This window comes from Cervus canadensis, chromosome 6 (genome assembly GCF_019320065.1).
Source record: "Cervus canadensis isolate Bull #8, Minnesota chromosome 6, ASM1932006v1, whole genome shotgun sequence".
In the NCBI taxonomy this organism is placed as follows: Eukaryota; Metazoa; Chordata; class Mammalia; order Artiodactyla; family Cervidae; genus Cervus; species Cervus canadensis.
The window spans coordinates 4,391,071-4,535,249 of record NC_057391.1 but is presented as its reverse complement, the minus strand read 5'-3'; the positions used below and the strand labels follow the sequence as shown (position 1 = coordinate 4,535,249).

The following is a 144,179-nucleotide window of genomic DNA, read 5'->3' as shown; positions in this document are numbered from 1 at the left end:
CACCTACTCATGGTTTCATTATTTTATTTCCTACCTTTTTCACTCAGAAAAAGGGGAGAAGCAGGGAGAACCATACAAGCCAGGAGATGGGTGGAGAGGGATAGGGAGCCAGCTGCACCTATAACCCCCACTTCAGCACCCTCAACCCACAGCTTTCACAAGTCTACGCTTGGCCATCTGGTGCTCCTGCCTCCCCTTCACCCACACACACCCTGCTACTGAGCAGTCAATAATGCTCTCTTTTTCTAGAGGGTTTAGACCCCCAATTCTACAGCTCTTTAAAAAAGCCCAATTCTCTTATCGGGCTAGAAGACATACTCCCTTCCTTGGAAGTGAGTCAAGGGTAAGTGCAGTTAGAAGATGACTCACTGAGACCCTTAACCCTCTCTAAGTACCAGGCTCATTAGCTCTGTGATCTGGAAAATATTATTCTCTGAGTCCACCTATTTATCTCTCCCATCAAACACTTTAAAAATATATAACAAAGACAAGCCTTATTTCGTGCGCCTCTATTGACCCTCCTGGGAACTACAAGGTCACCACAGTGTAGTGGGGACGTCAGTTCAGTTCAGTTCAGTCATTCAGTTATGTCCGACTCTTTGCGACCCCATGAATCACAGCACACCAGGCCTCCCTGTCCTTCACCAACTCCCGGAGTCCACCCAAACTCATGTCCATTGAGTCAGTGATGCCATCCAACTATCTCATCCTCTGTCGTCCCCTTCTCCTGCCCTCAATCTTTCCCAACATCAGGATCTTTTCAAATGAGTCAACTCTTCACATCAGGTGGCCAAAATATTGGAGTTTCAGCTTCAACACCAGTCCTTCCAATGAACACCCAGGACTGATCTCCTTTAGGATGGACTTGGATCACCTTGCAGTCCAAGGGACTCTCAAGAGTCTTCTCCAACACCACAGTTCAAAAGCATCAATTCTTCTGCACTCAGCTTTCTTTATAGTCCAACTCTCACATCCATACATGACAACTGGAAAAACCATAGCTTTGACTAGATGGACCTTTGTTGACAAAGTAATGTCTCTGCTTTTTAATATGCAGTCTAGGTTGGTCATAACTTTCCTTTCAAGAAGTAAGCGTCTTTTAGTTTCATGGCTGCAATCACAATCTGCAGTGATTTTGAAGCCCCAGAAAAATAAAGTCAGCCACTGTTTCCACTGTTTCTCCATCTATTTTCCATGAAGTGATGGGACCAGATGCTATGATCTTAGTTTTCTGAATGTTGAGCTTTAAGCCAACTTTTTCACTCTCCTCTTTCGCTTTCATCAAGAGGCTCTTTAGTTCTTCTTTACTTTCTGCCATAAGGGTAGTGTCATCTGCATATCTGAGGTTATTGATATTTCTCCTGGCAATCTTGATTCCAGCTTGTGCTTAATCCAGCCCAGCGTTTCTCATGATGTACTCTGCATATAAGTTAAATAAGCAGGGTGACAGTACACAGCCTTGACGTACTCCTTTTCCTCCTTGGAACCAGTCCATTGTTCCATGTCCAGTTCTAACTGTTGCTTCCTGGCCTGCATACAGATTTCTCATAGGCTTACTCATTTATAGACCATGTGACTTTGGACAAGTCCCTTAACCTCTCTGAGGCTTGGTTCCCATATCTGTAAAATGGGGATGATCTGACAACACCTCAGATCATCAGGTAGGATCAGGTACTCTTCTCAGCCTTCTGTGAACTCAGGTACTGTTCTCACTCTTCATTTCAGACAATTTCTCTTTCACCTCTGGTAGTTTCCTTATACATGTGCAACTGATCAGTTCTCTGAGAAGAACCTGCTTTGAGAAGCAAAGCAATCAAAGGATTATGGAACACACTTTGTCAAGCTGTTGGTTTTTATGGAGAAAGATTGCTACTATGGTGAGTTTTAAAAGAAGAATAACAGAATAAAAAGGTAATGGACACTTCTGCTTCCAGCCAGATGAAGTAATGGAACAGATTCAACCTCCCATCTGACACAACAGAAAAGAAAAACAGAAAAAGTATGGAACAACAGTTTTCAAGAGAGTGGACCTCAGACAATAAAGGTAGTGAACAACGTGAGACTGAAAACAGTCAAGGTGAGCTCTGTGACTGCCCTAGCTCACTGCCTTGAGCACTGTCCAGGCACGGGGAGAAGGAAGCAAGAAGGAATAGTTGGACTCTTGGAGTTAGGGAGACAGAGTTGAGCAGCTGGGGAGACAAAGGCTGCTAGTGTTCACAAGACATAATAACAGACAGGACAAAGTTGGAAAGAAATCTCCAGACATCTCTGGATGTCTTGGAAATAAGGCAGAGAACTGATCAGTTGCACTTTGTATTAGGAAACTACCGCAGATGAAAGAGAAATTGCCTGAAAGGAAGAGTGAGAACAGTACCTGAGTTCACAAAGGGCTGAGAAGAGTACCTGATCCTACCAGTCAGATTAGAAAATCTAACAATTCATGGGGCCCTGGGTAGTATAAGTAAAAAGGTCTTGCCTCAGTAATGGAGAATGATTAGCCCTATAAAAATCACTACTCCTATCACACCTAACAAATCTTGAGAGTAAGACCTGAAAGAATCAATATTTTTCTAAGTAACTTAGCTTCATCCCCAAACAAAGCTTTAGAGTATTTATGGAAGTACTTAAATATCTTACAAAAAGCAAGGTAAAATTCATATCTGGCATCTAATCTGATTAACACCATAGAAAGCAGCAGAAAAGATAACCAGTAATGAGGAGAAAAATTGGTCAATCTAAATGGACACTGAAATGACAGAAAAAGCTGATAAGAGCATCAAATAGCTATGATAACTGTAACTATACTCCATAGACCCAAAAAGTTAAGACAAGACAAGGATGATATGGTGATACTTTTAAAAGACCCAAACTGAAGTTCTAGAAATGAAAACTACAATGTCTAAGACATAAAATACAATAGAGAAGATTAATGGCAGATTAGACACTGCAGAAGAAAAAGTAAACTTGAAGACATAAGAAATATTTATTATCTAAAATAAAACAGAAAGAGGAAAAAAATTGTTTAGGAGCACCAGCAAGCTGTGCAACAACTTTAAGGAGCCTAATAGAATCACCCTTTAGTATCTTCAGGGGGTTAGTTCCAAGACCACCTGCAGGATGCTTGGATCCCTTCCAGTTAGCCCTCCACTTTCCACAGATTCATCATCTGAGGATTCAACCAACCTCAGTTGAATAGTATTTTCAATCCATGGTTGGTAGAATCCATAGCCACAGAACCTGAAGATATGGAGGCCAACTATATATGTGTACACAGAGCACCTGAAGGAGGACAGAAAAATTACTAAAAATTTTTCAAATTTATAGACTCATAGATCCAGGAAGATCAACAAAAGCCAAGCACAAATGATGAAGAAAACTAAACCAAGGTACATGATAATAAAAATACAAAATCAGTAATTAAGAGAAAAATGTCAAAGTAACCAGAGGGGGGAAAAGACATTATATAGAGAGAAACAAAGAAAAAGATGATAGCAGATTGACCATCGTAAACAATGCAGGTGAGGAGAGAATGACACTTATCCCTAAAGTACTGAAACAGACAAAACTGTCAGTGTAGAATTCTATATCCACTATAAATACCTTTTCAAATCCAATGAGAAATACTTTATCATACAAAGAAATTCTGAAATAATTTAGTACCAACTGGTCTGTACTATAAGAAATGCTAAAGAAAGTCCTTCAGGCAGAAGAAAAAGGACACTACATGGAAATGCAAATCTACACAAAGGAATGAAGAGCCCCAGAAGTGATAACTACATAGGTATATATGATTGCTTTCTTATTATTTAAATATTTTAGAAGCTAGTTTATGTAAACAAGAATAACAATATACTGTGGGGTTTATAATATGTGTATAAGTAAAATATGTGACAATAATAGCATATAGTCTGAGAAGGAAGAAATGAAACTATAATACAGTAAGATTCTTATATATGAAATGTTATAATGTCACTTGTAGGTAGACTGTGATAAGTTAAAAATATATACTATAAACCCTAAAACAACCATTTATATAACAACAGATGGAACAAATAAGAAAAAAAGTAGCAAGACGATAAACTCAATCCAAACCACATGAACAATCACCTTAAATGTAAACAGTCTTTTTGTTGTTGTTCAGCCATTAGGTCATGTCTGACTCTTTGTGACCCCATGGACTGCAGCATGACAAGCTTCCCTGTCCTTCACTGTCTCTCAGAGTTTATTCAAATTCATGTCCATTGAGTCAGTGATGCCATCCAACCATCTCATCCTCTTCTGTCCGCTTCTCCTCCTGCCCTCAATCTTTCTCAGCATCAGGGTCTTTTCCAATGAGTCAGCTCTCAAAAGTAAAAAGACAATACAGTGGAGAAAGCAATCTTTCAGCAAACAGTGGTAAAATAACTGGATATTCATATGTAAAAAAATAATGTTGGATCCTTGCACCATACACAATAATTACCTCAAAATCTATCATAGACCTAAATGTAAAACATGAAACAATAAGACATATAGGGGGAAAATAGAACATTTTTGTTACCCTGTGCTAGACAAAAATTTATTATATGGCACATAAGCGAAGATCCATATAAGAACAAAATAATAAAGTGGAGTTCAACAAAATTTGCTCTTTAAAAAATACTATTAAGAGAATGAAAAGACAAATCACAGATGGAGAAAAAAGTATCTGCAAAGTATATGTCTGATAAAGGACTTCAATGTAGAATATGTGTACATTTTAAAAATATCACTCAATAATAAGAATATAAGCAATTCAATTTTTTAATGGGCAAAATATTTGCACACACTTTGACAAAATGATAAATGGATAGTAAATAAGCACATGAAAAGGAGCTCACCAGCATTTGTCATTAAGGGAACAACAAAATTAAAATCGTATCTATTACAAAGGATAATTTTGGTTTTTTCTGTTTGTTTGTTTTTCATAATATATATATTTTTTCTTGAAGTATAGTTTACTTACAGTGCTTCAGGTGCACAGCAAGATGATTCAGTTATTCATATACACATATATTATTTGTCAAGTTATTTTCCATTATAGGTTATTACAAGATATTGACTATAGTTTCCTGTGCTATACAGTAAACTTTTGCTGCTTGCTATTTTTTTTAATTAGAAATCTAGCATTCTATTCATACTAAGTCAAACAAGTGGAATCAAAATATCTTATCATAAATTTTTTAGTTAGGCAAAAATTCATGTTTTCTAAAATATACATAATATACATACTCTCTCTATATATATATATGTATGCAAAAGTTTTTCTACTACATTTGATAAAGGCTTGAGAAAGAATATCAAAAAAAATAAAGAAGAGATGGAGAAACTGGAAAACATAAACTAAATGAAATGGGAGCCATGAATTTTAAATAGAAAAAGTGAAACAAACTACTGGACACTTTATTGCACTCCAGAGAGACGAGATCAAGCTCCACCCACCAGAACATAGACACATGCTCCCCCAAGCAGGAAACTTAGACAAGCCTCTACTTCAACCCCACCCACAGGGAGCAGACTCTACAGTAAAGAAGGATCACAGCAGATGGTGACTGCAGTCATGAAATTAAAAGACACTTGCTCCTTGGAAGAAAAGTTAAGACAAACCTAGAAAGAATATTAAAAAGCAGAGACATTAATTTGCCAACAAAGTTCTGTCTAGTCAAAGCAATGGTTTTGCAAATAGTCATGTATGGATGAGTTGGACTATAAAGAAAATTGAGTACTGAAGAATTGATGTTTTTGAACTGTGGTATTGGAGAAGGCTCTTGAGAGTCCCTTGGACTGCAAAGAAATTTAACCAGTTCATCCTAAATGAAATCAGTCCTGAATATTCACTGGAAGGACTGATGCTGAAAGCTGAAACTCCAATACTTTGGCCACCTAATACAAAGAACTGACTTATTGGAAAAGACCCTAATGCTGGGAAAGATTGAAGGCAGGAGGAGAAGGGGACAACAGAGGATGAGATGGTTGGATGGCATCACTGACTCAATGGACTTGAGTTTGAGTAAGCTCTGGGAGTTGGTGATGGACAGGGAAGTCTGGCATGCTGCAGTCTACGGAGTCACAAAGGGTTGGACACGACTGAGCAACTGAACTGAACTGATGAACATCCAGCCTACAGAAAGGGTTCCCCAAACACAATCTGAACAAAACAAAAAGGCAGAGAAATACTCAGCAGATAAAGAAACTTGATAAATATCCACCAAACCAAACAAAAAAGAGGAGATAGGGAGTCTACCTGAAAAAAAAAATTCAGAATAATGATAGTAAAAATGATCCAAAATCTTGAAAACAAAATGGAGTTACAGATAAATAGACTAGAGACAAGAATTGAGAAGATGCAAGAAATAGAGTCAATCAATAATGAATAATGCAATAACTGAGATCAAAAGCACTCTGGAGGGAACTAACAGTAGAATAACTGAGGCAGAAGACAGGATAAATGAGGTGAAAGATAGGATTTGGAAATAAATGAAGCAGAGAGGAAAAAAGAAAAAGGATTAAAAGAAATGAGGACAACCTCAGAGACCTCAGGGACAATGTTAAATGCATCAACATTCAAATCATAGGTGTTCCAGAAGAAGAAGACAAAAAGAAAGGGAATGAGAAAATACTTGAGAAGATAATGGTTGAAAACTTTCCTCAAATGGGAAGGAAATAGCCACCCAATTCCAAGAAACCTGGAGAGTACCAAACAGGATAAACCCAAGGCAAAACACCCTAAGACACATATTAATCAAACTAACGAAGATCAAACACAAAGAGCAAATATTAAAAGAAGCAAAGGAAAAGCAACATATAACACACAAGGGGATCCCCATAAGGATAACAGATGATTTTTAATAGAAACTCTTCAGGCCAGAAGGTAATGGCAGGACTTACCTAAAGTGATCAAGAGAAAAACCAACAACCAAGATTACTGTACCCAGCAAGGATCTCATCCAGATATGAAGGAGAAATCAAAAGCTTTACAGACAAGCAAAAGCGGAGGGAATTCAGCACCACCAAACCAGCTCTTCAACAAATGCTAAAGGATCTTCTCTAAACAGGAAACACAAAAAAGATTTATAAAATGGAACCTAAAACAACAAAGTAAATGGCAACGGGATCATACTTATCAGTAATTACCTTAAATGCAAATGGGTTGAATGCCCCAACCAAAAGACAAAGACCGGCTGAATAGATACAAAAACAAGACTCCTATATGTGCTGTCTACAAGAGACCCATCTCAAAACAAAGGACACATACAGACTGAAAGTGAAGGGCTGGAAAAAGATATTTCATGCAAATGGAGACCAAAAGAAAGCAGAAGTAACAATACTCATATCAGACAAAATAGACTTTTGAAACAAAGACCATGAAAAGAGACAAAGAAGGACACTACATAATGATCAAAGGATCACTCCAAGAAGAAGATATAACAATTATAAATATATATGCACCCAACATAGGAACACCTCAATATGTAAGGCAAATGCTAACAAGTATGAAAGGGGAAATTAATAATAACACAAAAATAGTGGGATACTTTAATACCCCACTCACACCTATGGATAGATCAACCAAACAGAAAATTAGCAAGGAAACACAAGCTTTAAATGATACAATGGACCAGTTAGACCTAATCGATATCTATAGGACATTTCACTCCAAAACAATTAATTTCACCTTCTTCTCAATTGCGCACGGAACATTCTCTAGGATAATCACATCCTGGGCCATAAATCTAGCTTTGGTAAGTTAAAAAAAAAAAAAAAATTGAAATCATTCCAAGCATCTTTTCTGACCACAACGCAGTAAGATTAGATGCCAACTACAGGAAAAAAACTATTACAATAAAAACACACGAAGGCTTCTGAATAACAAACATCACAGAAGAAATCAAAACAGAAACAAAAATACGCATTGAAACAAATGAAAATGAAAACAGGACAACCCAAAACAGATGGAATTCAGTAAAACCAGTGCTAAGAGGAAGGTTCATAGCAATACAAGCCTACCTCAAGAAACAAGAGAAACATCAAATAAACTACCTACCTTTACACCTAAAGCAACTAGAAAAAGAAGAAATGAAGAACCCCAAAGTTAGCAGAAGAAAAGAAATCATAAAAATCATAGCAGATTATCTCAATAGATGAAGAGAAAGCCTTTGACAAAATTCAACACCCACTTATGATAAAAACTGTCCAGAAAGCAGGCATAGAAAGCAGGCATGTTGAGGCATACCTCAACATAATAAAAGCCATCTACGATAAAATCACAGCAAACATTATCCTCAATAGTGAAAAATTGAAAGCATTTCCTCTAAAGTCAGGAACAAGACAAGGGTGCCGGCCTTCACCTATTCAAACTACTATTCAACATAGTTTTGGAAGTTTTAGCTATAGCAATCAGGGAAGAAAAAGAAATAAAAGGCATCCAGATTGGAAAAGAAGTAGTAAAACTCTCACTGTTTGCAGATGACATGATCCTCTACATAGAAAACCCTAAAGACACCACCAGAAAATTGCTAGAGCTAATCAATGAATTGAATATAGTAAAGTTGCAGGATATAAAATTAATACTCAGAAATCCTTGCATTCCTATACACTAACAATGAGAAAACAGAAAGAGAAATTAAGGAAACAATCCCATTCACCATTGCAACAAAAAGAATAAAATACTTAAGAAATAAATTTACCTAAAGAAAAAAAAAGACCTATATATAGAAAACTATAAAATGATGAAAGAAATCAAAGATGACACAAATAGATGGAGAAAGAAACCATGTTCATCGATTGGAAGAATCAATATAGTGAAAATGAGTATACTACCCCCAAAGCAATCTATAGATTCAATGAAATCCCAATCAAGCTACCAATGGTATTTTTCACAGAACCAGAACAAATAATTTCACAATTTGTATGGTAACACAAAAAAACCTCAAATAGACAAAGCAATCTTGAGAAAAAAGAATGGAGCTGGAGAAATCAAACTGCCTGACTCCAGACTATACTACAAAGTTACAGTCATCAAGACAGTATGGTACTGGCACAAAGACAGAAATATACATCAATGGAACAAAGTAGAAAGCCCAGAGATGAATCCACACACCTCTGGACACCTTATCTTTGACAAAGGAGACAAAAATATACAATGGAGAAAAGGCAGTCTCTTTAACAAGTGGTGCTGGAAAACTGGTCAACCACCTATAAAAGAATGAAACTAGAACACTTTCTAACACCATACACTAAAATAAACTCAAAATGGATTAAAGATTTATATGTAAGACCAGAAACTATAAAAGTCCTAGAAGAAAACGTAGGCATAACACTCACTGACATAAATCACAGCAAGATCCTCTATGATCCACCTCCCAGAGTAATGGAAATAAAAGCAAAAATAAACAAATGGGATCTAATTAAACTTAAAAGCTTTTGCACAACGAAGGAAACTATAAGCAAGGTGAAAAGACAGCCTTCAGAATGGGATAAAATAACAGCAAATGAAGCAACTGACACAGAATTAATCTCAAAAATATACAAGCAGGCCATGCAGCTCAATACCGGAAAAATAAATGACCTAATCAAAAAATGGGCCAAAGAACTAAATAGACATTTCTTCAAAGAAGACATACAGATGGCTAACAAACACATGAAAAGATGCTCAACATCACTCATTATCAGAGAAATGCAAATCAAAACCACAATGAGGTACCATCTCACACTGGTCAGAATGGCTGCCATCAAAAAGTCTACAACAATAAATGCTGGAGAGGGTGTGGAGAAAAGGGAACCTGCTTACACTGTTGGTGGGAATGCAAACTAGTACAGCCACTATGGAGAACAGTGTCGAGATTCCTGAAAAAACTGGAAGTAGAACTGCCATATGACCCAGCAATCCCACTGCTGGGCATACACACCAAGGAAACCAGAATTGAAAGAGTCACGAGTAACCCATTGTTCATTGCAGCACTGTTTACAATAGCTAGGACGTGGAAGTAACCTAGATGCCCATTGGCAGATGAATGGATAAGAAAGTTGTGGTACATATACACAATGAAATATTACTCAGCTATTAAACAGAATGCATTTGAGTCAGTTCTAATGAAGTGGATGAAACTGGAGCCTATTATACAGAGTGAAGTAAGTCAGAAAAAAAAACTCAATACAGTATATTAAATGCATATATATGGAATTTTGAGAGATGGTAATGACAGCCCTATATGCAAGACAGCAAAAGAGACATAGATATAAAGAACAGACCTTTCGACTCTGTGGGAGAAGGTGAGGGTGGGATGATTTGAAACAAGTATATTACCAATGTGAAATAGATGACCAGTCCAAGTTCAATGCATGAAACAGGGCCCTCAAAGCTGGTCCACTGGGACAACCCAGATGGATGGGATGGCGAGGGAGGTGGGAGGGGAGTTTGAGGTGGGGGAACACATGTACACCCGTGGCTGATTCATGTCAGTGTATCGCAAAAATCACCACAATGTTGTAAAGTAATTAGCCTCCAATTAAAATAAATTGATTAAAAAAGATAGAGAGAAAAAGTCTGAATGAGAGTCTTGCTGGGTAGAGTATTCTTGGTGGTGGGTTCTTTCCTTTCATCACTTAAATATATCATGTCATACCCTTCTGGCTTGTAGAGTTTCTGTTGAGAAATTATCCAATAGCCTGATGGGAGACCCCTTGTATATTATCATTTTTCCCTTGTTGCTTTTAATATTTTGTCTCTGTCTTTAATTTTTGTCAGTTTGATTACTATGTATCTTGGTGTGTTCCTCCTTGAGTTTATCCTGCCAGGAACTCTCTGTGTTTCCTGGACTTGGCTGACTATTTACTTTCCCATGTCAGGGAAGTTTTCAGCTATTATTTCTTCAAATATTTTGTCAGGTCCTTTCTCTCTCTCTTCTCTTTCTGGGATCCTTATAATGCAAATATTGGTGTGTTTAATGTTGTCCCAGAGGTCTCCTAGGCTGTCTTCACTTTTTTCTTTTTTTTTTTTTTAAATATATATTCTGCTCTACAGCAGTGATTTCCACTATTCTGTCCTCCAGGTCACTTATCTGTCTTTCTGCCTCAGTTATTCTGCTATTGATTCCTTCTAGTGCATTGTTCATCTCTGTTTGTTTGTTCTTTAGTTCTTCTAGGTTTTTGGTAAGCCTTTCTTGCATCTTCTCCATTCTGTTCTGAGATCCTGGATCATCCTTACTATCATTATTCTGAATTCTTTTCCTGAAAGGTTGCCTGTCTCCACTTCATTTAGTTGTTTTTCTGGGGTTTTATATTATCCCTTCAACTGGGATATAACTTTTTATTTTTTTATCATCCTGATTAGCTTTCTGTAATGTGGTTTTTGTTTTAGCTACTGTGGGGCTGTGATTCCTCTTGCTTCTTCTGTCTGCCTACTGGTGGATGAGGCTTAGAGGCTTGTGTGAGCTTACTGATGGGAGAGACAGGGTGGGAAAAACTGGGTCTTGTTCTGGTGGGCAGGGCCTTGTTCAGTAAAGCTTTAATCCAATTATCTGCTGATGTGTGGGGTTACTCTCCCTCCCTGTTAGTTGTTCAGCCTGAGGTGAAACAGTCCTGGGGTCTGTGGACTCTACAGTAGGATTAATGATCCCCTCCAAGAGGACTTACACCAAGGGGGACCTTCCCGGACTGCTGCCAGTGCGCCCATCCCTGTGGTGAGCCACTGCCAGCCCACGCCTCCACAGGACACCCTCTAAAGCTAGCACGTCAGTCAGTCAGTCAGTTCAGTCGCTCAATCATGTCCGACTCTTTGCGACCCCATGAACCGCAGCACGTCAGGCCTCCCTGTCTATCGCCAACTCCTGGAGTCCACCCAAACCCATGTCCATTGAGTTGGTGATGCCATCCAGCCATCTCATCCTCTGTCGTCCCCTCCTCCTCCTGCCCTCAATCCGTCCCAGCATCAGGGTCTTTTCAAATGAGCCAGCTCTTCATATCAGGTGGCCAAAGTATTGGAGTTTCAGCTTCAACATCAGTCCTTCCAGTGAACACCCAGGACTGATCTCCTTTAAGATGGACTCGTTGGATCTCCTCGCAGTCCAAGGGACTCTGAAGAGTCTTCTCCAACACCACAGTTCAAAAGCATCGATTCTTCTGCGCTCAGCTTTCTTTATAGCACGTAGGTCTGGTTTAGTCTCCTGCGGGGTCACTGCTCCTTTCCCCCTAGGTCTTGGCATGCACAAGATTTTGTTTGTGCCCTCTAAGAGTGGAGTCTCTTTCCCCCAGTCCCATGGAAGTCCTATAATCAAATCCTGCTAACCTTCAAGGTCAGATTGCCTGGGAATTCCCAGTTTGAAATCCAGGCTGGAGAGCCTCACGTAGGGTTCAGAACCTTCACAACAGTGGGAGAACTTCTTTGGTATTATTGTTCTCTGGTTTGTGGTTGCCCACCCCTCAGTTATGGGATTTGATTTTATCATGATTGTGAACCTCCTACCATCTCATTGAGGCTGCTTTTTTGTCTTTGGATGTGGAGTATCCTTTTCTGGTGAGTTCCAGCATTCTCCTGTTGATAGTTGTTCAACAGTTAGTTGCGATTTTGGTGCTTTCGCAGGAGATGACTGAATGTCCTTCTACTCTGTCATCTTGAACCAGAAGCCCAATGGATAAAATTTAAAAGCACGACCATGCAAAAGTTGGGAAAGGTATGTAGGAGCTGGTAGAAATGTAAAAGAGTAAAGATTAATTGAAACTTTTTTTTAGCAATTTCTTATAAATTAAACTAATGTCTATTGTATGATCTAGCCATTCTACTCCTAGGTATTTAACCAAGAAACAAGAAAGTATATGTTCACACAAAGATTGAAATACAAATGCTTCTCACTTATCTAAGTCCTGAGCTCAAGCCAAAACCTAGAGCCACGTAACACAAGAAATTGTGAATGATGACAAGACCAATGTGTGTACCGAAGGAGAAATAGACTGATAGAAACAGGAACAGATGATAGATGGGTAAGAGGATAAAGGAACAGATGAACAGATGTGCCAACAAATTGATGGTAAGATAAGTGGTAAAATGAATGGACAGAACAAATGTACAAAAGGATGAAGATTGAAGGGATGAATGAAAGATGTATAGGGGGAAAAAGGAGATGGATGGATGAACGAATAAATAGATGCATTGATGGATGGATGACCAAAAGACAAATAGATAAACAGTTCATAAGCACTTCGAGAGCAGATTGTTTCTTATTTTTCTTTCTCCAGTTTCCACAAAAGGACTAGGCATAAGGTGTTAGTTGCTCAATTCATATTTTTGAAGGAATAAGTGAAAGATTGAAGTACTGAGTTATTGTAGAGTTTTGAACTAAGATTCAGATGACCTAATTTCCATCTCCATTTGTATCCTCAAGTTATCTATGTGAACATGAGCAACTTAACATCTTCCATTTGCCCTGCTATAAAATGGGTAGAGTGGATTAAATGCTTTCTAAGATCTTTCAAATTGTGGTGTTGGAGAAGACTCATGAGAGTCCCTTGGACAGCAAGGGGATCCAAGCAGTCAATCCTAAAGGAAATCAACCCTGAATATTCATTGGAAGGACTGTTGCTGAAGCTGAAGGTTCAATACTTTGGTCACCTGATGGAAAGAGTCAACTCATTGGAAAAGACCCTGATGCTGGGAGAGATTGAAAGCAAAAGGAGAAGGATGAGATAGTTAGATAACATCACCTACTTAATGGACGTGAATTTGAGCAAACTCCAGGAGACAGCAGAAGACAGGGGAGCCTGGCATGGTGCAGTCCATGGAGTCACAATGAGTCAGACTCAACTTAGCACTTAGCAACTGAACAACTACAAAGGTCTTTTCCAAACACTCTTGTGTTCCCTGATTTGAAGCCATGCAAATCTAAGATAAGGCTATGGAATGGGAGGAGGGGCCACATTAGATCAAATGTGTGTTTACTTACAACTTGTCCTAATGCAGAGCTGATCCCAGATCTCTGCCAGCAACAAGGGGAGAAGAGTTAACACACTCCAGATGAGATTCTGTTCAAATTGTCTGGCTGAAAGCCTGTGGTGGAAATGAAAGACAGGCTGAGAGGAGATCCTGAGGGGTAATTAAGAGAGAAACATGAACCTCTGTGAGGCTGTACCCAGCCCTGGTTGAAGGGAAGGCTGGAAGGGCCAGGCTACACAAAGCCTCCAAGGGCTCTTGGCTGCTGGCCAAAGGCACCCTTTATCCAGAAGGATGGTTGTTTGTTCTCAGAGCATGTGGTCTGTCCTCCGAGAGTTGCACCTGGACTCCTAGTGTGCTCTGGAGTAATAATTGTACTGAGAAGGCATCTATCATTAGTTACAGAACAATATGTACCAGGCACTGTCTACATATCACCTCATCACTTCTCCCAATAATGCTGGGAGGCAGGAATGATGACCTTCACTACATGGAGGAGAAAAATCTAGCTAGTAAGGGGCTGATTGAGGACTTGAACCCAGGGGGCTTTGGCTACCTGTGGACAGGTGCCCTGGTCAGGTAAAAAATCAGAGACTTCGGATTTCATTTATTTAGGTATAATTGTCATATAACATTATATTGATTAAAGGTGCACAACATAATGATTCAATATTTGCATACATTGCAAAAAAATCTCTACAATAAGTCTTATTAACATCTGCCATCATACATAGTTACAATTTTTTCTTGTGATGGGTGTTCAAATATGCCATACACTCTTATTAACTATAGTCACCATTCTGTGGGCTTCCCTGGTAGTTCAGCTGGTAAAGAATCCTCCTGCAATGCTGGAGACCCTGGTTCGATTCCTGGGTTTGGAAGATCCACTGGAGAAGGGATTGGCTACCCACTCCAGTATTCTTAGGCTTCCCTGGTGGCTCAGCTGGTAAGAAATCTGCCTGCAAGGTGGGAGACCTGGGTTGGATCCCTGGGTTGGGAAGATCCCCTGGAGAAGGGAACAGCTACCCACTCCAGTATTCTGGCATGTAGAATTCCATGGACTGCATAGTCCATGGGGTCACAAAGAGTCAGACACAACTGAGCAACTTTCAATTTCACTTCACTTTCTTTCACCTTCACTTCACTTTCTTTCACCATTCTGTACATTACATCCCAGGACTTATTTCAGAACTGAAAGTTTACACATTTGACCACCTTCAACCATCTTACCCACTCCCCCACCCTCTGCCTCTGGCAACCACCAATCTGTTCTCTGTATCTATGAGCTTGGTTTGGGGTTTACTTTTTAGATTCCAAATATAAGTGAGATCATATAGTCTGTCTGAAGACAGAGATCATTTCTCTGTCTGACTTATTTCATTTAGCATAATGCCCTCAAGTGGTAAAGGACCCACCTGCCAATGCAGAAGACGTAAGCGACGTAGGTTCGATCCCTGTGTCGGGAAGATCCCCTGGAGAAGGATCTGGCCACTCCAGTATTCTGGCCTGGCAAATCCCATGGACAGAGAAGCCTGGCGGGCTGTAGTACATGGGGTTGAAAAAGAGTCATACACGACTAAGCATGCGCATGTGCACGCACACACCCCCCCTCCACACACACACACAATGTTATCAAGGTCCATCCATGCTGTGGCAAATGGCAAGATTTCATTATTTTCTAAATAAATTATATTATATACATAGTGTATATATACACTGCATTTCTTCATCCATTCATCCATCAATGAACACTTAGGTGTTTTCCATATCATGTTTAGTGTAAATAATGCTGCGATGCACATGGGGCTACAGGTACTTTTTTGAGTTAGCTTTTTCATTTCCTTTAATTAAATATATAGAAATTGATTTGCTGGATCAGAGACTTCAGATTTCAAGCCACACCAAGTTGCAGTGATACACGCTTGCGCCTCCTGGCACTTTTGCAGTGTGCTCTCACGCTGGTTCAAGCCCACCCAGGCTGGGCCATTACTCCCATCTAGTAAACGGAAACTCTGAGACTCAAACTGACAGGTGAAGTGACCCAGCCATGGTCACACAACTTGTAAATGCTGGAACTGGGATTTCATCCATGGGAACTGGAGCGCCAAGTCAGGACTCTTAACTGGTGGATTATTCTTTTCCCATGTGATAGTCATAGTGGACATCTGTGCATTTTGCATAAATATCCACTCTTCCTCTCTCTAGGGACCTCATCTGAATCTTTTGGGAGATCACACCCACCACAGTCCACAATCACCATCTCAGTCCAAGTGATTTGGGTGAAATTGATATTCCCTGAGGGGTGGAGGATGAATGCAAGAAGAAAGAGACCCCAAGTTCTGAACTGGCAGAAGAGCAACTGTGGTTCATCCTAGGCTCTGCTGAGCTGTGGGGTGCAGGCCCCCACGCTCTGCGGCCACCTGTACCCTTGAGAAATAAATACAGCCTTCAGAAAGTAAGAGGCTATAGCCATGACTAATCCCAGGGCACAGATGGAATAGGAACTCAGAGGTGCCCTGAGATGTGAAGTGTTTGGGAACAAAAATGTCACCACATACACAGAGCAGGGAGGGAGGAAGGGAGGAGACAGTCCAATGTATATACAATATAATTAGGCTTCAGAACAGGAATAAAAGCTGAATGCGCAGATCCGGGCCAATGCTACCTTCTATATGTGGCCTTTGTTCTATTGCCCTCTAGTGATCACACAGGGACCAGCTGGCCAGTTTTAATGGAATTAAAATGCTAGCAGAAAGGTAAAGCTGTTCTCCAAGGAAGGGAGAACACAGAGCTTGGAGCATGTGCGAGAAACCAGATCCCGTACCCTCCACTCTTCAGTCACTGGCCTCATTAAGGCCCTCCTTCATCTCTCCCTTGCACTTCTGCAACAGCCTCCTCATGGGTACTTATAAAACAATAAAATAACCTACCGAAGGCTGACTCTGCAGCCACTGTGCCAAATCCTTATACACGATGTCTCACTGAACTCTTACAACCACCTTTGGAATTATGAGGTATCCCATTTACAGATGAGTAAGCTGAGGTTTGTGAAGTAAGGAAATTTACCCTTAAGTCACATGACGAACTGTAAGTAGTAAAAAGGAGTGACTGATGGGGATAAGCTTTTTAAGAGAGGGAGTGATAAAATGTCCTAAAATTGATTGTGGCAATGGTTGTACAAGTCTGTGAACATGTGAACGTCCAACGAATTGTGTAGCACATATGTTAATTTCCTATCACCATTGTGACAAGCCACCACAATCAGGTGGCTTTAAATGACACCAGTGTATTATTAGATAGTCTGGAGGTCAAAAGCTAAGATCAAGGTGTTAGCAGGACTGTGTTCCTTCGAAGCCCAGGGAGGACTCTGTTTCCTTGCTCTTTCTAGCTTCTGGAGTCCGACAGCATTCCCTGGCTCTTGACCCCTTACTGCATCTTCCAAGTCACTTAAACTCCTAGTTCCACATCACATTTCCTTTTTCTCTCTCTCACCTTCTTGCTTTCCCCTTCTGAAGACCCTACTGGACCCACCTGAATAATATAGGATAATCTCTCTATCGCCAAATCATTAGTTTAATCATGTATTCAAAGTCAATATACCAGGCAGGGTAATGTATTCGCAAGTCCCAGGGAGTTGAATGCAGACATCTTTGGGGGTCGTTGTGTAGCCTCACATGTTATATGCTTAATAAAGCTGCGATTTTTCACAAGAAGGCATATACATGCTGAGAAGGACACGGTCTAGGAAGGTCAGATCTGGGGAAAGTTCTTCTGTGAAACCACTCACACTGCACTGTCACCAATCTCCACGCCAGGCTGTGGGTGCCTGGGGGCAGAGACTGGCTGATCTTCACATCTGTACCCTCAGCGCGCAGCCCAGGCCTGGCACAGGGTTGGGTACTCGGTGAATGGATCTTTTTGCCCTTCGTGTGTCACTTCAGTTCACTAAGCCAAACCTCTTCTCTAGTCTCAGCATCATGACAACTTTGCACAAAGCTCCAGACGGACCCCGATGTGGACGGATGAGTCTTCGAAGGCTCCCAAGCCTTCACGGTGTGGCTGTGAAGGTACACCTAGCCTGCGCTGACCCTCAACCACTGGGACTGTGGGCCCACACGCAGGGCATAGCGCAGTGGAAAACAGAAACTTCAAACTAGCGTGCCGACCCCGTGACCCTGGGCGAGTTCCCTCACCTCCCTGCACCTCGGTTTTCACCTGAAAAATAGAGGTCCAAGGTACAGCTGTCTGACAGTCCCTTCTCTCTTGTACCAGGCTCAGCACTCAGAGGAAGCGCCAACGTTTGGTCAACCCGACAAAGATTCCTCTCTACACAGAGAACAAGGGGGCCTCCCTCTGCTCCGTGTTGATCACAGCACCTCAGCCGCCACTGCGGAGATGCAATGCATCAGAAATGTCCAATAAATCTTCACAGGCCTGGTCATCGTCCACTGGAACTCCATGGTGAGATCTCATTTCAGAGAGAAACCTTCCTCCAAGTTGACTTTAATCCCCACTCTGGGTACAGTGATGACCAGGGACAAATCAGCCTGTGCCCCGCCCAGATCTCCTTTGGTCCTCCAGTATGTGCTGAGATGCTCTGACACATTCTGTGCTGTACCCACACCACTGCCTGTCCTGTATCCCAGTAACTCTCTCAAGAAGGGAACGGGAAACAAGCGAGTTTAGCAACTTGTTCCTGGCAAACCCAAGGTGGCTCCAGAGGCAACACCTCCCAAGGATAACTGAAGGCCGGAAGAGGGACTTGGTGACATTTCAGCCAGGTAGATTCTACCTGGTGACTTTGTTGCTATGACAGTGCCGGTCAGGTGGGCATTTTTCTCACTCTGCCTGCTTTTCCCACAGGGTGAAAGACTAAAGTGATGGATGCTGTTAAGTTCAATAGCTTATGGCTCCATATGAGCAAAAATTCAAACATATGAACTTACTAAATTTGTAATCATTGAATATTTTTCAAGTTAGTGTCCTTAAGTGCTAACAATGGGTCTTATACCCATAAATGATTACTAAAAAATAAGCTTTAAATATTCTTTTGTCCAATTCCCATATATTTTTGTAGGCTACTCTATCATATTAACAACTCTTTAATCCTCCCTTTTCTTTACAATGTGATTAGTCCAGGGGACAATGAAAACCTCATAAAATAAGAGGTTTCAGTGAAGTGATAGTCACTCAGTCGTGTCCTACTCTTTGCAACCTGATGGACTGTAGCCCCGCAGGCTCCGCTGTCCATGGAATTCTCCAGTCAAGAATACTGGAGTGGGTTGCCATTCCGTTCTCCAAGGGGTCTTCCCGATCCAGGAGTTGAACTTAGGTCTCCTTCATTGCAGGTGGATTCTTTCCTGTCTGAGCCACCAGAGAGCCTCAAGAGGTTTATATAGCGGCTACACAGAAATAACAGTTGCTATTTATTCAATATCCACAATGTGCCAGGTCCTTTACATGTTTGCCAACTCAGCCATCACAAGTTGCACTATTAATTATGTACTTTTTAAAGATAAGAAAAATAATGATGGTGAAGCAATTTGGCCAAATTCTTCCAGAACCAGGATTTCAACCCAGGGCTATAAGACTGCCCTACTCACCAGGACACTCTGCCAACCAGTCCAAACCGATGTTATCCACCCTCCCTCCCTTTTCTTCCCAAGCCCATCTCACATTCCACCAACCCACCCTACATCCCAGGACCCTCCACCACCTCCAACCCACAGCACCCCATCTCCCACATCCTCTGCCCACACCCTCCATAGTGAAGACTTGCACGGTGACCACCCCCTCCCCACCCAATCCCTTCCAGAAACCTCAGCTAACAGAGCTGTACCCTGCCCTGCTCTTCCCTCACTGTCACACACGCAGTCCTCACTTCTGCTCCACTTGTTCACAGGCACACACATCCATCATGAGCCCCAACGGATGCCGCAGGAAAGCAGATCTAACATTTCTCCTCTGGACCTCCCGCCAGGCCCAGGCTGTGATGGATAAGCCTCCTCCCTGCCCAGCACCTACTCCTGGAATGATGAGCTGGCTTGTGCAGCGCCGGCATTTAGAGCCGAGAAAGCTGACAGACTGATGGCCTCTCTCTGCCGGCCAGGTGGCCCGTGTTCTCGTTAGAAGCTGCTCCACCTCACAGGGCAGGGCTGTGTGAAGCACCCCCATGGGCCAGGTGCTGCGCTAGGCGCTTCACAAACCCTCTACCTCCTCTCCTTCTCCTGACAACCCCAGGAGAAGAGGACTGGTGGTCTCCGCTTCACGGATGAGGGGCGTGGCTCAGATCAATCCCTGCTGGAGCCGGGCTTCAAACCTCCTTCTGCTCAGGTGTGAAGTCGCCTGATTTGCAGAGCAGCAGTCGGGGAGGAAAGGAGGTGCTGTGTTACCTACACGCGGGACTTCTGAGGGTGCGCTGCAGCTCCACGGGTACACCCTCCACGCCTTCAGAGACAGGCTTACCTCTTACTTCCATCCGCATGCTTTTCTCCTTCCAATGAAGGCAGACATCTCATGGTCCCTTTTGAGCTTAGAACTCTTTGAGAGTAGAAAACAAACATTTTTTAATAGAAAAGATCTGATGGGCTACCCCATTTAGTCACTCTAAACTGAGCCCTCTCATGCACCACACCTCAAACAGCTCAGCTTATTGCTTGCACACATACGCGCATGCACATACACATACACACACACACACACACACACACACACTCCCATGGAGACTCCAGAATTGGCCAGTCCCTGATTCCTCCCCTGTACTCCTTAGTCCAGTCCTCTGATGCAGAGAATCCAACCTGCTTTTGGCCAGTCCTGCTCCTGGGAACTAACTGCTTCTGGCTTGTTGGATGTTCACTGCCTCAGGCCAGGATGCTCTTCTGCAGCCTCCTGTTCACCCACTCGAGGCTCCCTGCCAGGACCTCTGCTGCACAACCCTAATGCCACACACAACCCACAAGGCACACACATACATCTCACAATTTAATATTTGGTGTGATAAGCAAGTCCATCCTTCCATAATGTAAAGCTACAAAGATACTTTGGGAATCGGCAAAAGATTAGGAACAAAAACAACAGAAAAAGATCAGGTCACATGAGATCACTCTGTTCTTTGGATGATACTCTAATCGTAACTACTTCTCAGCCCCCGTCTGCAATGCCAGTCAACACAACTGCACGGCATCAGCAGAGCCAGCCTCAGGTTTTCAAAGCCAACTCCAGTCTGGCCCCTTGCTGATGTCATCATCCTCCCAACTCACTGGTATTTAAAGGAGAAACTAACTGAAGGCTATGCCTGGATTGATCAATGAATAAATGGCCAGACGTGACTGGAAAAACTAGAGAACTAGCCAAACCATAGAATTCTGTGTCTGAGTCACTGGCAGAGCCCCAAGTTCAAAACCCTCTTTCTTAGATGGTCTCTAGGGCTGGACAGCAAGCCCGGGTGTAGCCAAGGAAAGAAGGTGATGGAGAATGACCCTGATAGTCAGACGAAGAGGCCACAGGCTGGGCCTTCTTCTTGGATGTGTGTTTTAATTTTCCCATTGCTACGGTTGCTCTTTTGGTTAAAAGTAATGAATCTCTTGTTTAAGTAGTAAGTGTGAAGTTTGCTACATTTGCTTTTCACACATTTAGAGGAGAAAATAAAAGAATCCAAACTGATAAGAAAGGCATGTTAATAGGACAGATAATACCTGGAACAAACCCTTTGCATTTGGTCACAGTTCCAAGGGGACAGACCCAGAAATGGAGCCACAGGCAGCCATTCGCATGATGGATACTTGCAAATACTTCCAAGTCTATTCTCACCGGCATTTCACAGAAACCTTGAGAACAAAGGCCCTCCAGGCATCTGAGAGCAATATCCCGCCAACACAAAGCGGTAGCAAGCTGGTTTGCAACGTTCTTCAGGGAAGGTGGGAGGAGGCCGTTCCCTGAAAGGCCCAAGTCAGTACTCTGAGACTGAACACCTGATTCCATCTCTTGCTAAACTCTGCCAACAGTCAACTTCTCAGAGGCATCTAATGTGTAAGTCTGTAAAATGAGATGGCAAGGCTTGTGGAGACAGAGTAGCCTGTTGCCACAGAAGGCATATAGACCTTTAGAAAAATCTGGATCTGAACACTGTCATTGAGTAACCTTGAGTTACTCACTCTCCCAGAAGCCATAAAATGATGGTAATAATCCAGTTTGAGAGAAATCTGTTGTGACAACTGGGCAGCAGCTTGTATAAAGTACTTACTACAGTCAGGCACAGAAGGCAAGCCTAATAAATGAAAATGATCTATTAACAACCAGTAAGCATTACATTTTGCTTACAATATTGCTAGCAACTGTATTGAGTACTTTGCTTATAACATGTCATACTTGCTTTGTCTATCCTTCAAAAGATTTTTATGAAGATTAGCTAATATATATTTTATATGTCAATGTGAACACAGAAAAAGTCCTGATATACACCAAAATGTGTCACATGTTTTGGTTTTGTCTTCTTTTTTGATGCCAAAGCACTTTTTAAAATTATATTCATATGTAATAGCCTCCTACATGAGCCATTTCTTTTGGAGGTAAGAGGAAACAAAAGTTTTGCTTTCTCTAAGGAATTGGTATGTGTGTTTTTCTTTTTAGTAATAAAATTGCTTACCCTCCTCCTCACTTTGCCAAAGAAGTTCAGAACCAAATGTTTAGTTCAATCATTCAATTAAGCAAACTTGCTAAGTCTCTTCCATTGTGTCGGACACTTTGCAACTATAGCCCACCAGGCTCCTCCGTCCATGGGATTTTCCCGGCAAGAATACTAGAGTATTAGAAAAGACCTGGATGCTGGGAAAGACTGAAGGCAGGAGGAGAAGGTGACAGCAGAGGATGAGATGGTTGGATGGCATCACCAACTCAATGCACATGAGTTTGAGCAGGTTCCAGGAGATGGGACAGGGAAGCCTAGCATGCTGCAGTCCATGAGGTAGTAAAGATGGGGACAGCACTAAGCTAATGAGCGACAATCCGGAGTGGGTTGTCATGCCCTCCTCCAGGGGATCTTCCCAACTCAGCGATCAAGCCCGTGTCTCCTACATTACGGGTAGATTCTTTACCACCGTGCCATCTGGGAAGCACTTACTCTTTGCATATTTCTCTTTAATTTCTCTGCTTGCCCCAATTTTGACTTTCTATTCTAATTCATGTTTGTCTTTTCCTAATAGTGTATTTCTTATTTATATTTTACTACTTTCCTCAATGTTTGTCATAAGCCACCACAAATCCTTTATAGAATGAGGCCAGGTATATATACAAATACTAATAACTGTACAATAACATATGAATACTAATACTACATATACAAATACTAATAACAAATACTAATAACATACATACAAATAACACACATACATACACATACTAATAACATACAGATAACTAATGATTTTTCAGGCTAGCTGTAGCCCATGCACTGCGTTCTTGTTGTGCAGTTGCTAAGTCACGTCTGACTCTTTGTGACCCCATGGACTGCATCACATCAGGCTTCCCTGTCCTTCACCATCTCCCAGAGTTTGCTCAAACTCATGTCCATTGAGTCAGTGATGCCTTCCAGCCGTCTGTCATCCCCTCCTCCTCCTGCCCTCAACTTTTCCCAGCATCAGGGACTTTGCCAATGAGTTGGCTCTTCACATCAGGTGGCCAAAGTATTGGAGCTTCAGCTTCAGCATCCGTCCTTCCAATGAATATTCAGGGTTGATTTCCTTTAGGATTAACTGGTTTGATCTCCTTGCTGTCCAAGGGACTCTCAAGTCTTCTCCTGTACCACAATTTGAAAGCATCAGTTCTTCAGCACCCAGACTTCTTTATGGTCCAGCTCTCACATTCGTACATGACTAATAGACAAACCATAGCTTTGACCAAACGTACCTTTGTTGTGACAGTGACACCTTTGCTTTTTAAAATGCTGTCTAGGTTTATCATAGTTTTCCTTTCACGGAGTAAGCGTCTTTTAATATTGAGGCTGCAGTCACCGTCTGCAGTGATTTTGGAGCCCAAGAAAATAAAAGCTGTCACTCTTTTCACTTTTTCCCCATCTGTTTGCCATGAAGTGATGGGGCCGGATGCCATGATCTTCTTTTTTTGAATGTTGAGCTTTAAGCCAGCTTTTTCACTCTCCTCTTTCACCCTCACATTTCTTATATCTCACAGAGATCTTGGTTACAACATGAAAGACAAAATTATATCCTCTTTAAACTTTATTTCTGAGATTTTTTTTTAAAAATGCAAAACCACAAAACCTCTCTGAGAAACATAATTTTCAAACTCCTAGAATTTAGTCACTTTTATTAAATGCTCTATTCACAAAATGTATATAACATATAAATTTAGACTTTTATGTGCAAACCTTTGTTAATTTTAAAGTTAAAATTCAATTTTAAGAACTCCGCTTTGGTCCCCACCCTTCCCTACCCACGCCACTTAATTCTGATATATTCAAGCAGTAGCAAACCCAACGAAGTTGCTCCTAAGGAAAGGCCAGAGGCACTAATTAAACCATTCTGCCAAAGACCTAGGACAGAATTTCAAAGAGGTCCTCAATGGGCTAATGTTGCAGCCAGCCAATCAGCCCCCAGTAACTCTACACCACCATTCTCCAAAGAGAGGCCTCCCTCAGGCTGGGGAAACAGGAAGTCCTTAATTTTCTGCTGCTGAAAAAGATGCTCGGGAAGTTCAAACACTTACCATGCCTATGAGATTCAAGAGAACAAAACAAGCTAAGTATACAAAGTGTTAAGCAGGTGGAACAGGAAAAAGGAGTCCAGAATGGCAGTGGCTAAAAGACAAGGAAAGGAAAAGCCTGGGAAATTTAGAACAAAGGAAGGTCTGAGGACCGGAGTAAGGACCTCAGGTAGAACAAACGGAATTCCTGGCTAGTCCGATTTACATATGGCAGACCCAGGGGGAGGAAAAAAGCATATAAAAAGAGGAGCCAAAGGGCCTGGGTGTCTCTCTCCCTCACTCTCTCTCTCTCTCTCTTCTCTTTGCATCTTTTGGGTCAGCATGCCCTTAGCCTCGAGGATGTATTTTCCTTTATTTTCTAAATAAAACTAAGCTGTAACACTGACCGAGAGCTGTGACCCGCCGCGGAAGGATTTAACATCCGTTGCTTCAAATTTTTGTTGTGAGGAGACAGGACACTCCCCTGATAAAAGGAAGTTGTCTCTCTGCCAGGGCCTTTTCCCTACGCCAGGTTCTCCCACCAGGAATCATCAGGATATCCAAACGACTTCACAGTTCCTACTTTCTGATTGCTATCATATTTGCTATCTTTACCAGCAAAGAGCAATGACATCAGAAGACTGTGGAGTGCCAACCCGCAAGAAGTTCAGGGGGTCCCACTGTGCTTCCCCAGCTTATCTCCTTTAGAAACCAGTGAAGAGAAACCAACAATTCATTAAGTGTTTGTCTATATTAACTTATTTTCTGCTTACCAACCCTTTAGGATAGGTATTAATACAATCACAACCGCATTTTACGGAGAACACTGAGGTGCAGAGAGGTCACAGGCCAGTAGGTGGCAGAGCAGGGTCTCAATACAGGCCAGGTAGCTTATAAGCCTGTGCTGACTCTCCTGGCAAAACAGTAATAGCTGCTACTACTTGATGAGAATCCCTTATGAATCAGATGGATTATACTTTATTGAATGCCAATGACAACCCAGCAAGGCACGGGTTTGTTTGGTTTTTTAATCACAAAAAAGTAAAATTTGTTTTTTCCATGTCCTGTCCTATGAGGTTTTAGACATGCGTGCAGTATTGTAAGCACCACCAGACAGGAAAATAATTCCAACTTGAGAAAGAATTCCCTTTACCCTGTGTGTTCGAATTCCCAACCTAACTCCTGGCAGTCACTGCTCTGATCTCTGTCTCTACATTTTTTTTCCAGACTGTCCTATAAATGGAATATTCTATAACCTTTTGAGACAGGGCTGTTTCAGTTACAATAACACATCTGAACTGCATTCCTGTTGTTGTGTGCATTAATAGTTCATTCCTCAGTTGCTCATTAGCACTCCGCAATTTGTTTATCTATTCACCTACAGACAGACTTTTGAGTGGTTTCCATTCTTTTATGAGTTATACTGCTATAAGCACATATGCATATGTATACAAATCTTTGTATAAACGTAAATTTTTTACTTCTCTGGGATAAAGCCTTAGAAATGGAATTGTTAAGTCATATGGTCAATATATGTTTACTTTGTTTAAGAAACTGCCAATCTGTTTACCAAAGTGGCCTACCAGGATTCTGGTTACTCTGCATGCTCATTAGCACTTGGTATTGTGTTCTGTTAATTTAGCCACTCTAATGGATATGCAATAATATTTCATTATGGTTTTAATTATTACTAATGATGTTTTCAGTTGCTTCTTTGCCATCCTTAGATCCAACCATATTCCTTATGGTGAAGTCTATTCAAATCTTTTGCCCGTTTTTTAAATGTTTGGGTAAATGTTGCTTAATTTTGAGAGTTTCTCCTGTATCTTAAATACAAGTGCTTTTTTCTTGTAATGTGCTCCAAAATGGAACTGGCTTTCTACTCTCTTAACAGAGTCCTTCGTAGAGCAAAAGTTGTTACCTTTGACTGGATTCAACAAAACAACTTTTTCTTTATGCATCATGCTTGTGGTGTCAGATCTAAGAAGTACTTGCCTAAGCCAATAGGAAAATTTTTTCTCTTTTGTTTTATTCTAAAAGCTTTATAGTTTTATGTTTTATACTTAGGTCTACCAACCAGTTGGAGTTTTGGCTGGGGCTGGGGAGGCGGTGGTTATGCAACATGAAGTATAGATAAACATTTACTTTTTTGCATTTGGGTGTTCCAGCACTATTTGTTAAAAATTGCCATCTCACTTTTGCCAAAAATCAGTTGACACTCTTTATGAGGGTATATTTTCTATATTTTATATTGTGTATATATTTCATCTGTCTATATGTATATCCCTTCACCGATCTTATGCTGTCTTACTCACTATAGCTTTAGTGTGTCTTAAAACCAGGTAGTCCTTCAACTCCGTTCTTTTTCAAAATTGTTTTGGCTTACAAGTTCCTTTCCATACAGCATCAGAATACACTATATACAAAGACTCTGTGTTAGTCTGTTCAGGCTGCTGTAACAGAGTACCACAGACTGGTTGGTTTATAAATAAGAGAAATTTATTTCTTACGGTGGTGGAGGAAGGAAGTTCAAAATCAAGGTACCAGCAGATTTGGTGTCTGATGAGAGTCTGCTTCCTAGTTGATAGACAACTTCTTGCTGTGCCTTCATACGGTAAATGGGGCAAGGTTTCTCTCCAGAGTCTCTTTTATAAGAACGGTAATCCCATTCTTGACAGCCCTGCCTCATGACCCATTCACCTTCCAAAGGCTCCACCTCCAAATGCCATCACTTTAGGGATCAGGTTTCAGCTTAGGAATTTCGGGGCAGAGGGGAGGAGAACAAAAACATTCAGTCTATCACAGAAGCCTTCTGGGATTTGGATGGGAATTGCATTAAATCTCTAATCTTTAATTGCATTAAATCTCTCTAATTTAGGGAGAATTAACAATACTGAGTCTTCCAATCCATGAATACAATATGTCTCTACATTTATTTAGGTCTTTGATCTCTTCAATTTGTGCCTTGGTAAGGCATAAATATTAATGTCACTACATAAATAGGTTGGTTACTTAACTAAGGTCACACCTTGTAGTAGAGTTAGCATTCTGAAAGAAGTTCTATCTGCCTCCAGAGCCATGATTCTTTCCAATGAACCATACAATCTCACAAATAGACATTTTTTTAACCAAAATTGTACTTCTTTGGCTCATTTTAAAAATATACCATTTTCCCCCAAGATACTATTTCTTTAGCTTTTGATTTTCAATATTTTGATCATGGTTAAGATTAAAGTAGGAAAATACTAATAGTATGCTGTTAAGTAAAAAAAAAAATTCAAAATTGTATCTACTATATGATAAAATACATATATAGAAAGACTATATTAAAATATATTAGAATGTTTAATGATTCTGACTTATGAATCTATAGTTTATTATTAATCTTCTCTTTATATCTATCAGGCTTCCCTCATAGCTCAGTTGGTAAAGAATCCACCAGCAATGCAGGACACCCTGGATCGGAAAGATCTGCTGGAGAAGGGATAGGCTACCCACTCCGGTATTCTTGGCCTTCCCTTGTGACTCTGCTGGTAAAGAACCCTTCTGCAAAAAAAAGAACCCTTCTGCAATGTGGAAGACCTGGGTTGGGAAGATGCCCTGGAGAAGGGAAGGGCTACCCACTGCAGTATTCTGGCCTGGAGAATTCTATGGACTGTATAGTCCATGGGGTCACAAACAGTCGAACACAACTGAGCGACTTTCACTTCACTTTTATATCTATCAGCATATCGAAATATTCTACAAAGAGCAAATATTACTTATGTTACCTAAAGCAACACATGAAGACACGCTTATTGCATAAAATTCACACAAGAGTAAGATATTATACTTACCTTTCATCCTCCATTCTACTTCATTCTCCTTATGTATTGTTTGATATATATTCTTCGAGAACTTTTCCTATATACTTAGTTTTAGTATTATTTGGTCTATATTTGAACACATCATATACACTGATTTGCTATTTGCTCTTCTCATTTAGCTGTATGTCTTGCAGACCTTACACTTCAATACATATAACTCTTCCTCATTCTTTTGGTGTACTCACAGGATGTACTATAACTTATTTACATATTACTGTTCTAATGAGAACTTAGACTGTCTCCTATTTATGGTATTCATCAAGGTTGAAATTGATATTCATTTATTCTACTTCTATGAGAATCTTATTTTTGTGTCTTCACCTAGGGAAAAAATAATATACAAAATGGTATTATGCTGAACTATTTAGAAAAAGTAATGCATCCATATTTGATATATTTCTGAAGGGTTGTATGTAAATTAAATTACATTTTACATGTAGTAGGTGAAGTAGATAATTAAAAGAAACTTGCACAAATATGGCATGATCTGGTGCTAAAAGCATACACTGAAATAGACTTTCTACAAGGTGGTTTCTGTAAAGTCAAAGTGTCAGCTGCTCAGTCATGTTTGCTCTTTGTTTGGTACTCTACAAAATGTGACTACCTCTCAGTCTAGGAGTTCAGTGATTTATCCAAAGGATGATAGCATAATGAAAAAAAACTTCATAAAGGATAATCATCACTGTATTCTTGATTGTATGCAAAGATGAACAGGTCAGAGAGCAGCAGGAATGCATCCTTGTGTCACATGAACACAGGGTTATATAATGAATCTAGGTGGCTGGACAGTGCTCACCACAATGGTACTCTTAACAGTAGCTAACATGTCACAAAAAGATTAAAGATCCTGTGTGCTGCAACTAAGACCCAGTGCAAAAAAATAAATATTTTTTATGGAAAAATTTTAATTTACTAAAATGTAAAATATTTTTACAAAGAATTTTCCTTGAGACTTGCCACTTTCTTTTCAAACCTTTTGCTCCCTTGTTACCTGGCAGTGATTGTCATGACATAAATAAACTTGTCTTAAGGAGGTAAATTCATTTATGCTAATAGTGATGAAGTAGCAATGTGCAGAGATTAAAAACATACGATATTCAAGAATTCCTGATGGCTGAAGATGAAAGATATGATTCTCACTATGGAAGTGGGGGTTTTAGTTACCTGTCTCTACTTATGCAGTGTCAATAAAATGATCTTCTAATATTGAAGCTAGCATTTGCCCATGATTGCTAAAACTGAGGGTCCTCACAGACCAATGAGGGTAGAAAGAGAATTTCCCATGTATAAGGAATAAGGGGAGGGCACAATTTCACCCAGGATGAAATAAAATTATCCAAAAAAGAAAGTACTGGCAAAGTAGCTTACCTGGAAAAAGCAATTGCACCAAACTAACTCATCCATACCCCCAATGCTGACCAAAGCACCTGCACTTCAGGAAACAAAGTACTTCTCCATGGGTCAAACCTGATATGGACACAGTTAGAAGGATGAGCACATAGGCTTGAGCTCTGGCTTGACAAGATAGACAGTGATAAGTGGACTGGAATTCTAAGAAGATAATAAGTGAACCTGAAGAAAACCAAAGTAAAACAATACCCAAAACTAATTCAAGAAAGCTTTCCTGAAATAAAAAAGCATTTCAAGCTACATACTGAAAGAATACATCGTATACCGGAAAATCTGAACCCAGAACAACCAATATTAAGGTATGTACTATAGATTACTGGAAAAAGTCTCTGGGCATCTAGGCAAAAAAGCTGGTGTTTCTTGAAGGAAAATAAGTTAAAAATCATCAGTCTTTTTGAAAGCCACACTTTATGCTACATATCTGTAACATAATAAGTAAAACAGATAAAAAAGGGGGAAAACATTTAAGATAAACAAAATAGAAAATTCAAGTGAAGGATTTTTATATCCAGCAAACCTAAATTTCAAGTGTAAAGGATGCAAATAAACTTTATTAGTAATAAGCAAGAAGTCAGAGAATACTATTTGCATGAGCACTTCCTAAGGAATATTATCTGGAGTTTAATTTGTGCTTCAATAAGAACAGTAATTAGAATACAGTGAACCATATCAAATATGTTTAAGGATGTAAAATCACAATAATATTTTTTTTAAAACTAACCACATTTTGAGGTAAAGGATAGAAAATTTCTTATTTTGAGAACTGGTAAACAAAGGAAAAAAATCAAACATTTATCCAACCTTTTGAAAAGAAATGAATCACTAAGTAACCATATAAAGGTAAATATTTCTTTACAAAAACATTTCAATAAATAAATTAATAAGAAATAATAGAATTACAATAGCACTATTTTGCAACCACAAATTAATATCCTAGGCAATGAGCACCAACAGCTGCAAGCAACACACACAAAGAAAAAAGGGACAGTCAGACATTACAAGCCTCTGATGAAAGCATACAACATCTACAGTTTGCCAAGGGCATAAAACTAAATCTGATCAAGCCTCTAGATACAACAGCCAACGTGCAGGAAGTATATAAGAGAGAGGAGCATGCCCAGTTGTATCAAAAGTATGGAATCAGCAAATTTCAGACTTGGAAAATCTCTATGACTCATGGGAATATCATTTTCCATGGGTCATGGGTTTTCAAAGGATAACTTGTAAGGGAAATGAAGTGATAGAGAATCTGTTAATTAAAAGAAGCCAACTTAAAGGACTTCCCTGGCAGTTGAGTGGTTAAGACTCCACACTTACACTGCATGAAATGTGAGTTTGATCCCAGGTCAGGGAACTCAGATTCCACATGCCACACTGCACAAGCAAAAATTACAAAAAAAAAAAAAATTAAAAGGAGTTGATTTTACTATCCTGGGGAAGAGTGCTCTCCTTCAAAGGTTCATTCTAGAGGATCCTGTTCAGTGGAAGGGAACTATCAGTTATGGATCACAATTTTGAGTCCTTCTACCTACAAATTCCCCTTTAGTCCTTACAACAAAAGGACTAAAATACTTTTTTTTTTTTGAGGAAGCAGAGGCATTTATTCCTTCCTGCCTTCCCTGTGGGAAGCCGGGGTCCACCGGGCCAGCACCCCTGGGTGCTCAGTGTCTGCCAATATCTGCCTGCAGGTCTTGGCAGTAGCTCTGGGGTAGCCTGTAGTAGACTCGGGTCTTCTCCATGGCCCTGCTGCCAGCAGCACTGCCCACATAGACTCATAGTGGCCCTGGCCAGGGTTGTGTTCCACTGTGACCGTGGCCCGGCGGGAGGCTGCCAGCAGCTGGGCCACGATTCCAGCGGGACTCTGACCCAGAGGCCCAACCTGCAGCTGGAAGGACACGGGTTGCCAGAGGCCCTGGCACAGCTCCAGCATATCTGTGAGCAGCTGTTCCCTGTAGCCACTGCCCAGCACTTCCTCGGGCCAGCCTGGTGCCTCTGCCACATGGGGGAACACCTCGGCCACAGTTGCAAGCAGCTCCCTGCCAGTCACGCAGCCAGGGACCATGAAACTCCCATGGGAGACTGTGGCCCCAAGCCTCACAGGCCTAGACAGGTGGCCAAGGGCGCATAGGGTGGCCAGCGTGGCCAGGGATGGCTGCAGGGTGGTGGGCTCTGCTGTGTGCACATGGAGGCCCCAGTGTCCAGGGCGCATGGCCAGCTGCTGCAGGCAGGACTCAAGCATCAGGGCATGGCCATCTGGGGCGTGGACGATGGGCACGGGGTCCCCAGCTGCAGGCTCCTGAAGGCCCACATCCAGCAGGATCACGCCTTCACAGTCTATTGCTGTGCTTCACGCACTGTTGCTGTGCTTCCATTGCCCTGGATGTCAGGAACCAGCCACTGCACGCTCAGACCCTCGTCTCCAGGGTTTTGGAGAGCAGGGATCAGGCTGCCCCTGGTGTAGTACCTTTGCTTCTGTGAGGTATTCACGGCAAGCTGCTTGAATTGAGACAGGAGAGGCTCAAAGAAGTCATAGCAGACTTGGTGGGTGGCAGTGTTGTCCCGGATATAGAGGAGGTCATCCATTGTCGCGGGGTCTGAGGTGGACTGCCGCATCGTCAGGCTGTACCTGTCAGATTGGCCCAGCAGCCAGCTGAAGTGGGGCCAGTCGTCCCTGGCCATGACAAGTCACATGGAGAAGGTGACCTTCTGTGGCACTGCTCCCATCAGCTCCTGCATCTTCTCCACCTGCTCCCATCAGCTCCTGCATCTTCTCCACCATGGTCTGGGTGTATATCCCATTTGGGAACAAGGACAGGGAGATGGTAGTCCAGCCTGGAGACAGGGTTGTCTCAAGATACTTCTCCTGGACTAAGGCCAGGAACTGTGGGGCATTAACCACTATTGGTTAATGCCCTGGACTAAGGCCAGGAACTGTGGGGCATTAACCTCTATTGACCATGGTGGGACCCCTCAGGATGTCAGCATTGATCCACACAGGCCTTCGAACTTTCCCCTCCTCTGTCAGCCGCCGCAGGAGGCCCAGGGTGGAGTCCACAGCCTTGATGCTCTTGAAAACTAGTTTGTTGCCCTTCTTGGAAGAGGCCAGCACAGCCTCCAGCCACTGCTCTTGGGTGTTGTCACTGTAGATGGCTGGGGGTGCGCCATGACGGGGACCCCTGTCTCGCTGACTGTGCTGAGTCCTTCTATTGTGACGTCTGATTCCAGGACCATGACACTGCTGCTGAGGGCAGCCTGCATTTGCTCTTTACTATTGGCAGCGTGGTACGAGGTGACCAGCAGACCGTCCCTTTAGGTGATCTGACCCAAACTTAGAAGGCAGCCTAGCATGTCTGCATCAGAGCGGCAGATCCCATCCTGTTCATAGCCTGGTGGGACGGTGCACTTCTGCAGTGAGAAGCCCACAATCATTGCAGTGGCAAACACTAGAACCGTACTGACACCGCCAACAATGGCCCACTTCCAGCACCCCTTCTTGTTGGCCATGGCGACCCTCTGAGGGGAACACCCCTCATAGGGCAGAGTCTCCTGAGGCTCTGAGAGCTGGGATCCAGAGCAACTAAGATACATTTTAACCCCATTTCACAGATAGAGATATGGAAGATAAGAGAGACTAACCAAAGTGTAAAATCTCTTAAGTAAAAGAGCAAAAATGCATAACGAGGTTTGACCTGAAAACCATTTATCTTATCTTTTGCAACAACATAGGCTTCCCAGGTGGTTCAAGAGGTAAAGAATCTGCCTGCCAATGCAGGAGATGCAGGTTCCATCCCTGGGTCAAGAATATCCCCTGGAGTAGAAAATGGCAACCCACTCCAGTATACCTCCCTGGGAAATTCCGTGGACAGAGGAGACTGGTGGGCTGCAGGTTTGCCATGGGTTGGCAAACAAGTCAGACATGACTTAGCAACTAAACAGCAACAACAGTGCTAATAAAAAAAGAAGAGAAAACAATCACATTCGCAGTAATGTCAAGAAGATTAAATGCTTAGGACTAAATTTAACAAAAAAAGGCATAAGACCCATATACTGTATTTAAGTCAAATCATTATGTTGGACACCTTAAACTTATACAATGCTGTATATCACTTATATCTCAATGAACTGGAAGAAAAAACTATAAAATATTGCCAAGAGAAATTAAAGAAGATTAAAAGGAGAGACATTTCATACTCGTGGATTAGAAGACTTACTCTTCTTAAACGGCAATTCTTCCCCAAGTTGATCAACAGATTCAGTGCAAGCGAACCAAAATCCCAGCTGCCTTTTTTATAGAAATTGACAATCTGATCCTAAAACTCATATAAAAATTAAAAAGACCCAGAACAGAACTGCTTCAAACAATTTTGAAAAAAAACAAAGTTGGACTTACAGTTATCAATTTCAAAATAAATTCTAAACCTACAGAAATCAAGACAGTGTACTGGCATAAATATAGATATATTGGACTTCCCTGGTGGTTCAGTGGCTAACAATCTGCCTGTCAATGCAGGGGACATGGCTTTAATATCTGGTCCAGGAAGATTCCACATATTAAGCCCACAAGCCACAACTTCTGAAGTCCTCACCCTAGAGCCCCATGTTCCACAACAAGAAAAGCCACTGCAATGAGAAGCCCACACCCCACAACTAGAGAGTAGCCCCGCTCGCCACAGCTATAGAAAACTGGTGTGTAGCAAGAAAGACCTGGAACAGCCAAATAAAATTTTTTTACTGGATATATAAATCAATGGAATAGAATTGAGAGTCCAAAACTCTTAACATTTATAGTCAGTTGATTTTCAAAAAAGGTGCCAGAATAATTAATAATAACTAATAATTAATTAATAATAATTCTAATAAGAATATTAGTTTCAACAAATGCTGCTGGAACAATTGAATATTAACAAGCAAAAAAGATGAATTTAGATCCTCACTTCACACCATTTATTAAAAAATAGCTCAAAATGAATTAAAGATCTAAATGTAAGAGCTAAAACTTCTAAAATTTTTAGAAGAAACCAGGAGAAAACCCTCATGATCTTGGGTTAGTCAAAAAGTCCTTAGATATCACACAAAAGCAACAATCCATAAAAGAAAAATTTGATAAACTGCTTAAACTGGAATCCTTGTTCACTGTTGGTGGGGATGTAAAATGATATAGCCATTATGGAAAACACTGTAGCAGTTCCTCAAAAAATAAAAAATAGTGTACTGCATGACACAGCAATTCCACTCTGGGTATACATCCAGAAGAACTGAAAGTAGGGTCCCCAAAAGATATTTGTACACCACGTTCATAGCAGCACAAACTCAGGTGTCCATCAGTGAGTGAACGGATGAGAAAATGTAGTATATACATGCAATGAAATATTATTTCTGAAAGGAAGGACCCCAGGAGCTGCTGAGCTATGGTTCTGGCTCAATCTCCCACGAGACTACAGTAAAGATGTCAGGCAGGCTACGGTCCTCTGAAGAGTTTACAGGACGGGAGGATCCCCTTCCAACAGGGCCCATTCACAGCTGGATTCCACAGAGCAAACAACCCAAGACAGAGCGGTTGAAGCTATACTGTGACCCAGTCTTGGCAGTCATATACCATCATTTCTGGCATATTCTATTCATCAGCAGCAAGTCAGGAAATACAACCTACCCTTAAGGGTAGGGGAATAAGACTCTACATTTTGAAGGAGGAAGATTTGTACCCAGATTTTAAAACCACCGCAGAAGTCAGATTTACTGAGTGAGCACCATTTCTGTAGAGTATGGAGGGGTAATGCAGTAAATGGCAAAGCCTTCTGACCTAGAATAGTCAAAAGTTTAAGCAGTATAGAATAAATATACTGATTTTAAAAATCCAACTGATTTTAAAAGTGGAGAATTATTCAGAAGTGCTGAGGGCTGATATGATGTTGATAATGACATTAATCTACTGGAATGATAAGTAAATCTTTGGAAAATGGAAAGCAAATGGTATCAGATTGAAAGAGAACATTCAGTTCAATTCAGTCACTCAGTCGTGTCTGACTCTTTGTGACCCCATGGACTACACTCCAGGCTTCTCTGTCCATCACCAATTCCTGGAGTTTGCGCAAACTCATGTCCATCGAGTCATTGATGCCACCCAACCATCTCATCCTCTGTCATCCCCTTCTCCTTTTGCCTCCAATCTCTCTCAGCAACAGGTCTTTTCTAATGAGTTGACTCTGCATCAGGTGGTCAAAGTATTGGAGTCTCAGCTTCAGCATCAGTTCTTCCAATGAATATGCAGGACTGATTTCCTTTAGGATGGACTGGTTGGATCTCCTTGCAATCCAACGGACTCTCAAGAGTCTTCTCCAACACCACAGATCAAAAGCATCAATTCTTTGGTGCTCAGCTTCCTTTATAGACCAACTCTCGCATCCATACATGACTATTGGGAAGAGAACATTATAACCTGAAATATTCAGAGGAAAAAACTGAAGCAAATGTGGACTGCAACTTGAAGGTTCTCCCACCTCAAAGATGGAGAATACAGGGCAATAGGAATGAGACTTGGCTGAGGCAACTACTAAAATAATCTTCCCCAGATTTTGTGAAGCAACTAGCAGTAGAGACCTCTGCTTCCTGGTAAGGGCAGTGAGTGCAAGTAACTGAGCCACGAAGCAGGGCACTGCAGTGCCTATGGTAGTAATGTGGTTGTCCCTGGTCCCAGAAGACTGGACGCTAATATAGACCATCCAGGCCGGCTTCCATAGTGTAGAGGTGATCGTATTTGCCTCACTAATACATCCAGCAGCAAATTCAAACTCTCCTGAAATTCCTGGCAACAAGATGAGATACACAGATCTAGCGCTCACCTGTGGACTAACAGGGAACTTCAAAAATCAAGATGAACACCCAGCCCAAGAATTTCAAAATATTTGAGAAAAATTCTAACATCAAAACTGATAAACACTACATCTCACAAAAAACAGACATTAACACTTAAGGAAACAGAACTAATAGAGCAAACAGAACAGGCCATGTCTCTTCTCTCCCCTAAGTGAAGGTAAAGAGACTGGCTCCGGACGTCCTACAGCTATACCTGAGCCTCGGCCAGGAACTTCACTAGCCAAGAATTTGCCTCTTTTTCACTCTGATTCTATTGTGACAATCTCCCTCATGGCAAAGGATGACTAAGGGTTTAGTCATCTAAATGGAAAAACAGTTACATACTGGATAAAAACACACAGCTTTAAATACCAAAATATTTTCCCAGCATACCAAACAAAGACTGTGTTATGTATGTTACAATGTTAATGTAACAAATGGTAGAAGTCAAAATGAAAAGCACTAAAAGGGACAAACAGTACTATTTCATATCAATACAAGAACGATTAACAAAGAACAAAGTAGCATTGAATTTTTATTTATCTCACATTAGACCTTGCAAAAATATAAAACAAAATCTAATAGAAACATTAGACTTCTCAGTTACGATGATAAATTTTCTCTTTCAATACCTAATGAAACAAGCAATAAATGGTACACACATACACACACACACACACACACACCCTTACACACACACTCCATCAACACTGGCCAAATAAGATTGGTGGCCAAGAAAATAACCAGAATTGTCTGCAGCAAATAGAGAAGTCCAACTTAGCTGAACTCCTACTTTCAACCTCATCTCTCAGCAGCCTTCCTGATGAATTAATAAGATCCTGAAAATTCTTGCCATCAAACCTGGAATGATCCAACCTGAGTAAGAATCCTTATCTTTTGCCCCTTTTGACTAAGAAGTAATACATACAGGTCCTAGGGTTATCAATGGGACTGACTCTAAAACAAAAGGGAAAATTTCAGAACTACCCACTAAACTGGGAAAATGTCCCAGAGAAGAGGAAATTCAAATGGACAATACACTTTGCAAAGATTGTTTAAAGACCACTGACCAAAGACCTTCAGGAACATGTGCTGCACTGTGGTTAGTTGCTCAGTCAAGTCCGACACTTTGAGACCCCATGGACTGTAACTCGCCAGGCTCCTCTGTCCATGGGGATTCTCCAGGCAAGAAAACTGGAGTGGGCTGCCACCATGCCCTCCTCCAGGGAATCTTCCCAACCCAGGGATCGAACCCAGGTCTCCCACATTGCAGGTGGATTTTTACCGTCATATCTGTAGTTAAAAAAAAAGAAAAGAAAAGGTTTCTTTACCTTGCTGCCACAAGGGAGAAAATTCTCCAGAGGAATTATAGGGCTCAACAAGAGGATTGGAAGGGGCTTCTCACAGAACTTGCACTTGTGCTGGGTTATTCCAGAAAAGTTAAAGAATTGGAGACCAGTTATGGATTGAAGGTTGTCAAGAAACTGGGGCAATTTAGTAGCTGGATAGGTTCATCATTTTTATCTAGTAAGTAGCATTAAAGCAAGGCTAAAGTTGTCCTTGGTAAAAGAGCAGCTGTCACTCAGGCTAGGCAGAGTGGGGGATGTTTTATTGTTTCTATGGTTGCAAAGTGGTCTTGTCTCTCTGGTTCCAGATATGTCAGAGTGGCCTTGTGTACAGCTTATCTAGATTCTAGAAAGTATTATGTAAGTTCCTTTGGGAACACCACGGCCTAGACGCTAGCTGCCAGTGAGGAAGCTTTACACTCTCTCGAGATGATAAACCTCACAAACAATAAAGTAAATGCAAATGACGGCAACTAACACCTTTTTTTCACACATCAGATTTTCAAAAATAGAAAAAGTAACACTCAGTTTTAAGGGAAATGTATGGAAATAAGTTTTCTCACTAGATATAGTATGACTTGTTAAATTTTTGAAAATTATTATTGTGGAGAATTTCAAACATAAAAAAGAAGATCATGATATAATGAACTCCCATTATACCAGCTTCAACAACTATCAAGTCATGACCACTCTTATTTCATTCATCCTTTCATTCACTTCTCTCCCTCCCTCAATTTTCTGAAGTATTTCATCCATAAATATTTCATTTTGTAGCTATACCATTATCACATATAAAAAATAACAAAAATTCCTCAATTTAATGAAATATCTAGTCAGTGTTTGAATTTCCAATTACCTTACAAATGTCATACTTACTTTCATAGTTTGCGTGAATTGAGATCTAAATAAGGTCCACACACAGCTTTTTAAAGTAATATGGCCTTATATATTAAAAACAAAAAGTATACATTTCCTTTGATCTAATAGTTTCAGTTCTAACCATCTAAGGATGAAATTACAAGAATATCTATTGTGGCATTATTTATAATGACAAAAAACTTGAAAACAACTTTAATTTCCACCAATGGAAGAAGAGTAAATGAATGTATCCATGTGGAGTATAGATAACTATGTTGCTACTTTAAAAAATCAAGTTGAATCTACAGCTCCTACTCTGGCAGACTACCCTGATAAATTAGGTAAGAAAGGATATAACTAAGAAATGTATTGGTTTATGATTTTATGATCTCACTTTTGTAAAACCAAATGATAAACTCACAATCTTCCATATATTTTATATATTTATTTGTACATATCTGTATCTATATATATATAGATATATATTAGATGCTTACATGGTTATGGAGAAAACTGTGTGGGCTCATATACCTGGGTAAATGACATAGCTTACATGATGATTGTCAAGAGTGCATAGGCAAAAGAAAATAAGAATAAAATCAGATTAAAATATGGAAAACTATGGTACGTGTTAAATAAAATGTATGAATCAAAATTCTAGTAATAATAACATTACAAATAAGTATGTAAAACTGAATGTAGTGGTAACGAGGACAAAGGAAAACTTAATTGAAACCATAGATTTTCATCTTGGAGTTTTTGTCAAGTAAGTAACACTGGAAAAAAGAAAATCAGATTAATTGTTTTATATGTATGTATGTGTATATATCCTCATAATAATCAAATAAATCCATATTTGATCAATAATGAGAACAAACCAATTTTTGTCCACTTGATTTTGTCTGTCAATAATACAAATGCAGAAAACATCTGTTCAGATATTTATGTTGTATGAAAGGGTGTTAATAACTTCATTCTTTACTAACCCAAGGCAGCCCACCCAAGCAATCTCAGAATACTAGTTTAATGCAGTTAAAATTAAAAATCCCCATAACTCCTATAAAACTGAGGCTGGCACTGTGGTTATTAATACAATTTGGCCTAAATTGGTATTCTAATCCAGTTATTACTCAAATCAGAAATGTAAAGTTTCTTCACTCTATATTTTCTACCACACTTATCATTAATTAACATGTTAGGTACAAAGACAGGATTTAAGTAATTCATCCTCCACCAAATAGTCTCCTGCATTCTTCTAATCTAATGGGTTGCTTTGTGCAGAGTTTCTTTTGAACTCTGCTTCCCCAGAAGTCCACCAGTGCCATAGGTAACTGACTTAATTCTCCCACTACTTCTCTCTATTCAGTTTAAATTCATGAACTACCACAATGCTAAATGTGCCTTCAAACAGTATGTACCAACTCAGACAATTGTAAACAGAAATGTAAAGCCAACATAAAAACTGCATGGCCATAAAATGATTCAGAATGTACGTACAATTTTTAAACATTATTATTCAATTTAAAATTACAAAGCTATTATAATAGCTATAAAAGCTATAGCTTTTTTCTTTTTTTCTCCATAGAATTTATAGACTCCTGGGAGGTCTGTAAATAGAGAACACAAATAGAGAAGGAGATTTGGGATTTTTCAGAAGCTCACTAATGAAAGCAATGTGATGATAACATCATCAATTAGACTAATAGTTCAGCTCTGATTGAGAGCTGATGAGCCTCACACTTACGAGAGACTATTTCATTCCTCTTCTTTTCTCCACCTGTACCTTTCCCCCATCAAACAATGGTGTTTTGAAAATTTTGACAAATATTTTGGCTGTAAATAAGGAATTTCATTTCTAAAAATCTAACTTAAAGGGATATTTGGTACAGATAAGTATGTCAGTATAAGAATGTTCAAAACTGCAGCATGATGTTGTAAATGCCATAAGTGTTCATTATTAGGTAGTTGAATAAATTATAAAATTATGTAATGCTTTGCTTAATAAGCCTTAGGTATTCATACAAATTCTACTGGTAATTTTTTTTTAATTTATTTATTTTAATTGGAGGCTAATTACTTTACAATATTGTAGTGGTTTTTGCCATACATTGACATGAATCAGCCATGGGTGTACATGTGTTCCCCATCCTGAACCCCCTCCCACCTCCCTTCCCATCCCATCCCTCTGCGTCATCCCAGTGCACCAGCCCTGAGCACCCTGTCTCATGCATTGAACCTGGACTGGCAATCTGTTTCACATATAATAATATACATGTTTCAATGCTATTCTCTCAAATCATCCCATCCTTACCTTCTCCCACAGAGTCCAAAAGACTATTCTATACATCTGTGTCTCTTTTGCTATCTCGCTTATAAGGTTATCATTACCATCTTTCTAAATTCCACAAGTATGCATTAGTATACTGTATTGGTATTTTTCTTTCTGACTTACTTCACTCTGTATAATAGGCTCCAGTTTCATCCACCTCATTAGAACTGATTCAAATGTATTCTTTTTAATGGCTGAATAATATTCCATTGTGTATATGTACCACAGCTTTCTTATCCATTCGTCTGCTGATGGACATCTAGGTTGCTTTCATGTCCTGGCTATTATAAACAGTGTTATGATGAACACTGGGGTGCACGTGTCTCTTTCAGGTCTGGTTTCCTTAGTGTGTATGCCCAGGAGTGGGATTGCTGGGTCATATAGCAGTTCTATTTCCAGTTTTTTAAGAAATCTCCACACTGTTCTCCATAGTGGCTGTACTAGTTTGCATTCCCAACAGTGTAAGAGGGTTCCCTTTTCTCCACACCCTCTCCAGCATTTATTATTTGTAGACTTTCGGATAGCAGCCATTCTCACTGGTGTGAGATGGTACCTCATTGTGGCTTTGACTTGCATTTCTCTGATAATGAGTGATGTTGAGCATCTTTTCATGTGTTTGTTAGCCATCTGTATGTCTTCTTTGGAGAAATGTCTGTTTAGTTCTTTGGCCCATTTTTTGATTGGGTCATTTATTTTTCTGGAATTGAGCTTCAGGAGTTGCTTGTATATTTTTGAGATTAATTCTTTGTGTGTTGCTTCATTTGCTATTATTTTCTCCCAATCTGAGGGCTGTCTTTTCACCTTGCTTATAGTTTGCTTTGTTGTGCAAAAGCTTTTTAGTTTCATTAGGTCCCATTTGTTTATTTTTGCTTTTATTTCCATTACTCTGGGAGGTGGGTCATAGAGGATCCTGCTGTGATTTATGTCGGAGAGTGTCTTGCCTATGTTTTCCTCTAGGAGTTTTATAGTTTCTGGTCTTATGTTTAGATCTTTAATCCATTTTGAGTTTATTTTTGTGTACGGTGTTAGAAAGTGTTCCATTCATTCTTTCACAAGTAGTTGACCAGTTTTCCCAGCACGACTTGTTAAAGTGATTGTCTTTTCTCCATTGTATATTCTTCCCTCCTTTGTCAAAGATAAGATGTCCATGGGTGCATGGATTTATCTCTGGGCTTTCTATTTTGTTCCATTGATCTCTATTTCTGTCTTTGTGCCAGTACCATACTGTCTTGATGACTGTAGCTTTGTAGTATAGCCTGAAGTCAGGCAGTTTGATTCCTCCAGGTCCATTCTTCTTTCTCAAGATTGCTTTGGCTATTCAAAGTTTTTTGTATTTCCATACAAATTGTGAAATTATTTGTTCTAGTTCTGTGAAAAAATACCATTGGTAGCTTGATAGGGATTGCATTGAATCTATAGATTGCTTTGGGTAGTATACTCATTTTCACTATATTGATTCTTCCAATCCAAGAACATGGTCTATTTCTCCATCTATTTGTGTCCTCTTTGATTTCTTTCATCAGCGTTTTATAGTTTTCTATATATAGGTCTTTTGTTTCTTTAGGTAGATATATTCCTCAGTATTTTATTCTTTTCGTTGCAATGGTGAATGGAATTATTTCCTTAATTTCTCTTTCCGTTTTCTCATTGTTAGTGTATAGGAACGTAAGGGATTTCTGTGTGCTAATTTTATATCCTGCAACTTTAATATATTCATTGATTAGCTCTAGCAATTTTCTGGTGGATTCTTTAGGGTTTTCTATGTAGAGGATCATCTCATCTGCAAACAGTGAGAGTTTCACTTCTTCTTTTCCAATCTGGATTCCTTTTATTTCTTTTTCTGCTCTGATTGCCGTGGCTAAAACTTCCAAAACTATGTTGAATAGTAGTGGTGATAGTAGGCACCCTTGTCTTTTTCTGACTTTAGGGGAAATGCATTCAATTTTTCACCATTGAGGATAATGTTTGTTGTGGGTTTCTCATATATAGCTTTTATTATGTTGAGATATGTTCCTTCTATTCCTGCTTTCTGGAGGGTTTATATCATAAATGGATGTTGAATTTTGTCAAAGGCTTTTATCTTTCAATTTGTTAACGTAGTGTATTACATTGATTGATTTGTGGATATTAAAGAATCCTTGCATCCCTGGGATAAAGCCCACTTGGTCATGATGTATGATTTTTTTAATATGTTGTTGGATTCTGTTTGCTAGAATTTTGTTAAGGATTTTTGCATCTATGTTCATCAGTGATATTGGCCTGTAGTGTTTTTTTTTTTTTTTTTTCCTGTGGCTTCGCTGTCTAGTTTTGTATTAGGGTGATGGTGGCCTCATAGAATGAGTTTGGAAGTTTACCTTCCTCTGCAATTTTCTGGAAGAGTTGGAGTAGGATAGATGTTAGCTCTTCTCTAAATTTTTGGTATTCAGCTGTGAATCCATCTGGTCCTGGGCTTTTGTTTGCTGGAAGATTTCTGATTACAGTTTCGATTTCCAGGCTTGTGATGGGTCTGTTAAGATTTTCTATTTCTTCTTGGTTCAGTTTTGGAAAGTTATACTTTTCTAAGAATTTGTCCATTTCTTTCAAGTTGTCCATTTTGTTGGCATACAGTTTCTGATAGTAGTCTCTTATGATCCTTTGTATTTCTGTGTTGTCTGTTGTGATTTCTTCATTTTCATTTCTAATTTTGTTGATTTGATTCTTCTCCCTTTGTTTCTTGATGAGTCTGGCTAATGGTCAATCAATTTTATTTATCTTCTCAAAGAACCAGCTTTTAACTTCGCTGATTTTTGCTATGGTCTCTTTTGTTTCTTTTGCATTTATTTCTGCCCTGATTTTTGAGATTTCTTTCCTTCTACTAACCCTGGGGTTCTTCATTTCCTTTTCTAGTTGCTTTAGGTGTAGAGTTAGGTTATTTATTTGACTTCTCTTGTTTCCTGAGGTTAGTCTGTATTGCTATGAACCTTCCCCTTAGCACTGCTTTTATAGTGTCCCATAGGTTTTGGGTTATTGTCTTTTCATTTTCATTCATTTCTATGCATATTTTGTTTCTTTTTTTATTTCTTCTGTGATTTGTTGGTTATTCAGAAGCGTGTTGTTTAGCCTCCATATGTTGGAATTTTTAATAGTTTTTCTCCTGTAATTGACATCTAATCTTACTGCATTGTGGTCAGAAAAGATGCTTGGAATGATTTCAATTTTTTTTAATTTACCAAGGCTATATTTATGGGCCAGGATGTAATCTATCCTGGAGAAGGTTCTGTGTGCACTTGAGAAAAAGGTGAAATTTATTGTTTTGGGGTGAAATGTCCTATAGTTATCAATTGGGTCTAACTGGTCCATTGTATCATTTAAAGCTTGTGTTTCCTTGTTAATTTTCTGTTTGGTTGATTTATCCATAGGTGTGAGTGTGGTATTAAAGTCTCCCACTATTATTGTGTTATTATTAATTTCCCCTTTTATACTTGTTAGCATTTGCCTTACATATTGCAGTACTCCTATGTTGGGTGCATGAATATTTATAATTGTTACATCTTCTTGGATTGATCCTTTGATCATTATGTACTGTCCATCTTTGTCTCTTTTCACAGCCTTTATTTCAAAGTCTATTTTATCTGATATGAGTATTGTGACTCCTGTTTTCTTTTGGTCTCCATTTGCATGAAATATCTTTTTCCAACCCTTCACTTTCAGTCTGTATGTGTCCCTTGTTTTGAGGTGGGTCTCTTGTAGACAGCATATATAGGGGTCTTGTTTTTGTATCCATTCAGCCAGCCTTTGTCTTTTGGTTGGGGCATTCAACCCTTTACATTTAAGGTAATTATTGATAGGTGTGGTCCCGTTGCCATTTACTTTGTTGTTGGGTTCGCGTTTATACAACCTTTCTGTGTTTTCTGTCTAGAGAAGATCCTTTAGCATTTGTTGAAGAGCTGGTTTGGTGGTGCTGAATTCTCTCAGCTTTTGCTTGTCTGTAAAGCTTTTGATTTATCCTTCATATTTGAATGAGATCCTTGCTGGATACAGTAATCTGGGTTTTAGGTTTTTTTCTTTTCATCACTTTAAGTAAGTCCTGCCATTCCCTTCTGGTCTGAAGAGTTTCTATTGATAGATCAGCTGTTATCCTTATGGGGACCCCTTTGTGTGTTATTTGTTGTTTCTCCCTTGCTGCTTTTAATATTTGTTCTTTGTGTTTGATCTTTGTTAATTTGATTAATATGTATCTTGGGGTATTTTGCCTTGGGTTTATCCTGTTTGGGACTCTCTGGGTTTCTTGGCCTTGGGTGGTTATTTCCTTCCCCATTTTAGGGAAGTTTTCAACTATTATCTCCTCAAGTATTTTCTCATGGCCTTTCTTTTTGTCTTCTTCTTCTGGGACTCTATGATTCAAATGTTGGGGCATTTAACATTGTCCCAGAGGTCTCTGAGGTTGCCCTCATTTCTTTCAATTCTTTTTTCTTTTCTCCTCTCTGCTTCATTTATTTTTACCATTCTATCCCTACCTCACTTATCCTATCTTCTGCCTCTGTTATTCTACTGTTGGTTCCCTCCAGAATGTTTTTGATCTCATTTATTGCATTATTCATTATTGATTGGCTCTTCTTAAATTTCTTCTAGGTCCTTGTTAAACATTCTTGCATCTTCTGAATCCTTGTCTCCAGGCTATTTATCTGTAACTCCATTTTGTTTTCAAGATTTTGGATCATTTTTACTATCATTATTCTGAATTCTTTTTCAGGTAGACTCCCTATCTCCTCCTCTTTTGTTTGGTTTGGTGAGCATTTATCATGTTCCTTTACCTGCTGAGTATTTCTCTGCCTTTTCATCTTGTTTACATTGCTGTGTTTGGGGTGGCCTTTCTGTATTCTGGCAGTTTGTGGTTCCTCTTTACTGCGGAGGTTCCTCCCTGTGAGTGGGGTTGGATGAGTGGCTTGTCAAGGTTTCCTGGTTAGGGAAGCTTGCGTCAGTGTTCTGGTGGGTGGAGCTGGATTTCTTCTCTCTGGAGTGCAATGAAGTGTCCAGTAGTGAGTTTTGAGAGAGATGTCTATGGATTTGGTGTGGTTTTGGGCAGCCTGTATATTGAAGCTCAGGGATATGTTCCTGCATTGCTGGAGAGTTTGCGTGGTCTATCTTGCTCTGGAACTTGTTGGCTATTGGGTGGTGCTTGGTTTCAGTGTACGTATAGAGGCTTTTGCATGAGCTCTTGTCTATTAATATTCCCTGGAGTCAGGAGTTCTCTGGTGTTCTCAGGTTTTGGACTTAAGCCTCCTGCCTCTGGATTTCAGTCTGATCCTTACAGTAGCCTCAAGACTTCTCCATCCATACAGCACTGGTGATAAAACATCTAGGTTAATGGTGAAAAGATTCTCCACAGTGAGGGACACCCAGAGAGGCTCACAGAGCTACATGGAGAAGAGAAGAGGAAGGAGGGAGATAGAGGTGATCAGGAAGAGAAGAGGAGGACTCAAAAGGGGAGAGAATAATCTAGCCAGTAATCAATTCCCTATGTGCTCTTCACAGCCCAGAATAAACAAAGAGATTCACAGAGTTGCAAGAAGAGAAGGGGGAGGGAGGAGATAGAGGTGACCTGGGGGAGAAAAAGGAAAGTCAAAAGGGGGAGAGAGTAAATCAAGCCAGTAATCACACTCCTAAGTAAAGATGGGTACTGAAGATTGGATTCTTAAAGGTACAAAATTGATAACAAATACCAAAAAGCAAAGATTAAAAATCTAGAGTAGAGGTTAGACTCTTAAAAATACAATATTAAAAAAACAAAACAAAATCACAAAAATTATAAAAAATATACATGAAGTTTACTTTAAAAATAGGGTCCTTGTTTTTGCAAGGTAATAGTAGGTTGTAAAAATGAAAATTAAAGGAGTAATAGAGGACTTAAAATTTAAAAAAAAAAATTTTTTTAATTTAAAAAATGATAATAGTAAAAATCTATCTAGGAATTTCTCTGGAGCTGTTGCAGGCAGTGTGGGGTCAGTTCAGTTTCAGATAGTTCCCTGTTCCAGCTTATACTTCTCAAGATCTATAGGCCCCTTCCAATGTAGTTGGTGCTAACTACAGGGTTTTAATCTGTTGCACCTCTCACTTCCAAAGCGGTTCCCTCTGTTTATTTTGGCTTCTTCTGTTTGCAGGTCTCTTCAGTGTCTAATTTCCGCCCTGACACAGGGGGCAAAGGTGGTCACTTATTTAGGCTCGCTTGTTCAGTCGTGCTGTGGGGAGGGAGGAACACTGCAGACAAATCTCACTGGCGTGTGTGGGGAGCGCTCACAGTGCCTGGGCCACACTGGGTTTGCCCCCGCTCACGGCATGTGTGCTGTTCCAGTCTACACTGCTCAGGCTCCAGGTTGCTCTGCAGGGGAACTGTCTAAAGCGGGCCCTGGGTTGCATGCATTTCCCAGGTCTAAGCTGCTCAGGTTCAGGTTCCCGGGTACTCCACAAAGGCACAGACTCGGTTGGGCTTGCATTTTGTGCCCTTCTCAGGTCCGAGCAGCTCAGGTGACCAGGTGCTTGGCCAGCACACACTCCCCGGTGGGTGGTGCATCTTATCACCTCCCCCATCCCAGCCGCTGGGTTTCCTGGGTGTGCAGCAGGTGCACCATCTCAGATGTGCCGTGTGTCTCTTCTGGGGAGCTGCCCTCTGGCTGCGACCCTCCCGGAGGATGTCAACCATCCAGAATCCCGGGAAGTCTTGGTTAGCAACTGGGAGCCTGCTCGCAGTTTGGTAGAGGATGCCTCTCTGGGGCTGAGATTGCCCCTTTCCAGCTCTGGCTGCCTCCCGCCTGCCTCCCTGCCTCTGGCGGGCAATGGGCCAGTCCACAGCCAGCTAGCTCTCCTCTGGTATTCGCTCAGTCCTTTGTTCTGTGAGCCAGCCGGCAGTGCCTTAGGTTAGAGATTTTTGCAGGAAAGTTTTCTCTCTCTCTCTCCTCTTTATTTATTTTTTTTCTTCTCTCTCTCTGGCTATCCCACAGTTTGGGTTGCTATCTCATGTTAGCTCCCTCAGATTGCCCTCAGGGCATTCAGGCTTGGTCCTTACCCTAAGCAATGCAGCCCCCGACTCCCTGTTCAGCCCCCGCTTGCTGGTGATGGATGCAAATGTCTGGGCTACGTCTCTGCTGGGAGTTGCCATTAGGCACATAATCTGTGGGTTTTATTTATTTATTTTTCCTCCCAGTTATGTTGCCCTCTGAGATTCCAAAACTCCCCACAGACCTGCCGATGAGAGGGTTTCCTGGTATTTGGAAACTTCTCCTCTTTTAAGACTCCCTTCCCAGGACAGGTCTCTGTCCCTAACTCTTTTGTTTCTCTTTTTATCTTTTATATTTTGTCCTACCTCCTTTAGAAGACAATGGGCTGACTTTCTGAGTGCCTGATGTCCTCTGCCAGCATTCAGAAGTTGTTTTGTGGAATTTGCTCAGTGTTCAAATGTTCTTTTGATGAATTTGTGGGGGAGAAAGTGGTCTCCCCGTCCTATTCCTCCGCTATCTTCTACTGGTAACTATTGAAAAAGATGAACAGCCCAGGAGAAAAACACAGTGAATAAACATTTCAAGGAAAAAACTACAAATGGCCAATGAACATTCTTAAAGTATCTCAACTTCATTCATAATATGGTAAATGCAAATCAGAACAAGGTACTAATTTTAATGTATTTGATTGGCAACAACTAAAACTTTTGATAACCAATGCTTGTGGAATTTTAGGAAACAAGCCCTCAGACACTTTTGTTGGTTTTCTGGAAAATAATGTACAAGCTTTCTGGAAAATAATTTGGTAATTTCATTCAAAATGTAAGACACATATATCCTTTAACCCAGCCCTCACTGCTTAGGATTCTCTCTGTGGATATGCTGGCAAGACTTCTTAAGATGAATGTTGAAGAGAAGAAGCAATTCTGACTCCATGTTGTAATCGTTTCTTTGACTTGCTTTTTACTGCGAATGCAAAAATGTCACATTCTTTGCCTCAACACCTCATCTCCGATTCACTGGCCTGTTGTGTGGCCAGCAAAACAAGCTTGGACTCGGTGACATAAGTACATAGGTATTCTTGTAATGTTATTTGTAACAGTAAAATCAAAACCCACAATAAACAAACAAGGAAAACTCTAGCAACAGTCAAAATTACCATGATAGGAAACTGATTAAATAAATTGTGGCACATTCCAACAAATGACTTTTTTAGCAGCCCAGAAATATATTTATTATATATTATATTATATTATGGGCTTCCCAGGTGGCACAAGTGCAAATATATACCCACCTGCAAATATAGGAGATGTAAGAGATGCAGGTTTGATCCCTTGGTCAGGAAGATCTGGAGAAAGGCATGGCAATCCACTCCAGTATTCTTGCCTGGAGAATTCCATGGACAGAGGAGCCTGGCAGGCTACAGTTCACAGGGTTGCAAAGAGTTGGACACAACTGAAGTGATGTAGCATGCATGCACATTATATTACACTATATTATATTTTATACCTTCCTGACAGGGAACTAACCTTATAATATATTAAACGATAAAAGCAAGGTAAGTAACTGTATACTATGATCTTTTGTGTTAAAAACAGAAAAAAAAAAGAGACAGAAATAAGAATATGTAAACAATTCTGTATATTTTGAAGGATTCACAAGAAACTAAGAAAGGCATTTTAGCCTTGGGTAAATGAACTAAGAAAGGGAGGGTGGCTCTCAACATTCACTTTTTATTGTATAACTTTTTGAAGGTGAAAGTGAAAGTCGCTCAGTAGTGTCCAACTCTTTGCGACCCCATGGACTATCTGGTCCATGGAATTCTCCAGGCCAGAATACTGGAGTGGGTAGCCTTTCCCTTCTGCAGGAGATCTTCCCAACCCAGGGATCAAACCCAGGTCTCCTGTGTTGCAGGTGGACTCTACCAGCTGAATCACAAGGGAAGCCACCCCTCAAAAGGGGGAACTTTTTGTAGCATGAATTTTCTAATCTCATAGATGTGTTTCTTTTAACTTAACTACTCCCTGTAGGCATTCAAGGTTGGGAGGATGTTTGCTTCTTTGTGCTTTTCTATAGAATAAGAGCAAATCCCATTCTATTTTTAAAAGTATTGTTGTAAGTCAAAAATGGGTTTGTATATATATTCACTGACACAGAAAACTATACAGATTTCTTTTTATAATTTAAAAAAGCAAATTGCAATACAATGTGCATAGTATGATCCTACTTATGTAAAATTATGTGTTGGCACCTGTGGGTAATTACACTAAGAAATGTCTGGAAAGGTTATCAAAGTGCATATACATTCTGTTTTGCAACCATTCTAAATTGTCTTAATTTTCTCAGAATGAGGATGCATCATCTTTGAACACAGAAGATAACAATTTTTTCATATAAACTCTGACATATACTTGATATTTCTGCAAACTAGAAGCTATAATAGAAATGGGAAAAGGAAAAGAAAATGATTTAAATAAAGTTATACACACTGAGAGACTGCCTCCAAAAGCAGCCCTGTGCAAAAGAGAGCAGTGACCTGAAACTGGGAGTCTATACCTGGAATCCAGCAAGGAGAACAGAGTGTTCCCTAGGGCAGGAGTGAAACCTGAGCTGGCCAGCTTTAGCATAAACAAAAGTGGGTCTGCAGGCACTAACCCTGCCACAACAAAAAAAAAGAAAACTGGAAAAAAAAAAAAAAAAAAACTTTTAGAGATGTATATCCATCAAAAAAAAAAAGAAGTCTCCATTAATAAGCCAGGTAGCCTTGCTGCTTAGAACACTTTCACTGCAAACCATGGATTCACATCTCCATACTAAAGCAGATATGTTTTTTGGATAAAGCTGAAAATACATGGCATTTTGATAAGTACATATGAATACAGATAAGTATTAAAAAAAAAAAAAAAACTCTAGAGAAGTAACCACAGAAGCACTGAACAGGTTTGACTAGAATCAGGATGAAGGAAGTGGTCAAAGAGGGCTCTAACCATATCTATAATGTTTCGATTTTCTAGTAAACTGGAAGTATTCATATGTTGTGGTTAAAATACATAAAAAATTCATATTATAGCCATTTTTAAATGCACAATTCAGTAGTACAGTAAAGTCACAGTATTACACAAACTTTACCACTTTCCATTTCTAGAACTTTTTCATCATCCCAAATAAAAACTCTGCACCCATTAAATAACTCCCCATTTCCCTTCCCCCTACCTCTGATAACCAAAATTTTTCTGTCTCTATGAATTTATCTATTAAAAGTAACTCATATTAGTAGAATCATAAAATATTTGTCCCTTTTGACAGGCTTATTATATTTAGCATAGGTTTGTCAACTTTCATCCACGGTATAGCATATGTCATATTTTCCACCTTTTTTAAGGCTGAGTAAAATTCCATTATGTGGATATACCACATTTTGTTTATCCATTTGTCTGTTGATGAACACTTGATTTCTACCTTTGGCTATTATGAATAATACTGTGAAGATTGGGGGGTAAGTATCTGTTTGAGTCTCTGCTTTCAATGCTTTTGGGAAAATATCTAGGAGTAGAATTGCTGGCACATATGGTAATTCTACCTTTTTGAGGAACTGCCAAACTGTTCTCCACAGCAGCTGCACCATTTTACATTCCCAGGATTGAGGGTTCCAATTTCTCCACGTTCTCGCCAAAACTTGTTTCCCACCGCCACTTCTTTTTTAAAATAATAAGCCACTGTAATGGGTGTGAAATGGTATCTCACTGTGGTTTTGATTTGCATTTTGACATATTATTTTTTCATGTACTATAAACTTTTAATTAAAAATTATTTCAGAAAAAGAAAGTAAGGGATCAGGATTTCTTTTCTTCATCATAGACAAGAGATACTTTCTTAATTGCTAAACTCTGTGGCAATGCTTGCTCCTTGGAATAAAAGCTATGACAAACCTAGACAACGTGTTAAAAAACAGAGACATTACTTTTCCAACAAAGATCTGTTTGGTCAAAGCTATGGTTTTTCCAGTAGTCATGTATGGGTGTGAGAGTTGGACCATAAAGAGGCTGAGCACCAAAGAACTGATGCTTTTGAACTGTGGTGTTGGAGAAGACTCTTAAGAGTCCTTTGGACTGCAAGGAGCTCAAACCAGTCAATCCTAAAGGAAATTAGTTCTAAATATTCATTGGAAGGACTGATGCTGAAGCTGAAGCTCCGATACTTTGGCCACCTGATGTGAAGCTCATTAGAAAAGACCTTGATGCTGGGAAAGATTGAAGGCAGAAGGAAAAGGGGACGACAGAGGATGAGATGGTCGGATGGTATCACCAATGCAATGCACATGAGTTTGAGCAAGCTCTGAGAGATGGTGAAGGACAGGGAAGCCTGGCATGCTGCTGTCCACAGGGTCCCAAAGATCTGGACTCAATTGAGTGACTGAACAACAATAAAACACTGTGGAGATTGAGGCCAGGGCTGTCTTGCTCACTGTTGCATTCCCAAGCCCTAACAACGTGCCTGGCATTTACTGGGAACTCATTCACGAGGGTGTACACTTGAGGAGTAAATGGCTGCATTGTTCTCCCAATTTATGTATGATTGAGGGGAATAAGTCATGAAGAAGTGTCACCTTGAAAAATAGACACACAAATATTATTCAACCATAAAAAAGAAGAAAATCCTACCATTTGGGACCATATGGATAGACCTTGAGGGCACTATGCTAAGTGAAATAATTGTACAGAGGAAAATAAATACTCTATGATCTCACTTACATGTGGAATCTAAAAACACCAAACTTAAAGAAAATGAGAGTAGAATGGGGGCTGCTGGTGTCTGGGGGCTGGGGAAGATGTTGGTTAAAATTACAACCTTTCAATTATAAGATGAATAATTTCCAGGAATCTAATGCATAGCATGATGACTACAGATAACAATACTGTATAATATACTTGAAAGTTTATTTATTGTTCTCACCATAACAACAAAAACAAAATGTAAAAAATAATAAATGTGACATAAAAGATGTGCTGTGCTGTGTGTTAAAAAAAAAGTCCTTTGTCTCTGACTCTCTGTGACTCAACGGACCATAGACTGCCAGCCTCCTCTCTCCATGGGTTTCTTCAGGCAAGAATACATGGAGTGGGGCATGGAGTAGATTTGCCATGACCTCCTCCAGGGAATCTTCCTGACCCAGAGGTTGAACCCAAATCTCTTAGGTCTCCTGCACTGGCAAGTGGGTTCTTCATCACTAGTGCTACCTGGGAAAAGATGCATTAACTAACCTTATTGTGGCAAACACTTCTCAACATATACATACATAAAAACATCACACATTTAAAACTTACACAATACTATATGTCAACTATATCTCATTAAATCTGGAAAAAATAAGCCACCCAGAAGAAAAAGAAAAACACACATACATACTAATTTCTGAAAAAGACATCATCATAAATTTGGAAGTCTTGAGTAAACAGCATACTTCTAGAACGATCCAGGATGGCCAAGAAGACATAAGTGATGCTACTTATGGTTTTAAGAAAGGCAACTTCAGGGCCAGTATTCATCCATCTAGGTTGCCAGCTAAGGACAAGGAACTTTGCAAGTGTACTCACATTATATAACCAGGGATTCTGTATTTCTTGAGTTTTAGGCAGGATGGATGATGAGAAAGATACATACAATCAGAACACTGCTGTACCCCTAAAGTCTTATCACTATTTATATGCTTAAAAGTCAGCTACTAATATTAATCACTTTATCATATTTTCTGCAACAGAGGTAGATATTTGAATTTTTTCTAATTAGTTCATATATCCATGAATGAAAATCACTTATTATAGATAGCAACCATCCATTTGCTTTTCCCTAGCTAAAGAAGATGCAAGCCATTCATCTTGTTCTCCAATCCCTTCCCACAAGTTTAAAGTGCAATAAACTACTCTCTCTACTCCCCAAGATGAGACCTTGTCTCAAAGTCACTGAACTATTGCCTCGACAAGTCCCTGATAACCTTTGTGGTAGAGGAAGGGGGGAGAGAGCGAGTTGATGCTGACAGAAGGGCACCAAGATGGGAGTTGCCTGCATTCCTTTCCTCCTTGAGTTACACATGTAAATTCTCCATGCATGAGTCAACTGGAGAGCATAGAAGATGGCCAAGACTTCAGTCCCTTGCTATCACTCCCCAAGAAGCTCCTCTAGACAAGGATCTCCCAACAACAAAAGGCTGTATGTTAGACTACCCCTGGCAGGGATGGGGATGTCCGGGAGAAAGAGTTGAGACTGACCTCCCCTACCTTAGAGAGTGCACAGGGGAGGCCCTAGAAAGCAAGGATGTTCCCAGTCCAAGTAAGAGAGCTGGCATCTGGGCTCCTGACACATTGGGAGAACCAATGTGTTTGTTACTAAAGTAGCAAAAACCAGAAGAAAAAGAGCAGACAACTCTTCATAGACAGTCTTGCAGAGAACACTCTTTCTCCCTTCTCCTCATCCCTACTTAGCAGGACCAAGAGCTAAGGGGAGAAACCTAAAGATGCAAGTGAATGCAAGAATTATTTAGGGGGTAAAAGAGACAGGATTTGTTGAGAGCATAAAGCTCAGATTTCTGACTTGAGCAATTACTGGCTGGTGGTACCACCAGTCCCTGAAGGAGGGAACACAGAGAAGAAACAGGCTTTATTTTTGGAGAACAGGGTAGGGGGACAGGTATTTTTGAGTTCACTTTTGGACATACTCAACTTGAGATGCCTGTGAGCTTCAACAGACATTTGGATATATACATCAGGAACTTTGAAGACAGGGCTGGGCTGAAGATAAACATATGGGAGCAACCACCATGAAAATTATCATTAAAGCATGGAAATGGTTGAGATTGTGTAGGGAGAGTACGAGAAGGTCATGAGGAACACTATGATTTAAGGAGTAAGTTAGAGGACTTACTACTAAGTCAGCTAAGGAGAATCAAAGGAAGTGGTAACAGAGTTGCAAGTCACAGAAACCCAGAAAAGAAGTTAAACTAAACGTTTAATGGCATTTGGTGAAGATAAAAAATTTAATGAATCCCTTCACAAGGATGATTTCAAACATACCACCAGAACATCTGAAATCTGTTGGCCACTGACCTGTGGGTTTTTGATGCAGTGGTCCCCACAATAGCAGCATTAACATCACCTGGGATCTTGTTAAAAATGAATTTAGGCGGCCCCATCTCATACCTACTAAATCAGAAAATCTGGGGTGAGGTCCAGGAGTCTGTTTTAATAAGCCTCTTGCTGCTGCTGCTAAGTCACTTCAGTTGTGTCTGACTCTGTGCAACCCCATAGACAGCAGCCCACCAGGCTCTGCTGTCCCTGGGATTCTCCAGGCAAGAACACTGGAGTGAGTTGCCATTGCCTTCTCCCAACAAGCCTCTTGGGTGATTCTAATCCTCACTAAGGTTTGAGAATCGCTGCTCTAGACGGTGCTTAGATAGCACCTGATAGCCATTCTTTTAGGAACCAATCCCCTTTCTGATAAACTCATTTTCCTTTGGATCTGTTAATAACATGTTGCCAAATTGCTAGAGCCTGAGCAGCAAGATTGGGTCAACACCCCACATTCATTGTAACACAATTCCTATCCTATACCGACTACTGACCACTTCTCCTTCCACTGGGTTATCTTTTTTGCTCTTCATCACATCTAACTATTCACAATGTCTGCTCCTTCACTGCTTCCCTGTGGGCATTTTTTCCGAATCTCTGATCCTGCTATCAACGGAACAAATCTCTAAATTTCAGTTTAAATTCCTGAGTGACACAGATTGTTGGTGAAACTCGCAAATTGGTACAACTTAGTATTCTGCCTCACTTATCGAAACAACAGCAACAGCGCCTTCGACTCAGTAAGTCCACTTCTGGGAAGTGATCCTACAGAGGGGCGTGCACGTATGCACAAAGAAGGGGGCCTTTCTCCGCCTACTCAACCAAAGGCCAGCTCACCCACCCTCAGTCAGCCCCCCCACCAAACCGCACCCCGCCAGTCCAAGCCTGGGTCCCATCCTCAAAGGGCCTCTCCGGGTGAGTCCGTTGAAGCCCTTACGGTGGTCAGAAAGGCCTGTTCACACCTCACTTCACACTGCAGTCAGTTGGAAGCAGCGGGGAAAGCCCTCACAGCCTCAGCTTCCCGCACGACCGGCCCCAACGCCAGCCCAAGCCTGCTGCGACTTGATCTGTCCCCTCTCTCCCTTTTCTCCTCGCGAAGGGAGGACCAGGGCCACTGCCAAGTACCGTGACGGCGGCCCTGACCCTGCCGCCTGCCGCCCGCCGCCTGCCGCCCGCCGCCAGGGGGCGGGCCCCGGAGGGCAGGGGGCGGGGCCGGCGGGGCGGGAAGGGGCGGGGCCGGCGGGCCGATCGCTCTGGTCGCCGTCCGCCCCCAACGCAGCAGCAGGAACCGAAGTCGCTGCCGCCTGGGTCGCTGGTCGCCCGCGCGCTGTCTCGGACGGTCCCGCAGCCATGGAGGACTTCATCGTGATCTCGGACGACAGCGACTCGGAGAGCTCCGGGGGAACCCGCTCGGGCCGGGCGCGGAGGCTCCGCCGGGCCCTGTCCCGGACCCCCGGCGCGCTGCCTCGCCGGACTGTGGTGAGTGAGCGAGCCGCCGCTCGCCGAGCCTCCTGCGGCCGGAGCCAGCCGCCGCTCGCACAGCCCTCGGCCCAGCCCGCTGCTTTCCGCGGCTCCGCCGCCCGCCTCCGGGCGCCTCACGGCTGCAGCCGCTTCCCGCCTTCCCGGTGTGTTCCGCCCCGAGGAGCGCGGCGGGCCCCGGGTCGAAACGCGGGGCCTCCGGGGCTCCGCGCTCAAGCCCGAGAGCGGCTGAGGCTGGAGAGTGGCCGCCGAGCACATGGACGAGGTCCTGGCGCGCCAGGTGCGGGGGCCGCTGGAGCCCACAGCCGGCGGCGGTCCTCAGGCCAGGCCGCGGGCTGCCCAGAACCTTGGGCGGGGGGCGGGGACACACGGGGTCCTCTGGGGAGACCCGGACTTCGAGGCGGGCGTGCGGGAGCGCGTAATTGTTTGGCCTGCGGTGTGTACAGATGTGTGCAGGAGGTAACAGGAGCCCAGGCGGGTAGGGAGGGAAGCTGGGGCCTGGGCCAGACGGTGGCCAAGCTCCAGGGCCTGGCAGTCGAGCGAGAGGGGCCGGGTTTTGGAGTTGTGCGGGAGGGCGGTTTATGGCGCTTCGCAAAAACATTTACCAAGCTCTAAAGGAATAGGGAGGGAAACATCCACGGTTTCTTTACCCCTCGGGCTGGTTAGTCTTTGTCCTTCTGCCTAAAGTGGTGAATAAAACATCTGTGGTCCCTGCCTTTCTAGAATCCTCCACAGATATTTATTGAGCCCCTACTACGGGCCAGGTATACTAAGAGCTGGGGATGCGATGAAGAACTCAACATCCCTGGCTTCTGTCATAGAAGGTGATAAAATCAACAAGTAGCTATAGAATACTCAAGGGATGGGAGGTGGGCGGGGCTTTCTCGGTATCAGGAGACTCTCAGCATCAGACCTCCAACAATTTTCCCAGCCTCCTAAAGCTACACCCCCAAAATAACAGAATTGTCACGCTAATGTTATTTGTAAACGCCTTTCTTCCTATGTAAATATTTCATCAAGACAAGTCCAGCTTCTGCTCCTCCAATCCCCTTCCCAGAGTTTTTAGCCCCTAATTCTCCACTGTGAGCCACTTCTGTCTCAGTTATAGTGTTAAATCTAGGAGGTCACTGTAAGAATGAATGGCATGCAAAACCAATTAACTTATACTGCTGTGCTGCCATGGTTCAAGCAAGAGGAATTCTCTATGACTTTCAGTAAAGAATTTAGAAGAGATGGACAGACAAGAGATTTTCAAGGTAAAAGTGACTGGATGTCCCTAGTACAGTGTGGGGGACATACTAGATATATTTGTTGGATGAAAGAATGGTTGACGAAATGGGGGAGAGAGCATTTCAGACAGACGTTTGATGGTGTGAGTGAATGTAACAGAAGCAGGCTTGAGGTGGCAGAAATGCTGCATTCACTTTGGACCTCGGAGGACTTGAACTCTGGAGAACAGTCAGGATTGGAGAGATTTGGTAATCATCTAAATAGAAAGAAGCACTGAAGGCCTAATTATGTTTGAGATAATCAAGGGAAAGAATATAGAAAGAAAAAAGGTGGAAGAAAAAAGTACTGCAGAATAACCCTCAACTGCCTCTCCTAATTCTTCCTCTTCCCTCCTCCTCCTTCTGTCAGTCCCCCTTTAACTTTGTGCTTCCTACCAGCTTTGCTTTTTCCTCCCAAGGAGTGTCCACCTCCCATCATCCTGGGCCGGCTTCCTTCTTCAAGTGCCCAGATGTCATCCTTAGCCAAGTCTGTGGTATGTGCTATAACCGTTCTTGCACATACATAGGAGTGTTCACAAACTTCCCCTCCTCCTCTGTCACCACTCAATCAAACATTTTGAGTTGGAGCCATTTAGAACTGAAGAGATGTGAAAGGCACGTTCCAGAGTAGCACCCAACGTAAATCTCGCTTCTCCAGATATTTCCTCCAGCTTTCTCAGAACTCCTGGCTAGTTCTCCTTTTATCCTTCTTTCAAGTTTATAAGGGTGGTAGGATAACCACACAAAATATCAGAGGCATTAAGAGACTCTCAAGGTTATAAAGCCTAAAGCACCTTTGTCCAGCTTTTCCTCAAGGCCCTGAGGTCAGATAAACCTCTGTTTAAATCCCAACTCTACTTCCCAATCTGCCCAACAGCTCTGGGAGCTTTGGCAAGTTCTGTTGTCTCTTTCAGCTTCTGCATTTGAGAACATTAATACCTACCAGGCAGGACCCTTAGAAGGTTTTTAATGAAACGATGCAAGGACAATGCCCAGCATAAATTGATAGCTTTTGCTACACTTTATGCTGTTTTCTCAATCTTGGCAAGCAGTGAAATAAAAGAAACAAGTTTTGTGATTTTTTTTTTCTTTTTTGCAAATATTGACTGAGGGGAAACAACTTGCTTGAATTCAGGAAATCAGGAAATCATTGGAGGTGAATGCTGAAGTTGATGTTTCTGAACTTCTGGCTCTTAACCTGGGCTTTAGACTTCAGTAAGTTGATGAAATATGTCTGTGTTTTTTATATTTATTGCTTCCCCCTATCCCCTCCCCCCCCCCACACACACTTATAAAAGCAGAACATGTTCAGCTAATTTTGGTTGGCCTAATTACAAAGATTGAGAAATGTATACAAAAGAAAATTTAAATTGCCCTTAATCTCACCTTGCAAAGATAACCAATGCTAACATTTTGAAGTATGCCTGCCTAAACTGTTCTTTGTGAGTGCCAGTGTGTGCTCATATATACCCATGTGTCTCCCACTGTGTTTTTGCAAATATGAAATCTTGCTGTACTTCTTTTTTTTTGTTTGCCTTTTTGTCTTAATATACTTTTCTATATCAACAAATATACATTTTCACCAATATTTATAATGTATTTCATTGTACAGATTTATAATTACATGTACCTTTTCCTATAAATGAGTATTATGCTGCCATTTCTAAACTTTCTCTGTTATAAGACAAGTCAGAAATTTCCTAATAAGTAATCTTTGTACCTTTGTTCATTTGTTTGTTTAGGATAAGTTCCTCTTAGAAGTGAGATTGCTGAGTCTAAAGGTATGCCCTCTTTGGGGACTTTTGATATATATTGTCAAATTTCCTGCAGAAATTGTACACCAATTATATTCTCACCATACCCCTTTCTCTACTATCAACTCACCCCTAGATATCATCAACTTACTGAATATGTAAATAATTATGGAACACTTATTATATGCCAGACACTGTTGTTGGCATACAGTTGCTAAGATTACAGCTAAAAATACAAAATCAAGTCCCTGTTTTTGTGGAGATTTCATTTTAGTCAGAGGGAGACAAAGAGTAAACAATCACATAGGTGTCTAACACAGAGTGTTAGAAAGAAGAGTAAGGCATTTTTGGTTTTTCAGTATTTGCTGGTTTGATAGCTAGATTCTGTGAGCTGTCATGGTTTTAATTTTTTCCTTTGGTTGTAGGTAGTGATTCGTTCTCTCATTAAATACTTGTTGAGCACATGCTCTGCCCATGGGTACCAAAGGTGGACAAGGTGACAATGAACCTATGTTCTAGTGGGGAAATAGCAATAAACTAAAAAATAAGTGAACAATATAATAGAGAACAATTTGGGTGGGTTTGGGAACGTTAGATGGTATCTTCAAAGAAGGCCTCTCTGAAGAGTTGATATTTGATCTGAGACCAAAATGACAGATTTGTTATGAGAAGATCTTGGGGAATAAAGTAACAGCAAAGGGTGTAGCAAAAGCAAAGATTGGAAGTAAGAAGGAGCATGACTAATTGAAGGAATCAAAAGGCCTGTGGGGCTAGAATGTAGGTGACAGAGTTGGAAGCGATGAGAAGTAGGTGGACTAGACTATATAAGGCCTGTAGCCCACGGTAAGGAATTTGGATTTTATTCTTATGTAATAAGAAATCTTTGAAGGCTCTTAAGCAGGGGAATAACATGATCTAATTTACATTTTTTAAAAGTGACTTTAGCTACTGTGAGGAGAAAAGACTGTAAAGTAAGGTGACCATATAATTTATCATCCAGATGGGGATCCTTTTGCAAATGAAAGAGGTTGCTAACTGGACAGAGTGTCAAACAACAGGCAAAAACTGAAACTGTCCCATACAAACCAGTTTCACCTTACTGTAAGGGGACAAAAGTGAAATCAAAGAGATTTGTCTTGGAGGTTGCAGCAGTAGTCCAGACCAGAGATCATCATAGCTTTGCAGGTGGTGCGACTGGATAACTGGAGGGATATGGAAGGTGCCAATGAAGTAAAATCAGCTGGTCATAAAACAGCAGGACCCTGTGGTCATTGCCTTGTACGTCCTCTGCCTGCCTTTTGTCTGTGGAAAAACTTTAGCTACATAGTAAGTTTAATCAGAGAAGGGAGAACATGCAGAAACAAAGGAAAGCAGTCAAGGAGACCAATAATAATTTAGTCCGTAAACAAATTCAAGGACCTTTCCTTCCTTCTCAGGCATTATAGATAATATTCTGAGCCAAATCCTGTGAGCTGTCTTCTGGTTACTGAAACCCCCACCAGGTAGAAGTTAACCACATAATGACCAGACTGTAACCATGACTTAAGCTGCCACAATTCCAAGAACTGGCTTCAAGGGAGTGAGAACAAACCAACCCTGGAACTGAAGACTAAGTGTACTTAAAACAATCAAGGTGATGCCGATCAGACCACTGATGACCGATTTCAAGATAACTGTCAGAGCTGACTGTACAGTTTCTGCATGTAGCCCCTTCCCTCAGCCTATAAAAGCTCTTGTCCACTGATTTTCAGGGGGCGGAGTTGGCCTTTGGACAGGTGTCCACCCTCTATACCCCCCATACCCTAGCTGTTGGCATCCAAAATAAAGCAAACTTTCCTTTCCAACAATCTTGCTTCTTTATTGACTTTCTGAATGACAAGCAGCCAGACCCCACTTTTGGTTACAGTCCTGCTCCTTGGTTGTGGTTAATGAGGGAAAGGGGGGAATCCTGAATGATGCCTTGGTTTGTCCCTAGCAACTGGATGCAAGTTGGTGTCGGTCATTGACATGGGGATGTCTTAGGGAGGAACAGGGTTAGAGGAAAGATTCATGAGTTCTTGAATGTAGTGCGCTATATATGTGTGAGTGTGTGTGTATATAGTTTATGTGAGTTAATTGCCTGTTCTTGTCCTGTTGGACTTTTTGTGGATTTTTTGTGTTTTTGTTTTTACTAACTTGTCAGTTTTACTTGGACTTCTCAGGCAGCGCTAGTGGTAAAGAGACAAAAGAGACGTGGGTTCAATCCCTGGGTTGGGAAGATCGCTGGAGAAGGAAATGGCAACCCACTCCCATATTGTCTGGAGAATCCCATGGACAGAGGAGCCTGGCAGGCTGTAATTGGTAGAGTCAGACACAACTGAAGCGACTTAGCCCAGTTTTACTTACATAATAAAGACTTTCTATAGGTTGGATTGGGTCCTCCAAAAAGATGTGTTGAAGCCCCTGCTGCCACTACAGAATGTGACTTTATTTGAAAATCAAGTCATTGCAGATGTAATCAGTGAAGATGAGATTACAGAAAGTAGGGTGGGCCCTTAGTCTGACATAAGTAGTATCTTTATAAGATGTGAAGACAGAGGAAGAATACTGTGAGACTTTGGGAGTTATTCAACTGCAAATCAATGAACACTAGAAGGTAAGAGAAGGGCATAGAACAGTTTCTCCCTAGAGCATTTAAGAGAACATGGTCCTGCAGACACCTTAATTTTGAACTTCTGAGCATCCAGAACTGTGAAAAACAACAAAAAGACCAGGAACAAGTCAAGGACATCCTCTGTCACCAATGCTTTTCAGCATTGTACTGGAGGTCCTAGCTGATGTTATTAGGCAAGAAAAAGTATACAGATTAGGAAAGAAGAAATAAAATTTTTACTCACAGATGTCATAATTGCCTATGTAGAAAAAATCCAAAAGAATTAGCAACCAAAAAAAAAAAATACTATTAAGTAATAATAGCAACGATGTAAGATGCAAGATCACTTTACAAAAGTCATCACTGTCCCGTATACCAGCAGTAAACAAGGGGAATTTGAAATTTAAAACATACTACCATTTACATCAAAACTGTGAAAATTAAATACTTAAATATAAATCTCATAAAACATCTATGAGAGAAATCTATGTGAGGAGAACTATAAAACTGTTAAAATATATCAAAGAGGAAATAAATGGAGATATATTCCATGTTCTAGAAAAACATCTGCTTTATTGAATACACCAAAGCCTTTGACTGTGTGGATCACAACAAACTGTGGAAAATTCTTCAAGAGATAGGAATACCAGACCACCTGACCTGCCTCCTGAGAAATCTGTATGCAGGTCAAGAAGCAACAGTTAGAACCGGACATGGAACAATGGACTAGTTCCAGATTGGGAAAGGAGTATGTCAAGGCTGTATGTTGTCACCCTGCTTATTTAACTTACATGCAGAGTACATCATGCGAAATGCCAGGGTGGATGAAACACAAGCTGGAATCAAGATTGCTGGGAGAAATATCAATAACCTCAGATATGCAGCTGATACCACCCTTATGCAGAAAGCAAAGAGGAACTGAAGAGCCTCTTGATGAAGGTGAAAGAGGAGAGTGATGCTTAAAACTCAACATTCAAAAAACTGAGATCATGGCATCCAGTCCCATCACTTCATAGCAGATAGATGGGGAAACAATGGAAACAGTGACAGACTTTATTTTCTTGGGCTCCAAAATCACTGCAGATGGTGACTACAGATATGAAATTAAAATACACTTGTTCCTTGGAAGAAAAGCTATGATCAACCTAGACAGCATATTAAAAAGCAGAGACATTACTTTGCCCACAAAGGTCTATCTTGTCAAAGCTATGGTTTTTCCAGTAGTCATATATGGATGTGAGTGTTGGATCACAAAGAAAGCTGAGCACTGAAGAATTGATGCTTTTGACCTGTGGTGTTGGAGAAGACTCTTGAAAGTCCCTTGCACTACAAGGAGATCAAACCAGTCAATCCTAAAGAAATCAGTCCTGAATATTCATTGGAAGGACTGATGCTGAAGCTGAAACTCCAATACTTTGGCCACCTGATGAGAAGAACTGACTCACTGGAAAAGACTGATGCTGGGAAAGATTGAAAGCAGGAGGAGAAGGAGACAGCAGAGGGTGAGATGGTTGGATGCATCACCAACTTGATGGCCATGAGTTTGAGCAAGCTCCAGGAGTTGGTGATGGACAAGGAAGCCTAGCGTGCTGCGGTCCATGGGGTTGCAGAGAGTCAGACACGACTAAGTGACTAAACTGAACTGAATCCATGTTCATGGAAAGGAAAACAGTATTGTTAAGATGTCAGTTCTTATGAACCTTATCTATAGATTAAATGCAATCCCGATCAGAATCCCAGCAAGTTATTTTGTAGATATCAGTAAACTGATTCAAGTTTATATGGAGAGGCAATTTGTTGTTGTTCAGTCACTTAGTCATGTCTGACTGTTTGAGACCCCGTGGCCTGCAGCACGTCAGCCTTCCCTGTCCTTCATTATCTCCTTGAATTTACTCAAACTCATGTCCATTGAGTTGGTAATGCTCTCCAACCATCTCACCCTCTGCTGCCTTCTGCCCTCAACCATTCTCAGCATCAGAGTCTTTTCCAGTAAGTTGGCTCTCCACATCAGATGGACAAAGTGTTGGAGCTTCAGTTTTAGCATCAGTCCTTCCAATGAATATTCAAGGTTGATTTCCTTTAGGATTGACTGATTTGATCTCCTTGCTATCCAAGGGACTCTCAAGAGTCTTCTCCAGCACCACAATTTGAAAGCATCAGTTCTTCAGCACTCAGCCTTCTTTATGGCCCAACTTTTACATCTATACATGACTACTGGAAAAACCCCATAGCTTTGCTTATATGGACCGTTTTCAGCAAAGTGATGCCTATGCTTTTTAATATGTTGTCTAGGTTTGTCATAGCTTTCCTTCCAGGGAGCAAGCACCTTAATTTCATGGTTGCATGATTTTGGAGCCCAAGAAAATAAAATCTGCCACATGTTTCCACTTTTTCCCCTTCTGTTTGCCATGAAGTGATGGGACCAGATACCACGATCTTAGTTTTTTGAGAGTTGAGTTTTAAGCCAGCTTTTTCACTCTGTTCTCTTCAGCCTCATCAAGAGGCTCTTTAGTTCTTCACTTTCTGCCATTAGAGTGGTATCATCTGCATATTTGAGGTTGAAAAGGTAATCTTTTTATTTATTTATTTTAAAGGATAATTGCTTTACAGAAATTTTGTTTTTTTCTGTCAAACATCAGCATGAATCAGCCATAGGTATACATATGTCTCTTCCCTCATGAACCTCCCTCCCATGTCCCTCCCCATTCCACCCCTGTAAGTTGATACAGAGCCCCTGTTTGAGTTCCCTGAGACATAACGCAAATTCCCATTGGCTATCTATTTTACATATGGTAATATAAGTGTCCATGTTACTCTTGCCATACGTTTAATCCTCTCCTCCCCTCTCCCTGTGTCCATAAGTTAGTTCTCTATGTCTGTTTCTCCATTGCTGCGTTGCAAATAAATTCATTGGTACCATCTTTCTAGATTCCATAAATATGCTTTGGTATACAGTATTTATCTTTCTCTTTCTGACTTACTTCACTCTGTAAAATAGGCTCTAGGTTCATCCACCTCATTAGACCTGACTCAAATGTGTTCCTTTTTATGGCTGAGTAATAACCATTATGTATATGTACCACAACTTCTTTATCCATTCATCTGTTGATAGACATCTAGGTTGCTTCCTTTTTCTAGCTATTGTAAATAGTGCTGTAGTAAACATTGTCTCCCAGTAATCTTGATTACAGTTGTGATTGATTCAGCCCAGCATTTCACATGATGTAATCTTCGTATAGGTTAAATAAGTAGCATGACAATATACAGCCTTGATGTGGTCCTTTCCCAATTTTGAACCAGTCCATTGTTCCATATCCAGTTCTAACCGTTGCTTCTTGATCCACAGACAGGTTTCTCAGGAGACAGGTAAGGTGGTCTGGTATTCCCTTTCTCTTTAAGAAGATGCAATAACCAACTGAATATTGGAGAAGAGCAGAGTCAGAAGACTGCCACTTTTGGCTTCAAAATTTACTACAAACCACAGTAATCAAAACAGTATGAAATTGGTGAAAGCATAGACAGATAGATCAGTGGAACACCATAGAAAGCCCAGAGATAGACCCAAATTACTCTAGTCAACTGATCTTTGACAATGCAGCTAAAGTAGTAGAAGGGGGCAGAGAGTCCTTTCAACAGTGGTGCTGGAGCAGTGGGACAGTCACAGGCAAAGATGTGAATCTAGACACAGACCTTACAGCTTTCATAAAAATCAGCTCAAAACCTGCACCATAGACCTGAACCTAGGATGCAAAACTGTGAAATTCCTAGAAGACAGGAGAAAACCTAGATGACTTTGGATTTGGTGATGATGTTTTAGATATAACATCAAGAACATAATCCATGGAAGAAATAATTGCTAAACTAAACTTCACTACCACTAAAAACTTCTCTGAAAAACAAGAGAATGAGAAGATAAGCCACAGACTGGAAGAAAATATTTATGAAAGACACATATGATAAAGGACTGTTACTGAAAACATGCAAATAACTCCTAAAATCAACAATAAGAAAACAAGCAACCTGATTAAAAAATGGGCAAAAGACATAAACGGACACATCATAAAGAAGGCATACAGATGGCAAATGTTCAACATCATACATACGCCATTCAGTTCAATTCAGTCACTCAGTCGTGTCCGACTCTTTGTGACTCCATGAATCGCAGCACGCCAGGCCTCCCTGTCCATCACCAACTCCCGGAGTTTACTCAAACCCATGTCCATTGAGTCAGTGATGCCATCCAGCCATCTCATCCTCTGTCGTCCCCTTCTCCTTCTGCCCCCAATCCCTCCCAGCATCAGGGTCTTTTCCAATGAGTCAACTCTTTGCATGAGGTGGCCAAAGTATTGGAGTTTCAGCTTCAGCATCAGTCCTTCCAATGAATATTCAGGACTGATTTCCTTTAGGACTGACTGGTTGGATCTCCTTGCAGTCCAAGGGGCTCTCAAGAGTCTTCTCCAATACCACAGTTCAAAAGCATCAATTCTTCAGTGCTCAGCTTTCTTCACAGTCCAACTCTCACATCCATACATGACTACTGGAAAAACCATAGCCTTGACTAGACAGACCTTTGTTGACAAAGTAATGTCTCTTCTTTTTAATATGCTGTCTAGGTTAGTCATAACTTTCCTTCCAAGGAGTAAGTGTCTTTTAATTTCATGGCTGCAATCACCATCTGCAGTGATTTTGGAGCCCAAAAAAAATAAAGTCTGTCACTGTTTCCACTGTTTTCCCATCTGTGATGGGACCAGATGCCATGATCTTAGTTTTCTGAATGTTGAGCTTTAAGCCAACTTTTTCACTCTCCTCTTTCACTTTCATCAAGAGGCTTTTTAGTTCCTCTTCACTCTTTGCCATAAGGGTGGTGTCATCTGCATATCCGAGGTTATTGATATTTCTCCCGGCAATCTTGATTCCAGCTTGTGCTTCTTCCAGCCCAGCGTTTCTCATGATGTACTCTGCATATAAGTTAAATAAGCAGGGTGACAATATACAGCCTTGACCTACTTCTTTTCCTATTTGGAACCAGTTTGTTGTTCCATGTCCAGTTCTAACTGTTGCTTCCTGACCTGCATATAGGTTTCTCAAGAGGCAGGTCAGGTGGTCTGGTATGCCCATCTCTTTCAGAATTTTCCACAGTTTGTTGTGATCCACAGTCAAAGGCTTTGATATAGTCAATAAAGCAGAAATAGATGTTTTTCTGGAACTCTCTTGCTTTTTCGATGATCCAGCGGATGTTGGCAATTTGATCTCTGGTTCCTCTGCCTTTTCTAAAACCAGCTTGAACATCTGGAAGTTCACAGTTCACGTATTGCTTAAGCCTGGCTTGGAGAATTTTGAGCATTGCTTTACTAGTGTGTGAGATGAGTGCAACTGTGCAGTAGTTTGAGCATTCTTTGGCATTGTCTTTCTTAGGGATTGGAATGAAAACTGACCTTTTCCAGTCCTGTGGCCACTGCTGAGTTTTCCAAATTTGCTGGCATATTGAGTGCAGCACTTTCACAGCATCATCTTTCAGGATGTGAAATAGCTCAACTGGAATTCCATCACCTCCACTAGCTTTGTTCGTAGTGATGCTTTCTAAGGCACACCTGACTTTACATTCCAGGATGTCTGGCTCTAGGTGAGTGATCACACCATCGTGATTATCTGGGTCATGAAGATCTTTTTTTTACAGTTCTTCTATGTATTCTTGCCACCTCTTCTTAATATCTTCTGCTTCTGTTGGGTCCATACCATTTGTGTCCTTTATTGAACCCATCTTTGCATGAAATGTTCCCTTGGTATCTCTAATTTTCTCGAAGAGATCTCCAGTCTTTCCCATTCTGTTGTTTTCCTCTATTTCTTTGCATTGATGGCTGAGGAAGGCTTTCTTATCTCTCCTTCCTATTCTTTGGAACTCTGCATTCAAATGGGTATATCTTTCCTTTTCTCCTTTGCTTTTCACTTCTCTTCTTTTCACAGCTATTTGTAAAGCGTCCTCAGGCAACCATTTTACCTTTTTGCATTTCTTTTTCATGGGGATGGTCTTGATCCCTATCTCCTGTGCAGTGTCACGGACCTCCGTGCATAGTTCATCAGGCACTATATGCCATTAGGGAATTGCTAATTAAAACAACAGTGAAGTATTATTACATTTGGATTTTAGAATAGACAAAATTCAAAACACAACAGCAAATGCTGGTAAGGATGTGGAATAATGGAATTCTCATTAATTACTGGTGGGAAAGCAAAATGGTACAGCAAATTTGGAAAACAGTTTGGCAGTTTTTTACAAAACTAATGTATTCTTATAGTACAAACCAACAGTTTTGCTCCCTGGTATTTACCCAAATGAATCGAAACAAATCCACACACAAAAAAACTGAATATAGATGTTTATATATCAGCTTCATGCATAATTGCCAAAACTTGGAAGGCCACTAAAATAAGTAAGTAAAGTCCTCCAGTAAGTAAATGGATAAGTAAACTGTTACCTCCAGACACTGGAATATTATTCAGCGCTAAAAAGAAATGATCTATCAAGCCATGAAAATACTTGGAGGAAACTTAAATGGCTCTTTTCACTTAGTAATATGCCGTCTTGGAGAAGGCAATGGCAACCCACTCCAGTACTCTTGCCTGGAAAATCCCATCAACAGAGGAGCCTGGTAGGCTGCAGTCCATGGGGTCGCACAGAGTCGGACACGACTGAATCGACTTAGCAGCAGCAGCAGCAGAAATATGCAGTCTGAAAAGACTATACTGTGTGATTGCAACAATATGACATTCTGGAAAAGTAAAAACTATGGGACAGTGAAAAGATATTGGTTTTCAGGAGTTAGTGGAGAGAAAGTAGTGAATAAGCGGAGCACAGGATTTTCAGGCAGTGAAACTGTTCTGTGTGATACTCAATAGTAGATACATGTTGTTATGTATTTGTCAAAACCCATAAAATGCAAGAGTAAACCCTGATATAAACTGTAGGCTTAGGGTATTGATAATGTGCCAGGTTGGGTTTATCAGTTATAACTAATATACCACTGTGATGCTGGATACTGATAGTGGGGAAGTTGTACATATGTGGGGATTGGACTATATGGTAACATTCCATACTTTCTGTTCAGTTTTGCCATGAACCAAAAACTGCTCTAAAAAGTAAAGTTTATCAATTTAAAAAATGTACCAGTCCAAAAAATTCAAATACTGGAGAATGGTATGCAGTGAAAGTTAGGGTAGTATTGGTCCCCAGCTCATTATTTTCCAGAGTTTTTTTCTAGGTTTTCTCACATTTCTCTTGTTTTAAGTTATTTATTTAAATTTTTTGCTTTGTTGATGCATAATTGACGAAACTAAGATATTTTAAGTATACATCATGGTGATTTAACTAGCAAAGTTTAATTAATTAATGAACAAGGTTTTTACCTTTTAATCAAAGTTTCACACATTATAAATGAACTTTAGTGTCATGTTCCCCTTTCCAAAAATCCTTCACTTATTGACATATACCGTTATATTAGTTTCAGGTGTACATCATAATGCTTCAGTATTTATACACACTGCAAAATGACATCCATAATAAGTCCGTCTACATCATTTATCATACATCAATATATTATAAAACATTATTGATAGGAAGTTTATACCTCTTGACCCCCTTAACCAACTTTGCTTACCCTCCCAACCCTCCCAGCAACCTCCATTATATTCTTTGTGTGAATTTCATATGGTGTGTTTTTGTTTTTAGATCCCACGTGTAAGTGAAATCATATGGTATTTTTCTTTCTCTGACTTATTTTACTTAGCATGATACCCTCAAGTTCCATCCATGTTGTCACAAATGGCAAAATTTCATACTTTTCGTACTTTTTTACGGCTGAGTAGTATCCTGGGGTGTGTGTGTGTGTGTGTGCGTGTGTGTGTGCGTGTGTGTGTGTGTATGTGCGTGTGTGTGTGTGTGTTAGTTGCTCGGTCATGTCCAACTCTTTGTGACCCCATGGACTGTAGCCCACCAGCCTCCTCTGTTCGTGGAATTCTCCAGGTGAGAATACTGGAGTGGGTAGCCATTCCCTTCTCCAGGGGATCTTCCCAACCCAGGGATCGAACCCAGGTGTCCCGCATCACGGGCAGATTGTTTACAGTCTGAGACACTAGGTTAGCCCCACATGTATGCGCATATATATACATATATGCACTACGTGTTTATTCAGTCATTAGCAGACACTTATGTTGTTTTCATTTCTTGGCTATTGTAACTAATGCTTCAGTGAATGTGGGGGTGCATATATGTTTTCAAATCAATGTTTTCATTTTCTTCAGATAAATAACCAGAAGTAGAATTGCTGGATGGATCACACGTTGGTTCTATTTTTAATTTGGGGGGAAACTTCTATACTGTTTTCCATAGCACTGTGCTAAACATTACACTAACAGTGCACAAGGGTGTCCTTTTCTAGAACATCCTTACCAACCCTTGTTATCGCCTGTCTTTTTAGTAAGAGCCACTGTTACTGGAATAAATGGATATTTCATTGTGGTTTTGATTTTCATTTCCCTGATGATTAGTGATATTGAGCATCTTTTCATGTGTCTGCTGGCCATCTGTAAATGTCTATTTAGGTCCTCTGTCCATTCCATAATCAGATTTTTGGCTTTTTGTTATTGAGTTGTATGAGTTCTTTATATATTTTGGATATTAATCTTTTATCAGATACATGATTTGCAAATAGTTTCTCTCACTTAGGAGGTTGTCTTTTCATTATGTTGATGGTGTTCTTTGCTGCACAGAAGCTTTAGTTTGATGTAGTCCCATTTGTTTGTTTTTGCTTTTGTTGGCTTTGCTTTTGGAATCAGATACAGAATAATCACCAAAACTAATGTCATGGAGCTTCCTGCCTCTATTTTCTTCTAGGAGCTCAGTGGTTTCACATCTTATATTCAAGCCTCTAGTCCGTTTTGAGTTAATTTTTGTGTGTGGTGTAAGATGGCAGTCTAGTTTCATTCTTTGGCATGTGGCTTTCCAGTTTTCCTCGCACCATTTACTAAAGAGTGTCCATTGTATAATCTTTCCTCTTTTGTCATAAATTAATTGACCATGTAAGCATGGGATTTGTTTCTGGGCTATTTTTCTTAAAATTGATCCACATGTCTGCTTTTATGCCAAAATCATATTGAGTTTGAAATCAGTGAATGCAGTGTCTTCAGCTTTGTTCATCTTTCTCAAGAATGTTTTGGCTATTTAGGATCTTTTGTGGTTCCATATAAATTTTAAAATTGTTTGTTCTATTTCTGTGAAATGTGCCATTGGGATTTTGATGGGGATTACATTGAATCTGTAGATTGCTTTGGGTAATATGGACATTTTAACAATATTCATTCATCCAAACCATGAGCATAAAACATCTTTCCATTAATTTGTGTTTTCAGTGTCTTTCATCAGTGTCTTATAGTTTTTGATATACAGGTCTTTTACCTCCTTGGTTAAATTTACTCATAGGTATTTTATTCTTTTTGATACTATTGTACATGGGATTGTTTTCCCAACTTCTTTTTTAACAGTTTGTTGTTAGTATGTAGAAATACAGCAGATTTTTTTATATTTAGTTTGTACTCTGCAACTTTTCTGAATTCATTTATTAGTTCTTATAGTTGTTGTTTTTTTTTTTTTGATGTGGTTATTAGCATTTTATATATTGTCCACAAATAGTGAAAATTATACTTCTTCCTTTCCAGTTTGAATGCCGTTTATTTCTGCATCTTGCCTTATTGCTTTGGCTAGGACTTCCAATACCATGTTGAATAAAAGTGACAAGAGTGGACATCCTTGTCTTATTCCTGATATTAGAGGAAAAGCTTTCAACTTTCACCACTGAATATGATGTTAACAGTGGGTGTGTCATATATGGCCTTTATTTTGTTGAGGTATGTTTCCATCTCTACCCACTTTATTGAGAGTCTTTGGCATAAATGAATGTTGAATTTTGTCAAATGCTTTTTCTGCAATTGTTGCTATAATCTTGATTTTTATCCTTCATTTTGTTCATGTATATCTTGTTAATTGATTTTTGGGTGGTGAACCATCCTTGCATTCCTAGAATAAATTGTTGGGTTTGGTTTGTTATTATTTTGTTGAAGAATTCTGTATCTATGGTCATCAGTGATATTGGCCTGTACTTTTCTTTTCTTTTGATATTCTTGTCTGGTTGGTATCAAGGCCATGTTGGCCTTGTAAAATGAATTTGGAAGCATTCCTTCCTCTTCAGTTTTTTGGGAGAGTTGGAGAAGGATAGGTATTAAATCTTATTTAAATATTTGGTAGAATTCACCAATGAAACCATGGTCTTGGACTTTTATTGGGGGATGGCAGTTTTTGATTACTGATTCCATCTCATTATTAGTAATCTGTCTATTCAGATTTTCTATTTTTTCATGATTCAGTCTTGGAGGATTATGTTTCTAGGAATTTATCCATTTCTTCTAGGTTGTCCAATTTGTTGACATATAATTACTCTTAGTATTTTTTATGATCCTGTGTATTTCTGTGGTATCAGTTGTAACTTCTCTTTCATTTCTGAGTTTATTCATTTGAGCCCTTCCTACTTTTTTTCTTGGTGAGTCTAGCTAAAGATCTGTCTATTTTCTTTTCAAGAACCAGCTCTTAGTTTCATTGATCTTTTCTGTTGTCTTTTTAGTCTTTCAATTCTTTCTACTCTGATCTTTATTATATCCTTCCTTCTACTAACTCTAGGCTTCACTTCTTTTTCTAGTTCCTTTAGTTGTAAAGTTAAATTATTTCTTTGAGATTTGTCTTGTTTCTTGAAGTAGGCCTGTAGGTCACGTTGCCTCTTAAAACTTATTTTGCTGCATCCTATAGATTTTGGTAAGTTGTATTTCCATTTTCATTTGTCTCAAGGTATTCTTTTTTAACTTCTCTTTTTCTGAAATTTATTCGGATTTGTTTTATTAAATAGGATCTATCCTGGAGAGTGTTGCATGTGCACATAAGAAGAATGTATAATATCTTGCTTTTGGCCGGAATGCTCTATATATATCTATTAAATTAACCAGGCCTAGTGTGTCTTTTAAGGCCAGTGTTTCCTTATTGTTCTTCTGTCTGAATGATCTGTCCATTAATGTAAATGGGGTATTAAAGTGTATCACATTTTTTATTGCTGTCAGTTTCTCCCATTACATTTATTAATATTTGCTTTATATATTTAGGTGCTCCTATGTTGAGTACATAAATATTTACAAATGTTATATCCTCTGGTTGGATTGACCCCTTTATCATTATGTAATGCCTTTCTTTGTCTTTTACTACAGTCTTTATTTTAATGTTTATTTTGTCTGATATAAGTATAGTTACCCCATCTTTCTTTTGGTTTCCATTTGCATGGAACATCTTTTCTATCCCTTAACTTTTAGTCAGAGTGTGTCCTAACATCTGAAGTAAATCTAACAGGGAGCATATGTTTATTTTTTTAATGTCTTGTTTTTTTAATCCACCCAGCCACTCTGTGTCTTTTGATTGGAGAATTTAGCCTGCTTATATTTAAAGCTATATTTTAATATATATTTAAAGCTGTGTATTTAGCCTGCTTATATATAATTATTGACAGGTGTGTGGTTACTGATAGATGTGTACTTACTGCCATTTTTTTCATTGTTTTCTGGCAGTTTTCTGGTTTGTTTCTGTTCTGTCTTCTGGTCTCCTACCTTGTGGTCTGATGAGTTCCTTTAGTGTTATGCATACATTCCTTTCACATTATCTTTTATGTACATGTTAGAGAGTTTTGCTTTGTGGTTACCATGAAGCTCGCATATAGGTTCTGGTTCAAGACGGCACAGTAGAAGAATGTGTGCTCATGTCCTCCTGTGAGAACACCAGAATTGCAACTAGCTTTTGAACAATCATCGACAAGAGAACACTGGAACCCACCAAAAAAAGATATCCCACATCCAAAGACAAGCCACAGCAAGACAGCGGGAGGGGTGCAACCATGATAAAAATAAAATCTGACAAAGGAACTGGGAATCCCTGGGGAATCTGGCCTTGAAGGCCAATGGGATTTGATTATAGGACTTCCACAGGACTGGGGAAAACAGAAACTCCAGTCTTAGAGAGTAGAAACAAAATTTTGTGTGCACCAAGCCCCAGAGGAAAGGAGCAGTGACCCCACAGGTTACTGAACCAAAACTGCTTGCTAGTGTTGGAGGGTCTCCTCTGGAGGCGTGGGTTGGCAGGGGCTCACCACAGGGACAGGCACACGGGCAGCATCAGGCAACGAAGGTCCCACTTGGTGTAAACCCTCTTGGAGTTGACCATAGACCCTACCATACAGCCCCTAGACCCCAGGGCAGGGTTGCCTCAGGCCAAACAGCTACCAGGGATGGAGTGCAACCCCATCCACCAGCAAATAATTGGACTAAAGCTTTACTGAGCAAGACCCTGCCCACCAGAGCAAGACCCAGTTTTTCCCACTGCCAGTCCCTCCCACCAGGAAGCTTACACAAACCTGTTAGCTTCATTCATCAGAGGGCAGACAGAAGAAGCAAGAAGAAGCACAATCCCACAGCAGCTAAAACAAAAACCATATTACAGAAAGGTAATCATGATGAAAAAGCAGAAAGTTATGTCACAGATGAAGGGACAATGTAAAACCACAGAAAAACAACTAAATGAAGTGGAGATAGGCAATGTTCCAGAAAAAGAATTCAGAATAATGTTAGTGAAGCTGATTCAGGATCTCAGAAAAGAATGAAGGGAAAGATTGAGATGAAAGAAATATTTACAAAAGACATATAAGAACAAACAGATGAATAATACACTAGAAGGAATCAACAGCCGAATAACTGAGGCAGAAGAACGGGATAAATGACCTGGAGGACTGAATGCTGGAAATCACTGCTGTAGAACAGAATAAGAGAAAAGAATGAAAAGAAATGAAAACAGCCCAGGAGAACTCGGGGCCAATAGTAAACCCACCAACATTCACAATATAGGGGTCCCAGAAGGAGAAGAGAGAAACAGACCAGAAGAAATGTTTGAAGAGATAATAGCTGAAAACTTCCCCAACATGGGAAAGGAAATAGTCAACCATGTCCAGGCAGCACAGGGAGTCCCAAGCAGGATGAACCCAAGGAGGAACACACCAGGATACATAGTAATCAAACTGACAGAAGTTAAAGACAAAGATAAAATATTAAAAGCAACAAGGGAAAAATGACAACATACAAGGGAATTCCCATCATGCTATCAGCTGATTTCTCAACAGAAACTCTACAAGCCAGAAGGGAATGGCACCATATATTTAAGTGATGAAAGGGAAGAACCTACAACCAAGAATACTCTACCCAGCAAGACTCTGATTCAGATTTGATGGATAAATCCAGAGCTTTCCAGACAAGCAAAAGTTGAGAGAGTTCAGCACTGTCAAACTAGCTTTACAACAAATGCTAAAAAGGAGCTTCTCTAGGCAGGAAACACAAGAGAAGGAAAACACCTACAGAATATAAGCCCAAAACAATTAAGAGAATGGTAATAATATTATTCAGTTCAGTCACTCAGTCATGTCCAACTCTTTGCAGCCCCATGGACTGCAGCACGCCAGGCTTCCCTGTCCTTACCAACTCCTGGAGTTTGCCCAAACTAAAGTTGATGATGCCATCCAACCATCTCATCCTCTGTCATCCCCTTCTCCTCCTGCCTTCAATCTTTCCCAGCATCAAGGTCATTTCCAATGAATCAGTTCTTTGCATCAGGTGCCAAAATATTGGAGTTTCAGCTTTAGCATCAGTCCTTCCAATGAATATGCAGGACTGATTTCCTTTAGGATGCACTGGTTTGATCTCCTTGCAGTCCAAGGGACTTTCAAGAGCCTTCTCCAACACCACAGTTCAAAAGCATCAATTCTTCAGTGCTCAGCTTTCTTTATAGTCCAACTTTCACATCCATATATGACTACTAGAAAAACCAGAGCTTTGACTAGACAGATCTTTGTTGGTAAAATAATGTCTCTGCTTTTTAATATACTGTCTAGGTTGGTCATAGCTTTTCGTCCAAGGAGTAAACATCTTTTAATTTTATGGCTGCAGTCACCATCTGCAGTGATTTTGGAGCCCAAAAAAAACAGTCTGTCACTGTTTCCATTGTTTCCTCATCAATTTGCCATGAAGTGATGGGACCAGATGCCATGATCTTAGTTTTTTGAATGTTGAGTTTTAAGCCTTTTTTTTCACCCTCCTCTTTCACTTTCATCAAGAGTCTCTTTAATTCTTTGCCTTCTGCCATAAGGGTGGTGTTATCTGCGTATCTGAGGTTATTGATATTTCTCCCAGCAATCTTGATTCTAGCTTGTGATTCATCCAGCCTGGCATTTCGCATGATGTACTCTGCATATAAGTTATAAGCAGGGTGACAGTATATAGCCTTGACGTACTCCTTTCCCAATTTGGAACCAGTCTGTTGTTCCATATCCAGTTCTAACTGTTGCTTCTTGACCTGCATACAGATTTCTCAGGAGGCAGGTCAGGTGGTCTGGTATTCCCATCTCTTTCAGAATTTTCCACAGTTTGTTTTGATCCATACAGTCAAAGGCTTTGGTGTAGCCAATAATGCAAAAGTAGATGTTTTTCTGCAACTCTCTTGCTTTCTCGATGATCCAACGGACGTTGGCAATTTGATCTCTGGTTCCTCTGCCTTTTCTAAATCCAGCTTGAACATCTGGAAGTTCATGGTTCACATAGTGTTGAAGCCTGGCTTGGAGAATTTTGAGCATTACTCTGCTGGCATGTGAGATGAGTGCAATTGTGCAGTAGTTTGAGCATTCTTTGGCATTGTTTTTCTTTGGGATTGGAATGAAAACTGACCTTTTCCAGTCCTGTGGCCACTCTTGAGTTTTCCAAATTTGCTGGCATATTGAGTGTAGCACTTTCACAGCATCATCTTTTAGGATTTGAAATAGCCCAACTGGAATCGAAATAGCTCAAGTGGAATTCCATCACCTCCACTAGCTTTGTTTGTAGTGATGCTGCCTAAGGGCCTACTTGACCTCACCTTCCAGGATGTCTCGCTCTAGGTGAGTGATCACACCACTGTGGTTATCTTGGTCGTGAAGATCTTTTTGATATAGTTCTTCTGTATATTCTTGCCACCTCTTCTTAATATCTTCTGCTTCTGTTAGGTCCCTACCATTTCTGTGGTTTGTTGTGCCCATCTTTGCATGAAATGTTCCCTTGGTATCTTGAATTTTCCTGAAGAGATCTCTAGTCTTTCCCATTCTATTGTTTTCCTCTATTTCTTTGTATTGATCACTGAGCAAGGCTTTCTAATAAGATCATACAGACTGATAGTTACCTAAAACGTAAATGGATTAAATGCACCAGCCAAAAGGCATAGACTGGCTAGACAGATGAAAACATGTGCATGTATACACTTCCGCTTACCACATCACTCTGCTTGATCCCCCAAATTGTATGTAATTATTTTATATTGTTAAGTGAATCATATTCTTATTATGGCTTGCAATTATAATTATCTTTTTTTTTCTGGCTATTCATTGTGAAAACTGATAAATATCTTTCACTATGGTGACTATGTAACTATTACTCACTTAATACCATTTAATTGTGATTTGTCAACAGAGAAATAATAGAATTCTATATCACCAAAACTATGATTTAATAGAAAAACCTGTAATCACTTTTTAAAATCCAAATGCATATCAGAATTATCTTGAAATTTTTTGAAAAATACAAATGCTCATGTATTGCTTTTTTTTATCTCCAGAGCTCCAGATAGGTTTCTAATAAGCAGTCATGTTTAAAAACAACTGGACTGTATGACGATCTTTTACTTTTATCTAGTTTGTTTCACTTTTTCTATTTAATATTCAGTGCTCTCATTTCATTTAGTTTGTTTTCCAATTTCTCCATCTCTTTTTTTTTCTGGTGTTCTTTCTTATGCCTTTATCAGGTTTACTAGAAAAGCTTTTGTATGCATATATATAAATAATATGTGTAATATATGTTTTTTAGAAAACTTATCAATCTTTGCCTAAAAATTTCTGAAACTTTGATTCCAATTGTTTGACTTAGTATGAGTACAGTGCTAGATTTCTAATTAAAAAAACATATGCAAAAAAAAAAAAAAAACATATGCAACAAGCAACAAAGGTTTACTATATAGCACAGGGAACTATAGTCAATATCTTCTATAACCTATAATGGAAAATAATTTCAAACATAATGTTTGTATGTGTGTGTGTGTATGACTGAATCACCTTGCTGTGCCGCTGAAGCGTAAGTCAATTATACTTCAACAAAATACGTGCATTAACAAAAGAAGCCACATATAAAAGACCACATAATTGTGATTCCATTTATATGAAATATTAGAGTGGGCAAATTCATAGAGACAGGAAAAGGGTATATAGGTCAGATAGATGGAGATTGATGTAATAGCTATGTTACTAATAGTGCTTAGTTAGAATAGGCTTCATGGATCTGTAGCCCCATTTGGGCTCCCTAAAACTATAATTAAACTTAATGCTTCTTTGTCCCCTTCCTACCTGACAAGTTTCAAGTTAAAAGCCTGCGTGGTAACCTTACCCATGGAAAAAGCAGATAGGATCTTTAGGGAAGAGGGCTTAAAACAAAGAAAGGGGACTCTGTTCAGCCCTTGGTTCTAGTTTCACCAAATAATGAAGCCATTCCATTTGCCTTGTTGGAAAAGAGTGATAGGTAGAGAGAAACCTGAAGTATCTGTATTATTTTCAGTGTTGGTGAATGGAAGGTCCATATGTGAGGTATGGAAGATGAGCTTTCCCCCTCAAAATTATTTTTTTTAGATTCAGTTGATGTTTCTTGAGCACTTTGACATTTTTCAAAAGATGCTGTGCCAGTCATTATGGCATTATACTCAGTCCTAGTGGGAAAGATAAGCAGCTAATATTGGAATATTATAAAAAGACCTGGACCTAGGAACTTCTGCCTTCAGCAATATGACTGACTGACTTTAAAGGGATCTCTGCTAAAACAACAACTAGATTCTGAAAGAAACTAATTTTTCCTGCTTGCTGGATTGGCAGAAATTAACAGAAATCTCCAAGGAGAAAAGTAAAACCAAAATCATGAGATAACCTGGAGTGGTGAAGAGCAAATCCCATTATCGGCACCATAATTGGGAAGTAACTTGGACTAGCCCCTTGAAGGTGTAAATGGATGAGACTTCTCATTTACACAGATCCAGAAACCCAAAAGTAGTTTGCTTTCTGGGTTTTAGTTTTTACAGCTAGAAAATATGAATGATATTCACCTGACAGGGTCCTTGTGAGACATCTGGGTCAGAAAATAAGGTTATTGGGGTGGACAAGGACTTTATGGGCTTATTGCTGTTTTTCATTCTACAGATGCAGACTGTTAGAGGGCCTTGTTATTGTTTAGTTGCTATGTCATGGCCAGCTCTTCTGTGACCCCATGGACTACAGTCTTCCAGGCTCCTCTGTCCCTGGGCTTTCTCAGGCAAGAATACTGGAGTGAGTTGACATTTCCTTCTGCAGGGAATCTTTCCAGCTCAGGGACTGAATCCGAGTCCCCTGCATTGGCAGGTGGATTTTTTACCACTAAGCCACCAGGGGAGCCCATTGGAGAGTCTTAGTCATCTGTGTTTCCATCTGCTGACATAATTATTAAAACTAGAAAGATAATTTGTTATCTCTGAAAACTTAGAGTAATATGTGATGAAAGAGTTAAGAGGACTGTCAGAGGACAAGGAGATGAAAGGATAAGCAAACAATTGTCATTAGATTACATTTATTCATTTATCTAATGAGTTAATAAACACTATGAGCTGAATCTAAAATACTATGTCAGGGTACAGGATACGAGAATAAGTTACTGTCTAATGAGGGGAAGGATATGGAAGTGCTCTGTGACATGCACTGAAGGATATTAGTATGTACAGAGTGCTTTGGAGTCATCAAAAAGGGAAGCAGTAAGCTCTCCAAGGTTGAGCAATGCAGTTGAACTGTGCTTCCAATCTGTGAAACTCCTTGACGTGCCAAAATACTCCCGGAGGGCCCAGTTAAAAATCAGGCAGACTCTAGTGAGAAATCTACTGAAAGAGGGCTGCACAGGGCAACACCTATGAATTTGCTGCTCTTTTAACAGACTGCATTCCCTAATCACTTGCCACTTAAGTGACAGAAAGCTGAAATGTTTATGGTTTTGAAATGTCAGGGGATAGAGGTAAAGGATAGCAGAGCAGCAAAGAATTAGGACTGCAATCCCTAATCTCTAAAAGCAAGAAAATCACGGGAAGGGCAAACCCCAAAATTAAAGTAAAATCTCTGCCCAAATCCTTGGCCAATAGTGAAATCTAGGTAGGCACAAGAGAGAACCACCCTGTCCCCCACCCCCAAAAGGCCAGGTTACAAGGGTAGTAGCTAGAAAGCATAAGAACAAAGATACCAGCACATACGTTGTATGAAGGAGACAAAGCTTGCAGTTTGAGTAACAGATCAACTACTAGAGCAACAACTATGAAAAGACAATTTTTGGAAGAAAACAATCAAATCATTACATGTATCTATAAAACTCAATTTTCAACCAAAAATTGCTAGACATGCAAAAAAACAGGTGTGACTCATTCTCAGGGCGAGGAAAAAAAAAGGAGGCAGTCAATGGAATCTGACTGGAGTGAGCTTAAGTGTTGGATTTAACAAAAACTTCAAAATAATTACTATAAATATGTTTATTTGATTAAAGAAAATATGACATCAATGAGTGAATAAATAGAAAATCTCAACAGAGAAATGAAAGCTATAAAAAGCAGAAATTCAGTTTATAAAAACAAAATTTGGGTATAGAAGAGGCATCCACAGGGAAGAGAGTGTGAAGATACACAGGGAGAAGATGGCCATGTGATAGGAGTGATGCATCTACAAGCCACAGAGTGCCGAGGATTGCTTAATGAACAGAAGCTAGGTGAGCCAAGGAAGGAATCTCACCTACAGCCGTTAGAGAGAGCATGACCCTGCTGACACCTTGATTTTGGACGTTAGAGCTGTGAGGCAATAAAATTCTGTTGTTTTAAGAAAAGAAAAGTTCAGGAGTTTAAAAATGCAGTAACTAAAATTTTAAAGTAACTGTATGGGCTCAGTGGAAAGAAAGCAGGCGATGGCGGTGGGGAGGGACGGAGCCCTGGAGTGGGCTGCCATGCCCTCCTGTCCCACAACGGGAGAAGCCCCTGCAGTGAGACCCCCGTGCATCTCAGCTGGAGAGTAGCCCGCACTCGCTGCGTCCAGAGGAAAGCCTGCCTGGCAGCGGGGAACCAACACAGCCAACAAGAAGTAAAATCATTAAAAATAAGGACAAAATAGTGACATTTTCACATGGAGTGAGAGAATTTATCATTAGCACTCCTGTGCTACAAGATATTTTAGCTGAAGGGAAATGACACCAAATGGAATGTTGGATCTACACAAATGAAGAGAACTAGGAATTGTAAATATGTGTACAAAAAGAAAGTATTTGCTTCCATTAATTTCCTTAAAAATAAATAACTGAAAGTAAATACTTATGCTATATATATATAAGTATAATATATATGACAACAAAAATAAAGAGTGGGGCACAAGGCAAGAGAAATATAAGATTTCTACATTTTTATCTTAAGTGTTTTAATATTTTTCCTAAGTACACTGGAATAAATTGAATCTGTATACTGTAGCCACGTGAAAAGTGTAAAAGTGTTAGTCGCTCAGTTGTGTCCAACTCTTTGGGACCCCATGGACTATAGTCCTCCAGGCTTCGGTGTTCATGGAATTTTCCAGGGAAGAACACCGGAGTGGGTAGCCGTTCCCTTCTCCAGGGAGTCTTCCCAAGCCACAGATCGAACCCAGGTCTCCTGTATTGCAGACTGATTCTTTACTATCTGAGCCACCAGGAAAGCCCCTGTAACCACATGCGTGCTAGGTCGCTTCAGTCATGTCCAACTCTTTGTGACCCTCTGGACTGTAGCACACCAGGCTCCTCTGTCCATGAGATTCTCTAGGCGAGAATACTGGAGTGGGTTGCCATGCCCTTCTCCAGGGGATCTTCCAACCCAGGGATTGAATCCATGTCTTTTACGTCTCCTGCATTGGCAGGTGGGTTCTTTACTTCTGGAGCCCCCTGGAAAGCCCAAATAAAGAGCTGAAGAGAGTAGTTAGACTGTAGCCCACCATGCTCCTCTGTCCATGGAATTCTCCAGGCAAGAATGAACACTGGATTGAGCTGCCATTCCCTTCTCCAAGGGATTTTCCTGACCCAGGGATCAAACCCAGGTCTCCTGCATGGAAGGCAGATTCTTTATCAACGGGGCCACTAGGGAAGCCCTTGAGTAACCATTAAAAATATAATAAAAAAATACAGCTAGAACCCCAACAGAGGAATTAAAATGGAATTCCAAAAAATATATGATTAACTCAAAGGAGAGTGGGAAAGGAAGAATAGAGGAAGAGTGAACAGATAGGACAAATAAGAAATAAATATATGGATGCAAATATAAAAGAAAATATATCAACAGTTAAGTGTAAATGAACCAAAAACTAATCAAAAGGCAGAGATGGTCAGATTGGACAAAAAAGCAATAACAACTATGAGCTATTTATATGTGGCGCACTTTAAATACAAAGGCACAAATATGTGGAGAATAGAAAGATAGAAATACACTAGGCAAACAATATGCGTAAGAAAGTGTCTCTATTATTTACCAGAAAAAATAGACGTCAGTACAAGGAAGATTGCTAGACACTTGAGAGGATAAATATTGTTTTAATAATGATGACTAGGTTAATACATTAAGAAGGTAAAATAAGTTTAAGTATATTATTACACTTAATAAACAGAATTTCAAAATACATGAAGCAAAAACTAACCGAACACAAGGGGAAAATGGTCAAAGCCACAATCTTAGTTGGACACTTTAATACACTCAGTAATTAATAGCACAACTGCATCCCTTCAAAGATGAAGGAAGTCAGAGATCCAAAAGCTACTGTCAACAACCATGACCTAATTGACATTTCTAGCCAACAACTGCAGAATGCACATTTCCCCCCCCAAATATACAAGGAACATTCAGCAAGTAGGCCATGTGTTAGGGCATAAAACAAGCCTCAATGTAGTTCAAAAGATTGAAATCTTACAGGGTTTTGTTTTCTGACCATAGTGAAGGTAAGCTTGAACTGCATGATAATAAAATGACTTTGTATTAAAAATTGTGGGATGAAGCTACAGCAGTACTTCCAGGAAAATTTTTAGCTTTAAATGCTATTGTTAGAAAAGAAAGATTTCAAAAATCAAGTTATCTAAGCTTCCACATTAAGCAGGTAGAAAAAGAACTTCCCTGGTGGTGCAGTGGATGAGAATCTATCTGCCGGCGCAGGGGACACAGGCTCCGTCTTGTCCAGGGGGATTCCGCACGCTGTGGAGCAGTGAAGCCCACGCACCACAGAGTCCGTGCTCCGCAGGCAGAGAGGTCCCCACAGTGAGGACCCACGCCCCGCAGTGAAGAGGGGCCCCCGGCGCAGCAGTGAAGACCAGCGCAACCAAAGATAGATGTAAGACGAATGAGGTTAGAAAAAGGCACATTCAAACCCACAGTAAATAGAATGAAGGAAATGATAATGATAAGCATAGAAACAAAGGAAATAGATGAAAAACCCGGTCCTTTGTAAATATCAGTATAATTAATAAACTTCTAGCTAGGCTGATCGGGGGGAAAATGCAAAGGATATAAGTTACCAATATTGAGCATAAAAAAGAAAATTGGGGATAAATCTATACCAAGTTTAGAATTTAAAAGATATTAAACACTATTTTGATTGACTTTATGCTAATAAATTTGACTATTTAGATGAAACAGACCAGTTTCACAAGTCACAAGATTAACACGAGATGTAGAAAATGTTAATAGCCTTATGTCTTCCAAATTTTAACTACAAGCAAATTTGAGGCCCAGATAGCTTCACTTCTATAAACACTGAAGAAAGATGTGGTACCAATCCAACACAACCTGAATAGAGGGGATGAGAATAGCTTCCAAGTCACTTCAAGAAGCCAATTTAATTTTGATAGCAAAACCAGTAAAAGAAGTTATAAGAATAGGAAACTACAAACTAAGGGGAAGGGGACAACAGAGGACGAGATGGTTGGATGGCATCACCGACTTGATGGACATGAGTTTGAGTAAACTCTGGGAGTTGGTGATAGACAGGGAGGCCTGTCGTGCTGTGATTCACGGGGTCACAAAGAGTCAGACACGACTGAGCGACTGAACTGAACTGAATATCCCTCAAGGATATGTAAAAATTCTTAACAAAATATTGATATGTTAAACCAAACAATGTCAAAAAAGAGTAATACATTATAACCAAGTGGGGTTTTCCCCAGGACTGATTTAACATTAGAAGATCAATGAGTATAACTTTTGACATTAATAGTACAAGGGAAAATCATAAAATATCAGGTACAGAAAAATCATATGACTAATGACCATTCCCAATTAAAACTCTCAGAAAACAAAATAAACTTTCTCAACATGATATGGGGCATCTATGAAAACAACACAGCTAACATGGTACTTAATTAAAGTCTAGTACGTTTGCTTTCAAAACTTTTATTGAGAATTGTACTGAATGCCTTAGCCACTGCAATGGTGACGAAAAGGAAATAAAGGGCAGATTGAAAAGGAAGAAGTAAAACTCTTTTATTTACGACATGATTTCTTATATGGAAAACCTTAAGGAATCTACAAAAAAAAGTTACTTGAACTAGTAGGTAAGTATTAGTCAAAGGTACTTAGCCAGGTCAAAGGACACAGAGATAATACACATACATAAATCAATAGTATTTCTTTATACTAGCAATGACTAATTGTAAAATGAAAAAAATTTCCATTTTCAATATCATTTAAAAGCATCAAATTCTTTGGAATTAAAAGAAAAGTTTTGGGGACTTCCCTGGTGGTCTAGTGGCTAAGACTCCTTGCTCCCAATACAGGAGGCCTGGCTTCGATCCCTGGTCAGGGAACTAGATCCTACATACTGCAGCTAAGACATGGTGCAACCAAATAAATAAATAATTTTTTTTAAAGTGTTTCTTCAAGAGGGTGATGTATGTATAATTATGGCTGATTTGCATTGCTGTATGGTAGAAACCAACACAACATTGCAAAGCAATCTTCCCCCGATGAAAAATAAATCAAAAAAAAAGAAGTATCCTTTTTCTTTAAAAAAAAAGGTTTGTACAGATGCAGTGGGGATATAAGGAAGGAAACAAATAATTTAACTTGAGACCAGAAGTGGTCTAGAAGAATTTTCAGACACAGTGATATCTGTGCTGAGTCTTGAAAGACAAGAAACATTCAAACAATCAAACCGATGATAGTCATTCCAGGCAAAAGAAAGAACCATAAGCAAACATAAAGATAGAAGTACTGAGAAAGCATGGCATATTTAAGGATCTGAAGTATTTCTGTGTGATTTGCTCAAATGAGGAGGAAGAGTAATCAGGAAGACCCTAAATTATGAAGGACTCTAGTTCAGCTGGTAAAGAATCCACCTGCAATGCAGGAGACCCCAGTTTGATTCCTGTTGTCGGGAAGATCCCCTGGAGAAGGGATAGGCTGCCCACTCCAGTACTCATGGGCTTCCTTGGTGGCTCAGATAGTAAAGAAACAGCCTGCAATGCGGGAGACCTGGGTTTGAACCCTGGGTTGGGAAGATCCCATGGAGAAGGGAATGGCTTCCCACGCCAGTATTCTTGCCTGGAGAATTCCATGGACAGAGGAGCCTGGCAGGCTATATAGTCCATGCGGTCACAAAGAGTGGGACACGACTGAGGGACTTCAGCTTTTTCAAGAGTCTTACTAAGGCCTTTGTCCTTTATCCTGTACCTCATATGGTGGGTTTTTTTCTTTTTTCATTTATTTTTATTAGTTGGAGGCTAATTACCCCACAATATTGTAGTGGGTTTTGTCATACACTGATGGGTTTTAAGTGAGAGAGACATGATAATATTGTGTTTTAGGAATTGGCCATGGCAGAGGAGTTTAATTCGGACCCTTATAGCTATTTATGTTGAGTTCAGCTAGCAGTAGAGAGGCAGTGATACTCTATGGCTGCTTCTTAGGAATGAGGCATTCGGTTTCACCAAGCAATCCCTGTTCCAGGAGGAGATGCATGCCAACTTCTCGCTTGACTCACCCAGAATCCTGTGTTCAGCTTTGGTGCTGTTGACAGTGGTAACCATCACATTTGCTAAAAGAAATAGTGTGGAAACTGTGGTAGCAGCAATAGCATTGGTAGCCCAGCAGTTGCTACCTAATATACCAGAGGCAGTGGTACCCAACCAAGTGAAGAGATACCTGGAAGATAGAGCAATATTATTCCTGGCTCCTGACACAGAGGTTGTTTAAGTGCCTCCGACTGGCATCATTAGGCTTCGTGAACTGCTTAATCTTTTTGCCAAGGAGTGGTAGTGAAGATAGAAGATATTTTTGTAATTAATGTATGCTTAAACTTATACTGTTAGGTTTATAACCCTTATTGTATTATCCTCCATATCTGACTATAAGCTGATTATACATTGAATGAGGTTGTACATCTTAGGGCCTAACAGGAAAAGAAAGAAACAGGCCTGGGTTTGAGTGTCTTTCTCTGCTTCATGGCTAAATAATTCATAACCCTCTGAACTCTTAGTGTCCCAATCTGTATAATGGAGATGATAATGCCTTCCTGATGATAAAATGCCTTCCTGATAGGGTAACTGTGAAAATTAAAGATGTATGGAAGTACTCACCATGTTCTTAGCACAAAGTAGATTCTCTTGTACTAGCTTCCCTTCTTTCACTTCTATTGTAGGTTATCCTGTGTATTTGTTTTTCCAAAGGTTGCTTTTCACTTTGCCTTAAGGTTGAAATCCTCCCTACTCCTCCCCTGTCCACCATGGACCATAAACCATTTCCCTCTGTGCCCTCTGTTATGTGCTATGGCCTTTGGATAATATAAGAAGGTATGGAAGTTGGCAGCTTTGACAACAGTGAAATTTTGACCAAAGGAAATAAACCAATACTTACGTTATACAAGATACGCAAATTGTCAGTGAAATGAAAAGGTAAAATAGGTTTAGCCTTAAAAGCTAAGTTTTAAGTCCTCTTAGATAAAGCTGAGAACCCTGCCGCTTAACCTCTTATCTTCTTACAATCCTTCAACAGGACGTCATTGACTTAACTAGAGAAACCAGACCAAGGGCAAAGGATCGCAGTGGACTCTGTGTGATTGACCTGACAGGATCTGAAGAAGAAAATAGACCTATTGCTACTCTTGACTTGACTCTAGAACCTGTTGCTCCTTCCCAGAAAGAGCCAGCCAGTCTTCAAGCATGTGCCAGCCTCTCCAGCAAAGAGATAACAGAAGGGTGGATGGACAGAAGCTCTAGGCCTGCAGCACGGAGAATCATCAACAGTGATCCTGTGGATTTGGACCTTTTGGAAGAAACTGCATTCGAAGGTCCCCAGCTGCCCATGTCTACCAGTGGGGACTCTTTTTACCCAGTAGAGCCAAACTGTAGCTCAACCATATTCAAAGGTGACCTCAGCTTCTTGGCAAACCTACAACCCTCTTCAAATATTCACTCCCTCCCCCAAACCAGCAATAGTAGTAGCAGTAGCAATCAAAGGATAGCCCTGCCATGCCCACAGCAAGATGTGCCATACCCACCACAAGCCTTGCCATGCCCACTGCGAGCCTCACCGTGTCCACCTCGAGCCTCCTCATGCCCACCGCGAGCCTTGTCATGCCCATCACAAACCATGCAGGGCCAGCTACAAACTTTCCCTCGCCTGCCTCAAGAAGAGCCATGTCCTCCTCAAGACATGCCCTGCCCTCAGAACGTGCCAGGCCCCCAGCAGGATATGCCAGGTCCACCTCATGATTCATCATGGCATCCTCAGCGCTCAGCAAGCCCACCTCAACACTCACTGGGCCTACCTCAAGATGTACCAGGTCCACCTCAGAATACATCATGTCTGGAAGATGTGGCCCATCTGCAGGACATGCCACAGTCCCTGGGAGACATGCCACAGACACCACAAGATACGCCGCAGTCATCAGGAGACATGCCGCAGTCACCAAGAGACATGCCCCCGTCCCTGGTCAGCATGCTACAGCCTCCAGCAGATACGTCGCAGTCACCCGTCAACACACCACCATCACCAGGACATGCGCCAGCGTCACCAGGAGATGCACCACCGTCACTAGCAAGTGTACTACATTCATCTAGAGACGTCGCACGCTTATCCGGAAACGTGCTGCATTCACCTGGGGACATGTCATGCTTGTTGGAAGACATGCCACCCACAGTTGGACCTCATTTACCAAAAATCAGGCCTGCCTCTCCCCAGAACCACATACAGAACCATGACGCCCCTATGGATGTCTCGGCTCCATCCTCTCCAAGCTCCTCTCCCAGCCCACAGTCCCCAGAGTTTGAGACTTCCTTAGAGAAAGTTCCTTGGATCTCTGCCACAGAAAATCCAGCCAGAAAAGAGAGATCACTGTCAGAGCCTGTCAACCCCGGGTGTGCCCTGATGCAGGCACAGATACCGCAAGGCGGGTTGTACAACAGACCGTGCCTACATAGACTGAAGTACTTCTTACGCCCTCCGGTGCATCACCTCTTCTTCCAGACACTAATACCAGATAAAGACACAAGAGAGGTGAGCTAACATGCCTTCCCTTGGGGATCAAGTGTCCTTTGTATAGGCCTTGTATATGCTCAAGGGGGTCCACACATGACAGAACAGGATCTGTTGAGTTTCACATTTTTATCTTTCTCCCGTTTGTGGGACCATCCCATGTAGAATCAGGTCCGGGTTCAAACTCAGCCTCACACTTAGAAACCAGCACTGGAGACATCACTTTGTTGTAGTTCAGTCGCTAAGTCATGTCTGAACTTTGTGACCCTACGGACTACAGCGCCAGGCTCCTCTGTCCTCCACTATCTCCCGAAGTTTGTTCAGATTCATATCCATTGAGTAGGTGATGCTGTCTAACCATCTCATCCTCTGGTGCCCCTTCTCCTTCTGCCTTCAATCTTTCCCAGCATCAGGGTCTTTTCCAATGAGTCAGCTCTTCGCATCAGGTGGCCAAAGTATTGGGAGTTTCAGCTTCAGCATCAGTCCTTCTAAAGAATATTCAGGACTGATTTCCTTTAGGATTGACTGGTTTGATCTCCTTGCAGTCCAAGGGACTTTCAAGAATCTTCTCCAACACCACAGTTCAAAAGCATCAATTCTTTAGTGCTCAGCTTTCTTTGTGATCCAACTCTCACATCCATACATGACCACTGGAAAAACCATAGCTTTGACTAGACAGACCTTTGTGGGCAAAGTAATGTCTCTGCTTTTTAATATGCTGTCTAGGTTGGTCATAACTTTTCTTCCAAGGAGCAGGCGTCTTTTAATTCCATGGCTGCAGTCACCATCTGCAGTGATTTTGGATCCCAAGAATATTAAGTCTGTCACTGTTTCCATTCTTTCCCAGTCTATCTGCCATGAAGTGATGGGACCAAATGCCATGATTGTAGTTTTTTGAGTTTTGGGTCTTAAGCCAGTCATTAGAAAGTTTAGTTGCTCAGTCATGTCCAACTCTTTGCTACCCCATGGACAGTAGCCTGCCAGGCTCCTCTGTCCATGGGATTTTCCAGGCAAGAGTACTGGAGTGGGTTGCCATTCCCTTCTCCAGAGGATCTCTCCGACCCAGGGATCGAACTCGGGTCTCCACATTGTAGGCAGATGCTTTACCATCTGAGCCACCAGGAAAGTCAAGCCAGTCATTAGGGAACTGCAAAAAAAAAAAAAAAAATCACATCTGCTAGGATGGCTCTAATAATATTTTTATTGAAATATAGTTGGTTTACAATATCATGTTAGTTTCAAGTGTATAGCAAAGTGAGTCCATTATTTTTTCAGATTATATTCCATTATAGGTTTTCACAAGATATTGAATATAATCCCCTATATAGGGGTTTCTATGTGGAACCCCTAAAAGCTGGTTTCTAAGCTGTTTGGTAGATTCGCCCAGTGCCTTCTTAGCCAGGCTGTGTGCTGCCACTTGCCAGCAATCAGCCTGAATTCCTGAGTCTCTTTTTCTTTAGCTCTGAAATGGGCCATAGCACCTGTATCATGTCATTGTTTGGCTTAAAGGTAGACACACAGAAGCATGAAGCAACCTTTCCACGTTTATAGAAATGCTCTATAAATAGTCATTCCCCTTAAGGATAAGGGCTTTAGAACAATTTATAAACTTTATCTAAAATTTGTAGAGGTCCCCATTTGTAGGCAAGTAATGAATAATACAGTTTCAAGATCATAAAGTGCATCACACATAAAATAGTCACCAAAGCAAGATTTTCGTTCTTCTCTTGCTCTTAATTCTTATTGCGTGCTATTTACAGTGTTGGTGCCTCAGCAGTGAGGTCAGAGGAGTTACACTCAGGTGGCTTGAGACATAAGAAAGCTAGCTGGATGTCCTTCCTCCAAAACGCTAACTGCCCTGTGCCTAGAAGGGCAGCTCTAGCCATCACTGTTTTACTGTCACACGTAAGCGGTCACAATTTTGTCTAGTTGGTGTTTCAAAATTAATGCTTATTCTCAGGTTTTGAATAATGCTTGCTTCCTTAGTATAAAACATCTAAAGATATACAGTATTAAAAAATACTTACCCACATGATGCTATCAGTTGGCATTTATTAATATTAATAGTTGGGTATATTTCCTTCCTTTTGGCCTTTCTGTAGGCACTTTAAATTTTTTAATAATTGAGGATTTTAACAAAAATATAGTTATTATTTTTGTCTTTGTTGTTTATAGAGAGTATGAATGTAGAGGGTAGCACCATATGAAACCAACTTCTGTTGCATGACAAGGGCTTTCTCTCTAAATCTGTTTCCTTATGTATGAAATAGGAATAATAATAGTGTGTATTTCTTAGAGTTGTAAGAATTAAGTGAGAATAAGTTAGATGTTAAAAAGATTGTTATTATAATTATTGTTATTCTATTCCTATATCAGTGTTTTTAGCATTTGCTTTTCTTCTGATTATTTGTCTATTACAGAAAAATTGAAAAATACAAAGGTACATACAGAGGAAAAAGCATCCATCATTTCACCACCTAGACAATGGAAAGTTTTTTCACACATTCTCAGTCTTTATATATGTACTGTTTGGGGGTAGGGGCAGAGGGTGAAGCAGCTTAATATTTACTGTTGACTCAACAAAATGAAATTCTTCTAATAGTAAAACATATTTAAAACATCTTTCTTCATCTTTTTGTTTCAGTATCTGATATAGTATCATAACTGCCCCTGAATATCTTACCACCCCCACTTCAAAATCAACTTAGGTTAGCTCTTGATTCCTGTACTTTGCTTTCTATGCTATATTTTAACACAGATGAAGTCATGTTTACGTGTAGAACTTTGAATTCTTATTTAACTTAATATAAGCATTTCCCATATCATTAGAAGTTTTTTAGATAAGGCTTTCCGATCTCAGTTTTTCTAATTATGAATATTTCAAATGCTGTCTTCAACTTATTCTAGAACCTCTTGTGTTTTTGTCTATAGAAACCTATCCTAATTTATTAATTTTTTTATTTCTACAGAACAAGGGTCAAAAATTAGAACCTATCCCTCATCGAAGATTAAGGATGGTAGCAAACACCATTGAAGAAAACTTCCCCTTGGGGACTGTGCAGTTTCTGATGGACTTTGTATCACCCCAGCACTACCCGCCCCGAGAAATTGTGGCTCACATCATCCAGAAAATCCTGCTCAGTGGCTCTGAGACTGTGGATGTTCTGAAGGAGGCCTACATGCTTCTCATGAAAATTCAACAGTATGGACCTTGGCTGTTGGCAAATCTTTTAGGGAACCTGGACTCAGGGCACAATTTTCTCTTGCCTAAGATTTATTCAACTAAAACATTAGAGAGGGTGACAGTATATTAATATTATTTGGATTGCAAGTGACAGGAAACTCGATTCAAACTGGCTTTAACAAATGATAAAAGAGAATTTAATGACACATGTTATTAAAAACCTAGAAACCTAGCAGTAAGATGTGACTTAATTCAGCTCCAATATGGTTACCAGTATCCATTTTTCAGCTTTACTTTGCTTCTCTTTCTAGGCTTCATATGGTGGCTTTCTCAGACACTCTTAATACAAGAGAGCATCCACTTCTTTTATAATCACACGAGAGTTCTGAAATTGAGTCTTACAGGTTTTAATTGGCATAACATAAGACATGAGTCTATCTTTGAGCCAGTCATGTGAACTGTGGGACAGAATATCATGATTAGCTCAAGATGCTTCTTGGGCTTCATCCCAGGGTCCTGTTGGGTGAAAGCCACTGGGCTAAGAGTAATAAAGAGCTGATTTCTTCAAGGCAAAGTTGGAGTGCTAATGCCTCCCAAAAGAGAAGTAGATACTAGGTAGCCAGAAAAAAAAAATGAAGTTCCACTTCCCCCAGATGACATGGGTGGGCAAGAGCACTGAGGATAGGAAGAGGCCTCTCGCTTCTGTCGTCTTCTGTCACTTCTGTCATCTTCTATCGCTTCTGTTGTCTTCTATCGCTTCTGTTGTCTTCTATCGCTTCTGTTGTCTTCTATCGCGTCTGTTCTCTTCTATCACTTCTATCGCTTCTGTCGTCTCCTATCGCTTCTGCTGTCTTCTATCGTCTGTGGTCTTCTATCGCATCTGTCGTCTTCTGTTGTCTTCTATCGCGTCTGTTGTCTTCTATCACTTCTATCGCGTCTGTTGTCTTCTATCCCTTCTGCTGTCTTCTATCGTCTGTTGTCTTCTATCGCGTCTGTCGTCTTCTGTTGTCTTCTATCGCGTCTGTTGTCTCCTATCGCTTCTGCTGTCTTCTATCGTCTGCTGTCTTCTATCGCGTCTGTCGTCTTCTGTTGTCTTCTATCGCGTCTGTTCTCTTCTATCACTTCTATCGCTTCTGTCGTCTCCTATCGCTTCTGCTGTCTTCTATCGTCTGTTGTCTTCTATCGCGTCTGTCGTCTTCTGTTGTCTTCTATCGCGTCTGTCGTCTTCTGTTGTCTTCTATCGCGTCTGTTGTCTTCTATCACTTCTATCGCGTCTGTTGTCTCCTATCGCTTCTGCTGTCTTCTATCGTCTGTTGTCTTCTATCGCGTCTGTCGTCTTCTGTTGTCTTCTATCGCGTCTGTTGTCTCCTATTGCTTCTGCTGTCTTCTATCGTCTGTTGTCTTCTATCGCGTCTGTCGTCTTCTGTTGTCTTCTATCGCTTCTGTCGTCTCCTATCGCTTCTGCTGTCTTCTATCGTCTGTTGTCTTCTATCGCGTCTGTCGTCTTCTGTTGTCTTCTGTCACGTCTGTTGTCTTCTATCAGTTCTATCGCGTCTGTTGTCTTCTATCGCTTCTGCTGTCTTCTATCGTCTGTTGTCTTCTATCGCGTCTGTCGTCTTCTGTTGTCTTCTATCGCTTCTGTCGTCTCCTATCGCTTCTGCTGTCTTCTATCGTCTGTTGTCTTCTATCGCGTCTGTCGTCTTCTGTTGTCTTCTATCGCGTCTGTTGTCTTCTATCACTTCTATCGCGTCTGTCGTCTTCTATCGCTTCTGCTGTCTTCTATCGTCTGTTGTCTTCTATCGCGTCTGTCGTCTTCTGTTGTCTTCTATCGCGTCTGTTCTCTTCTATCACTTCTATCGCTTCTGTCGTCTCCTATCGCTTCTGCTGTCTTCTATCGTCTGTTGTCTTCTATCGCGTCTGTCGTCTTCTGTTGTCTTCTATCGTGTCTGTTGTCTTCTATCACTTTTATCGCTTCTGTTGTTTTCTATTGCTTCTGTTGTTTTCTATCGTCTGCTGTCTTCTATCGTGTCTGTCGTCTTCTGTTGTCTTCTATCGCTTCTGTCGTCTCCTATCGCTTCTGTCATCGTCTGTCGTCTTCTATCACTTCTACTGTCCTCCAGATCCCATCCTTCCTTCCACTAAAATCTCCAGAATCCTAACTGCTGTCACTTGACTTTCAGGCTACATCCAGCTAATGCCAAGACAGTGGAGTGGGACTGGAAGCTGCTCGCTTATGTCATGGAGGAAGAGGTAACAACAATTTGCATGCAGAAATCTTTTGCACAGGTAGTTTTAACTAGAAGCAAAAGTGAAAGTAAATCTGGTAGTACGGTCTTTGCCATTATTCCTTCCTTTTACCTTTTACTCCCCTGATCCAGACCAAAATATTTCTATTGAAATGGAATGTGCTGCCTTCCAATTCAGGATTGAATATACTCACTTATCCCGCCCCTTCTTAAGATTTCACTTAAAATAACAGTAAATGAATAGAAGAAGTTATGAACCTATGGCACTGAAAATAAGGGGAAAGACAAAAGATTTGAATGAAGACTGGAAAAGCTAAAGGAAATACAAAAGTGATGACTGATGAAGCCAGGCAACAAAAGCTACAGGCTAGAACACAGGTTTGCCAAGGAGGAAGGAAGTCTGCCCTTTAGAACAGAGAATTTTTGAACTTCTTATATTGGGCTTCCCTGGTGGCTCAGAGGATAAAACATCTGCCTGCAGTGCGGGAGACCCAGGTTCGATCCCTGGGTTGGGAAGATCCCCTGGAGAAGGAAATGGCACCCCACTCCAGTATTCTTGCCTGGAGAATCCCATGGACAGAGGAGCCTGGTGGGCTGCAGTCCATGGGATCACAAAGAGTCAGACACGACTTCACTTTCACTTTCTTTCAGGGTAGAGTTGGTGCTGCAGAAAAAAGTCTACATTCTGACCTTTAGGGATCCCTGAGCTTAATTTGCCAGCTTTCTGTCTACTTACCCAAAAGAACATGGATGGAACAAATTATTATCAATTTAGAATTCTGTAGTCAGCCAAGCTATTGATCAAGTGTGAGGGTGGAATAAAGACATTTCCAGACATGTACAAGCTTGAAAAAATATTCATACACCCCATTTCTTAGGTTACTTGAAGATATGCATACAAAGGATAGAGGAGAAATCAAAAAAGGAAGAGGCACAGGATCCAAAGGACACTGGACCTAATCCAGAAGAATAAGAAAGCGAAGTCCTGAGATTACCACAAATAGTAGACCTAAAGAGTCACTCCAGATTGGAGCAAAAAAAACACAGGGCTTTAAGAAAGGATGATGTGGGAAACACCACCAAGATGGTAGACGAGGACACTCCAGGCCCTTGTTCCCCAATGGAGACACCAACTTAACAACAATATACGGACCGGAATACCTTTGTGGAAACTCCAGAAACCAGTTGAGAAGTTGCAGTGCGCAGGCCAGAGCACAGCCAAGAAGGGGCTCCACTGAAAGGAGTAGGACAGTTTTTGGTGTTTCTGTGTGTCCATGCGCCTCCCTACCCAGCCCAGCACAGTGCGACTGGGAGGAAGCCTCCCATACCCTTGGGACGCAAACCGAGGAGAGAACGTCAAGTCCCGTGTTCTGACTTGTCATGGGGATAGTTTTTGTCTCACCTGACTCAGAACACTATTGAAAACCCTGGCTTGGTTTTCTGGCTGAAAAGAAAGGTGAGCACTGCAGCATTTTGGAGCTTCAGAGAGTATGCATTTCCATAAACAGGTACTGGGGGAACAAGAGACTGTGGGCTCTTGAGAAGAAACAAGGGCAAGCTGCTTGGGGAGTTAAGACAGATAAAAGCACACACACAGCTCAGAGAAAACACATCTCCAGAAAAGTTCTGAGAGCGCTAAGGATCTTTAGCCAGACTGATTGTTAAGGGCCCTGCCCTGCATGAACTCAATGCATAAGGACTGGGAAAGTTGGTTCTTTTTCCAAATGTTTAAATCTCAAAAGAGCATTACAGGGCACACAAAGAAACAGGGAAGTGTGGCCCAATCAAAAGAATGAAATAAAGTTCCAGAAAGTGACCCTAAAGAAATGCAAATCTCCGATGCTCAAGGAGAGCAGAACACAAAACAGAACACAAACAAAATGAAGCAGGAAAATGATGCATGGACAAAATGCAAATATTAAATTTTTAAACTGTAGATAATCATATTCTGGACCTGAAAAGTATAATAACTGAATTGAAAAATTCACTAGAGGAGTTCAACAACAGTCTTGATCAGGCAGGAGGAAAAAATATCAGTGAACATGAAGAAAGGTCTTTGAAATCATTGAGACAGAGGAGCAAAAAGAAAACAGTGAAGAAAATTGAGGAGCACCTGAGGAACTATGGGGCGTCATTAAACGGGCCACATATACATTACAGGAGTTCCAGAGAAGGAAAAGAGAAGGGGGCAGAGAGCTTAACGACCAAAAAACTTCCCAAATCTGAGGAAAGAAATAGACTTACAAATTCAAGAAGGTTAACACCAACAAGGATAAACCAAAGAGATTCACACCAAGAAACGTTATAATCAAACTGTCAAAAGTCAGACTTAAAAGCAGCAAGGAAGAAGTGAATTATCACATACGAGTGAGTTTGTGTAAGTCTCTCAGCAAATTCTCAGTGAAGCCATGTAGGTCAGAAGGTGATGGGATGATGTATTCAAAGTTCTAAAAGAAAAAAGCTGTCAACCAAGAATAGCATATCTGGCAAAACTTGCCTTCAAGACATGAGTGAGCATCTGGAGAGAAGTGACACATCAATACAAGATCCTCAGTAAGATTTCTCATCGGAAATGAGGCTAGTAGGCAGTGGGGTGATACACTCCTGTATCCAACAAAACTGTCCCTCAGAAATGAGGGTGAGGTAAAGATACTCCCAGATAAACAAACGCTGAGGGAATTCATTCCCACTAGTCCTGCCTAGCAGGAAACACTGAAAGAAGTCCTGCAGGGTAAAATGAAACACTAAACAGTAACTTGAAGACATATGAAGAAATAGATGTCAGTAAAGATAAATACATGGGCAATTATAAAAACTATTGTGACAGTGATTTGTAACTCCACATTGGTTTTCTATAATGTATTAATTGACTGATACATATTTAAATTATTAATCTAAAAGCTAGTGTTATTTAACTTTGTAACTCCACATTGTGTTTTCTACATAATTTGAAAGATTGAAAAGAACCAGAAAGAATTATTGGACCTCCCTGGTGGTCCAGTGGTTAAGAATCTGCCTGCCAATGAAGGGCATGCGGGTTCCATCCCTGGGCTGGGAAGACTCCACATGCCATGGGGCAGATGAGCCCCTGTGTCACAACTGCTGAGCCCACGCTCTAGAGCCTGCAAGCCATAGCTACTGAAGCCCGTGTGCCCTGGAGCCCCTGCTCTGCAACAGAAGAAGTCGTCACCAAAAGAGAAGCCCATGCGTCAAAACTAGAGAGTAGCCCCCACTTGCAGCAACTGGAGAAAGCCTGAGCACAGCAGTGAAGACCCAGGGCAGCCAAAACTAAATAAATAAACCAAAAATGTTTTAAAGAATTATTAGTTTATTTTTGGTCACACAATGTAGTTCTGTGACTTTAACTAAAACAGGTGGGAACACAGCCATAAAGACCGGAGCTTTTGTGTGTTATTGAAGTGAACCTAGTATAAATTCAAAGTATTATAATTTTAGAATGTTAAATGTAATCCCCATGGTAACCACAAGGACACTAGCTATAGAATGTACAGAGAAGGCAGTTAGAGAAGAATGTAAGCATTTCATTACCCAAAAAATCAACTAAAGACAAAAGATAGTGATGCAGGAAATGAGGGACCAAAAAGCTGTAAGGCCTTTAGAAAACAAATAGAACAAGGCCAGAATTAAGTCTCTCTTCATCAGTAAAAGGAAACCAACAAATTGTGCATGCCTGCCTGGCTTTGGTAAGGTTATGTGAAGGTTATGGTTATGTAGGTATGGTTATGTAGGTAAGGTTATGGAAGGTAAGGTTATGTCCTCATGTGAATCATGAGGACACTGAGACTCAGAGCAGTAAGTTAGATAAGGAATGGGGCTGAGTTTCAAAGAAATACATGAGGTCTCTGCATCACCAAAGCCCATGCTCTTTACCTGCATTAGCTGGGCTTCAGCAATTAGGATCATTTCACCTGTAACAAAAAACTCATCTCAGCATTGCTTAAACAATAGACTGTACATCAGCTCATGTTGCTAGAAGTTTAGCAGTGGGATAAAGATCATGGTGGTTTGATCTAGCAGCTTAGCAGTCATTTTTCTGTCTGTCTCTCCAGATATACACAGCTTGGGGGCTATCCTGAGCCCGGGGTTCATCACTGAGGTTCAGTGAGAGAAAGAGACTGACTTTTCAAGCTCTAGGATTGCCCCGCTTGCCCTCTTTTGTAATAGCCTAGGCTGCTGCTCTCTCCCACAAGCCTCTCTTTTAGACACAGACACACTTGCTGACTCATGCATGCTCCCCTGACTTAGTGTTTGTGGGGGCCCAATGGTGTGTCATCCAGGACAGAGGAAATTCTTGCTTCTCGCTTTTTCTCCCCCAGGGACAAAACCTGCCCGGGCGAGTCTTCTTTCTGCGTTACGTCGTACAGACCCTGGAAGATGATTTCCAGCAGATCCTGAGGAGGCAGCGACAGCACCTGCAGCAAGCCATTGCAAGCACCGTGCTGTCCTGCGACAAGCAGCCCCACAATGTCAGGTAAGCAGCGTCTGCAGCCTGGGGCGACAGGCCGTCCAGTCCCGAGAGCGCAGCGGGCGGCTGAGACTGTCCAGTGACTAGATAATGTAACAGGGGTGGTTATCATTACTATGAAAGTGAAGTGTGAGCCGCTCAATCCTGTCTGACTCTTTGCAACCCCATGGACTCTAGCCCACCAGGCTCCTCTGTCCATGGAATTCTCCAGGTAGGAATACTGGAGTGGGTAGCCATTCCCTTCTCCAGGGGATCTTCCCGACCCAGGGATCAAACCCAGGTCTCCTGCATCGCAGGCAGATATAGACAGTCCTAGGAAAAAAAGTCTGTGTACCAACTGTGTGTCAGATGCCATAACTTGTGTGGTTTTTCCTCCTGAGACCATCAGACTTCCTTTAATCTATTTCAGTATTGTTCAGACAGCCTCATGAGATACCGGGAAAACATGAACTTGTGTAAAACTTCACAACTGCTACAAGCCTAAATTTATTTCCACCCCCCTGAGTAACTCAGGATAAGCTTCATTTGTCACTGCTACTTTCTGAGAAGTCTTTTATGATAATAGGTTACATGGAACAAGATACAATCAGGTAGCAAACGTGGTTTTTTTTTTTTTCTGTAAAATCAGGGCTAAAGCTTCTGGAAGCTTCAGAGTGGGAAACTACCATATCCTTATAAAAGTGGGGGGAAATGTGGCTTCTAGGGTAGGGATCTCAGACTAGAATTTTCATCCTGGAACTACCCCCTTCTTTTGCTTCTTTTAGAAATGGTTCTCTTCAGCATTCCTTTTTTCAAAACATCACTGAGATTTTTTCAGTCATATATACATTCTCATATGTTCTTGCATATTTGTTAAGAATAGTTTTCACAGGCCAATATGGGATATTGACTATTATAATTCCTTTAATTAAAAAGGAAGGACATTTCATTATGTTTTTGAGTATCAATCAGCTGGGAAAATTGAGGGCAGAAGGAAAAGAGGGCATCAAAGCAGGAGATGGCTGGATGGCTTCACCGATGCAATGGACATGAACTTGGGCAAATTTTGGGAGATGATGAGGGCTAGGGACGCCTGGTGTGCTGCAGCCCATGGGGTCTCAAAGAGTCAGACACGACTGGGCAGCTGAGCAATAACGACAATGGCTTTTTCTCCCTTAGTTTGCATGCTTCTATCCATTTCCATGGATGTGGCATTTTATGTAAAGTTTAAATGTTAATTATAGGGGGTAGAAAATCAGTAAGTAGAGAAACTACAGAGAGCACAGGATAGTGTAATTGGGTGTAAAATTGAAAAACAACAATTTAAATAGTGACAGCAGCTCTCCTGACCATCTTGCTTTATGAGCTTAGGCATTGAATTGGGAGATGGGAGACATGAACCCAACTCAATCCGTTAACAAGTTGCTGACTTTCATTTCCACCTTTCAGGGTGTAAGCCTCTCAGTATACCCAACAGTATGCTCTTGAGTTTAAGCATGGGAATTTATGACCTCTAAATGCAAATAAAATACACTATTTTGTGCTTAGTGAAAAAAGTCAATTCCAGCTGGAGGGAAAACAAGCTGTATTTGATTCAATAAAAAACTAAAACTAAATTGAAGTCGCTCAGTCACGTCCGACTCTTTGTGACCCTGTGGACTGTAGCCTACCAGGCTCCTCCGTCCATGGGATTCCCAGGCAAGAGTACTGGAGTGGGTTGACATTTCCTTCTCCAGGGAATCTTCTCGACCCAGGGATCAAACCTGGGTCTTGTGCATTGCAGGCAGACACTTTACCGTCTGAGCCACCAGGGAAGCCCTTTGATTCGATAAGAGATGGCTATTAGACTGAGGTTGTGGTCCATGGATATGTGCATATATTTATCAAAACATCAAATGATATAACTGTGCTATGACCTTTAGTTGTCAGAGAAGAAGCTATTCCTGGGTTGTAATCCTTAGCTTCGCGCAAATAAAATTTCTGTTTTCTGTCTTAAAATTAAAAAAAAACTCGTTAAACAAAAACCAGTGTGTAATTTATTTTATGTAAGTTATACCTCAAAGATAAGCTTTCAAAAGAGAGTGGTGGTAAGTCAGTCTCCATGTGACCCCTTAAGGGATTTTCTTTTCTTTTTAACTGTGCTTACAAAGAGTAATCTGGTTCTACACAATTTAAGAAATATAGTTGTCCCCAGATGACCTCACCCACAATTTTTCCTACAGGGGTAACTGCTTTCAACTCTTTCATTTAAGAGAGTCCTTGGATTTAACTTCTTCATGGCTGAATAACTTGCTTGTGTTGCTAATTATTGATGTTTCACTGTTCAGTTCAGTTCAGTCACTCAGTCGTGTCCGACTCTTTGCGACCCCGTGGACTGTAGCACGCCAGGTCTCCCTGTCTACCACCAATTCCCAGAGTTTACTCAAACTCATGTCCATTAAGTCAGTGATGCCATCCAACCGTCTCATCCTCTGTCATCCCCTTCTCTTCCCACCTTCAGTCTTTCCCAGCATCAGGATCTTTTCAAATGAGTCATTTCTTTGCATGAGGTGGCCAAAGTACTGGAGTTTCAGCTTCAACATCAGTCCTTCCAGTGAACACTCAGGACTGATCTCCTTTAGGATGGACTGGTTGGATCTCCTTGCAGTCCACTGTTAGCTATAATCTATTGACTCCCCACCTGAAAGATGAGGAGTTAGCTCTTTTTCCTCTCTCCCTCCTCGCACACACACACACACTTCCCAGCCCCCATACCATAATATAGCTATATCAGAATTCTGTTTAGATCAGTATGTGATGTTCTGATCACTATAACTGTGTGCTACTCAGAGTTGAGCCCAGTACTAAACTATGATTACTTTTCCTTCCACTCATAACTTTTTCTTTTCTGTAGAGTTAATAATTGCCTCATTTTTAGTTTCCTCCTATTCTTTTGCATATCAGAAGTCAGCCCCAAATTATCTGCCATTTGATTTAAATATCCTGTCAAGATGTTTGTTCACACTTACGAGGTTCTTCTTCTTGAAGGTCTGTTGTGGAGTACTTTGACCTCCTTTAACCTGGATTGGCTGTCCTCTTTGCCAAGTCTCTATCATAAATGTGAAATTCTCTTCACCTGTTCCCAGTGTTGGATATGTTTCATATCTTTTCTTTTTTGGTTTGCTCCCTTGTTTTGATGGATCAGTCTCCAGTAGCTTCTTAGAAAGGTATGTGGGAAGTAAAATTTTTGAGCTTTTATATGTCTGAAAATATCTTTATCTTCCACACATTGATTCATGTGAGTATAGATATTTAGGTTACAAACAACTTTTCTACAGAATATTAAAGGAAATTTTCCAAATTTTCCATTGTCTTCTAGCTTCTTGCTGTTAAGAAGCCATAGGCTACTCTGATTACTGATTCTTTGTATGTGCCTTGATTTTTTTCTCTGGATGTTTGCAGACTCTTCTTTTTGCCCAGTATACTTGTTTTAGGTCTATATTCATCTGTGATGCTGGGCATTCAGTGGGCCATTTCATATCCTTCATTTCTGGAAAATAGAGTTTTCATTGCTGTTACCATATTTTTAATTTCCAAGAGCTCTTTTAATTTTTCTTTAAGTGTTCCTTTTTAAAATTAATAAATAGGAATCTGTTCTTGTCTTTTTCTTTCATGGATCTGTGTCTTTTCATGTCTTTGATGTTACTAATGATAGCTTTTGTTTTTGTTATTTTTCTGTATAATGTCTGTTTATCCAAGTTGCTTTTTTGAGGCAAGAGGAGGGTTGGTTTGGGGTTTTTTCCTTTATCTCTTATGTTAGAATATGTCCATAGACGTCTGGAAAAATCTGGTGCTCTATTCATGTTTAAGGGCAACTCAAAAGCTGATGGAAGCTCTGAGTACAGGTGGGGACTTGTCATTTCTGAGTTTTCCTGCAGGTGGAACCGGCTTCTCATTTCTTAGAAAATACCTTGTCAGTGACTTTAGATCTTTCCTCTTGGGCTGGATGGGTTTTCCAGAAAAGACTTCAGATCTCCTCCATGAAGGATAGAGACCAGGATGCCAGGTTTTTGAAAGCAGGTGTGGGAAGATGGCAAGGATCTCTGCACTGAGCATGCGCAGTTTCACTTAATGCCCCTGCTTTTGCTTTGATGCCTTTTGTTTCCCAGCTGTGCCTGATATCCTAGTCCAGAGACCCTATTTATCTCTCCACAGAGTTAACCTGTAGTCTTCAGGGTTGGAAAAGATCTAGGACTCTAAAAGTTTCTTAAACAGATTATAAACCATTATATTTATTTTTTAATTTACCCTCTTTTATCCTAACTTCATGGAAACCTTGTACTGCCTTTTAAATAGGATTGAATAGGATTACTCTTCTCTGCTGGTGGCTTAGTATTCAGCTTCCTCAATTCTGCCAAGTCAGTTCAAATGTATCCCTTTGCCAAAGGTATAGAGTTAGTTTAAACATCATCTAAATATGACATTTGCCTTATTTACTTAGCTAATTGGTTACTCTGAATTTTGTAATCAGCATCTCTTACCCCCACCCCTTAAATCAAAGGATAGGACCTTGACAATTACCTACATCTAACCATCTATCCCAGGGATGGGGGAGCCTGGTGGGCTGCCGTCCATGGGGTTGCACAGGGTCAGACACCACTGAAGTGACTTAGCAGCAGCAGCAACCATCTATCCATCCTCTTATCACCCACTTTTGCACCTTTTTGCATCCAAAGTAATTGGCATCCCAAATATTCATCATTTCCCTTTCTTTTTTATGTAGTTTATTGCATCTGTATGTGTTCCTGTGAAGTATATATTTTTATTCTAGTTCCTTTTAGCTGTATATAAGAGAGTATCATGCTGTATATAATCAATTGGTACTTTTATTTCACTTAATATTATAGTGTACTAAAATTTGTCCATATTGTTACCTATCCACTGTAGCTTATTCATTTCCACTACTATATAATATTCTGTTTTGTGAAATACTCATTTTCCTTCCAACTTCCAGATTTTTACTGTTATTATCTGCCTTCCTTTTCTTCCCTTCTTTGTGGATTTTTAAAAAATTATTTACTATTAGTTAAATTTTAGAAGGCAACAAAAGTAGATGTGGACTGTATCAGAAGCTTTTATCTTACTAATGCTGAGAGCCTACACCCTGTACAAGGTATGACTGCACTGAACATACTATAAACTTTGGTTATTAGCCTAATAATAGAAAGCCAACGAGGTTGTCTAGTCCAACTTTCTGCCTTGTCAAGGAATGTTCCTGGTCAGGAAGCCACAGATAGTACTCTTTAACCTTGGAGATACCTTTCAATAATTCTAACTTAAAGAAAAATGTTGACATTTTACTTACCTTGTGTAACCTTCCTGCAATTAAATGTAGGGTTTCCATTAGACTTGTAAAATATTCAAAATAGCCTAAGTGCCCCTCTCTGTTGCCTTTAGGGAAATCTAGGTGTCTAGGAGTCCATGTTAAAGTTGCAGTTCTGAGCACCATAACAGTAAGACAGAAGTTTAAACTTTCTTTTTTATCTTTTTCTCCATTGCAGGGATGTCATCAAGTGGTTGATCAGAGCAGTAACTGAAGACAGATTAATCCAGCCCCCAAATGAGAATCAGACTTCTCCAGGAAAAGGAATCTTGAAGACCAGCAGTAGCCACCCTTCCTCCCAACCTAACCTGACAAAGAACGCCAATCAGCTGTAAGGAGCAGGCAGAAGCTATCTTCCCTGGAGCTCTGGGGTTTACCGTGTCGGAGACTAGCACCACTCTCTATGAGCAGTTTCCCCAAAATTAACAGCTCTTATGAAATAGGCTGATTCTTACTAAAAACTACCTTAGTTTGACTAAAGGCTAAGTTCCTAATTCCAGAGGTAAAAAAAAGCAGATGCTTTTCCCCTAGATGAGTAGGACTTCACTAAGTGAATTCACCAGCTGAAGTGGAACAAAAGCTGAACAACAGTGTGCCCCCTTCCTAGATTCCACAAGACGATACAGGATCACAGCCACTCACCGCTTCATCTGTCCACTGACAGATGAGGAGTCATGGGTAGTGGATATTCTAGCAGCCTCCAATCCTCAGGGGCCTGGGTCTGTCTCCTCCAGCCCTGGAAGAATAGCCGTTGAACCTGCAGGCTCCAGCAGGCTGTAGCAGCAATGGCTCAGACCAGATCAGGTCCCATTCTCTCAGACTGCACTGGAAAGAAATTCCTGGCATTTCTTTTACAGAACTGAAAGTGGTCTTGGCATTTTTGGGGAAATGCCAGGATTTTGTGGGCTGGAGCTGCCCTTGTACAAGTAACCTGCTCTTCTATGTCAATTATGTTTAAAAAGCCAGTTACGCTTGATATTTCAAATATAACATTTGTGCCTAAATTCACAGAGCTATAATTTAGTTGCACTGACCGGATTCTTATATAAATACTATGGATTTTAACTAATCTAGGAGACAGTCATATATCTAAAGGGAGAATGTTTTGGAACAATGAACCATTTGCTTGGGCAGAGTGGGGAACGTCCTAAAGTAGGAAAACAAGATTATGTCAGAACCCCAGTATATAGACCAAGAGAGAGGCAGACACTGCTCCCTAAGAGAAAGCTAATATAATAATAGTAATTATAAGTAGATATTAGAAAAATAAAATTAGAGCCCTCAAAAATCAATTTATCATGATCTTAACAACAGTAGGCACTGCTGTTTACCATTAACTAGTGCCTATATGCCAGGTCTCTTACTCAGCACAGCTTTCTGAAATAGGTGGCGTTATTTCCCCTTTTTTGAGATGAGAGAGTCTTGACTCAGAGCAGTTTAGTAATTTGTCAAATATTGAATAGCTTGTCATTGCAGAGCCAGAATCTGATCTGACTCTGGTCTACCTATTGTGTCCCTGGCTGCAGATTTTCTGCAAACAGAGCCCTTCTTTGCCTCACAAATAACAGTGCACATTAGAAAGTAATTAGCCTCCAACTAATAAAAATAATTGGGAAAAAAAAATAAATGAGACATTGGAAAGAAAAGCCTAGCTTCAGGCGAGGCTCACCTTCTGAGGGGTTGCTCAGATTCCTTCTTTCAGCCTGGGTCTCTCCCACAGTTAGGTCTGATGGGAGAGAGGGTCACTTTTCACCAGTTGAAATTCTGACACTGAACTTAGGGAAAGATTGTTGTAAAGGAACCAGTAACGGGAGAAAACTACGTATTAAATTTGTATTTTCTCCTATCAGAGAAATTCAGATAATTGTTAGTCATTCTGGACCTGTTTCTTCATCCGTAGAATATAGAGGCTTTAGGTTAGATATCCTTAAAGTTCTCTAGATCCTTAAGATTATATGTTCCTAGGGACTTCCTTGGCAGTCCAGTTGTTGGGATGCTATGCTTCCCAATGCAGGGGCAGATTGAGGAAGGTTCTAGGTTTGATCCCTGGTCAGGAAACTAAGATCCCACTTGCCTCATGGCATGGCCAAAATTTTTTAAAAAATAAATAGATAAGCAACTATATTTTTAAAAAGATTGTATGTTTCTATTTTTTAATTTAAAAGCAGCTTGCTTTTGCAGCGCAACCCCAGGTTCTGAGAGGTTGATAGTATGATCTGGCAAAAGGGATTCAGGTAGGTGAAATTGCTAATAAAAGCATGCTGATGCTTGAGTAGTTCTCCCTGACCTAGTGTGTGCTTTACGAGAGCCTTTAGTACACCGGCGGGTACCTCATCCCAGCCAGCAGGGACCCTCCCGCTCATTTGTGTTCTGTGTTCTGGACTCAGGATTGTATGCCAGCTCCAGAGGATGCTGTCTATTGCTGTCGAGGTGGACAGGACCCCCACATGCAGCTCCAATAAAATTGCCGAAATGATGTTTGGGTTTGTGCTGGACATTCCTGAGAGGAGTCAGAGGTGAGTCTTAGTTTTGTTTTGTTTTTTGATCTGGGAACATAATTTCAAAAGAAAATTCCAAACAGTAGTTAAATTAGGGAGAAAAAAGGTAGAGAAATAGTTCCTGTCTCTTTAAGCTTTTGAAAGAAATAGTTTCTCAACCAATTATTATTTGCAACTAAAGCATAATTTCTTAGGAAGAGGCAGGGTACCTTAAATGCAGCCTAAATTTCCCACTTTATCCATCTGTCTAATAACTTTATTTATCCTTCGAGTTTTCAGCTGTTAAGCACTACCATCTTCTCTGACCCTCAGCCATAGAGCCTGGTATAAATGTTTACTAAAGTCTTGCTGGGTGAAATAGGCCTGTCCGTCTGAGGGGAAGAAGAGTTGATCCAAGAATGAACACAGTTGTACCTGTAAAATGAGCCCAGTTATTAGGAATAAGGAATTCACTTTCTCTAAACATTAATGAGTGAAGCATTGCATTAGGAAGAGACAAAGAAATGAGAGTTGGCTAGGACCAGTGATTCCTCCTTTGAACCAGTAATTTTAGAACCCAAAGGAGGGAAAATAAGCTATCTTGACTGTAATTTCGTGAACAGTTGCTGGGACAGGACTCACCAGGGGAGAGCCGCCGTAGGCTGGCGACCCTTGAGGGAGTCTCTGTCAGCTCCTGTCTGCCTCCCACCCCACCCCTAAGCTCCCAGCTGGTGACCAAGACTACTCTTGTACATTTCTGGTTCCTCTGTTAGAAGAAAATGTCATTCCAAATAGAATTGTAGTAAAGATTTAGTTAAACTATCCTGCTAAGATTAAGACAAACATTTATTGGATCCATACAATGCACCAATCATTGTTACATTAATTATCCCATGTTTTTGTAAAGCTTTATAATGGTGTTCCCATTTAACAAATGAGAAAAATACTCTAAATAGTTAAATAACTAGCCAAAGTTTACATCGCTAATCAGATTTAGAATCCAGATTTAAACCTAGGACTTCCTAATTCCAAGGTCAGTTCAAAGAAGGCAGTACGTTACAGTGGTCAGCCAGAAGGAAGCATTCATAAATATCATGCTTGCTCTATCACTTCGTTAGTATTTCATTTGGATCCAGCTTCCATACTGTTTATTTATTTATGCCCAGATTTTAGTGAGAGATGGGAAATCTAAGGAGTAGGTAACTGTAAATAAATTTAAACTAAACATAGACAAAAATAGCTTAAATGAAACCTGGTCCTAATTTAAAACTTTTCAGGAAGGGAAAATTTGCAACCACCCCAAATTATACTAGAAGATACTTTATATGGCCTTACCTTTTAATCTTTTAAAGTTTATGTATAGTTAACATTCTGTTAAATGATATAAACTAATTTACATAGGTATCATTCCAAAGTTTTGACAAAAGTGTAACTTATGTAACCTATTATTTTCCAGTGACTCACTGATAGTGGTAGAAACCCTGAAGCCTTGCTGAATTCAGTTATTTTAGTAGGAATTTTTCTGTGATTTCCTTAGAGTTTTCTACCTACACAATATATTGTCTGCAAATAAAAAATTTAATCTCTTCCTTTCCAATCTGTATACCTTGTCCTTCTTTATCTTACCCTATTCCAAGGGCTGATACCTCTAATAGAATGTTGGAGAAGTGACAAGAACAGATATCCTTGCCTTATTCCTGATCTTAGAGGAAAAATATTCAGTCTTTGACCATTAAGTATAATATTAGCTGTGGATGTTTCATAGGTGCCCATTGTCAGATTGAGGAGGCCTCCTTCTTTGTCTAAGATATTCCGTGTTTTATGAAGAATAGGTATTTGAATATATAAAATGTATTTTGTTCATCTATTGAAATAATCATAGTTTTTCTTCCCTCATTCCATTGATATGATGAATTACATTGATTGATTTCTTCATATTATAACCAACCTTGCATTCCTGGAATAAAAAACCCTACTTGATTGTGATATATTATTTTTTTCTATTGACAGATTCAACTTGCTAATATTTTGTTAAGGGCTTTTTCATCTATGTTTACTAGAGATAGTAATTTTATTTTTGTATAATGTCCAACTTCACTTATAAAGAAATGTATATAAAAAATAAATGTAAATTAAAACTACACTGAGATACTATTTCCAACCTATACAAATAATAAAAATTTTAAAGTACTATAAAACACTCTGTTAGTGAAGGTTTGAGAAAGCAGGTAGGTGCCCATACCTTCCTGGTGGTAATGCAAAATGATACAAGCGTTATGGTCGGTGGGAGGCAGGGGTATGTGTGGTGGAATTTTACAATATCTAACAAAGCTAAATGTACATTACCTCTTGACCCAGAAAAATCATGTGTAGAAGTTTATCCTAAAGATACACATTTAACAATATGAAAATACATATGCAAAAGGATATTCACAACAGCATGTTTATAATTGCAAAATACTAGAAACAACCCAAATTCCCATACATAGGACAGTGGTTGAAAGTCTCTGGTACATCTACACAATGAAGATGTAGCTATAAAAAAGTAAATATTAAAATTAGGAGCAAAATTTTAATGAACTGTTTCCCAAAATATATTGTTAAGTAAACAAAGCAAAATACATAGAGTATGCATAATAAATATACATATAAGAATGAGAAATTTTTTAATATACATGATTATAATTGTAAAAAAAGAAACAAAGTTAAGATAAATGCAGACCCAATCAAATTGCTTACATATCGGGATAGATGGGCTGGAAAGGAGCTAGGGTGCCAGGCTGGAGTGATAATGACCTTAATAGTGGTATTGGTAGTATAGTCCTCCCTGAGTACACTTCTTTGTATAGTTATAACTTTTAGACTTTTAGAACCATGTTAATGTTTTATATACTAAAAAAAAAAATCAGTAAGGAAGTTGGAGGATAGCCTAACAAACAATACAAACAGACAGAAATTAACCTGTGTTTTAAATGAATTATTATTCAATTAAATGGGGCTGAGGGGAGAGAGTTGGGGGGAGGAAAAACCCAAGCAACTTTTTTTTCTTTACTTTTTATTTTTAAATAAAGATTCACAGGAAGTTGCAAAAACTAGTACGAGCGGTCCTCTATACCCTTCACTTTCTTTCCCTTAGTGATTACATCTTGCATAACTGTAACAATATGACAAAGAAGAAATTGACATTGGTATAATCTATAGCACATATTCAGATTTCACCCATTTCATCCAGATTGCACTCATCATATGTAGTTCTAAGCAGTTTTATCACATGTGTAGCTTCATATAATCACCAAGACAATCAACATATGCAGAACTGTTCCATCACCACAAAGATCCCTTGTACTACCCTTTTACGATAACTATTCATCTTCCCCAGCGCATCCAAGTAAGTTAAAATGCAGTATTTGACCAGCCCAGGATGGATGCATGAGACAAGTGCTCGGGCCTGGTGCACTGGGAAGACCCAAAGGAATCGGGTGGAGAGGGAGGTAGGAGGGGGGATCGGGATGGGGAATACTTGTAACTCCATGGCTGATTCATGTCAATGTATGACAAAACCCACTTCAATATTGTAAAGTAATTAGCCTCCAACTAATAAAATAAATGAAAAAAAAAAAAAAGTAGAGCCCCCCCCACCCCCCCCCCCAAAAAAACGCAGTATTTGGAGTAAATACCCTCAGGCTAAAGACAAACAAATGAAGTGTAAATAAATATTAAACTCTAGTTAGTAAATTTCTTATTCACAGGAAGTGTTAACCATTCAAACACTGTCTTATATGTATTCTAGGATTTACCACTTAAATGTAGTGTGGATAGTGAGAGCCAAGTTTCCCACTGTCAGAGGAGAGAGTTGCACATATGAAAAGGGGAGAGGATAGAAGGAACGCTGTGGTGCTGGGTTGGATTTGGAGGCATCAATATGAGCTTGTGGTTTCTAATAAATAGGTAGATACAGGAATAAATATAGATGTGTGAGCATTCATACATGTATTATGTGTGTGTATGTGTGGATTCGTACATTTCTTGCCTACCTCTACCCACCAAGAGAGCATAGGAACAGCTACACCCTAGGAGCAGTGCGCAGACCTTTGTTCCTAAATACTAGTTTACACTGAAAGGAACCAGAGTTTGTTAAGGAATGCCTGATTCCAGAGCTGAGATAATGTGTGAAATGAGCCTAGAACATCTTGATCCAAAAAGTGAGGAAATGTTCAAAGAATGTTCAGAACATGACAGAAGAAGCTTAAAGAGCTTCCACTGACTAAATCTGAGATAATTTGAGTGTCAAAATAAATATTGACAGTAAAAGACTATAAACTGTTGTGTAGAATAATAACCCATGATTCTAATACTGATAGGAAGGAAGAGAAGGGACTCTCTTCCTTATAGTAGAAAGCCAACTAATAAATATAAGAAGAAATGATGAATTCAGGGGGAAAATACCATTTGGCATCCATCATAATAAGAATTAATTCAGGTATGACCAGATACTAAAATGATGAAATTTTGTGGAGTACCAAAATATTTGCATAGTCTGAAAGTATATTCTCACAAGATATTAATTATGAAGTGAAAAATTACTATGGAGTCAAGTAATCAAAATTAACACCAGCAGTGGGGCAAACTGACATCATATGCTCCTTGATAGGATGCACAAAACATTTTCATAGTCCTCTTGCCGAAAAATGCATAACCTCCATCAAATCATGGATAAATATCAGAGAAATTCCCAATGAGAAATGTTCTACGAAAAAAACTGAACTGCACTTTTCCAAAATGTCAATGTCATAAAAGACAAAGCAAGAATGCGGAACTGTTCCAGACCAAAGGACACTGAAAAAAACAGGCAACTGTATGTGGTGCATAACCTGCGATTTTCTTTTGCTATTAATAGCAACATTAGGACAATGAAAAGAATCTGATTAAAGTCTACAGTTAATATAATACTGTTGCATTAAGACTAATTTTCTGATTTTTTTTTTTTTTGGTCATTGTACTTGGTTACTTTAGAAAATGTTCTTGTTTTTGACCTTTTATAACCCTACCCACTCCCCTCCCACCCCACCCCTGGCAACTACTTATCCATTTTCCATTTTTATAATTAGATCATTTCAAAGTATTATATAAGTGGAATCATACAGTAGGTAACCTTTTGGGATTGGCTTTTTCACTTAGCATAGATCTCTTGGGATTCATTCAGGTTGTGGTATCTTTTTATTGCTGAATAGTATTCCATAGTATGGGTATACCTTTGGTATTTTTTTTAAAACCATTTTACCCATTGAAGAATATCTGTGTTGCTTCCAATTTGGGGCTATTATGAATAAAGCTTTTATAAATATTCATGTACAATTTTTTGAATAAACATAAATCTTCATTTCTCTGGAATAAATGCCAAAGACTGCTATTTTTGCATTATATGTTGGTTGTTAGTTGCTCAGCTGTGTCTGACTCTTCGTGATCCAATGTACTATAGCCCACCAGGCTCCTCTGTCCATGGGATTCTCCCAGCAAGAATACTGGAGTAGGTTGCCATTCCCTTCTCCAGGGGATATTCCTGACCCAGGGATCAAACCTGAGTCTCCCACATTGCAGGCAGATTCTTTACCATCCACACTTGTGTGTGTGTGTGTTTGAGAGAGACCTTCATCCTGTTCCTGGCACAGAGCTCTTTTGGAGTTTTTTAAGTGATGAGAGTAATAAAGTTATCTTTTGTCCCATTAATGAGGTATCTCAGAAAACCACTTGGGGACCTGAAGGATGGGGGCCAGTTGCCAGGGGAACCATGTGATTAGAGAGCAGAACTTTCCGTTCCAGCTCTCCACTGCCCTCCCTCCTCCCGCTCCATCCCCTCCTCCCTGGAAGGGACAGGGGCTGGAGGTTGAGTTCAGTTACCAATGGTCACTGATTTAATCAGCCGTGCCTGTCTAATGCAGCTTCCTTGAAAACCCCAAAGGACTAGGTCCAGAGAGCTTCCAGGTTGGTAAATAGGTGGAGATTCTCTGTAGAGTGGTGTACCCAGAGAGCATGGAAGTGCCTCACCCTTTCCCCGTACCTTACACATCTCTTTCATTTGGCTGTTCTTGAGTTACACCTTTTATAATAAACTGGTAATCTAGTAAGCAAAGGGTTTATCTGAGTTCTGTAAGCCGCTGTAGCAGATTAATCAAAGCTCAGTGGGGGTCCTGGGAACCTTCCATCTGTAGCTGTGTTGTTCAGAAGCGCACAGCTTGACAACCTGGACTTTGGGTCGGCATCTAAAGAGGGAATGTGAGGGCAGCCGTGTAGACTGAGCCCTTACCCCGCGGATCTGACGCTGCGGTGAATGGTGTCAAAACTGCGTTAATCGCTTAGTGTCGTTGGAAAAAACACACATCAGATCCACAGTTACCATGTTTGGTGTTCTTTCTTTCTTTCTTGACTGTCCAAGTTCCATTTGGTATTATTTCTCTTCCATGTAAAGAACTTAACTTCTTTTAATATTTTTTATACTGCAAGTCTACTTGTAATGCATTCTTTGAGCTTTTGTTTATCTGAATTTGTTGTCTCACCTTCATATATGAATAGTGTTTTTACTTGATATAAATTCTAGACTGATAGGTATTTTTACTTATTTTAAAGATGTTCCGCTTTCTTCTGGCTTGCTCATGAGAAGTCATTAGAGCTTCTCACTGTTGTTCCCTTCTACGTCGTGTGCCCCTTTTCCCTCTGGCCGCTGCTTTTTTTTCCGTCTACTTGGTTATGGTAACTAGTTGTAGTCTCCATTATGTTTACCCTGCTTGGGGCTTATTGAGATTCTTGAATCTGTGAGTTGATATTTTTGATCAAATTTTGAAATATCTTGGGCATTTAAAAAAACTTTTTTGGCCTGAATTCTCATCATCTTCTGGGATTTCGAGTACATATATGCTAGGCTGTGTCTCACTGTTCCACAGAATATTACGACTCTGGTGTTTTCTACTATTGTTTTTTTGTTTGTTTTATTTTGTTTGACTTGTCTTTTTTTCTCTCTCTGTTTCACTTTGGATAGTCTTCATGCTCCTTGATCTTTTCTTTTCTTTTTTGTGCTGCCTAATTTGTTGTGAAGCCTATCTGATAGATTTTTTTTTTTTCATTTAGATATTATATCTTTCAGAACAAGAACTTCCATTTGGTTCATCCTTAGAGTGTCCATTTCTCTTTGCTGAGTCCCCATCTAGTCACTCATATATCTTGGTTAGTTGGTTGGTTGGTTAATCTTGAGCATATTTTTAACAGCTGTTCTAAAGTCCTTGTCTATTAATTCCAACATTTGTGTCATCAGACTGTTTCTATGGGCATTTTGATCCTGGTTATGGATTCATTTTCCTGTTTTTTCCCTCGTCTAATAACTTTTCATTGTATGCGTAACATTATGAATGGTCCGTTGTTGAGTCTGAAATTTGCTGACTTCCTTTAAAGAATATTGACTTTCATTCTGACAGACTGATTTCTTAGCAGATTAGCTTTCTCCTTTTGAAGCTTGTTTCTAGGACTTGTAAGGGTGTTCTAAAGCAGCCTTTCTTAAGAGACTAATGTTCTATAGCTTAGTCTTCTGGGGTTGCACCCGAATGGCCAACATGTTCAATGAGATTTCTCCTCTAGTTCATTGAAACCTCGTCTCTCTCAACACTGGGCACTTTCCTGAATCCCCGTTCATCTCACAGCCCTCACTAACTGTTCTATCCCAGGCTATCTCCCTGTCCATGTGCCGAGGGGGACCATTACAGATAATCCAGCCACCTCAGCTCCCCGGACCTCCAGTCTCTGCTCTGCCCAGCAGATCCACTGCTTTCTGTTTAGGACCCATACTTTCCTTGGCCTTAGTTAGAAAGTGCCCCCAGCAGGAAATCTGGTGTAAACATGGAGTTTACCACCTTTGTTTCCCTTTCTCTCAAGAACAATAGTCATTTATAGTAGTTTATCCAATGCCTGAAAATAGTTATTTCATATATTTTGTTCAGGTTTATAATTGTTGATAAAAGAGTAAATCTAACACCAGATATACTTGTTAAGGCTGGACCTGGAAGTTTAGCCTTCCTCTCTATCTTGTTTTTAAAATTTGAATTTGAATTGCTATAGATAATTGTACTTCCATTTCCTACTGTGTCCAACACATTAAAATTACTTTCTTGACCTTTGTATATTTCTGGGTTTGCCATCTTGGATTATAAAACCCAGGACAAATGCAGGCTCTGGAGTCAAAATTGGAAGAGAAAATACAGTTTGAAATTAAAAGTTATTGAATAGAACAACTGTCTGTGAAAGTCATACACTAAATGCAGAGTAGAAATTAGACTTTAAAAGAAATTGGAGAATATCTTATGAATGTAATAATTTGTCCTTTGTATTAAAGAAAATTTGACAGAGAAGGTATAGAATGGTACTAAAAAATAAAGAGATCAAATGGGTTTTCATAAATATTTTAGATTTTTTTTAAGCTTTAGAATGGTAAGAAGCAAAGGTTTTGAAAGTATTTATTCTGCTTTTTTAATTTCGCTTTTACACTAATAACACGTGTCTGGTGGAACAGCAAAAGGAAAAGGAAGGAGAAAATAAAAACGAAGAGGTACTTTGTTATTTATCATTGTTATAAGCGGCAGTGTTACCAAGAGCCCCCTATTTTTCCAAATGTTGCCCCACTGCAAAGGGGCAGCTGTAGAAGAAAGAACCCTGATACCTGGGGCAGGTTCTGTTGCTGCCATCTCCTTATCTGCTCACTGTCTAATCCTCAGAAACTGCTCTGATGCGCAGACCTGGCAAGAACCACCAACCACACCTTCAGGCAACAGTCTTTAGGCAGTCCAGAGATGCACCCTGTGCCTCTGAGATCCGTCGCGTTCTGGGGGGGCAGCCGACACTGCGTTTAGAACAGTGAGTGGGACTCACCTTCCCGAAGCTCAGCCCTTATTTTACAGCTCTTTTCTCAGGCCTCTGAGTGAGCTCCAGCCCACCCTCGCTGGCCACGTCCCTCAGGGACTCCTCAGAAATGGAAGAAGGCCGCGGTGCCCCAGATGTGTGTCTTTTCTCCTCGGTTGTCACCGTGTGTTTCCTGGCGTTGCAGTGGACCTTCTTTACTCCCCTCGGCCGCTGTCACCCACGCCGCCTCCCCCGTCAGGCTGCTTCCAGCCCCTGACCACGTGCGCGGCACGGGAGCACCGCCGCACCGTACGCCCGCCCTGCACTTCAGCTTCCTGTTGCACACTTCTTCCCCTGTTCAACCATCAGCTTTTCGAGAACAATACCCTCTTTTATTTCTCTTAATAATATTCTTCATTTGTGCCAATTATGGCACTTTATGGCCATTCAGAAACATTTAATCTCATGATTAATTCTCTTGGTTAGAGTATGCTGTAATTCTTCTTCAAGTGTCCTAAACTAGTCTTTCGCTTTCAGACATCAAGGAGTTCCCACCCTCCTGCCCCCGGTCTGGCAGGTGTCAATTCATGAAGGAATCTGTTTGTGCCCTGTCCACAGGCTTTGTGATTTTGCAGGCCTTCCCTGTGTTCCTTCTTAGCGTTCTCTGGTTTAGGCAAAGTTTAGAGCATTCAGGGAGAACTGTGGTATATGTTCCTTGAAACAATAGTTGCGATGGTGCACTATCTCTTCTCCATGCAGAGAGATGTTCTTTACTACCATGGAAAGCCACCTTCTACGCTGCAAAGTGCTGGAAATCATATTTCTCCACAGCTGTGAGACGCCCACCCGCCTCCCCTTGTCTCTGGCCCAGGCCCTCTATTTCCTGAACAATTCCACATCACTGCTCAAGTGTCAGGTACGTTTTCCCTACTGCAGTTCCAGGCCTAGACCACCTTTTCCTTAATCCTGGAGCTTTTTATAAAAGTTACTTAAAAACTGTATACACCTCTTACTGAGGAAAGAATTTATTACCAACTGCTTTTACTATCTCTACAGTCGGATAAAACCCAGTGGCAGAAATGGGATGAGCTGGTCGAGCACCTGCAGTTTCTGTTGTCCAGTTACCAGCATGTTTTAAGAGGTAAGGAGCAGTTGGGCACAAACCAGGTGGTGTGGGAGTCTGGCAGTGGACATTATTATGAATTAAAGTCACATAAGGGACTCTATTAACTTCAGTAAATCCTTGTTCCTTGGTGTCACTGCAAGAAACGAGAAGGGACATAGCTGGAATCACTGCTCTGAAACAGAGGAATTCACTTAGTGTTTTTGCTACGGCAGATGCTACAGTGCTCCTCACAGTCCTTCGGGTTGCGTGGGTAAATGAAAGTCGTCCTAACATGAGCAAGATTCACTGATGTCCTGACAGCCCTGGCAGCTTTCCCTGGCCCATCACTGCAGAATCTTTGCTGGGTCTACTGCTCACTGACTTGGATGTTGTAAACATCTGTCAGTATGATACAAATACACAGAAAATCAGTGGCAAGGTAAAAATGTACATCTTGCAAACGATGTAAGACTGTGAAAGTGGCTCTGCCCCAGTCACAGGCAAAGCCAGTAATCCACTGAGAATCTGGGAGAGTTAGACTGATTAGTTAACTAACACTCAGGGGCAAATATAGGCAAGGATAGTGGTGGAATAGGTGCTTTAAATAAGAGTGATTTGATCAGCCAAGGATTAATGAGGCCCCTAGGAAAACTAATGTAATTATAAATTACATAAGGAAAGATAGTAAGTTTACAAGGGAGAAAACTGACAGTCCTCTTGTGATACCCTGAGCACACCTCATCACTTAGGTAATGTTCTTGCCAAAAATGCATGACCTGAATCTAATCAGAAGGAAGCATCAGACAAACCCAGATTGAAGGGCCTTTTACAAACTAACTGGCCTGGACTTTCAAAAGTCCCAATATCTTAAAAACAAAGGAAGAAAAAAAAAACAAAGGAAGACTGAAGAACTATTCCAGATTAAAATCAAACTAAAACACATGAATATTATATGCAAAACATGATCCTGGATGGGATCCTGAAAAAGAAGCTTCTTTATGGTCCAACTTTTATATCCATACATGACTACTGGAAAAACCATAGCTTTGACTATACAGACCTTTTTTGGCAAAGTGATGTCTCTGCTTTTTACTATGCTGTCTGGGTTTGTCATAGCTTTTATTACAAGGAGCATGCTTCCTTTGACTTCCTGGCTACAGTCACCAACCACAGTGATTTTGGAGCCCATGAAAATAAAATCTGCCACTGTTTCTGCTTTTTCCCCATCTATTTGCCATGAAATGATGGGACTGGAAGCCATGATCTTAGTTTTTTGAGCGTTGAGTTTTAAGCCAGCTTTTTCATTCTCCTCTTTCAATCCTCATCAAGAAGCTCTTTAGTTCCTCTTCACTTTCTGCCATTATATTGATATCATCTGCATATCTGAGGTTGTTGATATTTCTGCTGGAAGTCTTGATTCCAGCTTGTGTTTCATTTAGCCCGGCATTTCTCATGATGTACTCTGAATAGAAGTTAAATAAGCAGGGTGACAATATACAGCTTTGACCTACTCCTTTTCCTATTTGGAACCAGTCTGTTGTTCCATGTCCAGTTCTAACTGTTGCTTCCTGACCTGCATACAGATTTCTCAGGAGGCAGGGAAGGTGATCTGGTATTCCTATCTCTTTCAGAATTTCCCACAGTTTGCTGTGATTCACACAGTCAAAGGCTTTAGCATAGTCAATGAATCAGAAGTAGATGTTTTTCTGTAATTCCCTTGCTTTTTCTATGATCCAACAGATGTCGGCAATTTGATCTCTGGTTCCTCTGCCTTTTCCAAATCCAGCTTGTATATCTGGAAGTTCTCAGTTTACATACCGTTGAAGCCTAGCTTGAAGGATTTTGAGCATTACCTTGCTAGCATGTGAAGTGAGCTCAATTGTAAGATAGTTTGAACATTCATCGGCATTGCCTTTCTTTGGGATTGGGTAGGATGAAAAGTGACCTTTTCCGGTCCTGTGGCCACTGCTGAGTTTTCCAAATTTGCTGACATATTGAGTGCAGCATCATCTTTCAGGATTTAAGATCACTCAGCTGGAATTCCATCACCTCTACTAGCTTTGTTCATAGTAATGCTTCCTAAGGCCCACTTGAATTCACACTGCAGGATACCTGGCTCTAAGTGAGTGACCACACCATCATGGTTATCTGAGTCATTAACACCTTTTTTGTACAGTTCTTCTGTGTATTCTTGCCACCTCTTTTTAATCTCTTCTGCTTCTTTTAGGTCCTTGCTATTTCTGTCCTTAATATATATATATGTATATATATATTGCATATATGTGTGTGTGTGTGTATATATACACACACCTATATACACACATACATGATCTACCTGCCGTGATCATATTGAGGTTGATTTTAGCTCAGTAATGCTCTTGGGAAGATAAGATGGTCCGTACACCCTCTTGTGCCTGGAATTGAGGAAGGTATTACAGAAACATTAAAAAAAACTAAAAGCACCGAATTTAATGTAGAAGGTCTGGGTTTGAATCCCAGTTCCATCACCTAGTCACCTACTCTGCATTGGGCAGCTAATTTTATATCTCTAGACCTCAGTTTCTTCCTTCTATAGAATGGGGATGGTAATACATAACTTGCCAAGACTAATTGCTAATAGGCATGAAATAAAGCAGAAGGTGCTCAGTCAGCGTTAGCTGGCTCTCAGGCTGCCTGTTGCCTGGCCAGGAGGATGCTACAAGGGTCCTCTCTGTTTCAGACGCTTGTAACTAAAACATAACAGGGCACTGTCGGGGCCACGACATGTGGCTCTGTGGTTTGTGCTGTTTTTAACATGCTCAAAGAAAGGTACATGTCCTTCTAAAAACAAAGCCCCAAGGCAAATTCCATGTTTCCTCAGCCTCACTGAAGTTTATGTAATTGTTTCTTTTGGAGATCTAGCAGAAAGTTTAATATTAAAGCAGCTTGGTTTGGTTTAAAGTTCACCTTTAATACTTGTTCATTTCTGTTTTGTTTCCAAGGGAATATACCTGGGTCATGGGCAATAGTAATTTAAGGTGGACATGGGATCTACTTTTATTACAGAATATTCTCTTCTGCCTTGAATAAGGGAGAGGAAGCTCTCAGACCAGTGTATACTAACCAGGAATAAATGGGATATTCAATCCTATTTTATCCTTACCATCCTTTTCAGCTTCTTTGGAAAAGAGTTAAGAAGGAGAAGAAATATTTAGAACCAGCAGTTTGAAAATAGTGTCCTGCAAAGAACAGAACTGAATGGTTCCCTGAAATAGTCAGTGTCTTTATCAGGAGGCATTTTACTGCAACTGCTCCTTAGTCATCTCTGCCCTGTTCAAGTGGGCGGAGGACGTCATTGAGTGCGTTTTGAGGTCAGCCAGAGTTGTCCAATGGGCTTCCCGGGTGGCGCAGCAGATAAAGAATCCCCCTGCAATTCAGGAGGCACAGGTTCGATCCCTGGGTGGAGAAGATCCCCTGGAGGAAGGCATGGCAACCCACTGCAGTACTCTTGCCTGGGGAATCCCGTAGACAGAGGAGCCTGGCGGGCTGCAGTCCATGGGGTCGCAAAGAGCCAGACACGACTAGCAACTGAGCACGCACAGAGAGTTGTCCACCTCCAGGGGCGGGGGAGGAAAGAAAGGCTGGGGAGTCCACGTTTGCCCTTTGTTTAGAACTTCTAAGGAGGAAGAGAGGAAGGGGGCATAGATAAATTCACATACACTGGCTTATCTAACCCAGTAAGCTTGTGAGATGAGTGCCAACCCCCTTTCACATATGGGCAAACAAAAGCTGAGAGGAAAGCACATGCAGAGCCAGGATTCAAACTGAGGTCTGTTGCCAAAGTCTGTGTACGGTGGAAACACACTGGAGGAGATTAATATTCTGTGAATTCCCGGATGAGATTAGATGAGGTTCTAAGGAATTTCTGATGCCCACTTCCTAAACTCTCTATACATGGTTAAATTACTCTCATACTGACCCTTGACCTTGGGGAGCAATGTATCTTGAACCCCCCACATTTTTTAAATGTTCCCGTAGAGGGCACAGCAGCCCCAGAGAGGTGGATGCTGGGCTGTCACCTGAGCTGAGGGAAGCGAGCCCCCACACACCAGTTTACAGCCGTGAAACTCAAGTCCGAGCCTCAGCAAAATTACAAGTTGCCATATGCTGTGAGTTCTCCTGATGCATGTGAGTAATTAGAATATACTTTAAAGCTATGAATCTAGGAATTTAAACATATGGCATTTAAATGAACAAAATGCTTTTCCTGAATTTCACTCTGGGCCACTGAGGATGATGCAGAAGTCAGACACCTGTCCATTCCAAGGAGAGTCTCACACCAGCCTTCCTGCAAGGGGTCTCACCCACAGAGGGGAGAAGATCAGACTCAGGCACCATCAGTTCATTCGTACATTCCTCCAGACAACAAATATTTACCCAGTGCCTCCTCTGTGCCTGGCTCATTGGGAAAACTTCAGTGTCTAAGACCAGCGTGGCCCCTGCCCTCCTAGAGCTTAACTGTCTGGTGAAGTGATTGGCTGGAAACAAACCATCACACTAGTAACATAATTGCAATGAAAATAAATGCTGTGATGGGAAAAAGTAGGACTTACATTGTTTATGGAGGAACTCAGGAAGGCCTCCCTAAAGGAGGAATACTCAGACTAAGATGTGAAGTACTGGTATTAGCCAGGCAAATAGGGAGGGCAAAGTTTCCCAGAAAGAAGAAACAGCGTGTCCAGGGACCTCGAGGCCAGAGGCTACTTAATGAGTCCAAGGAACATAGAACAGACTAGTAGGACTAGGATTCAGTGAGCACGGGGAGAGCAGCAGGAAACAAGACCTAGACTCCTAGACCGGAGTGGGCGCGAAGGGCCCCCCAGTTAGCGCGCTCATTCACCTTGGCTCCACAGTGAAGGGAGCCCAGCAAAACGCCTGTGTGTGGCAGACAGCTTGGCCGAGGACGCGAGAGGTCGGGGAGGGTGATGGTGACGAGGGTGTGGGTGATGCCGTGGGGTCCCAGTGGTGGAGCAGAAGCACTCTGAAGGGTGTTGGGGCTGAAGATGACACCCAGGGTTCCGCCAGCACTGACAGGGCGGTGCGTGGAAGAGCCGCAGAGAAGGGCTCCACCGGACCGTTAGATGGGAGGTCCTCGTGACGATGACCCTGACAAATGATCATCGCTAGCCCTAGTATTGATCCAGGACCAGTAACAGCACTACCAGCCCCAGTATCTTGAGGCAGGCCTTGTCCCACATAAGCCCTGTGCATAAACTGCCTCACACAACAATCCCAAGAGCCTCTGCAGTGAGAACTCGTCCCTACTGAAGCATAAAGTCCAAGGCCCCGCCGGCTGGGCCGGGATGGTTCACGTCCACTGGCCAGGACTTCCGCCCCTTGGGCGGTGGCTCGGTGGGCACTGCTGACCTTCGCTTCTCTGAATTTCCTGCATTGATTCTGAGTTCCTCTTGCTCCCAAGTCTCCCATCCCTCTCTCTGCAGTCAATCCTTTCTGTTATTTCGCAGTCATTCTCCTGTTTTTCAGAGTAGCACATGCTTTAAGAAAACCAGATTCTACTAAGAGGAGTCTGTCCCCTGTGGCCATGCTTCCCAGGAGCAGACTGAAGTATTGCACATGTCACTGCTTCAAACCCTTCACAGCCCTCCTTTTGCTTGTGGAGAAGACAAACTCCACATTGGTCTGTGAGCCAGGCTGCCTGCCAGTCTCTTCTAGTCCTGTTTTCCTTACTTCCCAGATCTGACCTCTAGTTTTCCAATCAAGCTTTTCCTGTATCATGGCATTTGCACTTTTTCTCGCTACATGGACTGCTTTTCCCCTAGACTGCTTTTCCGCGAGACTTTGGCATGCTTACCTCCTTCTCATCCTTTGGGACTCAACTAAGATACCCTCCCCAACTAGAATGCACCGCTTCCCTTGTATCCTCAATGTTCCTGTTTATCACAGCACCCAGTTTATTTGTTTGGTTGCACTCACCAAAGCCACAACTGTTTCTGTTGACTGGTTCACTGTCAGGCTTCGTGCGGCAGGAATGTCAGTCCGTGAGGGCTGGGCCCAGGTCTCTGATCCCACTGTCTCCCGGAGCCTGGCCCTGTCCCAGAGGCAGGGTGGGCGCTCACTGTGAACGCTGGTTAAATGTGGAAGGGCCCCTACGATGCATCTCAGTGCAGCTGTGCCTCCTGTTCCCAGACTTTCTGGATATTCTACAATCTGTTTATTACACTTTTTTTTTTCCAGTTAATTCTGTTTCCCAAATTTCTAGACCCTGTAGATCAGTCCTTCTAGGAACCCTGTTAATGAGGGTGTCATTCCCCCCTTTTATAAATGAGATGGAGAAAATGACGCTGCATGGTCTCTGGTGCAGTGGGACTCAAGAGGCCTGCAGGGCCCTCCCGCTGCGTTTGCCTCACGTGACCCTGTGTGCCGCAGCCCCACACGCTGCCAGAGCCCTGCTGGGACTGAGCCGTGGCTTTGTGATGCATACTTTTAGGAGTTTTTGCTTTTACTGGCATTTTAGTTTTGGACCTACAGAAAGGTTTACAGAGCAGTATGATGTACACTCATATAACCTTTGCCTTGATTCAGAAGCTGTTAATGTTTTGCCATATTTGGCTTATCTACTGATCCATCCACATACTTCTTTTGCTGAACCAGTTAAGAGTAAGTTGCGCTATCATAATCCTTCATGCTTAAATACTTCAGCTTAAGAATATTCTCCTACATACCATTATTCATTATGCCACTGATTTTATCCTTGATAGAATGTTATCTAATATGTGCCAGTAATATCCTTGACGGGTGTTTAGTTTTGCTTTGGGTCGGGATTCAGGCAAACATCACACATTGTACTTGGTTGTTATGTGCTTCGGCCTCCTGTCATGTAACGCAGCTGCCAGCCTTTATTTGTCTCTCGTGATGGGACATTTTTGAAGAGTCCAGGTCAGTTATTTCATAGAACACTGCACAATTAGGGTTGTCTAGTTATTCTCGCATGATCAGCAAGAACACAGAAGAGATGAGGGTGTTCACCCCTTCAAAAGGCAGTAACATCAGTTTGGTCTCATTGATGTTAAGTTGGACCATTTGGTCAAGGCGTGTCTATGAGATTTCTCTATTGTTCTCTTCCCAGATGGTAAAACTTTGAGACTCAGTATCCTGTTCAGCCTTTCATTTGCTGAACTACTTAACTGATTTAGTAGATTGAAAAATGGTCCCTTTCTAGTCATGTATTCCTTCTACATTTAACTGGCCTTCCGGTAAAAATGACCTTTCCCTTCTCCCTGCACTCATTCTTATTTACTATGGATTTGGGACATTTTAAAATTCAGTGTGTTATAGTCCCATTTTGGGGGCCATTATTTACCATCATATTGTTCAAAATGTGGCCAACAAGACCTCTTACATGTCCCCATTAGTTTCTAAGCATTCCCTTACTTTCTTGTAAAAAGAGTTCCAGGTTCACCTTGTAACTTCCTTGCCATGATCCTAAAATCAGCCTTTTTGCCAAGAGCTCTGGTATCGTTTAGTGGGGAGGGGGAAATAGTATTTAGAAACCAAGATCTAGGTGCTAAGTACGCTGATTGCTACTGGGACAGCCATCAGTTATTATTGCTTCTAGGCCCTTTCTGACAAGAGCTAGTAAATTATGTGATTAAAAAAAAAATACAAGTTCATACTGATACCTGTTTCCACTTTCATAGAATTCTTCCTCTTCCTGTTCCTTAACTCAATCTTTTCTCCCACACTGAGAACGCTTACTTTATTCTCAACAACACGAGTAATATTTATCCATTTGGTCTATCCTGCAATACATACAAAATGGATTCTTTTAAATAGAATTACAATGAACCAAAATCACAACAAACTTACCATGTAAATTTTAATATTTCTTTGCAATTCTTTTCCAAGAATAGTTTTGATTATATCCATTTGAAATAGTTTCATTATTTAATATAGGTTCATTGTCTAAATCAACAAAGGAAAAAGAACTAAAAGCGAGGCTTTTTTTTTTTTAAATACTAAAACCTGAGGTCCAGAGAGAACCAGAACAAAGGACCTTTCAGAAATGGGCCTTTGACTTGTAGCCTAGTCACTCATCAACAAATCTTTGCCTAGACCCTACCTACCAAAATTCCACCTTCCCCAGTCATAGAGGAATACAAAGTCGTCCAGAATAGTGCCATTGACTTTTCCTCTCTTGCAGAGCACTTGCGGAGCTCAGTGATTGACCGGAAAGACTTAATAATCAAAAGAATCAAGCCCAAGCCCCAGCAGGGGGACGACATCTCGGTGGTGGACGTGGAGAAGCAGATCGAGGCCTTCCGCAGCCGCCTGGTCCACATGCTGGGGGAGCCGCTCGTCCCGCAGCTGCAGGACAAGGTGCACCTCCTCAAGCTCCTGCTCTTCTTTGCCGCAGACCTGAACCCCGACTCGGAGGCCTCCCCGTAGGCCCGGAGCAGCCCAAGGCCGCCCGAGGCCCTCAACACCAAGAATACCTCCTGAACTCCACCTCCAGCTGCTTGGAGGTCCCAGAAGCATAGAAAGTAGTTTAAAATCTAACAGGACCAAACCTACCTTATTTATCTGTAGGCTGTGAGAACTTTCTAACTCTTCAGTAAACATCTTTTTTTTAACAACCCTGTCCTAGCCTCTTCTCAGATATGACTTAAATACATACGGTGTATATATTTTTTAATAAATTATTTATGTATACCTTTTTTGAAACAGGTAGTACTGTATGCACTATATGTTTAACATTTCCATTCAGGATGTGAAAAAAAGAATCCATGTGCTCAACAAATTCTAGACGTCAATGTTACGTCATTCAAGGTACTGAGAACCTGTTTCGAAAGATGTTTGTCTCCCTAATGGAAAACAAACATCCCATATTGGACCTGTGATATTGCCTATGAATTTGTGGCCAGTCTATTAAGACCTAATGTAATGAAGGGGGATAGAAACAAAAAAGTATTGAGTGTGCTGCAAAAAAATTGATGTTAAAAGGATACAATAAAAAGGCAATGGTGTTTCAAAATATCTTTCAAAATATCAAGTTTATCATGCTTAGGTTTCATGACTGAGTAGGCAGAATGGAATAACTTAATGAAAAAAAACTTCCATCTACATTTGAGAAAGTAGTAAGGATTTTTATTGTCAAAACAAGTAAGAGATACAAGCGTAACAGAAGACACAAATAAATTAATTCTGATCATTTGAGACTCCAGGGTGCCTCTGGGGGAAGGTCAGCTCGGCTCCTTGAGTAGACACAATAACATCCAAAGCAAAAGACAGCAGGAATGGGAGACAGCATTCAAGACAGTGGTTGTACATGTACACGGTGAAGAGAAATGAAAAAGTGGCTTCCCCAGTTCCTTTCCTCAGTGAGGTACATGTTTACAAAGGTATGAGGCTCATTTGAGGGGAAAATGATTGCATACAGAAATTTTTTAATTCTTCTACCTCCCAGGAAAAAAATTTTCAAGCCCTAGCCTGAACAAGAAAATCAAAATAGAGTGACACTAGTTTCATATGAACCTCAAGACTATATCCAAACCCCAGTTGCCACCTCTTTTTTTAAAGTTTAACATCCATTTATCTATAGCAAGCCAGTAGACTGAATTTTCTCCTTAGGAAGTTTTCAACCAAATGGAAGTTAAATTAATCTCACTGTAAAGTGCAACAAAGGATATGTTAAGACTAGTGTTTGTTCTGTGACACGCAGAAGAGAAGCACCCCTCCCACAGCACGGGCCCCAGAGGTCCCAGAGGAAGGGCTGGCTGCGGGACTCAGGGGCCCGTGAGGTCCCCCAGAACTCGAGGAGGCTGCTGCCAGCACAAACGGGGGGTCCCTGCCGGGCTGGCTCCTAGCTGCACCCACGTCTCCAGCAGGTCTAGGGTTCCCTAACAGCAGACCGGAGCACCCAGCGCCAGCACGGCCGCGAGGGCCGAAGCCGCCTGCACTAGTCCGCGGACGTCCCTACGCCGTGTTCTGTCCATGCGCACCTGGACAGTGCTGAAGGAATCCTGAAGCCTTGGTTCTGGAACATCGAAGACAGTCACCTAGTAAGCGGTGGCCCAAGTTCTAGGGATCCTCATACATCACTGCTCAAGTTTAGTCTAAAGCTAGAGCAATACAAAAATGGCTTTTCCACACAAGGACAAGCTTTGCACTAATGTTTCGCAAAAACCAATTATGTCTCCACCTAGCCTCAGTTTGATTTTCACAAAGACAAAACTTTTCCTATGTCAGAGCCACGGTAAAGGGAGCTGGGCTCGACACCCTCGTTGCAGCGTCCCCGGGACAGAAAGCTCTAGAAGCCAGTGGGTGTGAGAACATTCAGGTCGCGGGGCTTGAGGCTGTGGGCCCGTGGCAGCTGTCTCGTCCCTTCCATCACTGGGATGTCCATCTTGGGCGGCTTGGACGCTGCTGGCTCCTCCCCGCTTCGGGCAGCTTGTGCGCGCATCACTTCCATTGGAGAAGGCTTCTGAGCTCCTCGGTAGGCCTGGATGGCAAAGCCTCCTGCAGAGGCAAACCACAGGGCAGGCGATCTCAAGGTCTGCCAGCAGCCCCCAGCACACGTGGTCAAACGCCCACCACGCTGCCTTCCTTAGTGAAGAGGGTGCCTTACCTGACTCAGACTTCTGGAGCGGTCTTGGTCCAAAGAGGCTCCATTTATCGGTCGAGCTTCTGTCTTTATCCCCGCTTCCAGAATCCATGGTGCTAAGACTGGGGCCAGGTAAGGCTGTGGAAGGACCAGAAGTGAACCAGCCTCTGGAAGAGAAAGGATAAGACGCCAGGTAACGCATCCTTTTGCTACAACTCTAGAAGTGGTCCCTGCTGAGGCCAGGGGCCACCAGCTCCCCCTCCTGGCTCGGACGCCACGGGCTGAGCTCCCGGTGTGGAGGGGACACTAGCCCTTCTTAGCCCCGGCTGCTGGGGTCCGGGGAGGGGCTCACCTGGTCTTCTGCTTAGGAGAGGCCTGGGGACTGCTGCTCGGGGTGGACTGCGTGGAGGCTGGCTGCCTCTCCTCTCTTGCTGTCTCTCCACTCTGGAGCTTTAGTTTCTGCTCACATGGGTTAAGGAGAGAGACTTTGTAAAAATCAGAGCAAATACAAAACAGCTAAGTTAGGGTGTAAACAACCTGGTTCACACTAACTTCAGGAAAAGGAAACGTTAACAGATGCAATCATCTGGATGACAGGACAGATATCCTTCAGGCTCTGCCATGCTAGATAAAAGTCCATCTTTTAAAAATACATCTCAAGCATCTCTGTACTAACTTCACACCAGAGCTTCTGACTTCCGCACATTTACAGCCAGTAAGTGGAGGAGCCAGCAGCCCCACAGCGGGCCCCCCTCAGCTCCCCTCCCTGCTCTCCTACGCCCAGCCTCAGCACGCCACTCTCCAGCTCAACGCCCCCTGTGCAACCTCGCCCTCCCGCACCCAGTCACCCCAGTGCTCTGGGTGCAGTAAACGGGCGCCTAACAACAGACCAGCAGTTTCCCGGGGGAGACAAGCCCCTGGGGCAAGGCTTCCACACGTCTCCAAGCCCCCTGGCCAGTACGCCAACGCCCAGGCTAGGCTTCAAGTGCCCATGTGTGAATCCTCTCCATCCTCAGCACATGAGGCCATGTGAGCCGGCATCTCAGCCATCCTCATGTTCTACTCCTATGGCCAAGATGCAGATGATGTGCCAGACTCAGTTCCACGATGTGCAACTGAATTCAGACTGACACTTGCCCTGGAGAGTTCTCAGTGTCAGAGGCTGACAGCGCTCCTCTCCAGAAGCATCTGTCTTGTCAGAGCTGCAGCTGGACACCAAGCCAACCCTGACTCCTGGACAGCACGGTTTTAAGTGGAGTGTGCAAAAGTCATCTGGATGCTCATTACAAAATGCAACCATTGTCTACATCGTCTTCCATCTCTGCCACAGGCCACTAACTCTACATCATTCCTCCTTCTATATATTGTGTATCATGCCTCCGAGTAAGCCCCTGCAGGAGCCAGATTCTCAGAAGATCTTGGAATATGAGAAAGAATCCACAGGGAATAGGGTATCCAGAGATTTGAGTTCAGATACTGTGGATGTTTAAATACATAACCCCAGACCCCTGTTTCTTCATTTACAAAACACGGGTAATAGTGTCTATGTCAGAGGATTAAGAAGATGAAGTGAATATGAGTACTTGATAAATCTTAAAAGCAGCATTAATTATAAAGTGATAGTCCCTGAAAGAAAATCATTTTATTTATACAATTATTTGGTCATTATTAACCTTACTGAAGGGGCTTCCCAGTGATAAAGAATCTGCCCGCCAATGCAGGAGACGTGGGTTCAATCCCTGGCTCTGGAGAAGAAAATGACAACCCAGTCAACAGTATTCTTGGGAAATACTGGGAAATTCTCCTGGGAAATCCCATGGACAGAGGAGCCTGGTGGGCTACAGTCCATGGGGTCATAAAGAGTCAGACATGACTTAGTGACTAAACAAAAGCCTTACTGACAATTCATTTGTTCCAGTTTTAAAAATGAAAGAGCAAAAACATCCCAATTCTACACTTTTTTAATTTTTAAAAATTAAATTAGAACCTGAGACTCCTCCCCAGCCTCTTCTGAGGCTGCCCAACTCTTTCTCACCCTCGGTCGCTCACTAGTACCCAGAACGACCCACGTTGGCTCTGTTCATCATGTGTTCACACGGATGAGCCCAGAATCTCATCTGACCCTCCAACCCAAGTTTTATAGACAGATAAGCAGAAACGATGAGGTTAAGAGCCCTGGACCTTTCAGCTAAAGTGCGACCACTTTCCAGGGGTACTACACCACTCTAAATTCCTCATTCAAGTCTCTCCCCACCACTCTCCTCAACCCCCAACTAGCTGAGCTGGTAACTTGTGAACCTCAGCCAGGCTCAGCCATTAATGATGAGGGTTTGGTGTGTGTTCCGTCCTAGGAAACAAGCTTACGTGGAGTGCTTCTGCCACTCGAAGGTACTTGGTCTCCTCAGTGGTGAGGCCCTTGTGAGGGGTGTAGCCAGCATCTCGCAGCCCTGCCTGTTGCTCAAAACGCTGAATGCTCTCCTGGGTCTGTTCTGGGGACAGAGGAGATATAGTCACGGCCACCCCCTCTCCCATCGCGACCTGGGGGAGATCAGCAGATATCCACTGTTCTCCCCGATGCAAGAGCTCACACTGGCCGTCTGAGAGGGGATCCCCCCAGACAGGCGTCGTAGCAGCAACTCTGAATCTCCCACAAAGCCTCTCTGAGCAGAAGGAAGCCTCCCTGACACCAGCTAAAGAGCAGGTTACTCCTAAAGAGACAGCCGGATGACCTCCAGGAGACACTCCTTACCGTCCTCTTATCTGTACCCCAGGACATTTCCTGTGTATTAATATTTAGAAATGCAACACGGAAAAGGCAGCTGACATGCAGAAACAGGGCAAGCTCTCCAATACAAAGCTTTCTCGGACAGACTCACCACCCTCCCTAAGACCTTTGCCCAGAGAGAAACCAGGCCACATTTAGGCCAGATGGCACCAGGGTAGCAATTAGAGCCAAACCAGAGAGAACGTGCCTTGAACTAGCCAAGGTCTACTGATGCAGTGGTTCCCACGTCCGTGTGTGCAACTGCCCCCCACAGTGCCGGGCACAGCATCTGATGACCTCATCACCAATGTCAGCAGTACCTTGGACGACAGTGGAATTTTTGCTTAATCTGTACAATCTACATAATACACCCCTCATGGATGAGAATGTGGCAGCTGTGGACCAAAAATCCAGATGCCACAGGTCCTTTATGACTTAGTTCTTCCCCTTCGAAGGGACTAGTTTATTTCCATCAGAAATAGAAGCAAAGGAAAACATACACACACACTAATGTATAAAGATGTTTTCCAGTCTTGCCAGGCAGTCACCTCATAATTTTAAAAGCAGGAAAGGACTTCTTAAGGAATACAATACACTAATTTAAATGCAGCTTGTTTAAAAAAAAATTTAAGACTATAGCAACATCAAAAGTTCATGGCAGTATTAACTGGAAAAAATAAAATGGTTTATTATACCTGCAATTATATAAAAATATGCTTACAGGTGGACATAACTAAGCCAAATATAAGTATCTGAGTTATAATAATATATATGATGATGTTTTATGCTGTTGGAAAGCTGTGTTTTCAATAAAGAAGTTCTACTGCACAGAAGAACAATGACTAAGCTTCTTAACACTGCCAGGACACATTCTCAGGGTTGCAAAATACAAGCAGTAGCTGCTGATTCAAACGGTGCATTTCTGTGTGAATAAGAAAAAAGTCCAGGTAAGAGTTTGGACTTTTGGTTCCTGAGTGAGTTCTTCAGGAATTGCCCAAGGCTAACTGACGCCCTCCCAGAGCACATAAACAAGGGCTTCTGACTTCCACGGTGCCCTGCCCTGGCAGAGGCGGCTGCTGACAAGCAGAACTCTGTATACTTCCCACAGCAGCTAGAAGGACCCTCCAGAACCACTGAGTTTAGATGACTTGTTAGGATTTTTTTAATTCAGGCTATCTTGTTTCTAGTCTTATCAGGACCATAAATCACAAAGTCTTAAGACTAAAGACTGGGGCCTCAAGGTCCAGGAAAAAGGAACAACTCTGAGCCATTTCATTTTAAAATGTTACGTGCAGGGCAGGTGGGCGATGCCTCAGTGGGTCTCCTTCTCTAGCCCAGCCTGAGACAGCAGCAGCAGCCGCCGCCCCGGGCCACCAAGCACTGTGCTGTCCAATCCTGCCGCCTACCGCCGGCCAGACCCCCCACCTCGTGGAGGGGGAAGAGCCGCCACACTTAAGACAACTTGCCCGAGGCCACGCTGACGCACAGGGGAAACAAGGCTGGAGCGAAGAGCGGCGGGAGATGCCCCTGAACGAGGGGCGACGCTGAGCGCTGGGTAAACCTCCCGCCTAAAGGGAGCTTCAGCACTGGTACCGCCTGAGCAGCCAGGCGGACCCGGCGGGGCTGGTGAGGACAGGCTGCGGTGGGCGGCTGCAGGAACCCCGATCTCCCCCGCCCCCCTCGACTCTCTTCCCAGGGCGCAGAGGCTTACTTGTGATCAAAGAGCTCATGATGACCTGGGTAGCTTTGGCCTTCACCACAGGGGCCTTCTCACTGTCGCTGGCCGATGGCGGGGCCGGGGCTCGCGCGGAGACGCAGGGCTCTCCCTCCTCCACCTGCTCAAGACGGGGAGGGGGCGCGTGAGCCGCACACGCGGTCAGCCTCAGCCCCTCCTTCGGGGGGGTCAGATCCATGAGGACATAGGGGAAAGGGGCTATCGTCCCCACCCGGTTAGATACATGGGATGCACAGCGACAACACGTGACGTGAGGCAAAGAGCCTGTATTTATGTATTTATAGATGTGGGAGAGCCAGAATTTGCCGCTCTGGGCTTTACTGTCGTCCCAGACTGTGTCCAATACACTGTATTACCATGGCCCTAAGGATGCAGAAGAAACACCTGTTACTAACACCTGTTGACTGTGTTCCAAGCACCATGCCTGCTTTGGCTTAATTAATCACTGCATTTACTAAGTAGTTCTGAAACTTTGCCAAGGACCAGAAGCCACTGGAGGGCTTGTTAAACAGACTGTTGGGCCCCACCCAGAGGGGATTCAGTAGGTCTGGGTTGTGGCTCAAGAATTTTATTTCCAACAAATCCCCAAGGGATGCCGATGCTGCAGGTGCCTGAGGCCACCCTTTCTGGACCACGGCTCTAAAGGCCCAATACCGGTTTGTTAAGACAAACTGGAAAGTCTACACAGCCCGGCATCTTTAACGTGAGGGCTGGAGCGCGCTGCCCTCCTTCATCTCAGCACTGGACCCGGTGGGCAGGGCTGACTGGAAGCAAAGAAGTGGGTTTCCTCTTTGTTCTCTGCTCCTCCAAAGGAACTGAGAAGAAAGATGGTCAGAAAGGAGGGGAGTAGAAGGAAGCACTGAAATGTTGTATCCCTGTTACAAAACGGGATTTAAACTTCTCAGCTACGATCTAACAACTCAAGTAAAACCTAAACCTCTGCTTCCTCACTTGGAGGACAGCTGAGGGTGGGGATGCGGATGCCTAGGGTGTGGAGAGTTAGGACCAGTGGAAGCATGCACGCAGTCGGGCTGGGCTCCCGGTGGACAGCGGCTGTTCCAAACGTCAGCTGTCCCAGCTGGGGCGCAGTCAAAGACTGGACGCACATTCTTTGCCTCGTGAAGCAAGTAGGAGCCTTCACAGATGAAGAGGGTGGTGGGCCACCTTCCAAGCCCTAAGCTCCATCAGGAGCCGCCCTGATTTTCTGCTCCAGTCCCGTGAGTCTGCTGCTTTGGCGTCACAGGCAGGCTGCCAGGGCCCTTTTCTCCTGAAACTGCCAGCATGTTTTACACAGAGCGTCTCCACCTCAACAACTGACTGGGTCAGATTTTGCTGGATGACTAATGTAGGGAATGTGCCCTGGAGCTGCAGGGGGCTCCTTCATGGTGACAGCAACAGGCACCCCATCCTGAGAGCCTGACGGGGCGGGCGGGGCACCCTCAAAGAAAGGAAGACTCAGATCCGGCTCTGCCGAGAGAGGGGGGCTGGGAGCCGCAGTCGCAGCATCGGCTCCACAGCAAAGACGGGACGAGCCTCCCCGCTGTCTCTTCTCTAACCCCCACAGCAGCGCCGTGGCAACTCTCATCTCTCAGTGTTTACTGAGACGCTGGCTCGGGGCTGAGGCCAGGCTCGCGGCGGGGGCACAGGCTGTTAGGGGCTCACCCCCGGGGCTGCTTCCGCGGGGGCTTCACCTGCCCTCAGGACCCGAGCGGTCACGGACTCCTCGGTGCAGCGCGACTGTAGGTGCGGGTGAGGATCCACCTGAACTGGGCAGGCCTCGCTAATTCAGGCAGTGGGGCCGCCTTTCTGGCATCTTGGTTGTTGGGAAGTTAGAGGTGAGAGTCAGGAAGCAGAGGCCCCAGTAACACACCTGCAGCCAGCATGGAAGAACCATGAGCCCAGCTGCACAAAGGGCTCTGAGCGCAGATCGGCGCGGGGAGGGGCATGTGCCTGCAGCAGAGGGCCGACGGAGACGGGAGGACAGCAGGAGGAGCGCAGCTCGTGTTCAGGAAAGAGCCAATTTTTAATCGCTCAATGAGCAGCCTTTTGCCACGCCCTCCACTAGATCCTGCAGATGGCGTACAAATCAGACACGGCCCTGCCCCCTGGATGCTAGCAGCGGGCGACAGTGACACAGCAGGGACGGGGACGGGGACCCAAAGTACACTGGGGACCTGAAACGGAGGGGTGACAGTTTAACTGGGAGGACAGAGGAAGATCACAGAAGGGACTGAGCTAAGACTTAAAGGATGCCGCCTGTCAGGTGGATGGAACAGGACAGGGTGGGGACTGGGACTGCTCCAGGCAATCGGAGCAGTGACAAGCAAAGACTCAGGGGCATCAAATACCCTATTAAGTACAAGAAATCTTAGGGAAGTGGCAAGGTTGGATCACGCGTGTGGGGGGTGTGGTGTTCAGAGGACCGGGATCATGCAAAGCCAGACTAAGACTAAGGAGCTTGGACTTAATACTGTGGCGATGGCAGGGCAGGTAATGGGAGAAGACACGGCCATTCTAGTTTTGAATGATACAGGAAAAGAGGCCCACCAACCCCACAGAGAACATTACCGTGTACAGAGAGGAGTGGCTGCCCCTTTCGCTGGGTGCCGGGAGCCACCGACAGCTCCAGGAGCAGAGGAAGGGGAAGGAAGGGGTTGGGCCTGCCAGGGCACTCAGCAGGGTCAGATACCTTGGCAAGGTGCTGATACTTGCGCTCTGGAATCACTGGCTTCCAGGGGATGCTGCCCATGTCCGATGGAGGAGGAGTCATGGGCGTAGGGTCCTCGAGGGCATCATCATAGCTGAATGCCCGGCGGTACATCCCGATGGGCAGGGACATCTTGCCTAGAGGCCCACTAGGCTCAAGAGCTAAGAACAGAGACACCAGTCAGGATGGGTTCAGCAGCTGAACATACTGGTAGCTTTAAATTAACTCGTTTGTAGGCAGGAAGGCTCTGAAACACCTCTTCTGGGACAAAGCAATAGCAGCTGGTTCTGGAAGAGATAACCTGGGCAAGAGAAGGACACCAGACAAAGCCCTTCCTCTCGGCCTGCCGCTGTGGATTCTCCACTTCAACCACACAGCGGCCCTAACCCATCTTTATGGACTAGGAAACAAACAACTTAATTTACCTGAGCCAGGTCACATAACTTCAAAGTGCACTAAGGAATCAAAACCCAAACCCACCTGATTTCAGAGCTCATATTCTTGAGGCCACAGAAGCTGCCCCGTGGCAATCCCAAGCACCTCAACTCAGGTGAAACTGAGGATATGAAATCTGAGGAATCCCCTGGCAGTCCAGTGGTTAGGACTCGGCGCTTTCACTGCTGAGGCCCCGGGTTCAATTCAGGGTCAGGGAACTAAGATTCCACAAGCCTCATGGCCCACCCCTGCCCCTAAAAAATCATTAAGTTTTGTTCCCATGTTATATTATGGATGAGTAAATGAAGGCTTAGAGGTGGCAAATCCTGTCTTTCCTACCTCACCTCAGAAAACAAGAGCAATATGACATGCTGGACTCACTGGATGTCCAGCAGCATCCAAAACAGTTTCAAATATTCTTTATGACTCAAAAGAGCAGAGGCAATTTCCATCCAGAAACTACTGACACTCGTTCTCACAAAGCACTGCCGGCTGACCCTGCTATTCCTGTCCACTGGAACGCCCCACCGTGACTGCCCACCTCAGGAGTTCAGCTCTGCCAGACCAGGGAGCAAAGTTCACTGCTTGCGGATCCTTTCAAACCAGGACTAATGCCTGAGCCTGCCTTCAAGCTGACATTCTCCTTTTGCTATAATTACACAATCACTCTCTCCAAGATGTCAACCAGTGTGGCAGTTAAGTCCCAAACCAGCAAAGACATTCTACGTAAACAGAGCGGGACCAGCAGTTACCCTTATTATTATGATTTACAACAATTACCAACAAATCCACAGAAAGAAAGTAGTTGCCTGCGGCTGGGTGGAGAGAGGAGCCACAGCAGGGATTAAGGCATGACTACTAAAGGGACAAGGCTTCCTTTTGGGAGGAAGATATTCTGGAATTAAGACAGTGGTGATGGTTGCACAACTTTGTCACTACACTAAAAATCGCTACTGACCTGTTCACTTTAAAATGGCTGAATTGTATGGTATGTGGATTATCTCAATCAAAACAAACACATAAGCAAATAACAATTACCAAGTACCCTTCCTTGTCAAGCACTTACACCCCTCATCTTTTCTAATCCTCATTAAGCAGATATTCTTCCCCTTTTCCAGCTTGGGAAACTGAGGCACAGATCTTAAACTAAACAACACCCCACTAGCAAGTGTGAGGTGAAATCAGCCAGCACTCACACCCTCCATGTAACCCTCCACGCTCCCCACCCTACAAGCAGTAACCTGGTGCAGCAACCCGGGGGCCCAGAGGCCCACAGAGAGTTTACAGTCATCACAACCACAATGAAAGACAAACGGAAGCACAAGCTGATGGAAGTCTGAGACTCAAGATGGATCTGTATCGAAAGACAGAGGGGAGACTCCTATCCCTCCACTTAATTTGGGAGCAATTTCACGAACATCTTAAAGACATCCCAATAGCCTTCCTAAAAATAATAAAGTCAGGTAGTATTTATGAGGAAATATATTCCCTAGTGGTTCAGCTGGAAAATAATCCGTCTGCAAGGCGGGAGACCTGGGTTGGATCCCTGTGTTGGGAATATCCTCTGGAATAGGGAACGGCTACCCGCCCCAGTATTCTGGCCTGGAGAATTCCATGCACTGTCGCAGAGTTGGACACGACTGAGCTACTTTCACACATATTCCCATAAATAGAAAACAAAAATGTTTCTGGGCAGTAAGTGACTATTCAGTATTAACTTTTGACTCTCATTTATTTTATGTTTGATCTTCACAGTAACCCTGAGAGGCACTACCACCTATACTGAGAATCAAAAATTGACTCAGGGATTTCCCGGGTGGTTCAGTGGTGAAGAACCCATCATCCAGTGTGGGGGACACGGGTTCGATCCCCAGCCAGGAACTAAGGTCCCACACGTGACGGGGCAACTAAGCCTGTGCGCCATAACTAGAGAGCCCGGGCCGCAACTGCTGAGCCAGCGTGCTCTGGAGCCCGTGCATGGCACAAGGCAGGCCTGCAGGGGCCGCAATGGGAGAAAGAAGCCCGCACACCACAAAGACCCCGTGCGGCCAGAATGATGAGAAACATATTTTTAAATTTTTTTTTTTAAAGTTGAGTGATTCAGATTTTAAAAATCACTAACCCTTCCCACTAAAACAGTCCAAAGAAGGATCAATGACTTCACTAACCCAGAAATTACCACCCTGTAAAGAACCCAGGACTCACTAAATGTTGCAGTGAGTATTCTCATAACTAAGTTCAAGTTGCCTTGAAATCAGTCTTTTTTGCTTTGACTTTCATTCCTCCCAACCTCCTACCTCCTCCTCACAAAAAAAAGCGGTGAGTTTAGTCATTTTGGTACAAGAACTACTCTGAATTTTGATTTGATACATAGGAAAGTGACAAATTTGTCATACCCTTAAGTGCAATAAGGGTGCTCTTTCAAGTTAGATTTTGGGTTCACACCCTGGGTGGGTTAATAAGATAATAAGGTAAGATTTAATGTGATAATAAGATAATAGTAATCATTTAATAGAATTATATTAATAAGATAATAGATTGGCATCATTTAAATATTAAGTCTAAATAGCAGAGAGTAACTATTAACATATGGTTCAGAAAAAGTGGTTTCTGTCTAGTTTAAAACCTTAAAGGGTAAAACATAACTTTACCAAAAAGAACTAAGTTTACCAGGCACTTCTGGTTGTCTTGAAGCCATTGAGAGACTGGGATCCAGGTGTTTTTCCTACACAGATTTTGAGCCGAGTCCCCGCCACCTAATAAAAATAACAAAGGGTATTTTCTCACAGCGAACACCAAAGACTAGCTCCAACGCTGTTCTTTCAACGGGCACAGTTTCATGGCTTCACCACGTGAAAGAGCCAACGAGTGAAAAACATGCCAAGGGAGGAGACAAGGAAAATGTCAGAGGACTCAGCGTGCCGTCACTGATCTTAACACCCACGACAGGACACAGACACTCGGCACAGTGAAAAGGTCCCCTTACCAGAGAGAGGATGTGACGATTAGGCCGACATACAGGTATCAGTGAGGAACATTGTCCAGCTGCTGCAAATTAGCAAAACTGCTCAGGAAGAGTCCATCCATTCCAGAGGTTCTGAGAACAACAAACAACCAGCGTTGGCACAGCCCTGCAGAGTCTGCCATACATCTCCCTGTATTTCATGTTTTTGCCAGAACAACCTAGAAAGAGATACTATACTCATTACAGTTTTCAGTTAAGTTAGGGCTCAGGGTCAAAATAACCTGACCCGCAGCAAGGGGCTAGGCTTGTTGATCAAGTCAAAAAATTCATTCCTTGTTGCTAGTACTGATACTCAGACAACCCTTATCTTGTGTTTTAACCCTTGCGGCAATCCTGCAAAGTAGGCATTGTTTACTCCCACTTTAGAAGAAAGAAACTAAAAAGGAGAAGTGACTTGTCCAAGGTCACAGATAAGCGGCCCATCTGTAAGGCAGATTTCAGCCCCATTTTACCGAGGAGTTCAAACAAAGCTCTGAGGAAGCCGTTATTTGCTTTTCAACTTGCTATACTGCCCCCTTCTATCCTGATGAAGCTCAGAGGGCAAACTCGTAGTAAAGAGCATCGCAGAAGCCAAAGTTCGTCAACCCCGGAGTCCAGGGAGCGTTCCGACAAGGACACCTCCCCTTTCGCTTCCCGGGGCCGGCCCTTCCCCCTCCCCCGCAGAGCTCTGACTTCTCCTTTACTAGAGAAGACAACGCCACTAGGACGTGAACGGCCTGCGCTGACTCAACCGCCTCTTCCACCCAGCGAGGCTAAGAAAGATTACGGAAATTAGGGGCAGGGGCTGGCTAAAGATGAAGGTTCCCCGGGGCAAGGCAAGTAGGAGGCTGGGGAGCTGAAGGCGAGGATGGGTGGTCCAGGACTAGGCCGGCCTAATAGAGGCGAAGCCCGGTGCCGCACCGGGCTGCGGGGCCGTCATCCCTGAGAAACGCCGCGGTGGGAGGACCCCGAGAAGGCGGAGCGAAAGCTGCACGGTGCGGACAGCCAAGCTCTGAACCTGAGTAAGCCAGCCTGAGTGAGGGCACCACGAGGCCCCAGGTCCGGGCCTGGCCGGGGATGGGGGGCCAGGCCCCTCCTAAACAGCGGAGCCCGAGCCCCCGGAGGGCCAGGCCCGGCTCCTCTAGTTACCTTTCCGTCCGCCGCCGCGGAGCTGCCTGCGGCCCGAGCTCCGGGACTAAAGAGGCTCCAAAGACCCACGTCTCTCGAAAGGTTGTTGTGCAGTCCGGATCCAAGCCATGGTGTGAGCGGCGCTGTGCCTGAAGCGACACAGAACGTCCCAGACGCCAACCTGGGAGGGAGAACAGGATACCAGCGGCCGGCAGCCTCCCTGATAAACTCTCCCGAGGCTGCGTCACTTCACGCGAGACCTGGCAGGATGAAGGCGGGGCTCGGAGCATACTGGGAGTTGTAGTCCACGATCCGGCAAGTCCCAGGACATTACGGGCACTGAGGGTCTTGGGGCCAGAGTTTCGTGTGTCGAACCCGCCAGCTCCCAGAAGAAAAGCGCCCCTTGACCAGCATTCTATGCCTGGGCCTGTGACAGGCTGAGGGCAGATTGAGATAGCACGGTAAACTGAGACTTTCAAACCTTTTTCATCTAGGGAAGATGAGGTTCAGAGAGATGTGAAGGCACTTTGACTAAGAAGAGGTGAAGTGAGCAGGGACCCTCTTCCAGGAACTGCTGGGTTCATATTAGTAGCAGGGTTCACACTTGTAAGCAGGACCAAAACGGAAGCAAGCAGCACCTGCCTCCTCTAGATGGTGGTGGTGGTGTTCAGTCGCTAAGTTGTGTCCAACTCTTTGGGACAGCATAGACTACAGCCAGTGAAGATCCTGTCTTTTGCTATTTGCTCAAATTCATGTCCATTGAGCTGGTGATGTTATCTAATCATCTCACCCTCTGCAACCCCTCTTTTTGCCTTCAGTCACTGCCAGCATCAGGGTCTATTCCAACGAGTTACGTCTTCCCATCAGGTAGCCAAAGTATTGGAGCTTCAGCATCAGTCCTTCCAGTAAATATTCAGGGTCGATTTCCTCTAGGATTGACTAGTTTGATCCTGCAGTCCAAGAGACTCTCAAGAGTCTTCTCCAGCACCACAGTTCGAAAGGACCAGTTCTTCCTTGCTCAGCCTTCTTTATGGCCCAACTCTCTCATCCACACATGTCTACTGGAAAAATGATAACTTTGACTCTTTTGATCTTTGTTGGCAAAGTGATGTCTCTGCTTTTTAAAAATACTGTATGGTTTCCATACAGTACCAATAAAGAAGGTTCAGCATCGTAAGTGTTCACCAGCCTTTTCTTCTATGAAACGCCTATTTACTGTTTGGTTTATTTTTCTCTTACGGTGTTTATGTTTTACTTACTGATGTATATATACTTTAGATACTTATCTTTTAGATCATAAATAACTTATCCTACCGTGTGATATCTCTCTCGTTATTTTTAGGGTATCTTGCAAAGGGCATTAACTCTTAATTTTAATGTAGTCAAATATATCAACCTTTTTCTTTATGGTCTTCTTAATTTATGCCTCTGATGTGCTAGCAATAATTGAATTTGTGATATTCTGTGCCCTTCTGATACTTGCATTCATTCCTATGGGTATATTATTTCTCCTGATTGAAAGGGACAGATAAAGGGACAAAGTAGGTGATTAAACTGTTAACCTCACTAGAGGACCGTAAGTAAAGAAAGTGTGGAAGACCCCTGTAAGTGAACGATCACTGAATAAAGCAGGCTTGCTTAGCAACACCACCGTCCAACAGCAGCATGAGACATGCCCCCAAGAATGAAACAGGGGCGGCAGGAGGCCCATCCTGCCCAGGGAGCTCGGGAAGTTAACGACCCCTAGGACGTGCCCTCTGGATACATAAAAACATTGTTGGAAAGAGGACATTTCCAAATGAAAGGCCCTCACTGCACTGAGGCCTGAAATAACTGTTCCATGGTGCCATGACAGTCCTGGCTTGACCAAGTAGGGACAAGAAGACCCCCTGCCCAGCCTGGCGGAGGAGCTGATGAGACAGCTGAGAACGAGGAAGAAGGCGGTCTTTCCCTCCTCCTCACTTTTCCTTTCCGGGCCTGGCACCCTCTCGCCTGCCCACAGCCCTTCCAAGCATCCTGTTCTAATGAATCACTTCTGATCCATCACTTTGCCTCTCACTGAACTCTTCCTGCACTGAGACACAAAGGACCAGAGCTCCCGGGAGCCCCTGAGCGCCACCTAGAGGTTACAGAGCGACACGTGCCCGCTAAGTCCCTTCAGTCACGTCCAGCTCTCTGCAGCCCTGTAGGCTGCAGCCCACCAGGCTCCTCTGTCCACAGGGTTCTCCCGAGAACACTGGACTGGGCTGCCACGCCCTCCTCCAGGGGATCTTCCTGACCCAGGGACTGAACCCATGTCTCTTATGACTCCTGCACTGGCAGGCAGGTTCTTTACCACTAGTGCCACCGGGGAAGCCCTTCATAATTATATACCTTTCTTCATTTTAATTATCTTTCATACCACAGCTAATACTCCAGTGCAAGGACTTCTGAAGGGTGATTTTAAAAATTGATCCCTTATTGGGGATTACAATTTATTTCTTGAAATTGCTAACTTCCAGACACATGGGGTGATATTGTACTTTAGAAAATACATTTTTAGTGCTACTGAAGCAAACACAGAAAATACATTTTTAAATCATAAAAAAGAGGCAACCTTTAATTACTTTGTCAAGGAGAACTCATGCATTTTATAATCCCACAGATCAAATATAATAAATCTTGATCTTACTTGCAATTTAAGGAAAAATATTCATTCATCTTTGAGATTCGCACTTTCTGCTGCCTTGTTTCAGGATTAAAGTTGGCTACCTGTGGTCCGGGATTTTGAAATGCCAAGCATCTTAACTGCCCCTATCTATGGCCATGAAACAAATAAAATGAATTAGTATGAAGAACCTGATAGTTTTATCTGTTTTACATTGCATCAAGACGAAGTTTCTGTAACTTTTACCGTAACAGCATGACAGTTCAGCTCTTTTACCTAGAGAAATAAACAGTTCAATCTAATTAAGTTTCAAAAGATGATGTAAAATTTTTCAAATGAGGTCATTCTTTCTGAATAAACAAATACTTAGTGTAAAACTACATGTAATAAAAGACAAAACACAATCAAGGTGGAACAGAAAAATTTCCTTTAAACCTGCAAAACACCCCTTGGCTTTTCTAATCTTCTGAAAGTCTAACTTTGCATTTTATAGTAAATAAGGACAAGGGAATTAAAGCCATTCCCCCATAGGCAATGTCTCAAAACACAGTGAGAACACATTACACACAGCCCTCCCTTCCCACGCTCTAGTACAGGGGCCCCTACATCTGGGATGTAAAGCCTGATGATCTGCAGCGGAGCTGATATAATAATAACTGAAATAAAGTGCACAGTAAAGGTAATGAGCTCGAATCACCCTGTAACCATCCCCTCCCCTCGCCCCGCTCCCCCTCCTCCCCTGCCCCAGGAAAAATTGTCCCCAGTGCCAGAAAGGTTGGGACCACTGCTCTAGAGCATGTGTCCAAACTCACTGCCCTGGGAGTCAGAATATGGCCACCGGAAGGATCCCCTCTCAGTCAAAGCCAGACTGCAAGAAGAAAAATCTTGCTCCAATGACTTTCTAGGATGTTAGTGGAAAATTTCAAATATCTGTTTGGGAGTATTTATAATTCAAAGTTGGGGCTTCTCTGGTAGCTCAGCAGGAAAAGAATCTGCCTGCAATGCAGGCAACATGGGTTCGATCCCCAGGTGGGGAAGATCCCCTGGAGAAGGGAATGGTAACCCACTGCCGTATTCTTGCCTGGGAAGTCCCATGGACAGAGGAGCCTGGCGGGCTGCAGTCCATGGGGTCGCTAAGAATCAGACACGACTCACCGACTAAACAACAACAACAAATTGGAAAGACAAGTAATAAAGATACTTCAGTCAATCCTGATAACTAATTTGACCATGCAGCACACATATCAGGAGGGAAAGCAATGCTCTTTCAAAGGTTGTTAGAAGAAAGTAATCCGAGTTGCCCCAAAACACTCAGGCTAACACATATATGAAATATGACATTTCTAAACCAAAGGGAATCTTTCAATGTATTAATTTCAGTGAAACAAATTACCAACAGAAACTTGGGTTTTCTCTGCAGTTTTTTTAGCTTAAAAATAGTTTAGTAGTCCAAAACAATATAGGTATGTTTGTTTAAAATTTCATTTTGGTTGGTGTGTATGGCTCTGTTTTACAGACGACCTTAGGAAACAATTCTGTATTTAGGTATCGGTGTGCAATAGACACAGCTCAGCATCATCTACTATTCTCCGCAGCTCAGTGAGGGACTAGATGTCTCTGCTGAAACCCTGGCTCCGCCACTCTTCCTGGGGCGCCTTGAGCGAGTTCTTACTGCTTCTAAGACTCAGTTTCTCCTTTTGCAAAACGATGGAATCTTGTCTTTGTAAGGTAACTTAAGGGAGTTAGAGAAGGTGAGGTTCAGAAAAAGAACCAGACCGGCAATTTACAGGAACAGGTCACTTTTAACGAGGCAAGGGGCAGCAGTCAGATCAGTGGGCTGCTGCGCTAAGTCAGGAAGAGAGCAGGTATATATAAAAAACATACATGTGCAGAGAGACATCGTTTTGAAGGGTCTGCTTTTCCTCATGATTATTTTGATTAGTTAGCTTTCAGCAACCGCGGTAAGGAATTCCTGAGACTGGGATCTGCTGGGAGCTGAACATACTCAATCTTAATGTCCATTCCTTTCTTCGGGGGAGAAAGTTCTTTATTCTGTATAGAATGGTGGGGAGGACCTGGAGGGGAGTTTCAGCCCCAGGCTATTTTGAGCCACGTAGCTTAGGTGTGTTAACACGGGCCAAGTTTTAGAACCAGGATAGCATATCATAGGGAAAATACACAAAGATTTGTTAAAT

The 144,179-nt window shown here is 41.7% G+C and overlaps 2 protein-coding genes and 1 pseudogene across 9 annotated transcripts; 1 reads left to right on the top strand and 2 right to left on the bottom strand.

The window, feature by feature from the left end:
- Positions 1-31,485: 31,485 nt before the first annotated feature.
- LOC122444004 lies at positions 31,486-33,417 on the bottom strand (annotated as a pseudogene).
- Positions 33,418-56,628: 23,211 nt separating this feature from the next.
- SIMC1 (SUMO interacting motifs containing 1) lies at positions 56,629-125,997 on the top strand. 2 transcript variants are annotated; one of them, XM_043470659.1, is made up of 11 exons: positions 56,629-56,872; positions 59,883-59,921; positions 87,764-89,266; positions 92,215-92,447; positions 94,610-94,679; positions 99,013-99,167; positions 104,681-104,833; positions 106,890-107,018; positions 116,619-116,775; positions 116,916-117,000; positions 125,165-125,997. In XM_043470659.1, exons 1-11 carry the CDS (start codon positions 56,744-56,746, stop codon positions 125,407-125,409), a joined length of 2,898 nt encoding a protein of 965 aa, XP_043326594.1. In that variant the 5' UTR covers positions 56,629-56,743; the 3' UTR covers positions 125,410-125,997. The 2 variants fall into 2 exon arrangements, with proteins under 2 accessions (XP_043326594.1, XP_043326595.1); XM_043470660.1 differs by lacking the exon at positions 59,883-59,921.
- An 89-nt stretch (positions 125,998-126,086) lies between these two features.
- KIAA1191 (KIAA1191 ortholog) lies at positions 126,087-139,570 on the bottom strand. Of its 7 annotated transcripts, none has more exons than XM_043470662.1 (9): positions 139,359-139,570; positions 138,192-138,388; positions 137,876-137,961; positions 134,753-134,931; positions 132,040-132,166; positions 129,929-130,053; positions 127,917-128,023; positions 127,589-127,731; positions 126,087-127,479 (listed from the first exon to the last, which is right to left on the bottom strand). In XM_043470662.1, the coding sequence occupies exons 3-9, from the start codon at positions 137,901-137,903 to the stop codon at positions 127,271-127,273; spliced, it is 918 nt and encodes a 305-aa protein (XP_043326597.1). In that variant the 5' UTR covers positions 137,904-137,961; positions 138,192-138,388; positions 139,359-139,570; the 3' UTR covers positions 126,087-127,270. The 7 variants fall into 7 exon arrangements, with proteins under 7 accessions (XP_043326597.1, XP_043326599.1, XP_043326600.1 ...); XM_043470664.1 differs by having other exon boundaries at positions 132,040-132,163; positions 139,359-139,563; XM_043470665.1 differs by having other exon boundaries at positions 137,857-137,961; positions 138,192-138,302; positions 139,359-139,563.
- Positions 139,571-144,179: the final 4,609 nt, after the last annotated feature.

What these genes read in the sequence shown, in the direction of transcription:
- SIMC1 (XM_043470659.1), top strand. Translation starts at nt 56,744, where the DNA reads ATGGAGGACTTCATCGTGATCTCGGACGACAGCGACTCGGAGAGCTCC. An exon ending in CGCTGCCTCGCCGGACTGTG is followed by an intron (nt 56,873 to 59,882) that starts GTGAGTGAGCGA and finishes TTGTTTGTTTAG; the next exon opens with GATAAGTTCCTCTTAGAAGT. An exon ending in CAGATAAAGACACAAGAGAG is followed by an intron (nt 89,267 to 92,214) that starts GTGAGCTAACAT and finishes TTATTTCTACAG; the next exon opens with AACAAGGGTCAAAAATTAGA.
- KIAA1191 (XM_043470662.1), bottom strand. Translation starts at nt 137,903, where the DNA reads ATGGCTTCAAGACAACCAGAAGTGCCTG. An exon ending in AGTATCAGCACCTTGCCAAG is followed by an intron (nt 132,167 to 134,752) that starts GTATCTGACCCT and finishes CCCCGTCTTGAG; the next exon opens with CAGGTGGAGGAGGGAGAGCC. An exon ending in CATGAGCTCTTTGATCACAA is followed by an intron (nt 130,054 to 132,039) that starts GTAAGCCTCTGC and finishes CTCTGTCCCCAG; the next exon opens with AACAGACCCAGGAGAGCATT.